This window comes from Cannabis sativa, chromosome X, assembly GCF_029168945.1.
Source record: "Cannabis sativa cultivar Pink pepper isolate KNU-18-1 chromosome X, ASM2916894v1, whole genome shotgun sequence".
Classification (NCBI taxonomy): domain Eukaryota; kingdom Viridiplantae; phylum Streptophyta; class Magnoliopsida; order Rosales; family Cannabaceae; genus Cannabis; species Cannabis sativa.
The window spans coordinates 20,454,937-20,599,115 of record NC_083610.1 but is presented as its reverse complement, the minus strand read 5'-3'; the positions used below and the strand labels follow the sequence as shown (position 1 = coordinate 20,599,115).

The 144,179-nt window shown below is 31.6% G+C and overlaps 12 protein-coding genes, 1 long non-coding RNA gene and 3 other non-coding genes across 18 annotated transcripts; 10 read left to right on the top strand and 6 right to left on the bottom strand.

The window, feature by feature from the left end:
* Positions 1-32,415: 32,415 nt before the first annotated feature.
* LOC115702926 (ferredoxin--nitrite reductase, chloroplastic) lies at positions 32,416-35,678 on the bottom strand. Its single transcript, XM_030630398.2, has 4 exons — positions 34,863-35,678; positions 34,370-34,724; positions 33,715-34,003; positions 32,416-33,474 (listed from the first exon to the last, which is right to left on the bottom strand). Exons 1-4 carry the CDS (start codon positions 35,233-35,235, stop codon positions 32,734-32,736), a joined length of 1,758 nt encoding a protein of 585 aa, XP_030486258.2. The 5' UTR covers positions 35,236-35,678; the 3' UTR covers positions 32,416-32,733.
* A 2,367-nt stretch (positions 35,679-38,045) lies between these two features.
* Positions 38,046-41,880, bottom strand: LOC115702932 (glycoprotein 3-alpha-L-fucosyltransferase A). The gene is made up of 7 exons (XM_030630404.2): positions 41,155-41,880; positions 40,516-40,676; positions 40,031-40,272; positions 39,597-39,701; positions 39,263-39,419; positions 38,919-39,146; positions 38,046-38,616 (listed from the first exon to the last, which is right to left on the bottom strand). The coding sequence occupies exons 1-7, from the start codon at positions 41,545-41,547 to the stop codon at positions 38,361-38,363; spliced, it is 1,542 nt and encodes a 513-aa protein (XP_030486264.2). The 5' UTR covers positions 41,548-41,880; the 3' UTR covers positions 38,046-38,360.
* Positions 41,881-46,647: 4,767 nt separating this feature from the next.
* On the bottom strand, positions 46,648-51,193 carry LOC115702321 (cold-regulated protein 27). The gene is made up of 5 exons (XM_030629771.2): positions 50,827-51,193; positions 49,161-49,307; positions 48,760-49,054; positions 47,496-47,605; positions 46,648-47,393 (listed from the first exon to the last, which is right to left on the bottom strand). The coding sequence occupies exons 1-5, from the start codon at positions 50,959-50,961 to the stop codon at positions 47,253-47,255; spliced, it is 828 nt and encodes a 275-aa protein (XP_030485631.2). The 5' UTR covers positions 50,962-51,193; the 3' UTR covers positions 46,648-47,252.
* A 6,852-nt stretch (positions 51,194-58,045) lies between these two features.
* Positions 58,046-58,852, top strand: LOC115704947 (uncharacterized). Its single transcript, XM_030632165.2, has 2 exons — positions 58,046-58,491; positions 58,583-58,852. The coding sequence occupies exons 1-2, from the start codon at positions 58,134-58,136 to the stop codon at positions 58,666-58,668; spliced, it is 444 nt and encodes a 147-aa protein (XP_030488025.1). The 5' UTR covers positions 58,046-58,133; the 3' UTR covers positions 58,669-58,852.
* A 7,635-nt stretch (positions 58,853-66,487) lies between these two features.
* LOC115702933 (ABSCISIC ACID-INSENSITIVE 5-like protein 7) lies at positions 66,488-70,676 on the top strand. Of its 3 annotated transcripts, none has more exons than XM_030630405.2 (5): positions 66,488-66,714; positions 67,588-68,983; positions 69,400-69,471; positions 69,559-69,588; positions 70,371-70,676. In XM_030630405.2, exons 2-5 carry the CDS (start codon positions 67,706-67,708, stop codon positions 70,440-70,442), a joined length of 1,452 nt encoding a protein of 483 aa, XP_030486265.2. In that variant the 5' UTR covers positions 66,488-66,714; positions 67,588-67,705; the 3' UTR covers positions 70,443-70,676. The 3 variants fall into 3 exon arrangements, with proteins under 3 accessions (XP_030486265.2, XP_060961604.1, XP_060961603.1); XM_061105620.1 differs by lacking the exon at positions 66,488-66,714 and adding an exon at positions 66,884-67,022; XM_061105621.1 differs by lacking the exons at positions 69,559-69,588; positions 70,371-70,676 and having other exon boundaries at positions 66,521-66,714; positions 69,098-69,475.
* Positions 70,677-72,213: 1,537 nt separating this feature from the next.
* TRNAE-CUC (transfer RNA glutamic acid (anticodon CUC)) lies at positions 72,214-72,286 on the top strand. Its single transcript has one exon. It is a non-coding gene; the product is annotated as a tRNA-Glu (tRNA).
* Positions 72,287-72,946: 660 nt separating this feature from the next.
* On the top strand, positions 72,947-73,019 carry TRNAE-CUC (transfer RNA glutamic acid (anticodon CUC)). Its single transcript has one exon. It is a non-coding gene; the product is annotated as a tRNA-Glu (tRNA).
* Positions 73,020-73,230: 211 nt separating this feature from the next.
* LOC115702934 (protein DJ-1 homolog C) lies at positions 73,231-76,992 on the bottom strand. Its single transcript, XM_061105622.1, has 8 exons — positions 76,642-76,992; positions 76,362-76,562; positions 75,450-75,599; positions 75,166-75,345; positions 74,817-74,894; positions 74,372-74,572; positions 73,885-74,022; positions 73,231-73,800 (listed from the first exon to the last, which is right to left on the bottom strand). The coding sequence occupies exons 1-8, from the start codon at positions 76,900-76,902 to the stop codon at positions 73,588-73,590; spliced, it is 1,422 nt and encodes a 473-aa protein (XP_060961605.1). The 5' UTR covers positions 76,903-76,992; the 3' UTR covers positions 73,231-73,587.
* A 1,688-nt stretch (positions 76,993-78,680) lies between these two features.
* Positions 78,681-80,925, bottom strand: LOC133032575 (uncharacterized). The gene is made up of 3 exons (XR_009685185.1): positions 80,773-80,925; positions 79,985-80,047; positions 78,681-78,909 (listed from the first exon to the last, which is right to left on the bottom strand). It is a non-coding gene; the product is annotated as an uncharacterized LOC133032575 (long non-coding RNA).
* Positions 80,926-82,017: 1,092 nt separating this feature from the next.
* On the top strand, positions 82,018-86,458 carry LOC115702935 (methylcrotonoyl-CoA carboxylase beta chain, mitochondrial). Its single transcript, XM_030630408.2, has 10 exons — positions 82,018-82,330; positions 82,418-82,537; positions 82,807-83,241; positions 83,387-83,477; positions 83,741-83,991; positions 84,077-84,241; positions 85,010-85,084; positions 85,472-85,603; positions 86,011-86,067; positions 86,168-86,458. The coding sequence occupies exons 1-10, from the start codon at positions 82,136-82,138 to the stop codon at positions 86,369-86,371; spliced, it is 1,725 nt and encodes a 574-aa protein (XP_030486268.2). The 5' UTR covers positions 82,018-82,135; the 3' UTR covers positions 86,372-86,458.
* Positions 86,459-89,647: 3,189 nt separating this feature from the next.
* TRNAR-UCU (transfer RNA arginine (anticodon UCU)) lies at positions 89,648-89,720 on the top strand. Its single transcript has one exon. It is a non-coding gene; the product is annotated as a tRNA-Arg (tRNA).
* Positions 89,721-90,273: 553 nt separating this feature from the next.
* LOC115703028 (thioredoxin M3, chloroplastic) lies at positions 90,274-92,204 on the top strand. Its single transcript, XM_030630511.2, has 2 exons — positions 90,274-90,650; positions 91,688-92,204. The coding sequence occupies exons 1-2, from the start codon at positions 90,434-90,436 to the stop codon at positions 92,005-92,007; spliced, it is 537 nt and encodes a 178-aa protein (XP_030486371.2). The 5' UTR covers positions 90,274-90,433; the 3' UTR covers positions 92,008-92,204.
* Positions 92,205-93,342: 1,138 nt separating this feature from the next.
* On the top strand, positions 93,343-96,927 carry LOC115702937 (uncharacterized). The gene is made up of 2 exons (XM_030630409.2): positions 93,343-93,638; positions 94,977-96,927. Exon 2 carries the CDS (start codon positions 95,001-95,003, stop codon positions 96,573-96,575), a length of 1,575 nt encoding a protein of 524 aa, XP_030486269.2. The 5' UTR covers positions 93,343-93,638; positions 94,977-95,000; the 3' UTR covers positions 96,576-96,927.
* A 2,309-nt stretch (positions 96,928-99,236) lies between these two features.
* On the bottom strand, positions 99,237-103,516 carry LOC115703176 (probable receptor-like protein kinase At1g49730). Its single transcript, XM_030630696.2, has 9 exons — positions 103,169-103,516; positions 101,938-102,498; positions 101,377-101,664; positions 101,006-101,267; positions 100,870-100,922; positions 100,582-100,649; positions 100,374-100,463; positions 100,143-100,227; positions 99,237-100,059 (listed from the first exon to the last, which is right to left on the bottom strand). Exons 1-9 carry the CDS (start codon positions 103,245-103,247, stop codon positions 99,515-99,517), a joined length of 2,031 nt encoding a protein of 676 aa, XP_030486556.2. The 5' UTR covers positions 103,248-103,516; the 3' UTR covers positions 99,237-99,514.
* An 8,607-nt stretch (positions 103,517-112,123) lies between these two features.
* On the top strand, positions 112,124-118,232 carry LOC115703148 (PI-PLC X domain-containing protein At5g67130). Its single transcript, XM_030630648.2, has 9 exons — positions 112,124-112,684; positions 112,764-112,838; positions 112,919-113,041; positions 113,124-113,261; positions 115,943-116,041; positions 116,445-116,748; positions 116,849-117,072; positions 117,529-117,615; positions 117,738-118,232. The coding sequence occupies exons 1-9, from the start codon at positions 112,679-112,681 to the stop codon at positions 117,900-117,902; spliced, it is 1,221 nt and encodes a 406-aa protein (XP_030486508.2). The 5' UTR covers positions 112,124-112,678; the 3' UTR covers positions 117,903-118,232.
* A 21,441-nt stretch (positions 118,233-139,673) lies between these two features.
* On the top strand, positions 139,674-141,807 carry LOC115702941 (U-box domain-containing protein 26). The gene has a single exon (XM_030630412.2). The coding sequence runs from the start codon at positions 140,196-140,198 to the stop codon at positions 141,438-141,440; it is 1,245 nt and encodes a 414-aa protein (XP_030486272.2). The 5' UTR covers positions 139,674-140,195; the 3' UTR covers positions 141,441-141,807.
* Positions 141,808-144,179: the final 2,372 nt, after the last annotated feature.

The following is a 144,179-nucleotide window of genomic DNA, read 5'->3' as shown; positions in this document are numbered from 1 at the left end:
TTTGTTTATATTTATACAAAAATATATAAAATAATTAATAAATTACAACATAAATCGCAATTTAAATTTACATCATCGCAATCCACGCGAAAAATATTTTAGTTAACATTATAAAAGAAAATGTAAACATTGATCAGAAATTGTTTATATAAGTTAAGTCTTCAACAAAATTATAATTATAATTAGAACATGCATTAGATAAAGACATTTCAAAGTCTCTGATTAATCCCTTTTAACATCACTAATACTTTTGTATCCACTTTTTAAATATAAAAAATAATTGTAATTTAGATAATAATAATAGTATACTAGGACCTCCCATTTTAATTTGTGTGTGATTGTAAATAATGATACATATAATATGATATCGAAAAAAGTATGTACTATTGTTATTTAGTATTAGTAGTGCGCCTATTATATATTTTTTATTAGTGGTGCTCTATAATTAGTTATTTTTATATAAGACTAGATATTTAATTACACCATAACAATATGACACTAAGAAATATATTAAGCCCTAACATTATTTCTTAACAATTTTTTATAAAAACAAATAGTGTGTAATTTGATAATAATTAATCTATCATTACAAAAATTGTGATAACTTTTAATCATAACACTAGTCTTTTTTGTTACTAAATGTCTTTTTTATTAACAAAAATATACATATATATATACCAAAAAGAAATTTTATCACTAATAAGAATCTACACATTTGGTGTCATGTTATTATTTACTATTTAGTAATCAAATTTGAACCTAGCTAAAAAACTAAATTATATATATATATAGAATTTGAATTTATAAATATACAACAATTAATCATTATCGAAAACACATGTATTTTTAATTTGATGATGAAAAATATGTAGTGAATAATGTTGGGGACCCATTTAATTTATAAATAATTGATATATAATATATATAATATATGGAGGGAGGAGGATATATCAAAGTCATGACCCATTATGTGTAACATGCTCTTATTAACAGGATGAGAATCACTGCAACAATATTTTGTGATCTATACCTAAATCATCATTGTGGTCCCTTAATTTTAAGGAATATTCACATAACTCATCCTACCTAGGATTAAGATTAACACCATCCAAAATTTATTCATCCCTAGCTATTTTATATATCTTTATAGGCCGATAATGTAATGAAAAAAAATACAGAAGGAGAACTTTTATTTTTATAGTAAAATTTATAAAAATAAACACTAGTTTAGAGTAACTAGTTACCTTTGTATAATTAGAAGTGTAACTAATTATCTTTTTCATTTATATTAACTATTTTAAATTTTTTGTTTAAACCTATTAGTGTAGGTGTATTTGCTTTGGTTATGAATCGATACAAAAATATTATTGTATGTGTCGTATCGATTACAACAACCATCAAATTCTTTATATGTGACTTAAAACTAATTAGCATCCGTACACTATTATTTACTTTGATTATGAACTGATGTAAAAATTATATATATTATTTTTATTTTGGTATCAGTGACACCAATTAGTAAATATTTTAGGCTAGTTAGGATTTTTACCCCCTGAATTTTGACATGTATCAAATCATGCCCCCTGAACTTTTAAGACAATTGAAAATGCCCCCTGAACTATTGAGATTGTTAGATTTAAGGACTTTTGTCTAATTTTATTCAATTTTACTATTTCAATGATTGTTTATGTACTAAACCATGTTCCCCAGACTTTGATATCTACCAAATCATGCCTTTCGAACTTTGACGTGCACTAAATTATGCCCCCTAAACTTTCATCCATGTTAGACTTTTTTACTAAAATTAGAAAAAAAAAAATCCTTAAATCCAACAATCTCAATAGTTCATTGGGCATTTCTAATGACCTTAAAAGTTCAGGGAGCATGATTTGGGTACATGTCAAAGTTCAGGGGACAAAAATCCTAATTAGCCAATATTTTATGTGATTTAAAAATCGAATTAATTTTTTTTTTTTATAGTAGTGAATTTTTAGAAATGGTATAAAACTCCGTATATAAATGTGAATTTCACACTAAAAAACAGAAAGAAATAAAGATTAATGTGACAAAATCTAACATATGATCTATAGCAATTGAAGATATATATTGAACAAAATGTGAGCTATATAGGTAGATAGGTATCTAAATGAACAGAAGAGATCCACAATTAAATATCAACTGAAAAGGGAACTGAATGGTTCAAAAAAGTCTTGATTGGGAATGTGACTACACTACTACTACAAATATTATGTACTCAGAATAAATCAAAGAGAATCAAATTTTTTTTGAGATCTTCATCTCTTTTTTTTCTTCTTATTCTTTCCCTTTTTCTTTATTCTACAATGAAAAAACAAACAAGTAATCAAAGATATATATTGCTCCCAGATACCAAGAATAAAGAGATATATATTATCATTCAAAATTATCTACTAAAAATTATATGAATTTCAAGCAAAAAATTATTACATATTATATACATTTGATTTCCTTTTGCTTTTTCCACCCCAAATTTTGGAATATACGGCCGATTCCTGTAATCTTAAATAGATCTCTATTTAGTAATTATAACATCAAAGTCCACTAGCCATTCAGAAATAAGTTATTTATAAATTTATGTATACACTAAAATAAAATAGTTATTTTTTTATCACAAATTCACAACATAATTTTTGTATGTATGACTTTTAATCACAATAAAAAATAATTTGGGATTAAAATATAATAATTAAATATAAAATTATTATTAATTTAATTTTAGTTATAATAAATATTTTGACTAAAAATACATTTAATCACAATAAATTATAATTTTGGTGATTAATACTTACAGGACTTATATATATATATTTAGAAAAACCAGAACTTATTTTTTTATTATTTTTTTAGAGGAAATGGTGACATTTTATGAGTAAATTGCATCAACCATTACAATATTCAAAAGATCCACCGGAGCATTATTTAGTCACAATAAATTATAATTTTTGTAATTAATATTTTCAATCACGAATTTTTTAGTCACAATATAAAAATAATTTATAATTTGTCACAATTTTTTTTTTAATTTTAATCACAAATTTTATTATAACTAAAATTAAAAAAATTTCTACTAATAATATTTTAAGAAAAATATATTTGTATAAGTTTATCGTGATTGAATTAGATATGTTTATATTGAAAATTAATATATGTATATATCAATGAATAAATTAATAATTTTTCAAATAATAATTAGAAATAAAAAAAAAATTGTTAGATATAAATTAGGATTAATTGTGGCTAACTCTTTGATTCTAACAATTGACGGCATAGTTGATATTTTGATTTTTACTTCATAGATGTGGATATCACAGGGATATTCTTCAAACTCACAAAGAAACAAGAAAGTGAGTAGATAGGGAAAAAAAAAAGAAGAAGAAGAAATTAAAGCAACCCTATCACCAAAAGAAACACGTTTTTCTAAATTCATATCTTTTTTAAAATATTTTTCTTCCATTGATCTCTATTTTGTGTAATTTTATGTTTGGTTTGGGAGGTCTTAGTTTTGCTCTAGATAATCAAATTAAAGCAAGTAGCCTTTTCACTTCTAAAAAAAACTTTTTTCATGTTCAGCAAAAAAAAAATATTGAACGTAGAAAAGATTTGAGATGTTTTCATGTCCAGCATTGATAGACATGAAAAAATTAATCGTGTCTAATAATATTGGATATAAAAAGCGAGAGGGGACATGATATGGCAAAAATTTTAATTAAAAAATTAAATTTTTTTTTCGGAGAATGTGAACGCCACATGACCACCACGTGTCGTTCACATCAAGCTTTGTTGGACGCGGCCCGCATGCATGTCACCTCCGACAATATTGGTCGTGGGCCTCAATAAAACGTATTCAAACCCCCAAGCCCATATCTTCTTCTTCCTTCTTAGCCATTTAGCGATTTCGAACCAGGAGGAAATGGCAGCATCGAACACAACATTAAAAGGGTGCAGAGGTCCTATTTGAGCTCCGAAAATCTAAGTTTTCATGAATTTTTCATGGAGTTTTGTTTAGAACTATGAATATAAGCTATTTTCTGTTTTATTTTGATAAATAAGCTATGTTTTGGTAGAAATTTGATGAGTGATTATCTTTTAGAGTTTGAAGTTAGGTTTTAAAGGATAACTCATACATTTGAGGATTTGTTGTTATTTTGTAAGGTAATATCAATTTATTTACAAAGTTTGTAGTTGTTAAGTTTTTTTAATTATTTTTAATTTTATCTGAATTTATATGCATACATATATAATTTGAAATTTAAGAAACAATATCAATGATATAGAATCTGTTGATACGAGCTCTCGGATGATCATACCAAAAGATGAAGAAAAAAAACAAGATAGAGAATGAATTGCAAGTTTGTAAAAAGGAAAGTTGATATATTTGAATAACATGTCTAGGTTTTAGGTTTTGTTTGGTGCTGTGTAATGAGTTTTGTTTTAAGAGGAAATATAATATGTTTTACTTTTTTACTTACGATTATGTTATTTTTATTATTTTATTTGTATATTTAGCTATAGCATTGAATTATGGATAATTTTTTTTATTTTACATAATAAAATTAATGATACTTAGACCCGACCCTGAACCCATACCCAAATCTGAACCCTAGACCTGAATCTTGGACCCGGGTCCCAAACCCAGAACCCACAACCGAACCTGAGGTTCGGGTCCTAGTTTAAGTGTGTGTACAGGGTTGAGTTCGGGTCCTGGGTTCGGTTTGCGGTTCGATTTCAGGGTTCAAGTTGTGGTTTGGGTCTGAGGTCCGGCTCCATGTCCAAGGTGCGGAACTGGGTTTGGGCCTGGGTCCGAGTTTGGATCCGGGTTCGGGTTTGGATCTAGGGTTCGAGATCCAAGTTTGGGTCTAGGTCTGGGTGTGGGTCTGGGTTTGGGTTTGGGTACGTATATGGGGTCCAAGTCTGGGTTTGGGGTTCGGAGTCTGGATCTAGGGTCTCGGTCCTAGTCCAAGTTTATGTCCAGATTTATGACCGAGTCCGGGTCCGGGTATGGAGTCTGGGGTTTGGGGCTGAGGCAGGGGTCCCAGTCCGGGTCTGGGGTCCGGGTCTGGGGTCCGGGTCTGCGTCCAAGGTCCGTGTTTAGGGTCCACGTCTGAGGTCCGCGCCAAGGGCCGGTCCGAGGTCCAGTGCCGGTTTCGGGTTCGGGTCCAGGTCAGGTGTTCAAGTTTGGGGTTTGGATCTGGGTTCGGGGTCCAAAGCCAGTTTCAGGTTCGTATCCATTTTTGGTGTTCGGGGCTGGGTCTGGGATCTGGGGTTCGGATCTAGGTCTGGGTCTGAGTCCATGGTCAGGGTATGGATTCGAGTCCGAGGTCTGGTCACAATCGGGGTTGACCCCAGACCGTTTGTAAACATTATAATACAAACTAATATGGGTCATTTGTTATGTATTAAATAATACGACTCATATTGTATTAAAATTTATGGTCATAATAACTAATACAATAAAATATTTTATCCAAAATAGTAACTTTTATTATTTAATACAATACAACTCTTATACAATTATTAAGTTTATATAGTTGCAGTATCTGATCTTAGTCAGTTAGTTAATCCTTTTCCCCTCTTGTAACTATCTTGTCCCTTTTTCTTTCTAACTGAATTATCTGTATTCTGTTATGAATACAGCTGATATTTATTTACTCTGCTATATAAGCTGTAATACTAAGTTCTGTAGCGAATCAATAAAACATTTCTGCTTCTCTCTGTTTCGTGTTTCCCATTTTTCCTTTTCCGCAAAATGGTATCAGAGCGGGGAAAGAGGAGCTTTCCCTGACCGATCCTAGTCTTCCTCTCCGATCGTCTTCTCCGGTGACGAGTATCTTCTTTCTTCTCGATACTCTGTTTCATCGCGTTTTCTTTTCTGTACTTTTCTTCTCATGGCTGATGAAGATCAGACCTCTACTCAATCCGATAATCGATCTGCAAGAGTTCTTGAAACTCCTTCGACTCCGATTCAATATGGAGATCAACAACCCCAGATCACCAGCGTTAAAAATCCCATGGAAGATCCCAGCAACCCCTACTTCCTTCATCACGGAGACAATCCAGGTAATGTCCTTGTGTCTCAGCCCTTAACTGGTCAGGATAACTATGTTTCTTGGAGTAGAGCTATGCAGCTCTCTATTTCTGTAAAGAACAAAATTGGTTTTCTTGATGGCTCTATTCCAAAACCTCCTATCACTGATCACATATTGTACAATGCCTGGATTCGTAATAATAATATAGTAATCTCTTGGATCTTAAATTCTGTGTCAAAAGAGATATCTTCTAGCATCCTTTATGATGAATCCGCAGCCACTATTTGGACTGATCTAAAAATTAGATTTCATCAAAGGAACGGTCCGCATATATACAATCTTAAGAAAGGCCTAATGAATCTTAGGCAAGATACTCAATCTGTGGGAATGTATTTCACTAAGTTGAAATCCATTTGGGAAGAATTGTCTAACTACAAACCCACTTGTACTTGCAATGGCTGTACATGTGGTGGAATGAAAAAGATCCAGGAATTTCACAATATGGAATACATAATTTCCTTTCTTATGGGTCTAACTGATTCTTATTCCCAAGTTAGAAGCAGCATATTGCTAATGGAACCCCTTCCTGAAATCAACCGTGTTTTCCATCTGGTTTCTCAAGAAGAAAACCAGAAAGGAAATCTTGGTAATGCTAATGATCCCAACTCCAACATGGCTTTTGCATTCCAAAAAGACAAGAGTGTGCAGAACAAGAATGATAACCAAGGAAACAAATCCTATCCTCCTAAGAAAGGTAGACCTTTTTGTACACACTGCAACATACATGGTCACACCATTGAAAGGTGCTATAAGATCCATGGATACCCACCAGGATTCAACAAGCAATCCAAGTCTAAGGATGCCACGGCTAATCAATTGCAGACCAGCAATGACAACAATTCTTCCAGTGAAGAAACTCACGCTCTTCTTCCTCAGTTAAGCACTGCTCAATACCAGCAACTGCTAAATCTTTTGGCAAACCAGCAACCTAATGTGACAACCTGTGAGACCAGCACTGCTACAGGTAACACAGGTATGATCTTAACCTATAATTGCTCTCTTATTGAACAAGACTCCTGGATAGTGGACTCAGGTGCCACTCGGCATATATGTAACAATGTAAGACTTTTTAAATATATATGTAAATGTAATACCCGGTAAAAATATACATATATTTTAAATTTTATTTGTTATACAATTTGTGTGAGAATAAGTATTCATTTATTTCTACTAATAGTGAATAGAGACTATTGCTTAGAATAGTATTGATAGATTTCTAAACATAGTTGAAATTATAGTAAGTGTCAAGGTAAAATTATGGTGTTTTTACGAATTAGGATAATTACTCAATTAAAGCCCAATATGAAAGTCTATTAGAGTTTTATAGATTATTTAGTGGGTTTAATCTATTGTATGAAGTGCATTAAATAACATTATAATGGAATTAATGTCACAAAAATTCGTAGGTTTTGATAAATTCGCAGGATTAAAAACTGTTTTACTAAAATGATCATATCTAGAGTTTTAGAGCTCCGATTGAGGTGATTCCAGTTGCGTTGGAAAGATAATTCAAAGATCTATAAATTTTGTAGAAATAGTTATATCATAATTCGGAATTTTTCTAGGTGAAAACTGAGCCTAAAGTTACGAAATAAAGGGCTTACTTTTAAAATTTAAAAATTTAGATATTTGTTGATTTAATAATATTTTAGCATTTTATTATATATTATTATTTTTAGTTAACCTAAACTTATCAGAATACGATATCTCATAATCTTTTTATCAAACCCTAAACTATCATAGTTTTATTTTTCCTCTCCAAACCAATTAGTCAAAGCCTCATTCTTCTTCATGTTTGCTCCTCTCAAACCTTCCACAATTCTTCTTATTTTCTACCTTCATTCTTAAAGTTTTGGATTTATAATCAAGGCTTGCGGGCTTGAGACATCAAATAGAAATATGTGAAGAGGTATGAAATATTTTCTTGCTCAATAATGCTAAATGTTATCTAGGGATCGGACCTATTATATTTTTCGTTTTCAGAAAAAACAGGTTTCAGTAAAGTGATGATATCTCTCTTGATATTGATCCGTTTTTAGAGATTTTTATATCGTTGGAAAGCTTATTCGATTTCCCATAAGTTTTATGAAGAAACTTTTTGTTAATTCGAAGTCATACTATGTCAAAAAGTTAGTTTTATTCAATATCATGTGATTCGTTTCTTGAATCTTGTTCTTGCAAAACTGTTTTGGTAAAATTGTAATATCTCTTTGATTATAATTCCGATTTCAAAGATTTTGGTATCATTGGAAAGGGAATTTAATTTCCTAAAACTTTGATGAAGATGTTATCTTCTAGTTCTGAACCATTCAATGTCAAAAGTTTGTATTTTTGCTAAGTTGTGTAATTCGTTACTCCATATTCTTTCTCAGAAATAGTTTCAGTAAAACAATCATAACTTCCTCAGTTTTAATCCATTTTTAATGATCTTTATATCATTGGAAAGATAATGAAATTTTCTATAATTTTTATGAAGACAACTTTCACTGAATTAGTATATTTGTTAGTCAAAAATAGTGATCTTTCTGCTGTACTGTAAGAGTACGAATTTTAATGTTAGGGCCTTGAACCATGTGTTGTTATAGGTAGTAGTGACGAGATAACAAGTCTTAAGCAGTGGGATTTGAGGATCTTGTCCTCAACAAGAAAATTTATTGAGGTGCTTGGAGTAGCAAGAAGGTGTTCTTAACAAGCCGAGGTAAGAAGAGTGGACATCTGTGCACAGGGTGTATGTTGAAACATACAACTGTATTATGGGTTTGTATTTACATGTTTTATGGTAGATTGTTGTTTTATGCTAATGTTATTAGTGTGTGATAGTGATAAGACTTTTGACTGTTTGTGTGAGGATAGCACTTATAGGATAGGTTTTCTGCTGCTGGTGTGAGCATAGCACTACAGGATATATTTTTGGCTGCTTGTATGGGTTTACTTGCAGGTTATCCTATCATGGGTGAGTACAACTTGTGATAAGGGATTGCCCTATTGGATGCCGAGTGTGAGAACAGCACAAGGCAGGGCAAGTTACACTTCATGTCTGATTAACATGAGTGGGAGTAGATTATTGTATGTGAGTACAATGTGCGATAAGATACTATGTGTTATATGTGTGAGTATAGCATGCATTATAATTACACTGTGATATGATGTTGTATTGTATGTGAGAATAATGTGTGATATGACATGTTGTTATATGTATGCAAATATGGTATGAATTGATTTGATGTTGTGATATTGTTATACTTATGACTATGTTATCAAGTTGGGGGGGTTATGTCCTACATAGCTCTTCTTACTGGGCGTTAGCTCACGGGTACTCTGTGTGCAGGTAAAGGCAAAACTATACAGTGAGGGTGGCGAGCTCGAGGCATGGATTACATGTTAGGGGATTGTCATGATGTTTTGGTTTAAAAATATTTCATTTAAGATTATGATTCAAATAGTTTTTGTTAGGCTTTATATTTTAAAGTTATGAATAAATAAATGTTTTGTTTTAAAAATAATGAGATCTCATGCTTAGTTATTTTTTTATTAAAGAAGTCTTTTATTGTCTTTATCTTAAATGGTTTTAAACGGACTAGCTAGTGTGACGTCTCGGGAAATCGGGGCGTTACAATATGGTATCAGAGCAATACGGTCCTAAAGGATGTGGTTGACCCTAACATGTAAAGTTCATTGCCACGAGAGTAGCTCGACTCACTGTACTGTAAGTTTTAGTTAATCTGTTCATGTTAGTCTTACATATTTTATGTTGCGTTACATCTTTAGTGTAACTAGAAGTTTTCTTTGTGTTTAGAAGAATATGTCTTAAAATTTTATGGGTAGGATTCGATCTATGAGATATTTTTGGAAAAAGAAAAAATTCAAGGTATTGCTATATTACGTAATTTAAGTTTAATTTTTGATAAGTTGTACTTATTTTCATAAATAAGGAGCATAAGAAGAGTGTTTTTCAAAAGGAATTGTGTTATAAGCAGATTGGAATAGAGTATGTTAGGAAAAAAAAAGAATTTAGTTGTTATATTAGTATTTCTAACGAGAGTGTATGTTTCAGGTTTAATAAATTAGACATATATAACTATTGGTACGTTCTTAAGTTTGTTTTTTTAAGTGTTAATGGATAGATAATTTTAAGCTCTACTCTTTTATTAGAAATAATTAAGTTGAATTTTGGTTAAGGGTGAAATCTAATCATTAAGGTTATAATAGAAGAATAGATTGTGACAGTCAGTAGCCCCGTGATTCGTAAGGAAATTAGATAGTTTTGTATGTGTTTATCTGCATAAATTTAATCTTTATGTATTGAAATATGATTTATGATTTGTTATTATGAATATGTATATGGTACTGAGAATGTGTGGTATGGACACAATATGAGGTTGTGAATTGATACATAGATTATGGTTGTATGACTTGTATATGTTGTATGTTGTATTTTTATGTTTTAGGTTGTATGTTGTATGATGTATTTGTATCTTGCATGTTGTATGATGTATTTGTATCTTGCATGTTGTATGATGTATTTGTATCTTGCATGTTGCATGTTGTATGTTGTATGCTAACGTCTCAGGTAAAGTGAGGGACCATGGTGGGGTATGATACGGGGTAAGGCCGTTGAATGTAGAGATACCCTACCCTGCATTTTTCTGAGTCGTGTTTGAAATTATTATGGTGGGGTATGATACGGGATAAGGCCGTTGAATGTAGAGATACCCTACCCTACATTTGTCTGATTCGTGTATGACATTGTTATAGTGGGGTATGATACAGTGATATTCTTACATTGAATATAGAGATACCCTATCCTATAACAATGGTAAGGCTACATAGGCCCAGGTTATTATATGGGCAGATTAGGCCCAGGATATTGTAAGGCCAGGCTAGGCCCAGGTTATGTAAGGAATGGCTATGACATGCCAATGTTATGGTAAAGACATGATATGATTGAAATAATTTTTATATGTTATTGTTATGATTGTGCTATGAGTATGATGTTAGGGTTGTGATCCCTACATATATATAATGGTTTCGTTTAGTACAAATAAATGGTATATGATTAAGCGAGTAAAGAAAAATATATATGAGAATTGGATTAAGCGATTTTCGTTCTCGAGTTATTCTTAGAAAGAGTGATTTTGATAGAAAATTTTATTCATATTTCATTAGTTGGATGGATTAGTAAATGTTTCTTTTATAGTGATATGCATGTAGCTCATTCCTGAGAGTATGTTAACTTGTATGCTTCTAAGCCTATATATTGGCTAGCTCGCATGTGTAAGAAGACCTTTAACGATCTTTAGCTTACATGTAGTTCATGTAATTTATAGAAGACATGTGGTCTGTTTGAATGACATCGGTTTGTTGATGATATATTGAATCGTTATGTGTAGGGCAACATTCTTAATAATTATGCTACGTAACTATAATAACGGAATTGTAGCTTTATGGAGGAAATTAAGTTAAAAAAAAAAATTAACATTCAATGAAAGAATGGGAACAATTAAAGAGAAGTTTGCATAAGTTCTTCTACCCTACTCCTTGTTGTTTGTTATTTTTGTATTGTATAATGTGTTCTCAAGTGGCATATAAGGATGTTCATAAGAGAAGAGTTTTTTTTTATATAAAATTACGAGCATGTTATTGCAAAATTTATGTATTTAAAGCACGTATATGTAAGTATTTGTGATGGAGTATGTTTGTTATTTAAGTAATATATAAAGGAATAACAATACTTAAATTAGGCTGTATATGTTATATGTGTTGTAGTTTGACCAATAAGATAAAAGTTAAGTACATATTTGTTGGGTCCATAAGGTAGATAAGGAGGTCATGTAATAAGTGGTGACAAACATGAAGTCCCTCGTGTATTTGGTAGTTAAATTTCGAGGACGAAATTTCTTTAAGGAGGGTAGAATGTAATACCCGGTAAAAATATACATATATTTTAAATTTTATTTGTTATACAATTTGTGTGAGAATAAGTATTCATTTATTTCTACTAATAGTGAATAGAGACTATTGCTTAGAATAGTATTGATAGATTTCTAAACATAGTTGAAATTATAGTAAGTGTCAAGGTAAAATTATGGTGTTTTTACGAATTAGGATAATTACTCAATTAAAGCCCAATATGAAAGTCTATTAGAGTTTTATAGATTATTTAGTGGGTTTAATCTATGCATTAAATAACATTATAATGGAATTAATGTCACAAAAATTCGTAGGTTTTGATAAATTCGCAGGATTAAAAACTGTTTTACTAAAATGATCATATCTAGAGTTTTAGAGCTCCGATTGAGGTGATTCCAGTTGCGTTGGAAAGATAATTCAAAGATCTATAAATTTTGTAGAAATAGTTATATCATAATTCGGAATTTTTCTAGGTGAAAACTGAGCCTAAAGTTACGAAATAAAGGGCTTACTTTTAAAATTTAAAAATTTAGATATTTGTTGATTTAATAATATTTTAGCATTTTATTATATATTATTATTTTTAGTTAACCTAAACTTATCAGAATACGATATCTCATAATCTTTTTATCAAACCCTAAACTATCATAGTTTTATTTTTCCTCTCCAAACCAATTAGTCAAAGCCTCATTCTTCTTCATGTTTGCTCCTCTCAAACCTTCCACAATTCTTCTTATTTTCTACCTTCATTCTTAAAGTTTTGGATTTATAATCAAGGCTTGCGGGCTTGAGACATCAAATAGAAATATGTGAAGAGGTATGAAATATTTTCTTGCTCAATAATGCTAAATGTTATCTAGGGATCGGACCTATTATATTTTTCGTTTTCAGAAAAAACAGGTTTCAGTAAAGTGATGATATCTCTCTTGATATTGATCCGTTTTTAGAGATTTTTATATCGTTGGAAAGCTTATTCGATTTCCCATAAGTTTTATGAAGAAACTTTTTGTTAATTCGAAGTCATACTATGTCAAAAAGTTAGTTTTATTCAATATCATGTGATTCGTTTCTTGAATCTTGTTCTTGCAAAACTGTTTTGGTAAAATTGTAATATCTCTTTGATTATAATTCCAATTTCAAAGATTTTGGTATCATTGGAAAGGGAATTTAATTTCCTAAAACTTTGATGAAGATGTTATCTTCTAGTTCTGAACCATTCAATGTCAAAAGTTTGTATTTTTGCTAAGTTGTGTAATTCGTTACTCCATATTCTTTCTCAGAAATAGTTTCAGTAAAACAATCATAACTTCCTCAGTTTTAATCCATTTTTAATGATCTTTATATCATTGGAAAGATAATGAAATTTTCTATAATTTTTATGAAGACAACTTTCACTGAATTAGTATATTTGTTAGTCAAAAATAGTGATCTTTCTGCTGTACTGTAAGAGTACGAATTTTAATGTTAGGGCCTTGAACCATGTGTTGTTATAGGTAGTAGTGACGAGATAACAAGTCTTAAGCAGTGGGATTTGAGGATCTTGTCCTCAACAAGAAAATTTATTGAGGTGCTTGGAGTAGCAAGAAGGTGTTCTTAACAACTGAGGTAAGAAGAGTGGACATCTGTGCACAGGGTGTATGTTGAAACATACAACTGTATTATGGGTTTGTATTTACATGTTTTATGGTAGATTGTTGTTTTATGCTAATGTTATTAGTGTGTGATAGTGATAAGACTTTTGACTGTTTGTGTGAGGATAGCACTTATAGGATAGGTTTTCTGCTGCTGGTGTGAGCATAGCACTACAGGATATATTTTTGGCTGCTTGTATGGGTTTACTTGCAGGTTATCCTATCATGGGTGAGTACAACTTGTGATAAGGGATTGCCCTATTGGATGCCGAGTGTGAGAACAGCACAAGGCAGGGCAAGTTACACTTCATGTCTGATTAACATGAGTGGGAGTAGATTATTGTATGTGAGTACAATGTGCGATAAGATACTATGTGTTATATGTGTGAGTATAGCATGCATTATAATTACACTGTGATATGATGTTGTATTGTATGTGAGAATAATGTGTGATATGACATGTTGTTATATGTATGCAAATATGGTATGAATTGATTTGATGTTGTGATATTGTTATACTTATGACTATGTTATCAAGTTGGGGGGGTTATGTCCTACATAGCTCTTCTTACTGGGCGTTAGCTCACGGGTACTCTGTGTGCAGGTAAAGGCAAAACTATACAGTGAGGGTGGCGAGCTCGAGGCATGGATTACATGTTAGGGGATTGTCATGATGTTTTGGTTTAAAAATATTTCATTTAAGATTATGATTCAAATAGTTTTTGTTAGGCTTTATATTTTAAAGTTATGAATAAATAAATGTTTTGTTTTAAAAATAATGAGATCTCATGCTTAGTTATTTTTTTATTAAAGAAGTCTTTTATTGTCTTTATCTTAAATGGTTTTAAACGGACTAGCTAGTGTGACGTCTCGGGAAATCGGGGCGTTACAGTAAAGCACCTGCTACTAAACTAATATTACCTAATAATGAATTTTTAGTTGTGCAGCAAAGTGGAACAGTTGAAATTTCAAGGGATATTGTGCTTAAAAATGTGCTATTTGTTCCTAATTTTAAATTCAACATTCTGTCTGTAAGTTGCATAACCAATGATAACTATGTTAAGGTGAAATTCAGTACTAATGATTTTTGCATCCAGGAAACTCTCAGCAAGAGAGTGATTGGCAAAGGTAAAGGTTGCGATGGCTTATACATCTTGGAGAAGCATGCTTCCCATGCCCACAATCTTGCTGTTGCTGCTGATATATGGCACTCGAGAATGGGACATCCTTCACACAAAAGACTTGCTTTACTTTCTAATAAATTGAGTTGTAATATGCATGATTTGCACAAAATTGAACCATGTTATATCTGTCCTAAAGCTAAACAAAAGAAATTACCCTTTGTTAAGCACACTAATTTTGCTGATAACAAATTTGATCTTATTCATTGTGATGTTTGGGGACCCTACCATGTCCCATCTCATTCTAACCATAAATACTTTCTTACTCTTGTTGATGATAAAACAAGATTCACTTGGTTGTATTTGATGAAACAAAAATCTGATGTGGCACACATTATTCCTCAATTTCTTTCTTATATTCAAACTCAATTTAATTGTGTTTTTAAGTGTTTCAGATCTGACAATGCTCCCGAGTTGGTTTTTAAGGATCTTTTTGCTAAATTTGGAATTATGCATGACTTTACATGTGTAGAAACTCCTGAGCAAAATGCTGTAGCCGAAAGGAAGCACCAACATCTTTTAAATGTTGCCCGTGCATTACTATTTCAAGCTAATTTGCCTATTGAGTTTTGGACTGATTGTGTAATGACTGCAGCCTATCTTATAAACCGAACTCCTACACCAAACTTGAACAATCATACTCCTTACGAACTACTGTTTGACAAGCCCCCCAACTATGAGCATCTAAGAAATTTTGGCTGTCTAGTTTTTGCTTCAACCCTCACCGCACACAGAACTAAGTTTGATTCAAGAACTAGAACTTGTGTATTCATGGGATATCCACAAGGGGTAAAGGGGTACAGACTATATGATATAAATAATAAACAATTTTTTATATCAAGGAATGTTGTTTTTCATGAGAATATATTTCCTTTTTATAAACTAAACAACAACAAACACTATACTGATCCTTTCATTCATATTGTTTTTCCTTCTAATGAAATCACTAACACAAACATTGAAGATTTTCCCATGTTAGATAAGGAAGACAATATTTCTCACAACACTAATCAAAATGATCTTCCTGCTGAAACCGAAACTTACTTGTCTGCCACTCCTGAAGAAGATATTGCTGCTACAGACCAACTGCTGCAGCAAGACGAAAACACCACAGTCCCAAGGCATTCAACCACAGATACTGCTGCTACAGACCAACTGCTGCAACAAGATGAACACACCACAGTTCCAAGACGCTCAAACAGGATACCAAGAACTCCTTCTTATCTCCGTGACTATGAGTGTCATTCGGTTATACAAGACAAAAATTCTACTCCACATTCTCTAAATAAATATTTGTCTTATGAACATTTATCGCCTACTTATAAAACGTTTATTCTTGCCTTGACAGCTCATTTTGAACCAACTAACTACAATCAAGCATCTCAATACCGTGTATGGAATCAAGCTATGCAACGTGAGCTATTTGCCCTTCTAAAGAATAAAACTTGGACATATGTTCAGCTTCCAAGAAACAAAAGGGTCATAGGATGTAGATGGGTATACAAGATTAAGTACAATAGTGACGGATCCGTCGAAAGATGCAAGGCAAGACTCGTGGCACTAGGCTATACGCAGCAAGAAGGGTTGGACTTCTTTGATACTTTTTCCCCTGTCGCAAAAATGGTTACCTTCAAGCTTCTTCTTGCTGTTGCAACCATCAAGAAATGGCACACTTTGCAACTCGATGTGGACAACGCCTTTCTAAATGGCGATCTCAATGAAGAAGTTTATATGGAACTTCCTAAAGGTCTCGATCTACCCGAAACCATGGATAAAAATTCCAACATCGTTTGTAAGCTCAACAAGTCGATTTATGGATTAAAACAATCTTCAAGGCAGTGGTACCGAAAGCTTTCTGACGCTCTCATACAGGAAGGATTCACGCAATCAAAGGCTGATTATACCTTATTTACCAAAGGTCAAAATGACTCCTTCATTGCCTTACTAGTTTATGTCGATGACATAATCCTAGCAGGGCCGAACATTCAACTGTTACATCAGTTACAATCTGCTCTTCACAGCAGGTTCTCTCTAAAGACATTAGGCAATCTAAAATATTTCTTGGGTTTTGAAATAGCTCGAGCAGCCAAAGGTCTATTCCTATCTCAACGAAAGTATACTCTAACTTTACTTGAAGATCATGGTTTTACTGGCAGCAAGCCTGCCAAGACCCCAATGGATCCCAAGATTAAACTTGATGATCAACAAGGTATACCTATTGAAAATCCTTCTCAATATCGACAACTGGTGGGAAAATTACTCTATCTTACTCTTTCTAGGCCTGACATCACCTATGCAGTCAACACACTAAGTCAATTCATGAACACACCGAGGACACCACACCTTCAAGCTGCTCACCATCTGCTACGATACTTAAAAGGTAGCCCTGGACAAGGCCTGCTATATTCAACACAATCTTCTCTGCATCTCAGGGGTTTCTCGGACTCCGATTGGGCTTCTTGTCCCACCACACGTCGCTCTACTACGGGTTTTTGTATATTTATTGGAGATTGCCTCGTTTCCTGGCGAACTAAGAAACAGCCAACCATTTCTAGAAGTTCAGCGGAAGCCGAATATCGTGCTCTAGCTGCTACTAGCAGCGAAATTACTTGGTTGCAATTTCTTCTCACCGATTTTCAAGTTCCCCAACACAATCCAGCCTTTATTTACTGTGATAATCAATCGGCAATACACATCGCCAACAACCCAACTTTCCACGAAAGAACCAAACATATCGAATTGGATTGTCATTTTATCCGAGACAAAATTAAAGAGTCCAAAATCAGACTTGTTCACGTCAACAGCACACATCAGCTTGCTGATGCTTTAACCAAACCCCTCTCTTCTCCTATTTGAGCCTCTCACATTGGCAAAATGGCTGTATATATAACATATACAGTCCATCTTGAGGGGGGGTATTAAGTTTATATAGTTGCAGTATCTGATCTTAGTCAGTTAGTTAATCCTTTTCCCCTCTTGTAACTATCTTGTCCCTTTTTCTTTCTAACTGAATTATCTGTATTCTGTTATGAATACAGCTGATATTTATTTACTCTGCTATATAAGCTGTAATACTAAGTTCTGTAGCGAATCAATAAAACATTTTTGCTTCTCTCTGTTTCGTGTTTCCCATTTTTCCTTTTCCGCAAAAACAATCTACTTAACGAGCCATTAATATATAACAAAAACACATAATTTTTTTCATATAAAAAAAACAATTAAATTTTTTGGCCTAAGGCTCCAATTGGTTTGAGCCACATGTATATTTTTTATTACAAATATATATTATAATTAACTAAAATATATATATTTTTTTCATTAATTTTTTTAATTTTTAATGGTGATTTTCGCTTTTATTTAGGTCCGTCTTTTTGTTTTTCTTGTTAAATATAATTAAATCATCTGTTCATTATGTTTTGATGTTTAATAAATAATTTAACCAATTTGATTTTAAAACACAAGTGGTAGTTTTATATATGTTGGAATTGCAGATAATGGTGTGTGGAAGAATTAATAATAGATAAACCAGCAAGGGAATAGAGATCAGTTGTTGTTTGGGCAGAGAATCTTAGAAAGTGCACTTTATACATATAAAGGTTATTTCTTTGTTATGAAAGATAATTAATAAGTTGGTACGTGGAGTCCAAAGGATCAACCAATGTTGGATTTTGGCCTGCATTAACACATTCTTTCTGTTCTGTGTACCCTACCTAGCTAGTTGTTAATAATAATATATATATAGACCCCACATTTCATGATTCAGTCTTATGTATATATGATGAGAAGATCTTTTAAATATATACATATATTATATAGTAGGAATTTCAGACATTGTATCTTTGCTACTGCTAACTTGTTTAACTTTGAGTATTATTGAGTACAATTTGAGTATATTTTTTATATTATTTATTAAATCAGAGGTGCAATATTGATTTGGACTATTATTTCTTTTAATATTTGATACTTTAAAGTGTTCGTTAACATTTTGTTTTTACAGTACATTGTGTTTTGCATAATTCAATATATATGTTAGATATATAAATATTAAAATTATTAATTCAGCATTTGATGATTACCAATGCAATTTATATCTCTATATATTATTTATGGTAAATAAAAAATGTCGATTAATTCATAAATGTTTTATTTTGTTACTAATAAATAATAAATAATGAGTATATTATTATTTATTACACTGATACTATCTCTTAATTACACTAATATTTCTCAATGTCGAAATGTGTGAATGAATAATTGTCACTTTTCTAGTTGTTACTCAATGGCTGAGTATATTAATTTTGTTTATTTTTTTTCTAAATTTATAGCCATATATTAATTTGTGTAATTGGTAAAATAATTAAACTCACTTCCCACTACAAAAAACAGTTATTTTTAGTGATAATTTTTTAGTCACAACATAAATTTTTTGTGACTAAATGTGACTTTTGGTCACAACAAAAAACTATTTGTGACTAAAACATAGTATTTAGACACAAGTTGTTACTAATTTAGTTTTAGTCACAATAAATTGTAATTTTGGTAACTGATACCTTTAGCCACGGACTTTTTATAAGTCACAACATATGAATGATAATTAAGAATTAGTCACAACTTTTTTATTTTTAGTCACAAAATTTATTGTGACTAAAAGTAAAAAAAATTGTAGTGCCCATAATATATTAATTTGGTGATCATGTACAGTGGCCATTTGAATGGTGATTAAGCTTTCCTAAATCAAATTAGAGATGAAAACCCTAGTTATATATATTTATTCTTTGTGTAATAACAAAAGAATCTTAACTCCACAAAATCTCTCTTTAATATGAGTTTCAATTCAACTCATATTGCCATTGTATTGTATTTTTTCTGTTAATTTTTCATGTTATTATATGCTTTATTACATTTTCCGTTGATGTCTTATTCTTCTTTTTTATTTTTAGCCACATTTTTAACATATTATACTCCCATTTAAGTACTTTGTTGTTAATTGGAATGTGTTGAAAATGATCATGTTTCTTTTAAAAATTTGGAATTAATTAGTAAAGTAAATTTTCAGCTAAAAATCGAATTAAGTCATGAGGGCACCTTTTTAGTTGTGAAAGTTAGAGAGAGTACGTAGTAATTACGAAGTACAACAAATTTGACACTTTAATAATTTCATGTTAAAAATGACTTAATTATTTCATCGATTAATTAACTTCTGATCCAGCAATATTATAAGAATTAATATATAAAAACTATCCCATATTCAAAAAGAATATATAAAAAACTATCACGTATATTAATTAATTAAGTACATATATGGATAACGATATATGCCATATACGTACCGTTTCTTAATTCTTAAGGAAATTATGGTGATCACAATAAATACCAGTCTACATTTCTTTGAAAGAAAACTACAATATAAGTTAGCAATAATAATAGTACGTACTTAAATAATGTGTAAAATATAAAAATAAACCATATGTAATTATGTATATATATGACGGATAGTCCGAAATTAATGGACAAATTATATAGTGACATCCATAAGGTTTGTGAATGGTTTTTTATATTATTTATTAAATTAAAATGTGTAAGACTTTGGACTCGTTTAGTAAATCTTATAAAGATCGTATTGTATTAAATAATGCCAATCTCCGACCTTATTCAGGAACTCGAACTCGGGACTCGGACCTGGACCTAAACCCAAAACCCAGATTCAGACTCGAACCTGGACCTAAACATGTGACCCGAACTCAAGACTTGAACCCGATCGGGACCCGAACTCCCAGTGTCGGTAGTAAGGTCGAGTTTATATTGAAAATATATTATAATTTTACACAACCTATTAACATAAGTCAATATCAAACATACTATTGCATTAATTAATAATATTAATACAATACAATGCAACGTAACAAACAAATCCAAAATGGTCTAAACGTTTATGTCACATCTTGTAGTGCTTGACACGAGTGCCCATTAGCAATATTTGTCATTATTATTTATCTCTTGGGGTAGGCTGATTCCGGGGAAGATATTATTCAATAATATATATTGGTTACAATCAGTATGTTTTCAGTTGTAGCTAGCATTCCCATTATTCCTTTATATTACTTTTCTTTTTTACATCGTTTTCATTCATAACTGTCTTCCATTCCATTCCCATATATTATACATTACAAACCCCCCAAATAAGATTACTTTCCGTTTCCTGATTTATTTTTAAATATTAATATTGTACTACTGTTTCCAGAAAATGATTTTTGTGGTCAAAATTTCAAATTAATCCTTCACATTTTGCAATTGCATGGTCTATATCTATGGACGTAATTTTATTTATTACTTCTTTTCTGGGGGAGTGGGAATAGATTGAAAATATATAGGTTTATAGTATATTCATATAGCTTAGCTAGGGTGTGAGCAAGTTGCAGTATTATTGGTTTGAAATAAACCCATTATAATTATATATATATATAGAGAGAGAGAGAGAGGATTAAAATTATTAATGTCGTACGTGGGGGACCTGTTTATGACTTTTGTCGTATGATAAAAGGCACAGTAATTGCATATACATATATATTCAGTGACCAGATATTGGGGGATATATATCCATACATATATATATATCTTGGGTGTGCATGACTGGCCTAATTAATTGGGGACCTTCTTGAATATTCCATCAACAATGATGAAACCACTATAGTTTGGATATTATATATATATATATATATATATTGATATTTCCTTTTTCTAGAAAACATATACATGCCATGTCTTCAGAACCAAGAACACACTATATAGACTATACAACTTAATTAAACAGAAAATTATTATTATTATTATATATTAGTACTCTTAAAAATAATATCACATGTTACAATTACTATATGCTACCACATATCCAGCTTATACTTTTATGAAAATATTAATCTTTCAAATCGAGCACTATAACACTATCCATTAACACATATATATATATATAAATTTATAAATAAGCTTACCTCTTTAATTATAATATACAATGTGTTCATATTCGACAATGTTCTATATAATATTTATATTAATGCATGGGGTGTAGATCTAGGACTAGATGATTCTTAATTGAAATTAATTTTGTAATATGTTTCGAGATTATTATTTACACGTGCATTTTGACTATATTAGAGTTAATTAAATTGGTTAGTTCGGTAATTACAGTTAGTATTCTAACTAACTTCTACCACTTGGACATGGATATATAAAGAGGGCTTTTTCCCTCTTCTCTGTAATGTTTTTCACATAATAATAAGAAATACAATTTCTCTATTTCTGTTATGGTATCAGACGCAAACTAATACACTTCCGCTTCAATCTCTAATGGCGAGAACAAGGTCCACAGGTCCTTCCTCCTCTGACCCATCTCCGCCTACAGCTCCGGTCGTTGCTTCGCTCGAATCTCCACCAGCAGTTTTGCCTCCCACTCAGGATCCAAATGAGCCGCATCCCGCTCCGATCCCATCTCCTTCGCAAGACTCTGGCTCCGACGTCAATGGCCACAATCCTGGAACTCAACCAGCTCATCGATCCACATCCGGCATCGATACGAATCACACAGTTCTTCACCGTTCTGAACGATCCCAACCAGTCGATCACAAGAGCCCATATCACCTCAACAACGGCGATCATCCTGGGTATCTTCTTGTTCCCACTCCTCTGACAGGTCAAGAAAATTTTCTTTCTTGGAAACGCGCTGCCTCCATTTCCATTGCAGCAAAGAACAAAACTCAATTCATTGATGGTACGTTACCTCGTCCCTCTCTTTCTGATCCTAATCTTAGCTATTGGATTACTTGCAATAACATGGTCATGTCCTGGATTCTCCAATCTGTTTCTCCCGACATTGCCAAGAGCATTATGTTTCAAGATAAGGCAGTTGACATGTGGAATGAACTCCATGACCGTTTCAATCATGGTGATGGAACTAGGATTTTTGAGCTCCAAACCTCTATTTCAAATCTTAAACAGGGGGATTCCAATGTCACATCCTATTTCACTCGTCTCAAATCCATTTGGGATGAACTCCGTGAGTTCCAATCTTTTTCTCCCTGTGTTTGTGGATGCACCTGTGGTGCTATGAAAAAATTGCAAGATTGCTATAACAGGGATCAAACCATTCAATTTCTCATGGGCCTCAATGAATCTTATGCCCAAGTTCGAGCTCAAATCCTTCTCCACAACCCCATTCCCCCTCTGTCCACTGTCTTCTCAATGATAGTTCAAGAAGAGCGTCAGCGCAGTCTTGGCACTAATCCCATCATTGCAGCCACTTCCTCTTCTCGCCCACCTGCTCCTAAAGCAAAGAAACCAAGACCAATGTGTTCTCACTGCAAGAAACCGGGTCATTGGGTCGATAAATGCTATTTTATCCATGGATTTCCCCCTGGATATGGAGACAAAAAACGGTCCGAAGAACCATCCAAGGCTGCCATAAACCAGAACACTTCATCCTCGACTGGCTCGGCACCTCCAATGACTCATGATCAGGTCCAAGAACTCATCACATTGCTGAGCCAATCACTCAAGCAATCAATTGAGACGCCTCCGTTGGTATCCAACCTCACAGGTACCATTCATACCCCTTTTTGGATTATTGACAGTGGTGCCACCCACCATGTCTGTCACAATCCTAATCTTTTCCAATCCCTTTCTCACAAAACTCTTACTACCAATGTTACCTTACCCAATGGACACCAAGTCCGTGTCACAGGTATTGGTACCATTAAAATTAATGACCATATTACTCTACATAATGTCTTGTTCATACCTGATTTTCAACTCAATATCCTTTCTGTTAGTGCTTTTCTTGAACAAACCAATATGAACATCTCTTTCACATCTAACTATTGTTTTATCCAGGAATCTCACAAGACTTCCAAGATTGGGATTGCTAAAAGGCTTCGCAACTTATACTTGCTGCCCCATACCCAACAAGAGGCTTCTATTTTTTCTTTCAATCATTGTAATAATCTTTGGCATAACCGCCTTGGACATCCTGCAATGCAAATTACAACAAATATGAATAAAGAAGTTTCTTTTTCTCATAATAAACATCATTCTTCTTTTTGTCCAATCTGTCCGTTGGCCAAACAAAAACGTCTATCTTTTCACTCATCAAACAATTTATCTACTCATTGTTTTGATCTAATCCATCTTGATATTTGGGGTCCTTTTCACATTATTAGCACTGAAGGTTACCGTTATTTCCTCACCATTGTTGATGACTCAACACGACACACATGGATCTACTTCCTTAAAAATAAATCAGATGTTACCACCATCATACCAGATTTTTTTTCTCATATTGCCACTCAATACAACACTGCCATTAAAGCAGTTCGTTGTGATAACGCTAAAGAGCTCAATATGACCTCTTTCTATGCAACAAAAGGCATCAATAAATACAATTCTTGTGTTGGTAGGCCTGAACAAAATGCCGTCGTTGAACGTAAACACCAACACGTTCTTAATGTGGCACGGGCTTTACTCTTCCAATCACATTTAAATTTGGTATATTGGCCATACATTATACACACTGCTGTTCATCTTATCAATCGTACTCCATCTCGACTATTAAAGTTCAAATCTCCTTTTGAACTACTCAACAAAACTTCACCACAATATTCCCACCTTCGGGTATTTGGATGTCTTGCCTACGCCTCAACTCTTCCCCCAACACGACACAAGTTCTCTCCTCGAGCCTCCCCTTGTGTCTTCTTGGGTTATCCAACTGGCATGAAGGCCTACACTCTCTTAGACATCCAAACAAACCGAATATTTCACTCCCGAGATGTCGTGTTTCATGAAACAATATTCCCTTTAAAAACCAGCAACAACATACACAACCCATTTGTTGATTCTCTTCTTCCAAATACACCATCATCATGCCTCCCTGCCCCTGCTTCTAATTCCCCAATTCATCACACCATCCCCCCATCTGAAACACCTCATACTATCAATAATAATGACACACGAAACAACCTCCAACACGATGCTGGCCATTCCACCAGCAACAACAACACCAAATCACCCACATTGCCAGCTTCAACTGAGCAAAAAATATCCAAGTTTGGTCGCAAAATCACCAAACCTGATTACTTGGCTGATTACACATGCTCCACCACCCATTCCATAAACCAGTTTTTGTCCTATGACAGATTAACGGATGCTTTTCGAGCTGCAATTTTGGTTGCTCACATTCTCCCTGAGCCAACCAATTATAAAGACGCATGTGCATTCAAAAAATGGCTCGATGCCATGGACAATGAGCTAACTGCTCTAGAACAACAAAACACTTGGGTTGTTGTCCCCCTACCCCCCGGCCAACATGCAATTGGCAATAAATGGGTTTACAAACACAAATATGGGGCTGATGGGGCTGTTATACGATGCAAAGCCCGCTTGGTTGCCAAAGGGTACTCCCAACAACCTGGTGTGGATTATCTCGATACCTTTGCACCCGTGGCTAAGTTTAACACATTGAAAATTTTATTAGCCTTGGCAGCCATCAAAAATTGGTCTCTCCATCAACTCGATATCAATAACGCCTTTCTCCATGGCGATCTACATGAGGATGTCTACATGACCTTACCTCAAGGATACAAACCAAAAGCACCTCTTCCACCCAATGCCGTATGTAAGCTCAACAAGAGTCTATATGGCCTCAAGCAAGCATCCCGCCAATGGTTTGCTAAACTTAGTTCAACACTCATTGCTTCTGGTTTTTCACAATCCCAATCGGATCATTCTCTATTCCTTAAAAACAAAAACAACATCTTCTTTGCAGTTTTAATTTACGTTGATGACATAGTCATTGCCACCAACAATGATGCTGCTGCTACCGTGTTCAAACAACACTTGAACTCCATATTCAAACTCAAAGACCTCGGTCCCCTTAAGTTCTTCCTTGGTCTCGAGATTGGAAGATCTCAATCTGGCATTTCAGTGTCCCAACGACCCTTCGCCCTACAGCTTTTACAAGACACTGGTTTTTTAGGTGCCAAACCCGCTTCCACTCCAATGGAGCCTAACAACAAACTAAGCAATGATTTAGGTGAAATTCTTCAAGACCCTACTTCATATCGCAGTCTAATAGGCAAGCTCATATATCTCACAATCACTCGGCCCGATATAACATTTGCAGTAAACAAACTTAGTCAATTCATGACCACTCCTCGCCTTCCACATCTTCATGCTGCACACCGTGTGCTCCAATACATCAAAAGCACACCAGGCCAAGGGTTGTTTTTCTACTCCAACACTCCTCCCAACCTCACTGCCTATGCTGCATCTGACATACCCGATCCCAGCATCTCCATCAAAGTGTTCTCTGACGCGGACTGGGGCACCTGCCCCGACACTCGACGATCTATCACAGGCTACTGCGTCTTCTTAGGGGATTCTCTCATCTCATGGAAATCAAAAAAACAAGCCACAGTCTCTCGTTCATCTGCAGAAGCCGAATATCGCGCCATGGCTAATGCCACTTGCGAAGTTACTTGGATTACATCTCTGCTTCAAGATTTTCCCATCACTCATCGGCTCCCTGCCAATCTCTATTGTGACAATGCTGCAGCTATCCATATATCCGAGAATCCCGTCTTCCATGAACGCACCAAACACGTCGAAATCGATTGCCACATCGTCCGCGAAAAGCTTCAAGCTGGAACACTCAAGTTACTCCATGTCCACACAAAACTCAACATTGCCGACCTACTCACCAAACCACTACATTCCTCTCAGTTCAACCATTTGTTATCCAAAATGAATGTAAAAAACATTTACATATCATCTTGATGGGGGGGTATTAGAGTTAATTAAATTGGTTGGTTCGGTAATTACAGTTAGTATTCTAACTAACTTCTACCACTTGGACATGGATATATAAAGAGGGCTTTTTCCCTCTTCTCTGTAATGTTTTTCACATAATAATAAGAAATACAATTTCTCTATTTCTGTTAGACTACGACGACGCTAGAACTTTTTAGATTTGTTCCCCTGATTTAGTACTCAAAACAAAGATTTGATCATATCTCCATCTTTATTTTTAAGTCAAAATAATTTGTTATAAAACCAAAATTTACGTATATATTTTACCCTTTTTTATAAACAACTAATTTACAGATATACAGTGGTTTCATCCCTTTCTGAATATATTGAATACAAATGTAGTATTTTCAGATTTATAATTTCTATGGGTTACCAATAAAGTGCTATATATTTTGTTATCAATATATTTAAATCTTTCAAAAAAAAAAAGTGAATTGGAAAACTTGCTTATTGCTTGTTGCTCGGCTTATTGCTTGAAAAACGTGTGTTCATCTAAAGCTTCATACGGCCTTGGATTTAGAAGACTAGTGGATTAGAACATAAGGAAGTATGTTTGGGCGATTGCAAACAAGAAAGATAATTTGTTTGTAAAATGTATCAACAGTGTTGATCTGAAGAACCAAAATTAGTGAGACTATGAATGTGCTAAATTCTAGCTAGTTGGTATTAGAAAAGATTGGTAGTTGTAAAAAATAAAATCAAGCTCAAATTGAATCTTGATAACTTTGTTTCTCAAAATTACAGCATCCAACTTGAGCATAAACTACTATTTGAACAAAAGGGATAAAGTCACTTTGGACTAAATATTTTTGGGAGAGAATGATCACTCCAAAGCACAGGTTTATTATGTGGCTTATAATGTAGAGAAGGCTCCAATCAAAGAAAAAGCTTGAAAAGATCGATAATATAGTGAATATGGATATGACATGGTTATTATGTGGGAATGCTAATGAGAACATTGAGCATTTATTTTTTGAATGTGCTTATAACAGGAAATATTTGGAGAGGATAAAACATTGGCTGAATTGGGATGTAAAAAGCATTCAACTTCAGTCACTACTGTTGCGATGTATTTCTCGAGCCAAAAACTTCAGCAACAATCGACGAAGCATGCTATTTGCTGTGATGGCAGTCGTGGTCTACTATATATAGCGTGTCCAGAATGATGTACTTTGGAATTATAAATTGTGGATGATTGATCAAATTATTTTTAGAGATTGGTTTATGAGATTATATATATATAGGGGTGTTCATCCGATCCAATCCGTACTTTTTTGGTCAAACAACATCCAATCCGCACTAAGTGCGGATTTCATATTTTGGATCCAATCCGATCCGCATAAGAGTTTAAATCCAATCCAATCCAATCCGTAATAGTGCAGATTGGATCGGTTATTTTGGATCGGTTATTTTTTTAATAATAAATTATTTAATATTTCATAGAAAAAAATTAAAAAAAGACTATTGTTTCTTAATCTCCAATAATAATCTATTTCCATCTCTATTTATATACAAATATATCAATGTACTAGCAAAAATTACGTGCGAGGCACGTATACTAAATTTTATGCTAGTTTTTTTCTATGTTATTTGAAAATGATACAATTAAAAATTAAAGAAAAAATATTATTAGTTATTAGGTGAGATTATTATTATGTGTATTTAAATATTATAGTTTATAATGTTGTCAATTAAAAGTGAATACCGAATGTAATATATTTAGTGTTTAAGAAAGCTTGATGATTTAAATATGTTCTTAGGTTAATCCAAAAATAAATTAAAAGGTGATGTTCTAATACTTAAAGAAACATTACTTAAATGGGTGTAAGATAGAAAGAAAATTAAAAATCAATCTCTAAATTGTTGATAATTGAAGATAGCATTTGTCTAAAAATTGTAGATAAGAAAACTAATGATAGTCATTGGTGGATTTCAATCTTCATTTGCTTCGATAGAGACAATAGTGTAATTTTTGTATTTTGCACTTTTCATTCTAGCCTGGTCCGCATATATCTGGATGGTCCATTTTTTCATTGATAAATTAAATATGGTAGTGTCGACAAAGCGGCGGTGTTCCTACAAATCGTGATGTATTTTCATTTAAAATGATTAGACATGGTGTGGATAGCTTATTTAATTAAAAAAGTCAACTTATGAAAGGCATGTAAAACTATTTTATTTTTTTAAAATTACACCTTTGCGGTATATTTCATTAGTTGGGCAGCAGTACACGAAAATATTTTTTCCACAATATCTGCGAACATGACAGCAGATAGGCTCTTTGTATTGTCATCAAGTTCAACATATGCTATAGCACTGTAAAATGCATAATAAGATTGTTAGTATCTTTTTTTTTATTATTATTTTAACTTAATTTCAATAACATCATATGTTTTTTGTAATATACCGTGGTGTAAGAAATCCTTCCTGGCTGCATGATGACTTGTCACATATAATTTTTTCATTGCGATTGTATAAATCTATTTTTTTATGACATGCGTCACATAACATGTAATAAAAACTCTGGACAGTATCAATTATTTTTATTGCCGCCTCAATCCAAAAATATTTTTTCTACATCCAAATTAAATGGTGTTAATAATAGTAAGATATTGAAACAAAAGTTTTATAAAGTAAATATAAAACTTTAATTGTGCTTCTAAAGTTCTACATCAACTCTGAAATTTGGATGTTAGTCACTATTTCGCTAATATATTTAATTGTGCTTCTAATTTATGAGCACGTGATAAAAAACAGTGTTGTAATGTACTCTCTGATTTGTTTTTTTTTTTTTTTTTTTGTGCATCTAATGCCTCAAGTTTAATTATGATAAGTTTTGGTGGGTTTTAGTAAATGTTTTTCTTTTTCTGGTTTGCATTAATAGCTAGAACATGGAGAAATTAATAAGATTGACATTCCTTTTTGTCGCAGTATGTACAAAGCAGCATAATTATAATAATGCTTCAAGTTGCTATTATTTTTATTTAACAGAAGACAAAATTATAAATTTTCTGACTTTTTAGTTATATTGTATGTGCTAAAATATAACTTTTTCTTTTAATGAGTGTTTTTATAGGAAAATGGTAATTCTAGAAGAAAAGAAGAGAAGAAGAAGAGAAAAATCATAAATGTACAACAACAAAAACCCAATCGTATTTTTTTTTTAAATTTAATGGGATTTATTTTATTTATTTTATTATATATAAATAAAAAGTGACCCATGAATTTCTCATAAACTATTTTATTTTTAATAATAAATTATTTTATTTTTAATATAAATGAAAAGTGACCCATGAATTTCTCATAAACTATTTTATTTTTAATAATAAATCATTTTATTTTTAATATAAATAAAAAGTCTCCCACGAATTTCTCATAAACCAAGAATTCGGCTATATAGGTACACTTTATATAGAATAGATATATACTTATCTTTAGATTTACACTAAAATATATATGTATCTAATTACTAAAATAAATAAGCTAGTATATATATATTTAAATTTTATGTGTATGTGTCTATGTGAATAAGAATTATTTTTCTTGTGTTTTTTATTACAAAATAAATAAAATGCACTAACTCAATATATTACTAAAAAAGATTAAGAAATTAGAAGTTTGTATCTTTTTTTAATTAATATATAATACACATTATAATTTTTTTAAAAATTTATATAATTAAGTGCGGATTGGATTGGATCGGTTACTTTTTGAGGTCAAACAACATCCAATCCGCACAAGTGCGGATTTTAGATTTTTCAATCCAATCCAATCCGCACAAGTGCAGATATCCGTATTTTGCGGATTGGATTGGATTGGATCGTGCGGATTGGATTGGATCGGATACTTTGTGAACACCCCTATATATATATTGTATAAATATATGAATGTAATGACTTTAATAGATTGTAAATGTTATTGAGGAATACAAAAGTACTTATTCATTTAAAAAAAAAAAAAGTGAATGAATAAAGTTAGTGACTTGATAACTATAAACTCAATCAATGCCATCACAATTTTTAAAATGTAGAAACATTATATAAAGATGACATTTCCTTACCCAACAACAGTTTAGAAAGCACTTAAATTAACAACAACCAAAAAATAGTAATAATTATATTGTTTTTATATTTTAGTAACAAAGTTATCAATTTGGTTTCTTTGGGTTCCATATCCTATGGTTGCTCACTTGGTACTTTTAGTAGGCCTCTAAGTCTGTTTATAATATTACCAATTTTTTTTCTGTAACTTTTCAACAATTCTTATGAGTTACTTACAGAAGTTATAAGTTATAGATTGTTACCTATTTATTTTAAGTTACTCAGGTAAGATTAAAATATGCTTAGTGAGTGTATTCATATTCATGATATCTGCACCCACATGCCATGTCATTAAATTTTTTATTACAAAAATACCACATATTTTTCCACATACATCAGCTTCTAATCCAGGATTTGAGTTGAACTGTAATATTTTGGATTATATTTCATCTGAGCAAGATTTAATTCAATCTAATTGAACTGAACCAATTAAATTCAATCTAATTATAAAAAGTTGAATATCCAATTACAATTGAATTGAATTAAATGTCAAAAATTGGAATTTAATTGGATTAGATCAGTTATTACTTAGGGAAACTTACAAAAATACTGGAATTTCGGTTAATTTTTACAAAAATACTGTCACACGGAATTTTTTTCAAAAATACTGTATTTTTATAAATCAACAGTGGAACACAAAATTGAACAACTAAAACTAACCGTAGAACAACTAAAAACAACCGTGAAACAACAGTAAAAACTTAACATAGTACACAGTATAAAACTTACGCAGTATTTTTGAAAAAAAAACACAGTATTTTTTTAAAAAAAATTCGCCCCACGGTAAAAAAGTAAAAAAATTGAAAAAAATGTCAGTATGTGGTGTAAATAAACCTATTACTTATTCGATGTCAATCTCAAACTTCAATTAAAAATCGATAAAATCCAGTTATATCTAATACATATTAAAAAAATATATTTATTGATATATAATAAAAAAAATGGTTTGATTAAATTTTTATAAGTTTTATTTAATTATTTTCTTTTTGAATTTACAAAACTTGATTATTTTATGTATTTATTTTCATGATATTTTGTTTTATTTTATTAGTTGGTGTTGTTATTTTAGTTATTTCAAACTTTTTGTTGTATTAAACTTGTAAGGATGATATATTTTTATAGTATTAAACTTAAATTAAGGTTTATATATAGTTTTTAGGTATTTTTTTTATATTTTTAAGTTAATATTAAAAATTAACTGTGTAATTAAATAAACAATTAAGAAATCCAATTTAATTAGATTGGATGGGACAATAATTTTTCAAATCCAATTACCATTAAAAAAAGTTGGATTGAATTTGTCCAACCCTAATTTAAATGAGTAGTTAGTGTTTTCATTAAATAACTCTTTCCACATAACAACATAAGGCATGGCTGAAATATGAGCTACTATATGTATGAATTTACATGACTAAAATTTTAAACCCAAGGCAACCAGTAGAAGACCATTATTGATTATATTTATGGTAACTAAAGAAAATGTAGAAGAATATTGGAAAAATTATAACTATCCATCCAAGCAAATTATTATTACAACTAACATAATACATTTGAAACCTGAAAAAGAAAGAGTTACTAACCCAAAGACATAAATGGAAAATTTTAGAATAATGAATATTGAAAATAAATAACAGTTTTATTATTCTCAATTACTTTAAAAATTACAATTTTATTCCAAGCAAAAAAAGAAAACTTGGTTTCAATATCCTACTTTACATGCATAAGAAGTTTCAAACAGGGTCAATACAACAAAACAAGTGAGTGAAGTTGTTAAACATTAGCATAAGCTAATAATAAATAATACCCTGTGCTCTTCTTCATCATCATCTCTATTCTTTGAGGACTTTAATGTTTGCTTGTCCCATGAAAATTGCTGAAACTTTGGTAGAATAGAAGACCCCACACCAGATAGATATTACTAGTTAAGTTTAAATCACTCCTCTCCTTCTTCCCTCTCCCTAGGAACGGCCCCGAAATGGTTGATCAAAAGGTCAACAACAACAGGCACCAAGTCCTTACAAGGGACAGCTTTCTTGTGGAGTTCTCCCAAATGTGAGTCACTCCCTATTCTTCCTCCCAAGAAAACATCAGCTCCTTCACAAATTTTCCCATTCTCATCCCTTGCCATGCACCCCATAAAACCGATATCAGCCACCTGAACTTGTCCACAAGTGTTGGGGCAACCGGTCCAATGCATCCTCACTGGCCGAGTCACTGACACTTGCCTTTGCACTTCCTCTGTCACCTTTAAGGCTCTGGCCTTTGTTTCAATGATGGCTTGGCCGCAGAACTGGTTGCCAGTGCAGGCCACTAACCCCTTCATGAGAATTGGTGGCTCGGGTGAAAATCTGTCGTTTAGAAGAGGCTCTTTAAGCAAGGAATCAATCTTTGCATTCTCGATGTTGGGAATTATGATGTTCTGCTCTACAGTGAGGCGGAGTTCTCCTGAACCATACTCATCGGCTAGACGAGCTAGCTCATCCATGTCATCTGCTTGGACTCGGCCAACAGGAATGTGAAGACCAACATAGCTTAGGCCTTCTTGTTTCTGTGGATGAACACCTAGATAATCTCTCCTCTCCCATTGCTTATCAACAAGATCTTCAGAAGAGGCTCTCTCTAGTGTCTGTCCAGGCATTCTCTTCTCTACCTCTGACCTGAATCCTTCTACTCCCTGCATTTACATAAACAAACCACATAAACTTTCCTGGCTTAATTGATAAAACATTTTAAGAAATATGAGACCACTTTCAATTATGACTTGAAGAAAGTTGTTGTTGAAGTTCATTAACGAAACGGATAGTAATAATAATTAATTTCAAAACTCTTTTACTTGATTCCTGACATGATGCAAAATCATGACATCGAAAAGGTTTGGATTCTATTAAAGTCTAATCAGCATTAGACCACTCACAAGTTCATCGATCAACCACATCATTCTAGTCTTTTGTCTGTTGCCTCTGGTGCCAAGATCTCTATAGGCCTCGAGTACTGCTTTGCACACAGGAATAACATCATCTGCAGACACCCAGGCATCAAGAGGAATCGCCTCTTCGCATCGTTTGGGACTGAAGAAGCCTCCCACAAGCAAATTGAATCCAAATCGTCCATCTTTTGTGGCAGGCATGTAAGCAAGATCATTGATATGAGGGTGCTCAAAAAGATCATGAGTGCCCACAACACAAACATTCCACTTCCTTGGCCTGCATATAACCATAAAACTAACATTAACAGGTGCAAATAAAGAAACTCAATCAATATACACATTTAAAAGCTCAAGTGACTTAGATAAGTCAACAAAGAGAATAGATTTTAACTTCTTTATCTAAAAAGTACACAGCAATTGGAGATTCATAATGTAGAAACTAAATGTGAACATTTACAATGTCAGCCTTAGTCAACCGAATGAAAGCAGTAAATCACCACAGAAACCAACATTGACAACAAGTGAGTAAAAGTCTACTAGACAAATCTGATAAATTGTTCACTAAACCTGAAAAATGTTACATGAGAAGGGACAAGAGATTAATTAAATATTTCCTTGGTGCAGAAGGAGCTAAAGTACTTACAAGTTAGTGACAGTTGGGTTGCCACGAAAGTTGGCAGTGATGTATTGGGATAACAAGTTTGTGTAAGGCCTTGTATCAACAATCTCATCTGGGTCAACTCCAGCAAGAGGATTACCAACTGGGTTTCTCACATTATCCATACCACTCTGCAGGCTTGTCAAGCCAACTTCAGCTAGACCCTTAAGAATATCTGGTACATCAGGCAAAACTACTCCACGAATCTGCCAATTTTGCCTTGTTGTCACATCTGCACAACCGTCCTTTCCATATTTTCTAATCACACTAGCTAAGTACCTTGTCTGAGCACTTGTTGTGACCCCATTTGGTAGCTTTAACCTCATCATAAATCTACCATCTGATCAAAACATCATTCAAAAAAGAAAGCTAACTTTATAAACAAACAACTCAACAAGATGTCAAAAAGCTAAATCAGCCTAAGGATTTGAATTGAGTCAACAAAACCAAAAATAGAAATCTAAGTGTTGACACTTACACTGATGCTTTCTCCTGTGAAAGAGACCAAGCCACTTTAGCCTGACATCAATATCATCCTTGGTACTCTTAACCTTATCAATCTCTTCCATTGACATCTTAGCAAGGTCCTCAATTCCATTCTCCATGAAAAGCTTCATGGGCTCTTTCTCAATCTTCACTTTCTCCTGAGGATTAATACCTTGTCTGAATTTCTCCTTCAAAACCCAAAACCCATCTTTCTCCTCCACTCTTGGCTCCAACCTCGAGGCATCTACTTCCACCGGGGCCGCTGGTGGTGCTGCAGCCGGAGTGGTGGCTTGAAGCCTTGTTTTGTGGTTAGAAGAAGAAGAAGACAAAGGAAGAGATAAACAACGAACAGAAAGTGATGACATGGTGAAAAAAAGATTGAAAATTTGAGAAGAGAAAGTAAAGAAAAGGAAAGGTGGTGGTTGTTTATGGATTGGCAAGAGAAAAGGGTAAGAAGGGTTGTCATTTTTGTAGGCTAAAGGAGAGAGATTTAGAAGCGGTGAAGAGGGTCACAAAGGGTCTCTTGGGTGGTTCTAAAGGTCACCCCTTTCATATCAAAGTTTCAATCTTGAGCGAACGTGGTATTTCATCTTGACGGCGGATCGTGTGTGTGTATATATGTATGTGTTGTGTTTCAGTTTATTATGTCTTTTCCATTTTAACCAACTGACTTTGAATCGATCTCAAACCTTGTGTGTTTGGAAAGATATTGTGTAATTAGAAGTAATTAGATAATTTAGTACTGACTATGTAATTACAACCATAATTACACTGTAATTTTATAATTTAAGATAATTGAAAGGTTTTAATTGTACTATCTAATTCTCATGGTCTTGAATTGAGTGTTATTATACTTGTAATTACTAAAAAAATTTAAAATATTATTTTCTTGTATAATTAATAATTAACTAAACAAAATATTATGAATTTATATCTAATTATCATCTTATATTTAAATACATTTTGTATTATTTTAAAGAAAAATACTAAAAGGTGCTAATAGTATTTACTGTTTAGTACCACTTAAGTAGCATATCGAGTCTCATATAATTTAATATAATAATTTTTAGAAAGTATTATTAAACACCTAATAGAATTGCTTTATTTTAAAATATAGAGTAATTACTGGGCATTATAATTACTACTTTAATAATTATCTCACTTAGTAATTACACAATTATTTTTAAATACACCCTATACTTTTTCTTTCTTTTCTTGTATGTCCTTTTTATATTTGTTAATTAGTTTTGAGTCCTTATTTCATTTTTTTTATTGTGGTTTTGTCCTTACATACATGGACCAACGGTGGTGGTGGGGCTGACCCACATGATGTGCCACATGAATTGAATGGTAAACTATTTTCTGCCCCAAGTTCAAGTTGTTTCTAATTTTAAGTTATCTTCTTCTCTTTGTAAGTGTTAATAAAATTATATAAATACATTTTCATCCATTAATGTTTGACCTTTATTTATTCATGAGAATATCTATGTATAATTCTAAATCATAAGATATTTATTATTATTTAAAGAATTATTATCACTTTTCCATTTTGTTTGTAATATATATAGAAAATTAAAGAACAAGTTGATGGCACAGATGAGTGGTAAGGGTATATTCGATGAAGTTTCCTTCTCATCCAACCAAGAGCCACAAGCCCCAACTCTAAACCTATACAAAAATTATTATTATTATTATTATTATTATTATTATTATTATTATTAAAAAAGAAAAATCATAAAATTAAGTAATGAAAATTAAAATAATAATAATAATAACAAGGCCCCACTTCTCAGTCTCGACCCGCCGCAGCCAGCCACACTCCTTCCCTTGACTTTTTTTGCTTTTTTCTTTCTTTTTTTTTTTTTTTTTTTAATTTTGAATAATTGCTATTCTAGTTTTTAATCCTATTTTCATAATCTATGTGCTGTTTTGTTTTACTTTTCCTACTCTCTCATCATTCACTGAATCTCACCTCATCTTTTATATAATATAAATTAAAACAAATATACAAAAACCAAACAACTAATAATATCAAATATTTCTACTTCCTCCTTAACACTTAATGGCACATTTACTATACAGTAATCAGAATCGGAATAAATTAATGGAGAAATGTAACGGAATAAATGAAAAATAATCGGAATCAATATTTGTAATATGTTGTTTACTAAATTTTTTTAGAAATGGAATAGTTGTGATTTATCTTGTTTACTTTATTAGGAAACGTAATCGGAATGCTTAAATTGACTAAATTGTCCTTTTGAGTTAAACTATATTATATGGTAGTTATTTTGCAAGACATATTTTAAAGGATAAAATTGTCATTATATATTTAATATTAAAAAATAAAATAAAAATAATAAAAATCCATTACCTTTAATGGCATTTCTTATAAAATTGGTGGGAGAAGTTCTCCCTTTCTTTTCTCCCTTATTTAATCAACTTCTCCCTTTCCTAATTTTAATAATGCAAGTAAACAAATATAAGGGAATGATTACCTTACTATTGATTCCCATTACTTATTAGTAAACATGCCATAAGAGTTAAAGATATATATTTGTCTTCTCATAATGTTGCCTAAAAATCAATGATGTCAACTTTGGGGTAGGCCATTAAGTGTCCATCCCATTCAAAAAAAAATATTGTTAATAATTTAGATTTTTACAGCAAAATAACTTTAATATTTATAATTATAATTATTACACATAACTTTACTTAAAAATGAGTAAAAATACTTTACTTTACGATTTTATTGCAATCGTACTATTTTTTAGTTATCAGTGTCAACTCAAAAATACGTGACTATATAATATTAAACCATGTATTAAATAAGCTAAAAAAGTATATCATCACGCATTTTTAAACTGCCATTTAGTAATTTAATTAACACTTAACATCTAAAAAAAGTACGACCACAACAAAATCTTAAGATAAAGTACTTTTACTACCACTTTTTTTTAATAAAATTTTCTTATTACAAATCTAGAATAGAATACTACAAATCTAATTACAACAAAGAAATCACAACATGCTAAGTTGATGGACTCTTAGCAACAAGTCTTTTCTTCATCTTTTCTTTCTTAAGAGGAGATGGTAAACACAGAAGAAAATTTCTTTCATAACCACATGGCTAGAATGAACTAACTAAGCAATCTAAAATGGTAGTAGAGAAATCTTCAAAAACAATGATGCTAATATACTCCAACCAAAAGGAAAATAAAAAGTGAGAGAAGAGTGGAACCTGAGGTTAAGTATTTTCTTCAAGTGAAGGATTCACAATAAAGGTACATCAATTGGTTTATCCTCTTAAATAATATGCCACTTGTTTGTAGTTCACTAAAATTCTACCAATCTGATCAGAGGTAACAAATATGGTTTACAAAGAGGGTCAAAACAAGAAAAAATCACTTACTACTCTGCTCCAAGTTTAGTAACAAGTGCTGAAAAATGCTGAACTTTTATGAAAAAAAAATGCAGAGACTTGTTAATCCTAAACAAAGATTACTTCAAACTTGGCGCAAGGTTTGTTTTCCACGTAATTTTTGAAATCGGCATCTCCTTTAAACCTGAAGGTATACAGAGCTTGCCTCTGTGTCATGCCAACAGGATGTATTCTGTATACTTTAAGTTCGTTTCCTCCTCTTAAGATTTCGGGTCTTTCCTGTTTCCATACCGGAACATGCTTTAGAGAGTTAAACTTTGTGAGCACTGCAGATTCCAATGCTTCCAAAGTCAGATTCCCAGCCCTGCACAAAAAGAGTTTTTATAAGAATCCATAATATCTGAAATTTCAACATATAATGGTGTGATTTGAAAAATTTTACTAATTTTGTGCTCTAACATTATCTTTAACAAAGAAATAACCACACAGATGCACGAGTTTTCATTTCCCAGCTTCGGGGAGAGCACATAAGCAACCACAAAATATTAATTTAAATAGAAGTGATGAAATCACTCAATTTAGCTGAGATACTCCTCATTTTAAAATTACTGCAGTTTTGAACCTTCAACCATAAGTGCATACAAAGGAAAACATATGAAAGGTTACCTTAAGAAAACAGATTCCATCTCAAACCTTCCTCTTTCTCGTACATACAAGTGATACACAGTTTCTGGTCCTCTGGTGCACTTGCAAGGTCGTCTCTTGAACCTTGGGCCCTTTTCTTCTTCATCTCGAATCTTTGTTGCCAGGTGAATGCAAAGTCGGCATGATGAATGAACTGCCGCCATATCAACAAGGGCCTTGAAAGAATCAGATGGACCTTCATATTTCCACCTAACCAATTGAAACAATATTGTTAATTAGACTAAGAACAAAAAACTGAAAGTCGCGAATTATGTTCTGAAAAAATAAAAGCCCCTATCATACTAAATGGTCATTATATTGTTTACCTGAGAGTCTGATTATATGCTTCCGGGTTTTGTGAAAGGAATTTCATTGTCTTTGCAACAGACTCAACATCACTGAGCTCCTTAATATGCAATATTGAACCAGGAGCAGGAGCAAAATCTTGAATATTAGGAGCACCAATTACAACTGGCACAGACCCTGTAAAATTAGAGCATTAAAAAGGGAAAGATGTCAATATCATCATTATCAAGTCGGAGTATGATAATAGTTTCATAAATGCTAAAAGCTCCAACAGCTTCAATTTATATGTTTTCCAATTATACTTTCAAAAGACAAAACCAACAGAGAGAATGGGGAGCAAAAATGTTTTCATACCAGCGACAAGAGACTGAAAAAATTTCTCCGTAACGTAATCCTCCTCATTGGAATTCTCAAAAGCAAAACTAAATTTGTAGCGTTTCAGAGTTTCTACTTTGTCCACTGCAAGAAGGTCAAGAATAAAAAAATTATTCAACACGCAGAATTCTCCATGAGTATATCCTCTTTAAGGAACCAAAATATATACCATCAACTCATAAAGCCAGACACGTTGCAAAGCTAGGAAATCATACAATCCAACAATAATATAAGCAGAAATCCATACAGACTCAAAATCACAAATTCAAACGGCACTGATATTGTGATTTCAGATATAACATACCCAGAACACATATAAATAGTACCCAAACAAAACTTCACCATGTCCAGTTTCATTATATAACAATTAAAAAAGACATTAACTAAATACAGCACTGAAAATAAAACTGTACCTCTTCCATCATGGTTTCTATGGCAGCCCCCATAAGAATCTATCGAAATATCTAACTTTTCAAGGGTTTCAAGAGCTTGCAACCGGAAGTTGCGAGCACCACAATTGGAAATAAATGCAGCTGCAAGGGCCTTCTCGGTCTTTGGTTTCACTGGTGCCATGATATCATACTCAGCCCAGGAAAAGTATCCAACAGGAACATCAGATGAGAGACTAGTTGTCATAACGATATTATAACCCTTCCTAAAGCACATTAAATTTAAAAAATTAGATTCACTAATTTCATATGAACCAAATTTTACAATCTACTACGGTGATTCTATATTAGAAACTCAAAGCAGCACCTCAGTTGATACAATAAAGCAAGACATAATAACGAATGAACTAATCAAAGTGTTGCTACAAAAAAAGAGTATTGGGGTTACAAATCAACTAAACAAGATTCTCTAAACTACAAAAAAGCTACATTAGATTGTGCTTACCCACCGTCGTGCCTGTTCAAGATCGTTCTCTGAATAGTATTGAGCCGATTCCATAGATCGAAGAACACTAGCTGTTCCAACTTCTTGAGGTGTACCAAAAGCAGCATCAGGTTTCATACTAGAATCAAATCCAAAATGACATCCTACATTGCATGAGTTCCAATCCTGAAGAGAAATTTTTATTCACTTAAGAGAAACATTTATGTATGTATGTATGTATGTATGTATGTGTTTGTGTGTGTGACAATGACAAATCACATTGCTTTAAAGTACTCAGTCTCCTAAAATAGATAGTTCAACTTTAACTAAAGCTCCAAAAAAAAACAAATCTTTGGATTTCTGAGACTTTAAAACTCCAACATAAGGGGAAAAGTTTTAAGGATACTAAGTTCATACGCAAAGAGAATTAAAATATAAAATGCAAATAATTTAATACTATCAATTCTTCCAAAACAATACATCGTTGGAAATTTTATGAGCAAAGTCCATCTGATCATGAAACAGTAGTATATTCAAAAACTCAATATCATAAAACCCATTAACATCCAAAGCTTACACAAAATGAAGTCATACAAATTTTTGATCATACAAGCAAGAATATGTAATTTCAATTACACTAATAAAACCATATATCAGTAATTACCTGTTCGCCACCGGAAACCAAAACGGGTTGCTTTGAAAAATCCCTTGAATAGTCAACGGCGTCTTCTCTTTCAAGCCAGGCCTCACAACCATCCAACTCCAAATTCCGATCGGCATGTATCAAATCGAGACCAGAGCTCTCGATCTCAACCCTCAGTTGATGAACAGGTGGAGCCCGAGAGAACAAGTCGGCCCATGAATCCACCCTAGCAACGTTCTTAGCCATGTCGAGACGACCCAAGAAAGCGATCTCTGATATAACAACAAGGGCAACAAAAAGAGGGAGGAAATTGGACCATTTCTTCCTGTTAATCACAGGAACACCATTAGAGACAGGTAAAGCATCTTGGGTCGTCCCTGTTCTTGACCCTCTTTGGCTAGCGAAAATACCCATCAATAAAAAAAGCCTCTTTTGTCTTCTCCAAAAGAAAAAACTTTAAAAGGTTTAAGAAAGAAATAGAAACGCAGAAGAAGGTAGGCTAGAAGAGGTTGAGATTGTATAAGAGAAGAGCCATGGATGGATGATTAGAGAAGTGGAGAGTTGTGTATGAGGAAGGAGGAAGGAGGTGGAGACATAGTAAAAGGAAAATATGAATATTCAATTTATGTAATTGGAAACAAAAGGCAACGATGTGCTTGGCACAACACAACACACACAAGCCTTCTTCTAGAAAGACTTTGGCTTTTTTTTTTTTTATATATATAACTAAAATGGGGTTTGATCCAGTAAGGGTGAGCAACGATCGGTTTGGTCGGTTTTTTACACAAAAGAAAATCCAAAATTCGGTTTTCGATTTTTATGGTTCTAATCCGAAAACCGACCGACCATTATAAAAATATAAAAAAACCGACCGTTTTAATCCACGGTTTAGTCGGTTTAAACCGACCAAACCGAACTTCATTTTTTTTTTAAAAAAAATAAGTTTTTAAATTTTTTATTATTATTTGAAAACTAAAAAATTAAAGTATTGTATCAAATATCATATAATTTAAAAATAAAACTTTCTTAGTTAAATAAATAATGTAAAATAAATTTTTTTAAATTTGTTCAAATTATTTATGCTACTAATATGGTAATGAGTTATATTAAAAAACTAGTATTATTTTATGAATGTGTGTATATAATACGTAAATGCATCAAATTATAATGAAATAAAATAATAAATAATTGAGACTTTAAATAAAAAAGATATAAGTAAACTTAGATTAATAAAATTGTATATTAAATATGTACAAAAATAATATATATTATATATAATATATATGTTCGGTCGGTTTTCGGTTTAATCGGTCGGTTTGCGATTGACACTAAAACCGACCATGTTAAGGCGGTTTTAACCGAAGGCGGTTTTTTCGGTTTTCGGTTTTTTCGGTGTCGGTTTTTTCGGTGTTCGGACGGTCGGTTTATTCGATTTGGTCGGTTTCTTGGATTTTTTGCTCACCCCTATGATCCAGATTCCTTCTCCACCCTTTCGGTTATTTTGACAATCTCGAAAACTAGGTGTGAGTTGTAAGAATCTTATATTTTAGTTTTTTTTAATTGGATCATCGGTATTTATTATAAGAGTTTTCGTCGCACAAATAGTACCGCTTACAATAGCTAGACTTCTTGACCCAAGCAAGAAAAGATGTCAATAAAAATAATCTATTTCACTGCACCACATAATACCTAGTATAAAGGCTTTAGCTTGGATCAAGTATTAATTGAAGCTTTTTTTTCTATTATCATTTGCTTGGCCTTTGGAGGCTAAAATTTATTGTGGCAGTGTCATCCTATATGTAAACCTCGAAGGGATGGATACTAATAGCCCAGTTAAGGTATGCTGAGTGTTAAGGCCCCTATAGCTATGCAGAGGGTCAGCCCAAACAATTTGAGAGTCTTTGTCAAAAAAATTAAAATTTAGTCTTTTATTAAAATATATATATACATCAATCAATACTTCATAAATTTAATTTTCAAAAACAAAAAATACTTTATAAATTTTAAAATAGACAAAAAATTTAGAATTATATGTATTGGGATCATAATTTTTTTTTTAAGTGCTAAGTGCATATTTATTGTTATGAATATTTATTATGTATATTATACATTCTAAAAAATATTTACTATATTATATATAAAGAGATAATAAAAAGGAAACCTTTTAATATAAGAGTCTTATGTAGTGATCCAAATTATTATATACTTAGGTTGGCCCTGGCTACGTGATTTTTGAGATTGTTAAAAAAGATCGAAAGAATAAGAAAAGGATTTATAACAGGTGATCCTTTTCTTTTAAGCAAAGAAAATATAAATACATTTCTATTTTGTTATTATTATTTTTTTTTTAAATGTGGAATGTTATTATTATTATTTTTGTTTTTTATAAAATAATTATTTTTATATGAAATATTTTTTTTTTATTTTTAATTTTCATCTATCTATTACATTTTAAGAAAAGTATATACATAAAATAAATTAAATAATGATGATGGTGCACATTTTATTTATTTCATTTTGTGAATATTATTAGTCTATTTATTTATTATAGTGATGCACATAATCTAAATATTATTTGAATATTTTTTCTATCATTAGAAAAAATTATTTGTAAAACATTCAAATTACAATCCAAACATAAACTTGTTTAATTTAGTAGTCTATTGATCATAATAATAAACTTGTTTAATTTAGTAGTCTATTGATCATAATAATGAACATATATCAAACAAACTTTCTTGTATTTTCTTATGCAATATATAAGATAAAACTTTTTAAATAACCAAAATTATTTATTTTTTAAAAAATAACAGTGTATCATTCTACACCAAAAAAACAATGTCAGTACCCGAGTCCCTAAAAATAGGGCCCAGCGCTCAGGTTGACAATTAAGTTGGGACGCTGCCTTCAATTGCTCAAATGACAAATCTGATGCAACTATTGAATCCGACATGGTCAAAAACGGGAGAGGAGACCCCATTCTTAAGTTCAGAAGCCTTAAAAGTATCAAAAATAGAATCACGAAAGCTCAGTTTAAAAGTTCCAACGCCCAAGTCAACAAATGGCCTAGTTCGTTGGATTCTGCTTATCATAATCTGATGTTGTTCTACTATCCAACTAGTTTTTCACAAGTGCAATAATTCATGAAGTCAGAACAAACAAATTCACAACTTCAATTTTTTGGCAAATTGACTCACTCGGAAATCAGAAATTTCGAGTCTTCCGTTTTCGCAAAACAACATCTCCAAGAACTAGTGACCAACTTTGCCAAAACCTATAAATGGATTAAGTGGTGTCAAACTATCACTTAGGCATCTCAAAGGACACCCATTGGATGTTTTTATACTTATACAACATCTAGGTTGACATTTTGATGTCAAGCTGGGGGCTGGGATGTCAACCTAGGCATTAGATATCAACCTGGCGTTGGGACCTAAACTGCCTTTAGTAAAGCAGTGATAACTCACTCAATTTTTATCTGATTGATGTTATTCAACTTGCGTTTTAAAGTTATTTAAACGCTTTAGCAAGTCATCTCTCCTACCCCAGACGTGATTATGAAGCTATCGTCATCAAAATTCACCTCAAGGGGGTTACGAAAATAAGCTCTAGATAACTCGTAGTGGGACCTGTCGGGCACCAAAAATTGGCCATCACTACCAGAAGCTAATTATCACTGTTAAATCATCATCAATGGTAGAAAACATTTTATTTGATTTTTTTTTCTATTTTCGTCGGCCTCTTTGACCTATAAAAAGAAAGCTCTCTTAGCTCATTTTTTACATTTCGAAAACTACCCACAAGATCATAGCTTCTCTCTCTAGAGTTTAGAGTTTCTAATACTTAGTCTATTACTGTGGTTACTATTTCGTGAAAAATAAAAACTCAAAGTAGATGTAGCCTCGTTACTATCGCGATATAGGGGTGAGCTACTATAAATTCTTTGTGTCTCTCTCTAAATTATTTACTTAAAATTATTAATCATCTTGCCAATCTAGAAAGTTTATATTATTTATTTTTCAGCCTCAACAATGTGATATATTTCCATCGATGTCCATGGGTATTTTAACGCTAGTATATTTCTCGATTTTTTTTAATTTGTGTCTTAAAAATTTAACGTAAAAATTTTGAAAGTATCACTATCATATTTAATAAATAAATTATATATATGTTTTTTTACTTGAAATAAATAAATTATATTATATGTATAAAAAAATTAATCTTTTTGTTTTGTTTTCTATTGAACTCTTTACTTTAATAATGCTAATTTTAAAAAGAAAATAAGCAAAATACCATATCAATCATGCTAAATCAACTGTTGGTATATGATATAAGAATTCATGCCTAATAGAGATGATTTGGTCAGATGAATTAAATGCCCAAAATCTTCAAATTTTGTTACAAAATGTATTATATCACTATCAAGAAAGAAAAAATATAAGATAAAAATGCAATTATGGCACAACCACTTAGCTAGAACTCACTCCCAAAAGATAGCCTAAGAAAGGAGAGTGTCGAAGTAGTTTTATACTACTAACTTAGCTAATGTAGGATCCTAACATTTCACACCCCCTGGAGCCGACATCCACGGTGGGGCCATAATCCAAAAATCATCATTTTCGCAACGTCAGTCCCACTTACGAGTGCATAACTCTGATACCACTTTGTTACATAACAGATATTTCACAAAAGTAAATAAGAATAAGAAGAATTTTATTGAATTAGTTAAAAAAATTCAGTTACAGGTTTCCAGCAGTTCGAGTCGCTTGGATCATTTCGAGAGTATCAATATTCAATTTACAATTTATCCACACTTAAAAAATGACCTTATATTTCTACTCTTATACAATAAGAAAAATTAAAATTTTCTTCTTCTCATAAGTACCACGTTAACTTTTACTGAAACATCAACACTATTTATTAAAACATTTCTTAATTTTTTAAATAAACTATAATAAGCGGCGTAACAAATCAAAACTAATATTTTATAGAGTTAGCTGGATTGTAAAAGAACAAAAATAAAATTCTCAAGTTTCTAAACATGGGGATTCACCTAAACTTCACTCCACCCTCACCTTGTTGTGTCATGTTGTCACGTCAATAATGATTGGTTTATAGTTCCATGTTATTGTGGCTATTATGTCACCTTTAATTAAACAACATTCGTGGATATGTTACACTATCTTACTATCTTTACACTTTACCTTATTATTAAAGATTTTGTATACCCAAATAAGATCTTATTCACAGAATTGAAAATTGCATTTTTAAAACTGTATCATCAACTAATACTCGCAATATAATGATAGATTCATTATTTTACTTTTCATTCATTTGTATTCCAATCCACAAAGAAATAGACAGAAGGAGGCCACACTGCTTGAACGTAGGAAAGAAAGAGTGGGAGATAGATATTACACTAGATCAATAATCTGTTTTTATAGGTGAAAAAAAACAACAAAACACATTTATAAGTATAAAAGTTTCATTAAATAAAACTAATGCGATGTGAAAATGTTAAGCAGATAGATAGCTTTTGCCACAGAAAAAGAAAAATCATCTCAGTAATTAGCCAAAACTAATCCAATAGGACATTCATTGCATTCCCTGAAGGAGGAATTTAAGGGCATCGAAGAATAAAAAGCATATACAATGACAACATCATTGAAACAAACTAACTTAGCCATACAACCAATGAATTGATTTCTCATCTTCTAATTCTATTACATGTTGCTTCTATCAGAATTACATTGCTACAAAATTGAAGGAAGGAAAACTTATATCGAATTACTAACATTCAGAGTTGTATATTCATCTACTCATATACTATATTATATATATATATTATGCAACCATACATACTATGTATAACCGTATAAGGACATGACTCCAGTATATACAAATTCTTTGGCCTTGAACTTGTGTGGAACACTTATAACCTTAAAAGGCAACAACATTCATCCAGCAGACGATTTCAATTGTAGGGTAGCTATATAGGGTTGTTGATTTGTTTCTCGAGAAAGGTAGGGAAGCTAAGAGGCTAACCTTAACTTTCTTTTGAGCTGTGTCATTGTCAATCGTAACATCCCAAGCTTCAAAACCAAGATCACAAATCACTATCAGCTTCCTTTCAAATAATAGTGACTGTTAGATTTTGGGCAGACGTAGTTTTCAGGGTGCTTAGAAAGCAATTCACGGCGTCCTTGTTTGTTATTGGCAATTGAAGCATCTGCTGCGTGGAACTTGTTTGATGGCACAATCTGAAAATGTTAAAAACAAGTGAGTTCTCCACTCCAATTATAAAGATTGGAAAAATTTATTCCACCAAAATTATGTGTTTCAGTGCTGCAAATATTATTTACTTGATCACTTTTGGAATCATCGCTTGCAGCAGTCTTCAACCTTTTCACTACAGATTCACAGCTGAGTTTCTCTCCAGAGTTATCCTCCATAAAATTCTGATCAGAAACCTCTGAAGAATTAAAAAAAAAAAGAAAATACATTATTACAAATTAAATAACTGGAACCATAAGCCCAAGAACTGGAAAAACTAAAGAATCAACAACTACAAATGTCAAACACCTCAGTTTCTTATGGACCATTACATTTAGTTTCTGAACATGAAACAAGTCATGACAACTATTTCATTAGCGATGATGACTAAAAAAAAAGACGCATATTATGACGTGAAAAAATACCTAGGGAATTATCAAAAAAAGTAGTCCAGTAACTACATTTAAACAATTAAACTGTGGTGCAGATATCTTAATTTAAATTCCCACTCTTTCGCTTCTGATGTAAAGTCCTGCCAACACACTGACACAGCAATCATATTAAACTGTGCCCAAGGAAGCAACGAACAGTAAATGACCTTCTAATTTTAACTAATTAACCAATGGCACCACACTTAGGAGAAGAGAACACTTTAAAAGAGGAATTGACTTTATCACATATAATGCATTACCATAACCCAATTAGCATTGTGAGTTAAATGACGTGGAACTTTCACCATACGCTAGCAATCAATGCATTGTATGAACTAATGGACAACCAAAAGAAAACAAACTGTATATAATGCCAAAGGCTTATTATTAATGGTTAGTAGTACCAATGAAATTAAAATTTACAGCATGGAAGATAATGTGTAATAGGAAATGAAGGTAACATTTCTACCATATGTCTAGAAAATAGTTTAGCATGGAATATTGAAATGACTTCCTACAACTATATATGAAATATGTATATATATAATATACATACACATACATATCATGTGAATGTATGTACAGAAATGACAACAGAATTTGGGCCCAAACAGTATAACCAAGTACTTAAAGTTCTTTAAAAGGCCACTGTGTAAATTAACCAAGCCACAAACCAAGGAAAGAGGAAGATGAAAATTGTACACGTGGATAGGGAGGTTGACCTCACATATAGTCTTAATGCAAAGATCATGAAATACTATAAATAGAATAACCAAGACTTAAAAATTCATGCAAAAGAAGGCTCACAGAGAGTGAACAAATATACAGAACAGGAATAGAAGTTTTCTCTTTATTAGCTACTTGGAAGTAAAAAACTAGAACAAGATAGAGGTCTTCAAGATAAATGAAGTCAGAGAGCTACCTGCAGTGCTGTCAAACATATCTTGATGGCATTTGTGACATACAGGATTATGCTTTAAACCATTGGTTGATCCACATACGCATACCAGCTTCCCTCTTAAGTGGATTTCATTGCTACAAACTGCAATACGTCCTTGAGAATCAGGACATGCTAGAGGGCGACGTTTGTTTGAATTACTAACATGACGAACCCATTGATTATCCGCCACTAAGTGGGACTCAGTTGTGCGACTCAACAAAGATCCTTTCTTCTCGTAGTTGATCTTCTTCCAACATCCATCCCCAAGCACCACAAACTGCAATTTTATAATTTATTACAAGGTAAGCAGCAGGGAAATGGAAGCAAGATCATATTTCTCCCTTTCACAAATCAGGACTGTGAAGCAAATTTGGCTGCCAAACCTGGTCGGAAGAATTTCGCTTGCAAGAGTTCTTTTTCACGCCCCCGCCACCCAAACAATTTGAATTGTATAACTCATCTACAAAAGATGCTTCTAATGAGTTAAGATACATACTGTGCTTCTCATCTGTCCACTCTTTGGGTTTGCCCTGTTAAGACCAAGATAAATATATTTTAGAAAGAGGGCTAAGGTATGAGTTCATCATTGCATTTTCTGTGAGGATTTCTTAATAAAAACAAAGAACTGAGAAGTTGAATAACTTTCACAGCTTTAACAAGTAATATTTATTCATCATATTATCTTTCTATTTACAAAGCTTCCTAAAAGCAAGATCTAGTATCCCAAAAACATACTTCTATTTACAAAATATAATATCAATTTACCAACAACTTTTTATTATGTCCATATAGCACCTTAAACACCATAGCTTCATTATTCTCCTTCTTTGTTCGGATAGAATGTCAACTTTATACATAACAGCATGCACATGAAGGAAGAGAATCACATTATAGGTTATGCTACAAGGTCCAAGATTCCCTATATCAGATAGTTAGTTTTGTCCATTTTCAAGAGTCTGATCTTACATTTCGTCACACCCCATCGTCTTTGTTGATAAACGAATTCAATATCAATGAGTACTTTCGGTTAATTTTTGAAACAGGTGAAAGAAAGAATCATCTCAAAATTGAAATACCATTTTCACATTATCAACAGTTAGCATCAAATCCTTAGTGCTTACAGAAAACTAAGTTACACATTCTTCAAGTCCAGTAAACTAAACCATAAAACGTAACTATGCAGCGTCAATCAAAAGCAATCTTTACCAAAATTAAAATTTCAAAGTGGCTCTTCGAACTCCAACCTCAAAGCATACAAAATGTAAACCAAAGTATAAGATTGGGCAGATCATAAGAAACAAAGAATCATTGCATATTTCCACTGATAAATTCCCATATTTACACAACATGTTCAATTATCGCTAAACTCATATTTCATCAATTGAACCGTGAAAAAGGGTTGTTTCGATTTCAGAAGCTGATCATACAACATTGCTAGTTCATGCATGGTGTACAGTCTACACATTTACAAACCCAACAAGAAACAAAAACAGACTCAAATTGCAGTTGGAATATCCCAAATGTGTTAATTATCCTTAAATTATGCAAAGGAACCAAGAGTTCGTAACATCGTAAAGTAATGCAAACGAGAAAGCTACAGCAGGTAATGAACCAAAACTGTAACTTTTGAAAAGAAAAAAAATAGCAATAACGTAACTCAATTCCAGATTTTAGATATTATCTTTCAAATATGAGATCTATGGTTTCCCAAATTCTTAACTGCAAATTATGTTAACATTACTTGAATAATGGTTAAAATATCAGATAGGTCGAACCAAAAACATAATAGCATGATTGAAAAGCCAAAATAACCATAAGGATAACCTATGTTGAGTAATAAATCAAGGGAGTGTACGGATTCCAATCAAAGCATACAAATTATCTCATTCCGAGTTCCGAACCTCAAATACTTCACACAAAAAAAAAAAAAACTGACAAAAACTAAAATCACATCCTCAGATATAACAACACCAAACACACAGTCAGAAGCAAAATTTGAAGAAAAAAATAATAATCAAGAAGATAACAAAGAAAATGAATGAAACCTACCTGTACTGCGTTATTAAAACGACGCCGGACATCTTTGCAAGTGTCGATGGTAATGGTGGACTCGTCGGAGTTCATCCGAGCCAACGCGGTTTGAAAACACTGATTCAAGCCGGGATCCGTAAGATTCTCCGCCATCTCCACGTTTTCACAAAAAATCGAACAAGAATTGCACAAATTCAGGTGTTCAAAAATGAAGAAACGTTCGTTGTTAGCAAAAATTTTGGCAGAAAAGCCCTCTCGCCCAAACAAGAGCCGACGAAGGAGGAAGAAGAAGAAGAAGAAGAGAGAGAGAGATGGGAATGAAGAGAGAGAGAGAGAGAAAAAAAGAGATAAAGAGAAAGAAAGAGAAGGCGGTGTTTGTGTGGTTGGACCAATTAAGTCTCCACATGGCGTCGCTTTTACACGTGTACGTTTCATCAGCACTTTGCCAGCTCAGCTCAGATAAATATCTTTGGCCAATGTTCAGCCAGATATTTTCTTTTGACAAAAAGCGAGCTTTTGTTCGAGAAAAATAGATATTCATGTAACTTCCCTACAAGAGGGTACACCATATACTCCGTGTAGCCGCGTCAGGACAGATATTTGTTTGCTTGATTGAAATGACAGGTGGCATGGAAAAGATAGGGTGCGGTCGGTTATATTTCCTGTTCCTGTCCAATCTTGATAAAAATCTTTCGGTTTTGACACGTTAGCTCTGAATGAATGTCCAGATTCAGATTACGAGTTACGACCCTACCTGAAAATGAAATTTCAAAAGCTTATTAACAAATTAAGGAATTTATTCAATTTACGAATTCAGATATTTAATTTAGGTTCTGATTTGAAAACAAACTAGAAAATTTCTACATTAAAAAGGAAAAGTGATGATTCAGCAAAAAAGAAGAAAATAATGATGATAATAAAATTTTAATTGAATGAAATTATAAATAAATAAATTAGTTTGGTGAAGATATTTTTATTGGAATTCTCAAATTAAATGATGAGAATAAGACAAAATAAGACTGTTGTTTTAGATGAGTACTACTCTCTTTTAATTCGGTATGTTATTTGTTTGAGCATTGCTATTAGGCACCAGTGGTGCCTAACACCTTTGCGACATGTCGCGTTGCGATTGGCTAGCGATACTCCCTAAAAACTATTATATTAAATTATATGGGACCCGATACTTAGTTGTACCAATAGCGATATTGACACATAGGAAGGTGCTAGGCACCACTGGTGCCCTTTAGTATTTCTCTATTTGTTTAGTTCATACTTTATAATAGGGTGATGTAATTATTAATTAATATTGTATTAATTAAAGTTTTAGAATGTATTAATTAATATTGTATTATAATAGGGCGATCTAATAGAATAAACTTTTTGACTATTTTATTTTGAAATGGAAGTAAAACCATTTTAATGCATGAAGAAGAAAAAATTAATGATTTTTTATCAATTTTTTTTATGCATTTTAAATTTTATTTTGTTTTATTCTTATTCATATTCTCATTCTCATTCTTGTTATCTCTCAGCAATGAAATTACTCCGTTTTCAAAAACAAATATAAAAAAATGATAGTATACGTTTAAAATTTAATTAAGAATTGTAATAATATATTATTTAGAACATTTTTAATAGATTAACAAATAAGTGATGCATTATTTATATTTTATGTGTTAAATTCATTTAAAAATAAGAAATGTTAAAGCATATTATTGGTGCTTAGCACCCTCCAACGTATTAATATCGTTATTAGTGCAATTAATAATCGGGTTCAAATAATTTAAAATAATAATTTTTAAGGAGTATTGTTAACCAATCGTAAGACGACCGTTTATAAAGTGATAAGCACTACTGGTCTCCAATAACACTACTATTTAAAAATATATATATGTGTGTGTTAAATTTGCTAAAAATTATGGCAAGCTCGGAAAATATAATGCTTATTAAATTAACTTCACAATAAATAATAATTTTTATTTATACTTTTACCATTAAATATTAATTATAATTTTCATACACATATTAACTAATATATTTTTATACAATTTTGATAAATATTTTTTAAAACATTTAATTAATTTATTTTCATTAATGATGATTTAATTTTATATAATTAAATTTGTACCTTGAAATGCTATGATTTATTAGAGTTTACTTATAATTAATATTGTGATATGATTTTTTTTGGAACATATTGTGCTATATTTTGATGGCCTAGAACTTCTTGATGATTTATAGCTTTTGCTTATTCTTTCGGCAGATGCTGCTTAATGAGATTTCATTTAAATATTTAAATTTAATTCTCCTTTATAAATATCTAAATGTATTTCTTTACGGTAATAATATTTAAATTATATTTTTGAAACATAAGTATGTGAACATTAAATATTAAATCATTATCCGCGTGCCATCAATTTTCTTTTTTTGTAAAGATCTTTGTAACAAATTTAGTACAATCAGATAGTTTTAGGATTAGGACGCAAATAAATTTATTGTTGATTATGAATGATGGTAGTTAAGATTAAGAAATATTAGATAATATCATATTTTCTAAATTGAATAACAAGATTTTGGAAAGGTGTAAAGATATTTATAGCGATTCGGTTTGGAGTGGGAAGAAGATATTTATAACAACATATGCATAAAAAGCAATTACATAACATATTCTTTTCTTGCTGTCTATTATTTATAGCTTACGATTTTTGTCAAAAAGAAAAACTATACGAAAAATATAAAAGGTGACATTATTTATTTGATTTATTATATTATCCAAAAAGATAAGGGAAAGGGGCCCATATAAGCCATAACATAAATAAGTCAAAACATGTTTCGATTTCAAACTCATTCTTCCAACTGTCGCAGTGAAACACTACTGGTATTATTAGTATATATATAGTACTACTGGGCTCAAGACTCCACCCAGATATTATTATGCACTTTTTTACAGCTCATCAAATCAAAACAGAATCTCTTCTTTTTAATGTCCAAAAAAAGAGATATTTTCTTTCTTTCTTTATTAATAGTATTAATACAGAACACTTGTACAAAATTTGGGCAATTTTTGTTCTTAAATTAATAGTTATAGAAGGTTGGTTTCTTTCTTCCGGTCAGGCCTAACCCAATTTTGGACATAGACGGTTTGTGTTTAGGACTCATCTAATTGGGAGGCCTAAAAAAAATTTTATCCTAAATTATATATTTTTTCTAAATAAGAGTTTAATTTTATTTTTTTTCTATGGTCCACTATATATCAAGGCTACTCTTGCCGGGATATAAGAGCAGCTTGGTCGGGATTATATTTTGTTATTAACACACACAAAAAAAAAGAACAGGGATGAACATAGTATTAAAACCAGAAACAATAAAGTAATAAAACAATGAAATCAACACTACAATGTATACTGATTCAAGTCCTATAAATTGATGTGACCTATAACTCTACTCCATTTATGGAACCCACTATATTTCAAGGCCGATCTTGCCTAGATATAATAAGTGCGGCTTGGTCGGGATTGTATTTTGTTATTAACACATAAAAATTGAAAATAAAACAGGGATGGACATAGTATTAAAACCAGATGCAATAAAGTAATAAAATAATAAAATCAACACCACGATATATACTAGTTCAAGTCTTGTAAATTGATGTGATTTATGGCTCTACTCCGGTTCTGGAATACCACCAAATCTCCTTTATTGATTAAGTAAGAACAGAGTACAATATAGTCGAGATTGATTCTCTCAAAGTGTTTGCCTCTCACACTCTAACCCAAGAATCTTCTCCATTTATAGAAGATTCTTCATACAAAACTCAAGCTCAATCTCTCTCTTTTTTGTGTACCTCTCTCTCTCAAGACCACCTTTTGAAACTCGCCTGATCTCATCGCTGTTTCAAAAAGATAAGTGAAGGTGGTATTTATAGGTTCGGGATATAGATCATGAAGTCGGTGGTTGCAAATGATAAGTTGTTAAGTTAGTTATGACTTATCAAACTCATCGTAACAATATCTCCACATCAGCACAAGGTGAAGTACTTCTGGATAAAACGTACGCTTCCTGAAAGATAAAACAAAGCGCACACTGAAGGAATTTTCTGGATAGGAAAGACAGCAACTAGAGTTGACCATCCGGAACTTCCTTCTAGGAGGGAATAACTGGCCATCTAGAATTCCTTTCTAAAAAAAAGACTATATTTTCTAAATACTTCATCTAGGTGGACACTATAAACATCCGAGAACACCCTTCACATCATATAAACAAAGAGAGTATGTGGGTTTAATTATATGAGCTCTATAAGCTAGCAAATACTACTACTTATTATATATAGGTATAAATGGTTATAACTTTGTAACTAATTAGTTATAAAATAAGTTTTCATAAAACTAGTTATAAAGTTTATGTAACTAAGTAACTAGTAACATATTTCTTTTGGAACTTTGTAATTAATATTTATTGGAGAACATTGTCCCACATGGATTAAATGTAAAAGTATTGAGCCATATATGAAGAACATGGGCTACTCCACTCATTGCCAATTGGTTTTGAGATGGAACCCCATGATTCTCAACATGGTATCAGAGGCATATCCCTAGCGGGCTTTCGATCCACACCTATCCAGATGGTTAGCCAGCCGCGCGAGATCCAGATGGTGCAAAGACGCCTGAGATCCGAACAAAAATAAAGCGAGCAAATGGCAGGGCCTGTGATAAGGTGATTCAAGATTGGTGAGCAAAAATAGCCACCATCTTGAGGGGGGATATTGGAGAACATTGTCCCACATGGATTAAACGTAAAAGTATTGAGCCATATATGAAGAACATGGGCTACTCCACTCATTGCCAATTGGTTTTGAGATGGAACCCCATGATTCTCAACAATATTACATTTGTTTGTAGGAAACAATATGTACAATTACAAGTATTAAAGACGTGGTCATTATCAAACATAAGTGAAAATATTTATTTCACCCAACTGATGTCATAGAGAATCAGCAAAAAAAAGTTGGATCCCTACTAACCGCAGTAGCCTACTTCTCTGCTCCAAGGCGATGTCGATGGGTTGCTCTAGAATGTCTACTACGAATGGAGTCAGATCGATGCCGACCTTGGTCTAGAGCCTTTTGAAAACCAATGAACCGTACGGATTCAATTCAACTAAATTACAAAAATTGGATATCCAATTATAATAAGATTATAGATTGGATATTAAAAATTGGATTCTAATTAAATTTGATGGATATTAATCTCAAAATTTAATTAAAAATTGATTGAATCCAATTATATTTATATATATTTAAAAACTTATTTATAATAATAAAAATATTGGAAAAAAAAATTAGTAGCTATTTAATTTTTTGGTGTAGAATTTGTAACGCTAGGTTGTTTTGTGTTTTTATTTTCGTGATGTTTTGTTCCATTTTATAACTTGGCTTGTTTTAGTTATTTTAAACTTTTAATTGCATTAAACGTGTAATGAAGATATCTTTATGGAATATTAAGCTTAAAATAAATGTTGATATTTAATTTTAAAGTATATTTCTTCATATTTTTTAACATAGTGATTAGAATCACTGATGAATTTACGATACAAATATTCGCAATCAGCGTAGGACCTCCTAAACCAGGATAGCTCATCGTCTAACCGAAAAGCATGCTTTGTCAAACCATGGGCTGCTAAATTCTTAACGTGAACAACATGGGACAAAACTACTCCCAAAATTTAGACAATAAAACTATAACGTCTTCAAACAACATCCCAGCACATTGAAAAACGCCTTTCCATTATTAATAGTAAAATTAAAAATAAAACATCACAACATCAAACTAAAAAATAAAATTATATTAGAATGACAATCTTCAAAATAAATATTAATATACGAAACTTAGAGTTTAACACACAACCCATTTCACTAGCTCAACAATAAAAACTAAAAACAAAAAAAAAATGATCTAAGTATAACTAGCCAAAAGTATTACCATTTTACTAGTAACAACTTACTAACACCCTACTAATTCAAAACTCTTGAAAATCAATATCCAATAGATTGCATTTAAAAGTCAAACTTATCAACAAAATCTCTGTAATCGTAGGTCCTCCACAAAACCAGCATACAAAATAACAATAAATAAAACTCTATCACCATAAATATAATGAAAAAATAGATAATGTGAAAGAACGTAATAACCCAAACCATATTAAATATAAAAAAAAGACTTGAAAAACTTATCTGTCAAAACTAAAAGTCGTTGAAGTAAGAGCCAAGAGCACAAAATGATTACCTCTCTTATCTATCGACCATATCACAAAACTACTCTGAATAAAAAGGCACAAAAGCTGTAAAAAAACCATCAAAATCATCAAAGCATGGTGCAAAACCAGCATTATCTTAGTAAATTAGTAATTGAATTGGATCAGATAATGATTTTTAAAATCTAATTACTAACTGAATTAAATCATATTATGTGAAAAATATTGAATTAGATCGAATGTCAAATAGTTGGTCCCATTATTATTTTTTTATTTTAGGTTTAATTTTTTTTAAATATTTATAAACAGTTTGATTAGTTTTTTTTTTGGATATTTTTTTCATTTCTTAAAAAAAAAGAATAATTACATAAGACACAATTTTTTGTAAAATATTTACATTTTTACGTTCAAAGAATGTTTTTTTTTTTACATTTTTACGGTTTTCAAAAAATAACACGAAAACAACATAAAATCAACAAGAAAACAACATAAAAGTAACATGAAAATAACATCAAAATAACAACAAAAAATAACATACATATAACAAAAAATTAACAACAAATGAACAAAATTTCAACATAAAAAGACTGTATTTTATGTAAATAAAATTAAAAAAATCGTAAAAATATTTAAAATTCCGTGAAACCGTATTTTTGTTATTTTTTTTGTTATTTTTGTGCATTTGTGAAATTAACCAAAAAAAATGCAAAATAATTTAATTTTGCCTAGAATACTCAATAAAATATATTATTTTTGCTTGTAATACTCAATAAAATATTGATTCCAAGAATATCCTACTCATTACCAACGTGTCCACAGTCCACTTTCATTTAAAATATTATTGTTTTACTTTTTTTCGACGTATATTTGGCAGTTTCTTTTGACTCGAATATTTTCAGTGGGCCAAGGCCCACCAATGCCACCTCACATTCCAGCCTAGTCGGCCCATTAGTAAAAAGAGCCCATAGAACCATAATAATACCATCACCGCCAAACCCCTAAACCTCATACAATACAACAATTCTACTCCTTCTCCTCCTCAACAACCGCCTCAGAAATCGCCTCCGCCACCTCCGATGTCGAAACACCACGCGCCACCGCCTAAGCCTCTGATCAAGCACAAATCGTGGTCTCCGGACGCCCACCGCGATGAGGCCTGGCTTCGCCGGAAAGACAGTTATAAAGCCGGTCGAGAAGTTAATCGCAGTAAGAGCGTGTCTGACGAGGACATGGAGGATTTGAAGGCTTGTTTTGAGCTTGGATTCGGGTTCGATTCGCCTCAGTCGGATCCTAAGCTAACGGATACACTCCCTGCGTTAGGGTTATATTACGCTGTTCACAAGCAGTACAGCAAGAGCTTATCTAGATCTTCGTCGTCTTCTTCGATATGCTCCGATACTGAATTTGATAACTCTAGCACCATAATCGATCCAGGTTTGAATTAATCCCTAATTTTGATCAAATGTGATTCTTGATCCAAAATTATGTCGACTGATACATTTTATTTATTTTTAAAAATGAACAGGTGATGATTCAGAGATGGTGAAGATGAGATTGAGGCAATGGGCTCAGATTGTTGCTTGCGGTGTACGGCAATCCCCTTCCGGATGATTTCAAGAAGAAAATTATATTAACAAAAAATCAACAATGTATAGGTATGTAGAGGAGAAAGATGAGAAAGATGTGTATGCTTCGATTATTTAATTGTTTATTTTATCATTTTAAATTCATTCATTTCAATATATTTATATAAATATATTCATTTAATTTAGAAAATTTCATTTTTATGAGGCAATTCTTTTCTTACTTGAGAAAAAGAAAAAGAATATTATGCGAAGAAGAAAGCAGTATGATCAAAATTTGTGTATGAGCACAATAGACATTTCTTGCTCATATGAAAGTGAAAAAAAGAGAGGAAAAGTATACTATTAGGTAGATTTTTCTGTGGAGATGAAGTATGAGAAAATAAAGGGTAGGTCTAATATTTGATCCATACCACACTAAGCAGAGTTTACAACTAAGATGAGATTTTGCTATGTAATATGGCTATGGATATACTGTTATTATAAGCTGGTGCAATTTAAGTTTTCATTCCTATTCTTTCTGTCCATCCAAACAAAGATCAAGGTGATGAAATTTGTATTGGAAGTGTTGGTGTAGTTAGCCCCATTTCTGGTGTAAGAACGACTTTGGTTCTTTGTTACACTATGAAAATAGTGTAAAGGCTTAGTAGTAATTTGTAAAGGGTGTGAAAGCCTTGAATATGAATTGAGAAAATAGAATTTTGGTTCAATTGGAAGATTGATATTGTTTCGAAAAATGCATTTCGGAGATTTGTCCTGTCTAGAAGAGTACCCGTTACCTATCATTCTTATTAGGGAGGTTTTCTAAGAAACAAAACAAAAGAAATAGGTGATTGAGCAGTTCAAAATGGATTCTTAATAACTGCATCTGTCTCTTGTTGACTATAGGAATGGTATATTGGCTCTATTCACACCTGTTTCTTTGGTGGTGTTCAGTAGCGCATATATATGTATATATAAAACATGTTTTTGTGTCAAGAGGGAAATTAGACAAGGACAAAACTTATCCTTTCTTTTGGTAGAAGTTAAATTTGTTTCCCTAATTTGTTGGTCAGAAGCATTCAAAGAAAGGAAAATAAAAAACTGCAGTTGAAATCTTTTAGGACGCCTTTGGAAAGCCAAGATTAAATTGAAAGTAATTAGACAATTTTGTGTGTTTGTCTTATCAAGAAACTCTAACTCACTCTCTTATAAGTGACAAATGTTACTGTTTAAAATAAATATGATTTTTGTTTTCGAACTATTGCTTATTTTGAATTTTTCATGTTGTTTAAAACTCCTTAGAACAATTACTATTGTCACATTACTGAAAAGTTTTTAACATAACTATTTTATATTTTTGAAGTATCATCGTTGCATAGAAAAAATTTGGGAACAAGGGTTATAATTTATGTTTAAGTTGAGTTACAATGATATATGTTCTTTGTAAAACACCAGATAAAAGAGAATAATAAATTAATAATGCTTCTAAATTAATTGTTTCTTTTTTTTTTCTTCAAAGAAACTAAATTAATTGGTTGGAAGGATGGAAAAGATGATAAGGCACTATTTATTTCTTTATAATTATTAGTAAAAGTTTTAGGGAGTGATATTTGTAAATTGTAATTTCAAACAAATAAGAAAGGATAAAATGATTGAAATAAGATGATTACTTTCATAGTGTAAGGTTGTAATTTGATAGAACTTTTCACATCGACTGTCCTATTGTTGGCCCAATCCTTTAATATTTACACTTTGTCAAAGGGAAATTTGATTTTCTATGCTTAAAAAATTCTAAAATTATATCCCTAAACCTAAATGTTATACTATAGGCAATATATGATTACTTTTGCTTTATCCCCATAATACCCCTCACATTTGAACCAAAGCAATTGTCTCTCTCTCTCTTTCGGCCAAAACACCTCCACAGACTACGGGTCACCTCCTCCACCACCTCCAACGACGATGACGAGGACCACCCAGCTCCCTCTGTCGGACCCGAAGCCTCAACCAACCCAGCCCCCTCTCTCTCTTCGTCTCTCTCAAACTGAAAAAAAAAACATGGGTCCGATGGTCACGTCCACCACCTCAGTTTGAGAGAGACGAAGAGAGAGGGGTTGGGTCCGATGGTCGGTCCATGGGTCCGATTGGTCGGACCCCATCGGACCCCATAGTCCGACCATCGGACCCTTGCGGTTTTTTTTTTTTTTTTTTTCTTTTCAGTTTGACAGAGACAAAGAGAGAGAGGGGCTGGTGCACGGAGAGAGGGGGGCTATGGGGGCCGGTGCGCCGTGCGCCGTCACCGTCGGTTGAGGCTTCGGGTTCTCGGGGTTGAGGCTTCGCGACGGAGAGAGGGGGCTGGGTGGGTTAAGCCTTCGGGTCCGAGAGAGACGAAGAGAGAGAGGGGGCTGGGTGGGTTGAGGCTTCGGGTCCGACAGAGGGGGCTGGGTGGTCCTCGTCGTCGTCGTTGGAGGTAGTGGAGAAGGTGGTGGAGGTGTTTTGGCCGAGAGAGACAATTGCTTTGGTTCAAATGTGAGGGGTATCATGGGGATAAAGCAAAAGTAGTCATATATTGCCTATGGTATAACATTTAGGGTTAGGGATATAATTTTAAGATTTTTTAAGCATAGAAAATCAAATTTTCCTTGTCAAAATAATTTTTTTTTATATATATTTTTACAATTTATTTTTTTAAATTTACGGATTTTTTTTTTTTGTTTTTAATTTTACACTCCTATGAAAATAATATTTAAAAATACAATTGTGAAACAATAAGCTGTAATTGTTAAAAAAAGAAAAGTCTTATAATCCGTAGAAATATTTCAATATTCAAATTTGAAATAATCCTAAATTTGAGTGGATTTGTAATCTTTTCTCTCCCATAATCTCTTTTCCAAGAGAATTTTGACTTCTCTTCTCCTCACCATCCACCCACTTCATCTTCTTACCAAACATAGCATTAAAAATGATGTTCTTTGTAATGGCTGAAAAGTTAAAAGTATTACTTTCAAAAAAGGAAAATGAAAAATGAAAAGTATTGGTCATGGGGCCATGCCCTCATGTAAGGAAGGGGCCCAATTCTAAAAAATGATTTTATATAAAATAGTAATTTTCAAATTCAAAAAACCTTTTCATACAGAAAATGTTGGCATTTTTCGAAAAATTGAAAGGCTTAGACACAGACCTGATTTGCTTGCCCAAAACCGACTCATGTATAATCTAACTATGAAGAAGTACACCACCATAGGAAACCTTATTTTTAAATTAAAGAAAAAATTGATTGGACCAGTTGTGTGATGGAGAGCAGTTGTGTGTAAAATATTCCATGAATTAATTAATATATTATGGGTGTGGGTGCTGCGGGGGCGGGCCCACCATTAGTCCGTATGCACGTTTTAGCATGAGCATTGCTAGTGCTATTGGACACTAGTTTGTTCAACACTTTCTCTAATTATCGTTTTATGATTAGTTAGCGATACTTTTTAATTTTCTTTTTTAAGTTATATGTGACTTGATACTAATAGTAGTAGTATGATAACAAGGAGCATGTTAGACACCAATAGTGTCTTTTAGCATCGAGTATTATTATTAGACACTAGGTGGCGTTTGGTTGGAGGTAATGAAATAGAATGGAATGGAAAGGAAATAATTTTCATTTCATTCCTTTGTTTAGTTGCATTTTAAAGTATTGGAATAACATTCCAATAGAATGCTCTTTCCACTATTTTGGTGGAATGGCTATTCTATTTTAAAAAGGAAGGAATGACCATTCCAATGTAACAAGAAAAAAAAATTAATTATTTTTTTATCAATTTTTTTATCCATTTTAAATTTTATTCCATTCCATTCATATTCTCATTCCCATTCCTATTCCTATTCTTATATTTTTATTCCTCCTAACCAAACGCCTAGTACCCAAGTCATTCTATAATTAGTTATTGATATTTTTTTAAAGTTATTTTTTAAAATCTGCTACTTGAGCATTGCTATTAGGCATCAGTATTGTCTAGCACTTTCTCGACATGTCGCGTTGCGATTGACTAGCGATACTTTCTAAAAATTATTATATTAAATCATATGAGACCTAGTTTTTAGTTAAACCAATAGCGATATTAGTACATAAAAGGATGATAATGCACTACTAACGCACTTTACCATTTCTCTTAATTAAACTCTATGACATCAAAGAAAGTAGTAGCAATTCTCGAGAGGAATCCCTTGCGGTACACGTGGTAGCTCATTTCCCATTCCCACTTATTATGCAAACAATTTTGCTACTCTTATTCTCATGTGGGGATGAGATGAGTGGACTTTTCTCATCCATTTTTAGAGTTCCCTAAAATATTTGTTTATTGTTTTATACCCATCATTTAATAAGTGCCATTACAATTAATATATGCAACAATTTTTATTTGTTTTTATAAATATTTATAAGTGAATATATATGATTTTTAATCTTCAACAATTATGTTCTAGAATTATGCTCTCTTGAAAATAAAATTCCTTTGAATTATAAATATAATACAAATGTACTTTTTTAATTGTATTTTATTTATTTTTATTATTTTAAATAATTTATTGACACTAGCATTGATTTAAGATAATATGATGCAACTCAATAGTCAAAAAGAAAAATATATGCTTAGATAGTAGTCTAATAATAAATTTTGAGACTATATAAATGTATATTTTTAGAACTAATTAATATTTATATATTTAGCTTCAATTAATTAATTAGACTATAATGTAACTATACTTAAATCATAACCTCATTAATAAATTATTTTGGAAAATAAAATCAAAGGGCATATCTCTACACTAAAGTACATATTGTTGGATTAAAGCATAGCATATGCTCAATGTGAGTTCCTTTAGTTGATAAGTTTTGATTTTTTTTTTTTTATTGAAGCGTTTATATAGATATTACATTATATAATTTAGAATTTGATCTAGGATCACGACCCACGAACTCTCCCATATCTCAGGACCGGCTCTGGGCATAGACAGGTTAGGCCCGCGCTTAGGGCTCACTTATTTTAGGGGCCCAAATGAAAAAATTACAATTTTAATATATATATTCTTTAATAATTTTTAAAACTATCATTTATCTTTATAATAAGGATCATTTTTTTTTAACTCAATCTCAACACTAAAGTGCGAATCATAAGATCACTTAATATTGTTGGATTAAAGCATAACATATCCTCTGTGTGAGTTTTTGAATTTGATATGAATTTCGTTTTTTTTTTATTGAAGAGTTTATATATACATTATATTGCATAATTTAAGACCTCCACACGTACCCTCCCATACCCGCTATGGCCAAGTGTGAGTTTATATTATATTGCCAAGTACTTCTCTCACATGCAAGCCACTCTATGAGATAGTACTTTTTTTTATAATGTTGTATATATATAAAAATACCTACCACATGAACATGTACAAAGTTTATCTATAATTATTATATGGATTACAAACTCCAATAGAAAGAGAATAAAATCTTGTAGATCCGCTCTGATAGAATTTCCTGTTAATATGTCTCTTAATCTGTTTGTAATCAAATGATTTAATGTTTTATTAATATTAACTACAACTACATTACGTCTAAATTGAACAAAGAGTAATATTAAAGTCAAAAACTTGTATACTTACAACTCACTCAACCATCTTATTATTTTATTTATTTCACAAAAATAATATGATTATATCTATAGTATAAATTTAGATCTAAATTTTAGTGCTTTACAACAACTAATAGTTATCTTTATAACTCTTTTTCTAAGTGGAATAAAATATGACAATCTTTTAACCAGTATGTTTATAATTGGAATATTTTCATAAATAATAACCTTTATAAAAATACACATCTACAGTTTTTTAGTATTTTTACATATTTTTATTTTTTGTATTTTATGAATCCACGAGTAAAAAATATATTTTTTTCTCACATATTTTTAATGTTTTCTGAAAAAAAAATACAAGTAAAAATCCTGAAAAACAAATCCATACAAATGAAAAAGAAATAGTAAAAATGTAAAAATTATAGGCTAATTAGGATTTTTGCCCCTGAACTTTGACATGAATTTAATCATGTCTTCTGAACTTTTAAGGTCGTTAAAAATGCCTCATGAACTATTGAGATTGTTGTATTTAAAGACTTTTTTCTAATTTTAGTAAAAAAGTCCAACATGGATGTTCAGAAAGTATAATTTAGTACATGTCAAAGTTCAAGGGGCATGATTTGGTAGATATCAAAGTCTGGGGAGCATAATTTAGTACATAAATAATCATTGAAATAGTAAAATCGAATGAAATTAGACAAAAGTCTTTAAATCCAACAATCTCAATAGTTCCGGAGTATTTTTAACGACCTTAAAAGTCCAAAGAGCATAATTTAATATATATCAAAATTAAGAGGGTAAAAATCATAATTAGCTAAAATTATAAAGAAATCTAATGATAATAGAGGGGTTAGGATTTGTACAATTTTAGGTAGTTTGTGTATAAATCTTTTTATAATATACTTTGTGTTACTATTTTTAATCTTTGAATTTTATAGTCAAACATTTAGTACATAGTAATTAAATTAAGTGTGCATTTTCTAAATTCGGTAGCTTAATTTCTTTTAGACTATTTAGGTGTAATATTCAATAATAACTCTTCCTTCTCCATTAAAATATAACAATATGTATACCCTAAAATGGTAACTAAAATCTAAAACAATTATGAAACTGATGTAGATTTTAGTCCCTTTGCAATGAGATCCATTTTGATTAAGTTAGTATATTATAAATATTTTGTGGGTCACGTATAAAATTAAAAAAGATAAATAAATAAATAATAAATAATAATATTATAATCATGTTATGACCTAATTTCATTTCTAAGCCAATCAGTATTCATATTGGTGTGTGGAATTGGATATTTTGAAATATACAATTATTGGGACCATCCATCATCTACGCACCCCCTACATCTATTCTTTAAAATATCTATAGTTTTGAAAATAGCTCTCAAGATAATATTTTTATTTTGGATTATTTTTCACTAAATTTTTTTATATATTTATTTTTTTTTATATCTAAATTGTTATATGTTTATTTTACTTTATAAATTTGAAGTAACAGTTAAATATCACTGTTAAATATTAATTAGATTATTACTGTATTAGTTTCGAGATTTTACTTTCATATATACACAAGTGTATAAGTAATCATTCAGTTCGTATTTAATGGTAAAATTTTAAGAAGATTAAGTGTATAGAAATTAAAATATATGAAGTTTTTGTCGCCAATTACTATTTTTTTTAAGATAAATACCATTTTGAACTTTATATTTTAAACTCTCTGTTTTGTTAAAGGACAAAATGAACTTAAAATGGTACAAATAAGATCCTGAACTCAATTTTTGATAATTTTTTTTTAAAATAACCAACTTGAAGACAATTCCTCACATGAACATATACAAAAAAATTTAACCAGTTTTGTCATAACATCTCTACGTCAAATTATTATTAAATTTTATTTTGACAAAAAATCAATCTACTACGTTCAATTTGTACCATTTTCAAAAATACAAAATCTATTAAAATACATAATTCAAATATTATTTACCAGCCCTTTATTTTAAAAACAAGTAATAATAAATTAAAAAAAGAAAAAAGAAGAAGGGTATAGAAGAGAAAGCGTGACCACGTCATTTACTTTATTAGTTTTTCCCAACCATAAATATCACCATCCAATCTGATGTGTAAAGAGTAAGTCAACGGCTGAGATGATTCCACTTAGCGAGCTCTCATTGGCTACAAATCACATCAAGGTGTTTTTCCCTGAAATATGATTGGACCACGTTTCGAGCTTTGGATGGATCTAAGGGCGCAGCTCCCAATACTAAAAAAAAAAAAATAAACAAATGAAAATTCCGAAACGCAAGTTTTCGGTCTCTCTCCTTAAATGGCGACTCGTGTCGAGACTGCAGTAGACACTTGTCGCCATTACCACTCTCCATACAATCTCAATTTCAGACCTCTCACATACAGACACTCTTCCAAATTTCCACGCTTCAGAAAAAAAAAAGAAAAAAAAACAATAAAAAGGTAATTTTTTTTTCTTTTTTTAAGAAAACTAAATAAAAATCCAAGCTTTCTCTCTCATTGTAACCAATTTTAATTTTTTATAATTATTTTATTTATTTTTCCTGATTTTTCTCACTTTTGACTTGTCTTTTCTGATACTATTCTTAATTTCTGTTACCAATTCTGGGTTTTTATTCTTTAATTTTCTTCATGCTTTTATTAGTATAGTTTTTGGTTGTATGGGATTTTCTTTGTTTTAATGATTGTTAATGGTGATCATGTTGTTATGTTAAGTTAGATCAGGGATAATTGTTTGTTTATTAATGAAGGTGGAAAGTATTTTTTGTTTGTTATGCATTAATTGTTTTAGTTTGATTTATTTGGATCTGAATAAATACATAAAGAGCTAGAAGTAGTAATAGTAGTACTAGCTAACGATCTGTATATCTTTTGGTATATATAGCTAATTTGGATTTGTTTGATTCTGATCATTTTTGCAATTTTTTTACCTCATCTTAAAAATGAGATCTTCTCTGAAGAAAAATTGGTTTTTCATGTACATGTATCAAGGCTATTATTGGAAGAAAAATAAGTCAATATATAGTTTAGCTATCTATATGTGTATCTATGTATGTATGTATTGATAATCAGTAATTAACAAGACCATTTTTGTACTTCTCATGTGAGAAAAGACATGCTGCACTTATTTTCCTTTATTTCCCCTCTTTTGTTGTTACTTTGTTCATAAATTGTCTTATGCTATATCTGTTTTGATGTTAATCGGGTTATTATTAAATTTATTTCATATCATAGCTTTAGAATCTGAGTTTTAGTAATATGTTTCACTAATCCCATCTTTTTGTTTTAATGTTTTTGTTCTTCTGTTTTGTATAGAAACCAAGATAAAGCAAAAACCAAAACTGAAGTAGTGCTTTATTGGATGGGCATATAAACTAGACTTTATATAAAGCTGAGGTAGTTGTTGTAACAATTTCTCAATTTGTCTAAACAAATGGGGTCACACATGAACTTCAATGGCTTTGGGGATGCACCATTAGGTGAAAGTGGTAGTGGTGGAGGAAGTGGAAAGCCAATAGGGAATAATAATATGTTGGCTAGGCAGTCTTCTGTGTACTCATTGACTTTTGATGAATTTCAAAACACCATAGGTGGAGGATATGGAAAAGATTTTGGATCAATGAATATGGATGAACTCTTGAAAAATATCTGGACTGCTGAAGAGACTCAAATATTGTCTGCTTCCGTTGGAATGGGAGGTGGTAATGGTGTTGGTGTTGGTGCTGGTGGCAGTGGTAGTGGTGGTGGTGTGAATATGAATGGAAATATACAGAGACAAGGCTCAATAACTTTGCCCCGAACACTGAGTCAAATGACAGTAGATGAGGTGTGGAGAGACTTGTTTAAAGACAGTGATAATGGAGCTAAAGTTGGTGGTAGTGGTAGTAATGGTACTACTTCAGTGGGGGAAGCAAACATGCCTCAGAGGCAGCAAACTTTGGGAGAGATGACCTTGGAGGAGTTTCTTGTCAGAGCAGGGATTGTGAGAGAAGATGCTCATGAAATTGGAAGGCCTTCCATTAATAATGGAAGTAACAACCATGCCAATGCCAATGCCAATGCTAATGCTAATGCTTTAGCTTTTGGATTCCAACAGCCAAGTCGGAACAATGGATTAGTAGATAATCGAATGCCCACGATGACTAATCCTACTACAAACCGGCCTTTAAATTTGCCAATGAACAATGGTGGAGTCAGATCTTCTCAACAAGTACAAATGCAGCAGCAGCAGCAGCAACAGCTACAGCAACAGCAGCTGAAGTCCCAACAACAACAGCAGCAGCAGCAGCCGCTCTATCCCAAGCCTGCAACCTTGGCCTTTACCCCACCAATGCATTTGGTAAGCAATGCTCAGCTCACAAGCCCAGCAACTAGGGAAACAATAGTTGGGGTTAATGAGCCAGCTGTGAGTTCTGCTTTAGTCCAAGCTAGGGGTTTACAACAAGGCAGAGGGGGGATTAACAGCATGGCAAATGTTGGTGCTGCCACTGGTACTGTTACAGTTGGGACGAGGTCTCCAGCAAATCACATCTCCTCAAATGTAGTTGCAAAGGCTAGTGCAGTGGATTCACCTTCTGTGTCACCACCAGTCCCTTATATGTTCAGTAGAGGAGGCAAGTGTGGCCCTGGTTTGGAGAAAGTTATTGAAAGAAGGCATAGAAGAATGATCAAAAACCGCGAGTCAGCTGCAAGATCTCGTGCTCGTAAGCAGGTGAGATCCATTGTTAGTTGTTGTACTTTAGATTAAGCATTGTAAGTACTAATTTGATTGTTCTTATCCAGTTAACTTTGCTTCTAACCAAGGTGTTTAATGTTTGGGTTGTAGTTTAACATGTATGCTGGATGTCTGGAATGGCAGCTGTTTCTGCATGAATCCAGATTCTAGCTAGGCTAGCTGCAACTTAGGAATGCACTGTCATGATTTTCACACACATAATTCATATTATTTTTTCCTTATTTCATTTTTAGAGAAAGTTGAATTCTTTATCCCAAATACCCCAATCTTCTTTCTTGCATTACCAATCAATGTTTCATTATTTGTTTCCCATTATTATAATTCTGCTTGGTGTAACATGTTTCTCTAGCAATTTTGGTTTAATTTTCTTTAATGGGTTTGTTTACTGGCAGGCATATACATTGGAATTGGAAGCAGAAATTGCAAAACTTAAGGAAGTGAATGAAGAGCTACTAAAAAAACAGGTTTGTAGTTTCTTTAACATACATGTTAACATTGATCTATCTGTATACTCTTGCTCATTAACCTCATTTGATTTTTGGTCTATTCAGGAAGAGTATATGGAAATGCAGAAAGTTCAGGTACATATTTTCTTCTGTTATTTTATTATCTGAACTAATTGACTTAAAAGCTGAGTCCCAAAACTTTGAATCTTGAACATGTTTGCACTTAGTTTGATGTTATGGATAGACTCTTCAATGAAGAAAAAAACAAAATCATTAGTTGGTTAAAGCCAAAGTAGTTAAAAGACACCTTAGTACTGTTTCAGCTTATTATATGTTGATTAGGACTATCTTGACCATCAATGAGTACTACACATTCTCAGTCATTAAATATAAGACATAGACATTTACAAAATCATGCCCCTTGAACTTTTAAGCCACTTAAATTTTTTTCGTAAACTATTGAAATTGTTGGATTTAAGGAGTTTTATTCAATTTTAGCAAGTGAAACTTAACATGGATGAAAGTTCATGGGACATGATTTTGTATATGTCAAAGTTTGAGAGATATAATTTGGTAGACATTAAAGTCTAGAGAGCATAATTTAGTACATGGATAATCACTGAATTAGTAAAATTAGATGATATTGGACAAAAATTTTTAAATCTAATAATCTCAATAGTTCAGAAAAAAAATTTTAACATAAAAAAAATTTAAGGGACATGATTTAGTTCAGAGAACAAAAATCTTAATTAGCCTATTGTTGATAACCGAACAAGAAAATATCTAGTACTAGCTTTGAGCTGGCATAGATTTGCTTTCTATCTTTCTCTTTTACATACACACTACACCTGTCAATTTACTAGTGGATGCAAAAGAGATATTTGACATACTAAGTAAGTTTGTGTTTGGTTTGGCAGATGTTGGAGACAATGAATGGATGGGGAAACAAAAGGCAATGCTTGAGGAGGACATTGACAGGTCCTTGGTGAAAAAATGATGAGTGGGTTTGGACTTTTATATATAATATATTATATATGCAAAATATCTCAATGATATGAAATTCTGTGTTGTACCAAAAAGTTAGATAGGCTTAGTTTATTTTATAGGGTGTAAATTATAAGCTAAGGTTAGTTTATCATATTAATGTACATTATTATTAAACTTTTGAACTCGGCCGTGTGATTTTTGTTTGGTTTCCATTTCATAGCTTAGAATTTTTTACATTTTCTTTTCTTTTATTTTTTCCTCTTCAATAAGTTTTTGTTGTTTATATTTTAATTTCTATGCCATTCTCCCATACGCTTTACTTATTTAGCAAATAATGTTTTTCATTTCAATATTAATCAAATACTTAATTACATGGCTAATTAAATTATTTTTATATGGCTAATTAAGTAATTTGGCTATTATTTTTTTTAATATAAATAGTAAATAACAGCATAAGAAGTTCTGCTGCAACTAATTTTTTTTTTCTTTCCATAAATTAATCATTGACATTTTCCACGTTTTCAAATGTGAAGAAAATTACAAAATAGTTAGTAAAAACAATAAAAATAAACTAAAACGACACAATCTGTCGGGTAAAAAAAATTATTGAAGAGGTAAAATTTTATTGGAAATAAAATGTAAATATGTTAATGTTGGACATTTGGAGTAGTTTGGGGTCACAATAACATAAGAGATATTAAAATGGTCAACATCTATAACTATAAACATAGACAACATAAATGTATAATTGTTTTGTTGATTTTATGGCACGTTTACTATACTGTAATCAGAATCGGAATAAATTAATGGAGAAATGTAACGGAATAAATAAAAAATAATCGGAATCAATATTTGTAATATGTTGTTTACTAAATTTTTTTGGAGACAAAAGTTATAGAACTATTATTATTATTATTACTGTTCTTCCCACTTTATTAGGTGTTAAACGTAATCGGAATACTTTTTGGTAAATCCAATGACTAAGTGCGGATTTCTTTTGGATCACGTCCGCATAAGAGTTTAAATCCAATCAATCCAATTATAGTGCGGATTGGATCGGTTATTTTGCAAGACATATTTTAATAGGATAAAATTGTCATTAATATTTCATATAAAAAAAAATTAAAAAAAGACTATTGTTTTTTAATCTTCAATAATAATCTATTTCCATCTCTATTTATATACAAATTAAACCAATATATATATATGTACTTATCTTTAGATTTACACTAAAATATATATGTATCTCTTACTAAAATTTTAATAATGCAAGTAAACAAATGTAAGGGAATGATTACCTTACTATTGATTCCCATTACTTATTAGTAAACATGCCATTAATTTTATTTTTGAAGGCAGAAAATGGTGAGTAGTTTCAATAATATATGCACAATACGATACGACCATATGTTATTATATATGTTATTAATCGAATAAGCAAATCGGCAAGACAAATGTATGGTGATTGGTCAGTTTCAATTTATGCAAACAACATCCAATCCGCACAAGTGCGGATTTTGGATTTTTCAATCCAATCCAATCCGCACAAGTGCGGATATCCGCATTTTGCGGATTGGATTGGATTGGATCGTGCGGATTGGATTGGATCGGATACTTTGTGAACACCCCTACTTCCTATCACTTATTATTATTATTACACATAAAAACACAGGGATTGAAAATAAGATTATCTTGCTTAACAAAATAAATAAGTTAATATAAAAAAAATACTAATATAGTATATAATTTTGTTTTGAAGTATTAAAATCAAAATCCGTTGTAGTCTAGTTGGTCAGGATACTCGGCTCTCACCCGAGAGACCCGGGTTCAAGTCCCGGCAACGGAATAAATTTTTTTAATCATTATTATTTATTAATTATCATTTGCATGTTTAATAATAATAAAATCAGTTTCCCCCAATATAAATAAAATAAAAAAATCATAAAAAACGTATAACCTCCATCTTTCTTTTAACCTCTTTTAATAACCAATTTCTTTTCTCTCTCATTCTTCTTCTTTTACCAAACAAACATATAGTTAATATTCCCTTTAGAAAAAGATAAAAAGACATGGTTATTGAGTATCACCCAACAATACACAAGTAACTCCAAAATGTATGTTCATATTGGCTAGGACTAAATATTTTTATTTAGTTAAAAAAATATGTAAATGTATATTTTCTTGGGGAACCATGGCCATTATAGCCTCAAGTGTGCATCCGCTCCTCCTTGAGGGGGAGTATTAAACTTGCTCGGATAGTGTTAGAGTTAGTTATTATTGTTAGTTGTTGTTTTTAAACAGTGATAAGGTAGTTAGAGAGTTTGTTATGACATTCTCTTTTGTACTCAATTACTATAAGTAGCTTTGCTTCCCCTGTAATAACACATGAACACTTCCATTAAAAAAAAAAAACTACACACGAACACGGGGATTGAAAATAAGATATCTCTGTTAACAAAATAAATAATGATATATATAAAGTTCTTTTGAACATAAGATATCAAAATCCGTTGTAGTCTAGTTGGTCAGGATACTCGGCTCTCACCCGAGAGACCCGGGTTCAAGTCCCGGCAACGGAATATTTTTTACACAAAATTTCATTTATATCGTTTGCAGGTTTAGTAAATAACTTTAATTATTTTTTTGTTACAAACAAAAAAACATAACATCAATTTTTTTTTTTCTCTTTTTTCAACCATTTTTCCCCCTCTCATTCTTCTTTTACCAAACAAACATATAGTTTATCTTCACTTAAAAGAAGCATGGTTAATATTGAGTATCACACAGCAATAAACATGTAACATAAGTTCACCTTATATGGTATTATTGGCCACAAAATTTCACCTAAAGCAAAGAAAAAGAAATCAACGTTATAACACTGGAATTCAACTTTCAAAGAACTACGACTTGTAAAAGCTATGCTATGACTTATATGATGCCTCTACTTCTATATTCATAAAATGGGGCTTTACAAGTTTCAAGGTAACCATTTTTCTGAAAAGGAAGATATATAGCCTCAAACGTGACAAGGGTCCAGTCCACTATGCCTCAGCTTATATTTTCCTCTACTACAAAGTCAGGTCCAGAATCTATACTCTTGATAAGAAAATTGTGTTCCAATTACAGAACTTGACACCCTATTACTTTTTAGCTTCTGGGGTACTCGTACACAAGTCCTTCTGCCACACTTCTTGCCCTTGCATGACCGAAGAGTTTACTTATTATAGCTAATGCGAACTCTGTTACTGTCGCTAGTCCCCGGCTTGTAATCAGTTTACCATCAATAACCACTTTGGTATCGTTGATTACTTCGTTGGTCAGTGAACTTAAGATAGAGGGATGGGCAGTGGCTTTCTTATCCTGTATTTTGTTGGCATATTTAGCATATAAGCAAGTGAGGTATCACTATAAGAAGAGATAAATAGGTTCATTTCATCACATTACCTTCAGTAAACCCTGTTTATGCAAGACTTGCGGTGAGGAACATACTGCTCCATAAATTCTTCCACCCAGTTTCTGTTCTTTGAGCAATTTCTTTAAAATCCTAGATTTGTTAAGTCGCTCGGCCCCAGCGATTCCTCCCTGAAATGTTACAACGAACCAGAGAGTTGAAGAATATAGTTTATGACAGTTTTAAGGCAATTTATTAAGATGTCTATGCATCTTGAAAACTTGAACATAAAATCTCTCCGAAATTCACAACTTCATTCCCAAGAGTACAAGCAGCAATGGGCCTTGTATATATTAAATGCTTAGACTAAACTGTACACAATTAATGTAGTACTTGTGCAATATTGATATAGTACTTGGCAAAATATTCATCAATATAAATATCAGAAGTCTATTAACAGAAATTATGTTCTTGTTTTTCATCAATGGAGACATGCAATTATAGTTAGTTCCATCACTGCAAAGTATTTGTCTGACTCACCGGGAGAATGATTAAATCGTATATTGACTCAGAAGTTTCTCGAATCAACTTGTCGGCAACTATCCTGGTTCCTTGAGAGGCTTTAATCTTTAGGGATTTTTCAACTGAAGCAACTACAACATCCACCTTAGCTCTTCTTAATATATCGGCAATAGTTACCACTTCAATCTCTTCAGAACCATTAGCAATTGGAATAAGAACCTGTCTAACATTCAAATAATGACAAACATAACTTATTAGACCACAAAACAATATTATTGACTATACATCTACTTGGAAATGCTGTCTATATCATGAATTGCTTTGAGTTTGAATGTGTTTAAAAAGGGTCAAGGTGAGCAATATGCAGAAAAATGACTTTCCCTATATTAGTAAGCAATGTAATGGATAAAACAACAAAAGATAACAGCAAAACAAAGATAGATTACAAATAAGAGCTACTTACACGAGGGTTGTGGTTAAAGGACCAATCCACTGTGTTGAATTCTTCCTTTCGTGATTCATTTTCTGAAGCACAGACCATCTAAAACGAAAGTGGCAAGAGCATTAGTGTAGGAATAATTCCAGCAAAAGGACAAAATAATTCAGCCCTTCTAAGCCAAAAGCAATGCTTAGTGGTCAAACCTATGCTACTAATCACACAATCTTTGCAGCTTGTTCTTTTAGTGATACTTAATTGAACTACAATGTTATTTTTTTCTAACACAGGAAGCCTCATTTTAAGTAATCTATCCTTAATTTAACTTCCTCTCTCCCACTCCAACATAATGAAAATTCAAAGTAGTATGGCTTACCAATAATTCTCCAACTTCTCTGGCCACAGACTCGCCAAATAACTGCTCCACGAGGCAAATCGCAAATTCAAAAGAAGTTCCAGGTCCCCGACTTGTTGTAAGCCCTCCAGAAACCTGGATATTCGACTTGACAGCCCAGAAGGTCGGAAGCTTGTCCATGAATGCAGGGTGGCATGTTGTCTTGCAAGACAAACTACATTAACATTAGCTATCCACAAACTTTGACCAGCAACAAATTCATCAAAATTAAAAACATGAACAAACAACAAACCAAGTTAATGCACCTGCTTTCTTTTTAGAAGACCCCATGGTAGAAGTGTTACAGCTGGAGCAGCACATATTGCTCCATAAAGTCCATTTTTCCCAGCATGTTTGCTTGTAATTTCTTTCAGAATTTCACAGTCTCTTAATCTCGCTGACCCTGGCATTCCTCCCTTAAAATGATATACATAATTCTATTCTCAGTTCATATCTAATTTTTTAACTAAAGCTGAACAAACAACTTCCCAACAATCAACATAACGTTATAGTGAGGAAAATTTACCAAACTATCAATATGAAAATGTTAGATTTGTTAGAATTTTTATTTGGATTTACATTAATTTTTATTGGTTTTATTAAAATAATTGATTAGATAATTTTTTGTTGTGTTAGTCCATATTATTAATGATCAATAATTAGGGCTTAGCATCTATGTGTGTAAAATCTAGTTGAAACAAAAGTGTAAGTTTTTCTAGTTAATTGAAGTCTTTGACAAATAAAACTCTTCCCTAACTCTATAAATAGATATTGTGTCATCATAATTTAATATTAAATAAATAATACTGCTGCTTCTGATTTAGAGAGAGCTAAGGAAAAAGACGATAATTACTATGAATCAATTAAGGACAGGTACTTAAATTGTGTTCTATATTATATGCAAATTAGTATCTTGGGTTATTTATTTTTCTAACAAAATTAGCAAAATAATCACACTAAATTTACACTAAGCGACCATAAGCACATTGTAAATTTATGGTCGGAAAAAGACTTGCTTTTTTTATGGTAGCATAGTATAATTTTTGATCATTTCTACGACTAAACATGATTATGTTGCTAAAAAAAAGTTTTAAAAAATTATTTTGCTAATAAAAAACTTCATAAATACTATTCTTACAAAGCACTAAGTCTAGATTAGTAAAAAGATAAGAACAAACCGGTAAAGCAACTAGGTCGAAAACTTGATTGGAACAGTTCTTAATGGAGGTGTCAGCTACCAACTTCGTACCACCTGAACCTTCAACCTCCAGCTGTGGCTCCACTGAGGCTACCGTCACATCAGCACCAGCTCGGCGGAGAACGTCTACAATGATAACAGCTTCCATTTCTTCGGTACCATAACCGATTGGTACCAGCACCTGCCCATGAAAGCTTATACTAAGTCCCCTGTTATGGATTTTAGTGAACTTAACTATGCAATAAGGATTTGGGAAAAACCTTTTTGGTAGGAACAGAAGTGGTGGTGATGGTGGTTGAGTCCGTTTGGGAAGTTGAGGTCGGCGGTGGTATTACAGAAATGGTTTTCGTGGATTGAGCAGAGTGTTTCGTAGTGGTTGCCATTAGATGTGAGGAGGCCATTGAAGCGATTGAGGAAGAAGGGAACCTCGGTGTGAATATAGTCATATGAGAGAGTTTCGGAGAAGGAAATTTGAGCGCGGTAGAGGAGAGAATCGAAGAGAAAGACTCCATGGACGCCATTTCCAGAATTCAGTTGAGTCTTTAGTGTACTCTCCTCCCTCTTATCTCGTTTTAATTGGCAAATTATAACATTTTGGAAGGAAAACTTGTTAGCTTTTTGCTATGTTTTTAATAATGTTAAATAATAGGATAATTAGCCGTAAACCTCTATGTTTAATTTTTATATCTTAGTAATTTGCGTCTCTTGTAAATAAATATTTAAGTTCAATATTTGATAGTACAGTAGAACCTCTATTTAAGAGAACTCTATTTAAGAATAACCTCTAATTTGTTATAAAAAAAATCAAGTCCCAATTTGGGCCAATTATAAATAAGAATAACCTATAAATTGTAATTAAAATTATAAATAAGAATAGCCTATAAATTGTAATTAGTTATACATTTTCTAAGTCCCGTATTAACAAAGTATATATCTATATAAGAATAATTACATCTTAATAAAATATATACATGTATTTTGTAAATTTATTTATGTAAAATTAATAATTTTATTTTAAATTCTAATACATGTATGGAATTATATTTACTCTAATATATTTCTATTATGATATATTATTAATGATTATTTATTGTTATTATTGTTATATTGATAATTTTTAGTTTTTTAATTTTTTTTTTCTAGTGTAACTCTATTTAGTTATAACCTCCCAATTAGAATATAATTTACTTAGTCCTAAGTGTATTCTTGGATAGAGGTTATACTGTAATAATACTTTAAGTTATAATTGTAAAATTTTGGTAGGTAGCTAACTGTTAATTACTAAAGTAAATTACTACGTGTTAATTTTTAATTGACCTAAATCATTAAATTTTTATTATTTTTTTAAAAAAATTAATTTAAATATACTAATAAAAAAAATAACACATGAACAATGACTTGATATTTAAACGTCAACCGTCTGTTATGGAGTTCCAAAAATATAACTTAAGTATTATTATCGCTAAAAATTAAACTTAGATATTTATTTACAATCGAGAGTTAAATTTATGTATTTATACTGTAAATTACTCTTTTATACATTCTTTTATCTTTTTTAGTGCAAAATATCTTTAAATTTATTTTTCTTTACAAATTTAAGATGTCATGTAAATATTACCGTTAAATACTAAATGAATAATCATTGTATATACTTGTGTATAGGACATGTGTTCATCAACCGCCCACACTACACAAACTGGCTGCACCACATAAAAAATTCGATTTGAAATCTTTTGCAGTGCGATTGTAGTTTGTAGTTTTAAATTTAATAATTACAGTTTAAATCGTACCGCACTATGTATTTTTAAAGTTACCAATTTTTACGATTTTTATTATTTTTTCATATAAGAATAAATATATGTGTATATTACATTCATTAGTATATATGTCATCATATTAAGACTTTAATAAGATTTTTAGTTAAAACTTTATTAGATTATTTTTTTGAATTTTCATTATGATGTTTAATTATTATCATAGTGTAAATCCTTTAAACTGCACTGCACTACACTGCATTTTCACAGTATAGTTTTTGCGGTTTTAAAATCTCGCGGTGCAGTTGTGGTTTTAGAAATTATAAAAACTGTATGTACGGTTTGGTTTGAAAAAATGTTCTAACTTACACTATCCGCACCGCGAACACTCCTACTTGTGTATACGTAACATTAAAACTCTTAACCTAAACTGTAACGCCCTAAATAATCAGGCACGCTACCCAAAATACTTATGAAACTCTAATCCTCTAATCGGGATTACTAATCAAAATAGCGCAGAATTTAAACTTTTATATTAAATAGAATGAAAATAAACTTGTAATATATTTAAACTTTCAAAATAGTTGGGATCCCAAAAATAATTACAAACTTATTACAAGTCTTTTCTTTCTAGCCGACCTAAGCGGCAAAACAGAATTCAAAAGTTCAACACTGATAGACCCTTAACCCACTTGGTCTGATATGGCTTGAACATGTACATTCTTCGTTTTGCTCCTCAAACTCATGGTTGATCAGCCACTGACTTACCTTTTCCTGCACAGTAGAGCACCCGTGAGCCAAGCCCAGCAAGACAGTATAAATCATAACAAATATAATATGTTCATCATGCTATTTAAACAGTAATGCCATTCATATATGTCTGTGTGTCACAGACCTGCATGTCACACTCACATGCCTATTTATGTCTACGTGGCGTAGGCCTATGTGTTGCGCTCACACATCTATATATATCTACGTGGTGTAGACCTACGTGTTGCTCTCACACGTCTAATTACAATAAGGCCTTAGAATAGTTCATCTCGGTTCTAGTTACCGAGTCCAACTTGATTATGCCTTGACACATAACCCTTAATCTTAATATGTAACACATAATTATTAGTGTCACTGCACTATTTGTCTATTTGCTATAGACCTGCATGTTACGCTCACATGCCTATTTATGTCTACGTGGCGTAGACCTACGTGTTGCTCTCACACGTCTATATACAATAAGGCCTCAGTAGGGTTTACCTCGGTTCTGATTACCGAGCCTAACCTGGTTATGCCTTGCTCGCATAACCCTATTCATGAATATACGTAATCCATGTATTACGTTCTTTCGGTGGTTTATCCTGGTGATATATACCAGGTCTAACCCAGTTATGTCTTATACACATAATTCTTAACATACATGCGTGTATTCAATATTTACTACAACATATATAATCTTAGGGTAATAACCCTAACTTGCATACTATGTAATCACTCATATGATACATTTCTATATACTCAGATAACATTTACTAAGAGTGTCAACCCTGACTCATGCTTTCACTCGACTCATAATATTCTAGGGTAATAACCCTAGACCGCATTAAAATTAAACTCAAGGTACTAGCTTACCGAGTCTAGTTTAATTATGCCTTAAGCGCATAATTCATAATTCCAATATATAGATATATCCGACACGGCATAGTATTACACAACATATATTACTAGGGTAATAACCCTAGGCTATTGAACCGCTCATGTTAGGGTAATAACCCTAATCCTGGTTACAATTACTCACATATATCATATTCAACATAAGCGCCACCGCGCACACTCTACGTGCAAACTACTGTCTTACCTGTTGTCCCGCAATAACAGAGATTCCAAACCCCTGGGTGCTCCTGATCAGGTGCCGGTAATCCTACTCACACAATCCGGGATTTCACAAATAGGGTTAATCCCCAATTTCACTTTCACAAAATATAAACATAGCATTCAAAACATAGATAATCAAATAGAGCTCGGAACGAGCTTTCCAACGATATAAAGAACATCCCAAACGGAGTCCCGAGTCAAAAGTTATGGCCAAAACAAAATTGAGAAAATAGAATTTCTCACTGCCAAATCCAGTCGCGACGGCCGAAAATCCCGTCGCGACGACTGGGTTTAGAACACCCCAAAACTCCATTTTTAAGGTCTTAAAATGCCAACCTTTCCTAGATTTCGAACCCCAACCAAACAGAGGGTAAAAACGCATAATAAGGCTCAAAAATCACAACTCAAATGCATCTAAATTCTCATTGCAAAAGCCAAAAATTCAGATTGCATAAACACAACAAAATCATGCTCAAACTAAGCAAATTCCAAGCTCAAGAACAAGAGCTTCATCTTCAACCATTTAAACAATTTTCCAGCCAACACAACATCACAATAACACATGATTCAATATTAGAAAGTACCCTAGAATCAAAATCCATGCTCAAGAACTTAAATCCAAAGATTAACACACTCAATTCATCAAGATTATAACCACACTTAAGAACATGCAATCACAAGGAAAGATACAACTCAAATCATGATTTTTCCATAACAATTCCAGCAAGATTCCACTAATTAAAATTCAATAAAAACTCAGCAAGAAATTACCTAAACTTCAAGCTCAAGAAACCACAATCCAAAGCTCCAATTCACACCCAACTTCAAGCAATTCTCAACAATCAACTTTGAAAATCAAATGGGCTTTAGGGAAAGAGAGGGTTTGGATGAGAGAGAGAGATGAAACCAGAAAAATAATTCATTTTCTCTCAAAAATCAATTTGGTTCAAGTAAATCACTTATGGTCAAATGACCATTTCGCCCTTAGGGCTTAAAACATACATATTCACTCACATGGGCAATTTAGCCATTTTATTCACACATAAATCCAATATAATTTCAGATTATTCATCAATAATAAGAATGCCAATTATTTCAATCCCAAATGAATTTCGGGCCCGAACCCGGTTCGGCCCGAAACACCCGGTTGTGACTATACCGCGCCAACCTGTCAGAACACACCTGAAAAGGCAACACAAGCATACTATATAATAATATAGTTCTATTAAGCACGTAATTAAATTAATCTCAACAATTTACCCTTCTCGAGTCATAATTACCAAAATGCCCCTGGCTCACCAACGGGGTCTTTAACATTTTAAATTTCATATAATTTCACATATATTGAACTATATAATAATATAATTCCTCAATTAACTCATAATTATCTAATTAGGGCTTTGCTAATCCTTTTTCTTAATTCCGGGTATTACATAAACAATCACCGGATTAGTAAAATTAAATGAAATTAAACAAAAATTCATAAATTCAATAATCTCAGAATATTTACTTATTGTCCATCGACTATTTTAACCTGATCTTAGGCTCTGACTCACCTTTATTGTGGACAATGTCCCAGATGGAATAAATGGTAGAGAATTGAGCCATATATAAGAACATGGGTTACTCTACTCATTGCCAATTGGTTTTGAGATGAAACCCCATAATTCTCAACAACCTTCCATGGACGAACCTTGTAGATGAACCCTTGGATTTTCAGGGCATTGGATTTTCATTAATGTTTGCGTTACTACATTCTCGCTTTTGTTTCGTCCTGCTCGCGCAAGTGCTTCCCTCTAGGCAGAACGCTTTTCTACCGATGTATTTTTACATTCCACAGCTTTGACAGATCGCTTAGCCCTATTCATCTTGGAGCGCTCAGTTTAAGAAAAAAATTTAATAGCTAAAAAAAATTCAAAAAATATAATTTAGTACATATAAAAATTTTAGAGAAAAATCACAAATTCACAATTAACTAATATTTTAATATTTTTCCTAAAAGCTAAAACCGAAAAAACGGATAGGAATTCCACGCAATTGAAAACTCAGCTGCCTTTGCCCAACCCAATAAATTGGGACTCAGCTTACAATTTCCATAGACAACACAGAGAGAGAAGAGGAAGAGAGAAAGAAAATGCTTCGTATATGGGGGAAGAAAGTATCGCCCTTTTCGCGTTCATGGAGGTTATCCGGCATAATGGCCGTTCAAACGAGGGACAACTCCTTTGGAGTTCTTCCTAACAGCGTTGATCAAACCTCCGAAGCCTTTTCTCGCAACTCCAAGGCCATGGCCGCCTTATTGTCTGATCTTCAATCCCATATCAATAAGGTATTTTCTTCTTTTATCTTAATTACTTCTGCTCATTGGAAATTCTTGTAGTTATTAATTTTTGAGTGTTTGTGAACAAAAAAAAAGGTTCTTGCTGGAGGAGGACCTGAAGCTGTGAAGAGAAACAGGAGCAGGAACAAACTTCTTCCCAGAGAACGTATTGATCGTTTGCTTGATCCTGGAGCTTCATTTCTTGAACTTTCTCAGGTTTGTAACAATTATGTCAAATTCAAATTGTTGTTTTTATTACAGCAAATTATATAATGATATAGCATATTGTTCATGTTAATTATATTGCCTTAAGGTAACAAGTGTCTTTAGTAATGGGTTGCAATTTTGATCAAATGTTGGTTTGAATTCTGATTTAAGCAAACCAATTCAGAGTTGATAGTCTGATTTGAACCCCAAGATGATGAGATGCATGAGTGTTCTGAAAGTGGTAACTTAGCATGTTAGTGACTATCTTATTTATGAAGCTTGCAGGCCATGAGCTATATGAGGAGTCTCTACCATCAGGTGGGATAGTTACTGGAATAGGTCCAGTGCATGGAAAACTTTGTATGTTTATGGCTAATGATCCTACTGTAAAGGGTGGAACTTATTTTCCAATAACTGTTAAAAAACATCTTCGGGCCCAAGAAATTGCGGCTGAGTGCAAATTACCATGCATATATCTTGTTGATAGTGGAGGAGCCTATCTTCCTAAGCAAGCAGAGGTCTTTCCTGATAAGGATAATTTTGGTAGAATTTTCTACAATCAAGCTTTAATGTCTGCTGCCGGCATTCCTCAAGTAGCTTTGGTACTAGGCTCTTGTACTGCTGGGGGTGCTTATATACCTTCAATGGCTGATGAAAGTGTCATGGTCAAGGGAAATGGTACCATATTTCTAGCAGGACCCCCACTTGTGAAGGTTGCTCCTGCCCTTCTGAATTTTGAAGTGCTTCATCTAATTTTGAAACATTTTTCTCAATTTATTCTTGCTTTTAGTTGTTTGTTCTATGGATGTTAAAATTCATAGGAAGCCCAATTTGATTTGAAGGATTATTTTTTAATAGGCTGCTACTGGAGAAGAAATATCAGCTGAGGATTTAGGTGGTGCTGATGTTCATTGCAAAACATCAGGAGTTTCAGATTATTTTGCTCAAGGTATATTTAATCAATATGTATATTGCCTCTCACATGCGTTTGCAATACTGTCAGTTATTGTTTGAAGTAAATTCAAGTTACACTCATGAGGACGTGCATCTGCCCATAGACATAATATCGTTGGCTAAGCTGTGCATGAGTTGTGATGTGATATTTTGCATTTATTTTTCTTAACCTATTTGTGTGAAATCTCTTTGTATCTAGGTGTACGCTAAGAGGACAAGAAGTTCACCTATTCATTAATACATTTATCTTTGTTGCAGATGAGCTGCATGGACTTGTCATTGGCAGGAATATCGTTAAGAACTTACACACCGCTGGGCAGGGACAGTTTCATAGTGGAGACCAAAACATAAATGTTGGATACGATTCCTATGAAGAACCATTGTATGATCCAAGTGAACTTCGTTCTATAGCACCAGTAGACCATAAGCAGCAATTCGATATCCGATCAATCATTGCCCGTATTGTTGATGGGAGCAAATTTGACGAATTCAAAAAATTATATGGCACTGTAAGAGCATTACTATCACTACTTTTTTCTGCAAATATATTTCCTCATACTATCTATAATATGTCATTAAATTGTATGTGGACAGACCCTTGTAACAGGCTTTGCTAGAATTTTTGGACAGCCAGTTGGAATAATTGGAAACAATGGTATATTGTTCAGTGAGTCTGCTCTGAAAGGAGCTCATTTCATTGAGTTATGCGCTCAACGAAAAATTCCCTTGGTCTTCCTTCAAAATATCAATGGATTTATGGTACAGTACTTTACTTTTGTTACTGGTTCGTGAATTTTCTTTTTTATTAATATTATTTCTTCCATGGTCAATATATCTGAATAAGGGTACCAATTTTTCTTAAGCCCATTCTAGAATGAGGAAGAAATGCTTGACAATTTATTGTTTATTAAAAGAGACTATATTTTGGGATTGTGACTATATAAATACAAATATGTCTGTATCTGTCTTAAGTTTCGTCTAACTAGGGAAGAAGCATATAAGGGATAGAGTCTCCCAGTTGAGATGCCCCCTTGTGAACTTATCTAGGCAATGGTTATTCTATTTTTTTTTCTTTCTCTTTTTATCATAAGCACACTTGGTGCTTAATTGAGACTAAGTCTCAATACCAAGAGATCCAAGGTTTGAACCTAGGTCTCATCCCAATTCCCAACCCTACCCCACCACTAGACCAAGACAATGGGTATTCTATTGAAATGGCAATATTTAGTGTATTTTGAAAGCTGTTGATTTTGTTTGCATATCTTTCGCTTTTCTTAAATAATAATACTAATAAATGATTTTAGAATCTTTCTAGCCCATAAAGGTCTGAATATATATATTTCATTGATCAAATACACTTTTGCACACAGAGTAGTTACTACTTACATTACATTTATTAATTTTTATTTAGTTGGAGTTTGGTTGAACTACAGTATTTTGTTCACACAGCAAGTTCGAGGTAAAAAATAAAAATATTAAAGTATGAAGTTTATTCAAAGTTGATAAAGCTTGCAACCATTTTGGTAGGTTGGATCAAGATCTGAGGCAGGTGGAATAGCAAAGGCTGGAGCAAAACTGGTGATGGCAGTTTCTTGTGCAAAGGTTCGTTCTTATAAATAATAGGTTTACCCATTTTTCCTTGAATAATCTTCTTTCAAAGGCTAAATTATATTTTGTCATATGTTTATGTTTTTGTTATAAAGAATGCATCCTATGTAATATGTTAAATAACTTTCCTATCAAAATTTTATTGAAAATACAAGAGTGAAGTAACTCCCTCTTTTCAAGGTATGATAGTTACAGAGAACTGTTATCAATGTTACAATAATGCTCCAGTGCTTTACAGTTAGCTCTTTATTTTTACTTTCATAACATGTTAGATTACGCAGTGCTGTGTGCATAACACATGCGCACACAATTTGTTTAGAATCTTAAAGAAAGAAGAAATGTGAAAGAATAGAAAGTAACGTTACAAACAATGCTGTGCAGATTCCAAAAGTAACTATAATTGTGGGTGGAAGCTATGGTGCTGGAAATTATGCAATGTGTGGCCGAGCATACAGTCCCAATTTCTTGTTTGTATGGCCAAATGCCCGAATATCAGTAATGGGTGGGGCTCAGGTAACCTTTACTTTTCCTTGGTTGCTTGCTTACCACCAATGTCAATAAGATACTGTTGCCTCCTTGCCTGCGAAGTGAGAATTGAAGCAATTACGAGTCATAATTCTGCATTTTCTGGTTGCTTCATGCATTCGTTGCATTTGCCTTATTCCTGGTTTCCTTTGACATCTGCTCATGTACTTGTCTAACATAGCAGATCAGTAAAATTTATTTTACTATATTCAAAATGCATGTTAGACACTGGTGATTTTGATTTTTAACAATTGCTGACTTATTTTTTAAAAAAAAGATTATTGCTGCCAAAATAATGTCTGCTGATGTCTCTCCCCCAAAACAAAGTTTCTACCTCCACAATTCAAACTCGGGTGTGGATTAAGTCGTAACATGTTTTTTATTGGAACATTCAGGCTGCTGGTGTGCTGTCTCAAATAGAAGGTAGCAGCAAGAAAAAGCAAGGAATAAAGGTACAATTCATTGCCTTTGTAAAAAAGATTGTGTGGATATTACTTTGTAGACACTGGTTGTCAATGATGGTCTTCCATTTCGGTTTTGCTTTTGTTTTAGTGGGAGAAAGACGAGGATGAGGCATTCAAGGCGAAGGTAATGGAGGCATTCGATAAAGAAGGAAATCCTTATTACTCGACAGCAAGGCTCTGGGATGATGGTGTTATTGATCCAGCTGATACAAGAAAGGTTATTGGACTTTCCATCTCTGCTTCTTTAAACCGTACCCCTGAAGATACTAAGTTTGGTGTCTTTAGGATGTAAGAATAGAATGACTAACTCTCTTACTGTGCATTTATATGTAATTATGTATATATTTTACTCTTCAATAATACAAGATTGAGTAACAAAGGAATGGAAAGACATCTCATACTCTGACCTTGAAAAAAAATGAAGAAAAGAAGAAAGATTATATGCACAGAAAATGAGCTGTCTTCTTCTTTCATCCCTTGTTAGTATAATAAATCATGTCAATGAAATCCATAAACATATTTCTTAGTGTAAGATTTAAAACATAATCTAATCAAAATTATGCCACATCAATTATTTGTTAGACTAACTCTTAGTCAAAATAATACAAAAAAAGATTAATTATTTTCAAATCAAATTCATAATTCATTTTCATATTTATAAATACTCTCTACCAAACATAGTTAGTGTAAAGACTTGAGAGTGCACCTACAACATAAAAAGTTTAATCATCCGAAAAGGAAAACTATTATTTGTTTACTTTCTTTCCACTTATCTCTCTTAAATTTTCTTTCCTTCCATTTTCAAGCACATTCCTCAACACTATCCATTCCCCTTCAAACTTTAGCAAGAGCATCGCCTGTTTGGATTGGAGTTTCTTTCTTTGATTTGAGCCGTATTCAATTTCTTGTAAAGCTAAATGATAGATTCCTTTGATGTCAAAAACTATGCCTACTTTTCAATTTTTTCTTTTTAACATGCTAGAAAATAATTACAGTAGAACCTCTATTTAAAAATACTCTATTCAAGAATAACCTCTAATTTGTTATAAAAAAGTCAAGTCCCAATTTAATTTGGGCCAGTTATAAATAAGAATAACCTCTAAATTGTAATTAGTTATACATTTTTTAAGTCCCGTATTACCAAAGTATACCTCTATATAAGAATAATTACATCTTAATAAAATATATACATGTATTTTGTAAATTTATTTATGTAAAATTAATAATTTTATTTTAAATTATAATACATGTATGAATATTATATTTACTCTAAAATATTTTTATTATGATATAGTATTAATGGGGAAATTTGATTTTCTATACTTAGAAAATCAAAATTTTTTTTCCCTAAACCAAAAATTTAAAACCTAAAAAAACTATTCTTTTTTTTCAAAACCCCAAAAATACCCCCCTCACAATATTCTCTCTCTGCATCATCTCTCTCTCCCTCTACTCACCCCAACCGCCCACCCTCACCCGAACCACCCTCACCCACCCACGTCAACCCAGCCTTGGAGATCCACCACCCTCACCCCCGTCGACCACAACCCCAACCCCTCCGACCCCAACCCCAACCCGAAAGAGCAACCCCGCCCCCGAAACTTTTTTTTTTTTTTTCCTGCGATTTGAGAGAGGGAAGAAGACAAAGGTCCGATGGTCGGACCTTGGGGGTCCGATGGGTCCGACCATCGGACCCATCGGACCCCCAAGGTCCGACCGGTTGTTTTTAATTTTTTTTTTTTTTTTCTGCGATTTTGGAGAGAGAGGAAGAAAGAGGTCCGATGGTCGGACCTTCGGGTCCGATGGGTCCGACCATCGGACCCATCGGACCCGAAGGTCCGACCGGCTTTTAATTTTTTTTTTTTTTTTTTCCCGCGATTTGAGAGAGGTCCGATGGTCGGACCTTGGGGTCCGATGGGTCCGATTGGTCGGACCCCATCGGACCCCATGGTCCGACCATCGGACCCAGGGTGTGGGATTATTGGGGCCAGAAGCTAGATAGAGAGAGAAAGAGAGATAGTTTTAGTTTGGGGGTATTTTTGGGGTTTTGAAAAAAAAGGTATAGTTTTTTTAGGGTTTAAATTATTGGTTTAGAAATCAAATTTTTTGATTTTCTAAGTATAGAAAATCAAATTTCCCTATTAATGATTATTTATTCTTATTATTGTTACGTTGATATTTTTTGGTTTTTTAATTTTCTTTTTCTAGTGTAACTCTATTTAGTTATAACCTTTCAATTAGAATATAATTTATTTGGTCCTAAATGTATTCTTGGATAGAGGTTCTACTGTATAATATAAATGAATAATTACATAAGGCACCATTTTTTGTAAAATATTTACATTTTTACGTTCAAAGAATGTTTTTTTTTTTATATTTTTACGGTTTTCCAAAAAATAATACGAAAACAACATAAAATCAACAAGAAAATAACATAAAAAGTAACATGAAAATAACATCAAAATAACAACAAAAAAACAACAAAAAATAACATACATATAACAAAAAATTAACAACAAATGCACAAAATTTCAACATAAAAGACCGTATTTTATGCAAATAAAATCAAAAAAATCGTAAAAATATTTAAAATTCCGTGAAACCGTATTTTTGTTGTTTTTTTGTTGTTTTTGTGCATTTGTGAAATTAACCCTAATATAAATTTACTAATTAGTTTTGAGATATAACATTGTAATGTTCCTTTATTAAATTATAAAGTGTTTCTAATGCATTGATGTATTTTCTATTTATTTCGACAACTAAAATTTTTTAGGGTGATTCTACAATGCACTCTTTTAAAAAGAATGTACTGATAAACTCTTAACTTGTTTCGGCATCCAAAAGAATTTTTTAGTCTAATTTTTTTTTCATATTCATGTACGTTATATCTATTTAAGATATCCTACAAAATTTTGAGAAATTCGGAATAATTTACAATATAGAAAACAATATTCAAACGGTCTATTTTACACGCGTATAAAATAAAATAGTCATGCGTGCAACACACTGTTTGAACGTAGTTTTTGACGTGTTAAGCTTTTTTCAATTTCTTAAAATTTTACAAAATGTCTTAAATAACTATAACATACATGACCATGAGAAAAAATTTGACTAAAAAATTATTTCAGATGCTAAAACAGATTTGGTTGCATCAATATATCTATTTTAAGGGGTGCATTGTAGAATTTTCCAAAAATTTTTTAGTTTAATTTTTTTTATATATTCGTGTGTGTTATATTTATTTATAATTACTAATTTTTTAAAAATTTGAAATAATTTACAATATAGAAATTAGTGTCTAAACCTTCTATTTCACACGCGAATAAAATAAAATAGTCACGCATGCAATACACTATTTGAACCCTATTTTTGATGTGTTAATTTTTTTTGAATTTCTTAAAATTTTACTAGATGTCTTAAATAACTCATATGAGAAAAAATTTGACTAAAAACTTTTTTGGAATATCAAAATACATAAAGATGTATCGATGCATTCTATTAGAGGAGGTGCATGGTAGAATTTACTTAAATTGTATATTAGTTAAATAAGGCCATAGTATACGTCGAAGCGCCCGTGGCCTAATGGATAAGGCGTTTGACTTCTAATCAAACGATTGTGGGTTCGAGTCCCACCGGGCGTGCTTTCTCTTTTATTTTCTTCTTATATTTTTCCTCACGTTTTTTAATTCGTTCAATCACTTTGTCATTTTCTCTAACCAATCACCCACATCCACAACTTCTTTTTCTCTCACTATCCTATAAAAATAATTAAAAAATTCTATAAAAAGAATGCAACGATACATTTTTGTCTGTTTTAGTATTCACAATAATTTTTAGGCCATTTTTTTTTTTCATGTTCATGCAAATTATAATTATTTAAAAAATTATACAAAATTTTAAGAAATTCGAAAAAGTTTAACACGTCGAAAATTGTGTGTTGCACGCGTGACTATTTTATTTTATATGCGTGTAAAATAGACTGTTTAAATATTATTTTCAGTACTATAAATTATTTTGAGTTTTTCAAAATTTTATAAAATATTTTAGGGCTCGTTTGGAACGCCGTATTAGGTCGTATTGTATTGTATTGTATTATATTGAATTGGATTATATATCATATTCGAAAAATATTACCACATGTAGTTTTACATAAACATATATAAAAAAATTAAATTTAAAAAAATTCTTTTAGACACCAAAATATTTAAAAAAAATATGTGCATTGTAGAATCAGTTTCAAAATAATTAAGTATAAATTTGGAATTTATTCTCATTTCAATTTCATCTCCTTACTTATATAATACTAAACTACTAAGCACTTATTACCAGTTCACAGTTCACTCTCCTCTTTCCCATGGCGGCCTCTGCTTATTACCATCCAACTACCCCACGCGCTTGCTCACGCGCTCTCCAATCTCCACTCTCTTCGCTCTCTCCGTCCTCTCGCTCTGACCTCAACGCCGCTTCGTCTTTCGTCTCATTTCCCCTCCATTCCAGGTTCACTGAGGTCCTTAAGGTTTCCAATCTTAGGCTCCCTTCTCTCAAGGTTCTCTGCGTCCGTGAATCCAGAGGTACTCTCTTTCCGAACTCTTTTGCGATTTCGATTTTGGTTTTTCATAAGAGGGGAAATAGGGATCTTGATGTATGACAATTGAAGATGAAATTAAGCTTGGGCAAGGGAATAGTTTATTTTTATATTCTTTTTTGTAATGTAGTGGGAATCTTTGGTTGAACATGTAAAAATTTATGTTAATTCTAATTAAGAACTTGTTTTTGAATTGGATCTCAAATTAAGGGTCATCTTGATAGTATTGGGTGGGGAGTGAGTTGATAAACCTCGTTAGGGATGTTATTTTCTGAAGAAATGTTCAGTTACTATTGCGTTGAAGTTTGATCTTTCTGCTGGATTTTTAGATGTCTTATAGGTTATCTTGCAGAGAAACTTGTACTGATGTTTGGATTAATCTATGATTTAGAAGATATCCATTGACAGTTACTGAAATGGGTTACTGGGCATCTTTCAGATTTGCATGGAGTATTGTAACTCTATGGGAATTGTAGTTTATATAAAGCTTTTCTTTAAGTGGTAAATTTAGTTTAGGATGTTTAATCATGTTGACTCCTTGGATAAAGAATGCTAGAAATGAAAGATTTGATTAATTGTTCTGATTTTTGGATGCTCATGCAATTCAACTCGTTAGTTAATTATTCAAGTTGCATTTTCTTTAATTAAAAGTTTCATTGGGAAATTCCAACGATGAGATGAAAATGAAACTCCCCTTGTTCTTAACTTCAAGGGAATTGTTAGTTGTTGAAATTTGATAATCTGGAATGTGTGGCATCTACCTGGAACTTTAAATCGTGAAATTAAAGTTTCTTGCCATGGACTTTGGTCTCAAGAAAGAATATATATCCTTCACTAATAGAAAAGAATATCATTCTGTTTAGTGCCCAAGTCTTCTTATCATTTTCCTTTGTTGATTCATGTTTGTAAATAGAATATTTTCGTTTGTTGCTTTCTAACCTTTGTGTGAGCTAAAAGATTTATGTGAAAATGTAGATGTAAATTTTGACTCTGGCTAACTCTCTGGACATTTGATATATGCAGCTCCAGAAATTTCCAAGGACACATGGGAAACTTCTGTTCTAAACAGCGAAACTCCTGTTCTAGTTGAATTCTATGCGAGTTGGTGTGGACCGTGCAGGATGGTTCACCGTGTAATTGATGAACTCGCTGCAGAGTATGCTGGGAAGCTTAATTGCTTTGTACTCAACACTGACAATGACTTGAAAATTGCAGAGGAGTACGAAATCAAGGCTGTACCAGTGGTTTTGCTCTTTAAGAAAGGGAAGAAATGCGAGTCTGTGGTTGGCACCATGCCGAAGGAGTTCTATGTAGCTGCGATCGATAGGGTTCTGAAGTCATAAAGCATGTTTCAGGGTGCATTACAAGAAACTACATGAAAGTTTATATTTTCTTCCGGCAATGTGTTCTGCAAATTTTTTGCTGAGAATCTTCGGCTTGGAACTATATAGGCTGTACATATATTAGATGTATGCCTACCTAGATAGTTTTTACCAGCGTTGTAGTACTTCTTGTTATATAAAAATGGTCTTGTTCTTTACATTTTGTTAGTCATTCAGTTCTTTCAATTTGATACTAATGCATGAGTCGCATTCTACGCATTCTACGGGTCTTTCGAGAATTTCACTGGGCATTTTTCTTATTTTGGAGTCTTGACTTGACTTTGAGGCAAATCCCTGGCTAAGATTTTGCATTTGCTAGATTTTCAATGCTTTTAAGAAACTAATTTAATCTATTATAAACACTCATGAAAGTTAGTAGATGGTGAACATCTCTGCATTAGGCATAAAGCATAGTTAAAAAATAGTTGAGAAAGTACCATTCGACCATCTTGGGCTATTATTGGATGAAATAATGATAAAATTGGATAAAAATATGAATAGAGATCCCATTTTGTACCAGAATTTCGGTTAGAAAATTGAATCAAAGTTAATGTGTATGTTTACATATTATTACTCATATATTATTCAGAAACAAATTGTTTGTAAGGTGCCGACGCATATAAACCAGCTGTTAGTTAGCTTAATGTTGATGATATTAAACTCTCTTAACTTGTAATTACTTCTAAAGCTCAATTAGCCTATTGCGGTATTTCGAAAGAGTCTTACATGAGTGAGTAATCTAGTGACAAAGTGCTTATCCCCAAATGGTTTTCCGAGATAGAGATCTTGAGTTCGAATCTAAGTAGTTTTTTTGGGAGCCCTAAATGTGAGGACATTGTCTTGGACTGCCACCCTAGCCATTGACATCCATCTCAAGGTCATTCATGCACCTAATGCTATGTTGGGGCTCATGTAATATACCTAATCGTAGAAGGGTGACTCGCCCCAAAAAGTCTTGACGAACATTCGTGAGCGGGGTTAAAGCTCTCATGGTTACACCAAAAGAGAGAAAGGAGCCACACGAGTAGACCCAAAAAATAAAGTCTTAGATGTAAGACTTCTTAAAATTTTAAGGATAAAATACACTAATTGTTAAAATGTTAGGCAAAACAAAACTGCACAAATTAAAAAATCAACAGCCCACTTTTGTAATCAAGATTAAAGGTATGTTAATACATTTTCCAGACTAATGCCAATTATATTCCACCAAGATTAGAGGTTTAAATTAAGTTTTTTTTTTAATAATCAAAATAAAAGAGTCATTATAAATAGATAGATAGTGTATTGACCTAGAAGAAGAACATACAGAAAAGGAAAGTGTTTATTCTGGGCTTAACATAAGCCCAACAAAAAAAAAAAAGCTGCTTCACACTCAACTTTGTTCCTTACTATAAATATGAAAAAACCTCACATAAATAACTAAATAATAATTGCTTAAATTAAATCTCATTTCTTTACCTTTTCTACAAGAATTAAAAATATAAATAAATAAAAAATCTGCATATTAGTCCTATAATAAGTTCCCCAACACAAACAAAGACAGGACTCATTTTCTCATCGCCCCATATAAATTTCCTCCAACTCACACTCAGGTAAACCTTTTTAATTTATTTCTTTTATTTTATTATTTTAGGGGATCATTTTTACTTATATTTATTTTAATTAGGTAGATCGATTATGATTCTTCTGGGTTTTCAAGTACCCTTTTTTTCAATCAAATTATGGAAATTGATTTCTGGGATTACCATTTTTGCTAACGTTTGTCGGTTTGAAGCTTCATGTTTGAATAGTTTATCGTTATTATGCTGTTAATTAGCTAAAAATTCCATGCAAAAACATAGAACTAGCATCACCTAGAACCACAAGTTTTTAATCTTTGTATTTCGTATTTCCCCCTTTTGTTATATGATTGAAGTTTCCCTATCCTAGAATTGGGTTTAATGTTAACTTATCGTATTGTACATGTTGCCGCGGATTATACAATTTTTTTTTTTTTGGTGATAAGTTTTTGTGTAGTTTGAATGCTTTACATGTTTTCTTTGCAATTGTCAAATGCGTGGAAAACAGTTGCTTGAAATTTCCTGTTAGCAGCTGTCATTAACAGATTGTTTCTCTTGTTTTTCATTCCAAATGTATGGTATTTCGTTTGCCTGTGCAGCCAATGGAGCTTAATTGAAAATCATGTGTTACAATGGGTTTTCATGTTGTGTTGCTTGTTCTGAGTTAGCTGAGATTTTTTAGATTCCTATTTCATGTCAATCTTTCATTGATAAGGAACAACACATATGTAATTAATTATGTTTATTGCCATGGATTCTGGTGAACTATTTGGTAAAAGTTTGGCCTAACATTAATAAGATAGATAATTAGTTAAGACATTAGTGTTTATAATGCTTATGGTGAGAGTCACCCTTTGGCAAGGACTCGTTTGGTGGTTGTTGAACTTGAAACCTTCAAGTTCACAGTGTAGAAATAGTGTTAATGCTACCTAGTGGGTATGGAGATGAAATTACAGATGTACATGTGTGCTAACATGCTTAAATTAATAGTTTTAGGTTTAGTCCTATTTTTCATGGTTTTGCTTGACCATGGTTTCTCTGTGATAAATCTATATACAAAAGCTTTGCATGCAGAGTACAACACAGATTCAGTAATTGCAAGGTTGATATCTATTGCATGTGAAACTTCTGTGCCTTATAATTTCCGATGTGTTGCCTTAATTTTCACAGTAATTTCTGTCATATTTGCGACTCTTTTTATTCCTTTTTATATCAGAGGGAGACCTCAAATATTGAAGTCGTTGATTGGCTAAGTCAGCACTCGTGCTTCTTATATGTGTAGTCAGTGTTATCTGCAGCTTGCACATTTTTTGCATCAGCTTGTAACAATCCTAATCTATATTATTTGTCTTGCTTATCCTCCATGTACAGAATTATTAGTTTAGTTGAGCAGTCATGGCTTATTCAAATACATCAGCGTCACTAGTGCGTTTGGACTCCTATGAGCAAAGAGCACATATTGCAGGTTCAAGCACAAATACACTCGAAGCTCCATTCAACCAGCCAAGTCGAAGCTCCTCTGATGGTCACGTCGCTATCCTTTGGGATATTGAGAATTGCCCTGTCCCAAGTGATGTTCGCCCTGAAGATGTAGCTGGTAATATTAGAATGGCTTTGAGGCTGCATCCTTTAATTGAAGGAGTTGTTACGACGTTTTCTGCCTATGGTGACTTTAATGCCTTCCCCAGGAGGCTTCGGGAGGGTTGCCAGAGAACTGGTGTCAAACTCATTGATGTTCCAAATGGAAGAAAGGATGCTGCCGATAAGGCCATTTTAGTTGATATGTTTTTATTTGCCCTAGACAACCCTCCCCCTTCCTTCATTATGCTAATATCTGGGGATGTTGATTTTGCTCCAGCACTTCATATACTTGGTCAACGGGGTTATACCGTGATTCTTGTTATCCCTTCTGGGGTTGGTGTTTCATCTGCTCTATGCAATGCTGGAAAGTTTGTGTGGGACTGGCCAAGCGTGGCTCGCGGGGAAGGCTTTGCTCCACCTTCTAGGGCTTTAATTCCCCCTCGTGCTGGACCAGCTGGTTACTTCATGGGGTGTCAGATCAATGACAATGTCCAAAATGAAGAAGAAGCCATTGTACATAGGGGGGTCTCACAAAGTTATTACAGCTCAAGAGATTTGTCGATAGTGTCACAGTCACTGACAGAATACAACAGTAGTTATATAACGCCTTACAACTCTTCAGCTCTGAGGTCAAACAGTGTACCGTCTGGCTTGAATGAAGCTTCTGCAGGGCCTGCTATTTCTGCTGATCTGAGTGACTCTACTTTATGGGTGCAGCCTGGGGACTTGAATGGCCTAAAGGGTCAGCTAGTAAAGTTGCTTGAACTTTCAGGAGGATGCCTTCCTCTCAACCGAGTTCCTGCTGACTACCATAAAGTTTTCGGGAGGCCTCTTTATGTATCTGAATATGGTGTAGTTAAGCTTGTAAACCTTTTCAATAAGATGAGCGACACAATAGCTGTGGACGGTAAAGGCCAAAGAAAATTTGTCTATCTTTGGAACTGGAAAACAGGCCCAAGTGCACCACCTATGATTTTAACAAGGAAGGATAATAAGAAAGGGAAGGCATCTCAGGAAGAGTGCACAGATAATGTCACAGGTAATGTTTCATCCGATGAGTTGTCAGACGAGGAAAGAGTAGTCACTGAAGAACATGATGAAAGACTGAACCAAGAAAAGACTAATTTGGAAACAATGACTCAATGTGATAACGATTACCAACTAGAGCAGTTTAAATACGAGCTGCAAGAGATACTAGTCAGCTATTCTTGTCGAATTTTCGTTGGTTGTTTCGAAGAAATATATGAGCAAAGATACAAGAAACCACTAGACTTTCAAAAGTTCGGTGTTGATCAGCTTGAGGAGCTGTTTGAAAAGCTCAAAGATGTGGTAGTGTTGCATGAAGAACCTGTAAGCAAGAACAAGTTCCTGGCTGCAGTTGGCGGGTAGAAATTTTTCAGTAGTTGCCCGTTTCTTGTAGCCTTGAAGTTTTAAGTTATACGAGGACAGAGAATCGAGTATGCTTTCGGGTTGCCCAGTCTCTGCCCGCGTTTGTTCACTGTTTTTTCAAATTCTTTTACAATGTACTAAGAAACAATGAAGTAGAAGCTGGGCCACCTTTTTTTTAATCCCTTGTGAATGTGTTCTGCCATGGATATGTAAGCTTATTATATAAACATTTCCATGTGAGACTCATACCCAGTCAGTGTAAGTTCATAGCTGATCTATTCCTAAAAAGCTTTAAGTGTATATTGTTTTTTTATTTTATTTTTTCCTTGTAATAAAATTCAGCATTAGTCAAGAGTTGGTTGAATAATTCTGCTCTTTCTTACATTCTTAATGGTATCAATTGGATATGATATCAGATCAACTAAATAGGTTCAGACTCCAAATCTCTGTTTTCCTTACAATGACAAGTGCCCAACATTTCAATTGACAGTTTTCCTTACAATGTTTTCTATTCTTTCATCATCGGCGAATCAAGTGAATCCTTTTTACTGTACCGTACACTAAAAGTAGAATTTCACATCAATAATATAATTGACTTCTGATGACTGAAGCCAAGTACTTATCATGCACATGTTTTCAGAGTTCTCCTGAATCTCTTATTCGTCCTTCTCTGTTATGGTCGGACTACTGTTGAGATCAGTGCAGAAGATGAACCCGAAATCTCCCCTTTCCCAGACTCCATCAACAACAATGAATCTTAAAATTCGGTTAGACCGATTGGAGTTAGGAAGCTTAAACAAATTTGGAGGCGGTTTTTCTTCTCGGTTCGAGGTGTGGAAACAAGACTTCAAGTAGTAGGGACATTAGTGTTTTTACAAGAAAAAGATAAAAAAGTTCCTCCCTCTTAGATAGTGAAAGTGTAGAGATAAATAAGACTCATATTGCAAATCAGTATAAAAAATTTAACCAAAAATTATTTTATTTCTACTTATTCTTTTTAAAAAAACTCTTCACCCAAATCAAGAGACATGTCGAAAATTGCCAGTTAAGTTGTTCCAACCAAGAAAGACATGGGAGTTGATGGGCTAAGTAAAGCTTGAGTCGAGTTAAGTAAAATAGCTTGACTACCTATAAAGATCTCCCACTGCACACTTTTTATATACCTGTTTCCATTAGAAGCTACATGCTATCGCATATGTTTGCAATTAGCTTAGCTGAAGTTCTTAGCCTAATAAATAGTAGTGCTATTAAGTACCACTTAAAGGTGACACTTTGTAAATAATTAACGATATTTTATAATAGTTTTTAAATTAAATTATGTGAGACTCAATATTTAATTACATCAATAGTAATAAAATATTACTACTAATATATTTTGACATTTCTCCTAATAAACTTTAGAATGAATAGGATTTTTACAAAAAAAAAAAAAAATACTAATCTTTTTCTAGAATTATAATTCTTTTAAAATAATTTATTTATGTAGCTATGCTTTTTGTGTATGTATTTTTATAATTTTAGATTCTTGAATTGTACTATATTAGCATCACACTAATACTCTATCAGCAAGTTGGTTTTTTTTTTTTCTTAAATAATGAATATATTTTAAAGGTGCATTTAAAATGATTTTTATACTTCAGGAAAAAAAAATTCTCAAGACAAAACTTTAGAAAAGTGATGAGAAAAAAGTTCTTATTTATTCTAAACTATAATAAGGCTTTCTAATATTATAAGAAAATTTGATTTTCTATACTTAAAAAACCTTCATATTTTATTCTTAAACCAATACATTTCAAACTAAAAAATATGACACTTTTATTTAAAACTTAAAAATACCCCTCTCATAACTCAACCCCATTTTTTCCCAACCTGCATATGCATCGGACCCGTCGGACCCCCCCATCGGACCCGTCGGACCCCGTCGGACCCCCCCAGCTTTCAAGCATCAGACCCCATCCCCCCCGTCGGACCCCCCCATCGGACCCCAACCCCATTTTTAGCCCAACTCGCAAGCATCGGACCCCCCATCGGGGTGCCCATCGGACCCTTGGTTTTTTTTTTTTTTTTGGTTTTCGGTTTGGTGGAGATCGAGATCCCTTCGTGGATCTCCGTGGTGGTCACAACGGGTTCGGTCGGTCAAGAGTGGATGGGGGCGGTCAAGAGTGGGTGGGTGCGATCTAGGGTGGGTGAGTGCGGTCTAGCGTCGGTGGGTGGGTGCAGTCTAGCGTCGGTGGGTGCGGTGGTGCTCGATCGGCGTTTTGGGTGGAACGCCGGTGGTTCGGTTGGATTTGGGTGGTGCTTTCTTAGTTTGGTTTTGGGTTTGCTTTAAGAGAGAAAGGAGGAAGAGAGAGAGATGGTTGAGAATAATTAGAGAGGTATTTTAGGGTTTAGGAAAAAGTGATCATATTTTTCAATAGTTATAAGTATTAGTTTAAAAAATTAATTTAAGTATAAAAGATGGATATAAATTCAAATTTCCCTTATAATGACAGGAGAAAAAAAATGCTTGCTTTGACTTGTAATGAGAATCAAGATAATAACATCCAGCGTGCCTGCATGGTCTTTTTGGTGTAAAATGTAGTGTTAAACGTGTAATCATTCAGGTATGAAATTCATCAAAACATTGAGAACAAATTGTTTGATTGTACCAATACAACAAACTAAAGCAAACCAATTATATTTGATATCTCCAAAATGTTAGCACAAAAAAGATAACTTGTACAGCTTTCTCACTTTTCACAAGGCAGGTATAATATAACTCTCATCAATTCCCTTGAACAGGTTATTGAAAGACAAAAAATTGCAAACTCCATGTTCTTCTTATCTTAACTTTGAAAAATCGAAAGAAGGTTGATCTGATCTAATGGTGTCAACTAAGAGTTAGTTTTAAGTGTTCCCATTTCCATAAACAAGTGTTGAGAGTCTCTGAATTGTTGAATTTAAACAGATAAAATGTTAGGTGGAGATTGTGGAGAACCGTTTTCAAGTAAGAAGCTTCGGCTACAATAGGATCTCGATGTACTTGAAGAAGAAGCAAGACATCTCCCATCGCCGCTGTAGAACATGTTATCATTCCTTTGTGTTTTGCCTTTACTTGTTCTCGGTCTTCCTTCAGTTCCATCATACTCTTCGTCTTCAAGAGCTTCTGCAAATCCACTATCCATGGGGTCTGAACTTTCATATAACATCCTTAAGACCTGTTTAATTGAAGGCCTTGCCCAGCCTTCCTTTTGGGTGCACCATCTCACTATTGAAGCAATTGTTTGAAGCTGGTCTGAATCAAAAGCACCTTGTATCCTTGGATCAATCAGATCAGATAGCCTTGATTCTGGTACCTGGTGTATTTGTGACCACTCAACCAAATTCTTGCAATTATGTACTGCTCGTCTTCCAGTCACTATTTCCAGTAGTAACACGCCATAGCTATAGACATCGCTTTTCTCAGTCAGCTCTTGAGTGACTACATACTCCGGGTCCATATATCCTAGAGTCATTACACATTTATCACTCCTTACCACAGAATATAAAGCTTTCATATTTAAGGAGCAACATTTTTTTTCATCTAACCTGGAGTTCCCCGAACTTCGGTGTTTACAGGTTCAAAGGAAATAGAACCATCTATCGATGCATGTGCAAGGCCAAAATCTGCAACCTGGAAGAAAATAACAGAAATAAACTATATTCAAAAGAAAACAATCCGAATTAATAGGAAAAAGTTCATTCATTTTCATTTTTAGCACAAAATGCACAAACGGAAAGAACAAATTGTTATTCATATGCCTTCGATCGACATGCTACCTTGGCAACAAAATTCCCATCTAGTAAAATGTTGCTGGACTTAATGTCTCTGTGGCACAGAGGAGGATTGCAATAGAAATGGAGGTACTCCTGCAGGTCAGCAAAACAGATAGGAAATTAAAGATGTGTATCGCCATTAAGTGAAGGAAGATTTTCAAAAACTTTACAATCACATTTATCCAGAAGTAAGCATGATTCCAAGAATTACCAGAGCATTAGCTACATCAATTGCAATTTGCATACGTCTTTCCCAACTTAGGGGAGTTCTATTTGGAGCTGCAGACAGATCAGAACATAATCACCGTAAGTTATGGCAACCAAAGTGCATAATTTCAAAAAAAGGGAAAGTGGGAAGTAATTAAATAAGTTCATTTAACATTCCCAAATAACTCATTTTAAGATTTCGTTTTGTATGTCAGTAAACTATGAACGATATAAACAATCCCTCCCCTCTTTACACCCTAAGCAATTAGAATCAAGAACTGAAGAAGCATACAATGAAGATGATCCTTCAAGCTACCATTTGCCATGTACTCATACATAAGAAACCTGTCATGATAAAAATTAAACATTTAACTTCACAGCTGAATCACAAGGTCAACAAACAGAAGTTTAGACAGAGAAGGATCAACCTCTCGTTTTTATCAATGCAAAAACCACGCAAGGCAACAAGATGACGATGATGTAGTCTAGCAAGAAGCTCTATTTCCTGGCAGAACTCATCTTCCCCTTGCTCTGAAACTTCGTTCATTTGCTTTACTGCTGCCACTAAGCCATCATTAAAATGGGCTTTGTACACAGTTCCAAATCCTCCTTGTCCAATCATTGTATTGAAGTTTTCCGTTGCCTTCTTTATCTCCTTATAACTGAATTTTCTAAACATTGATGAAGGCCCTGCATGTTAATTTATCACGTTACCATCCTAAAACAAATAATCTGTTTTCTTTCTCTAATCATTGTTAGCAGCAAGAAGCATATAACCAAGAGAAACCAAGAATTACACCTTCCTGTAATTTCCGTGCAGGACGAGGAGGATGGAATGACTTTGAAGATGTCTTGTCCATATTTTCACAGTCCTCCAGTTCTTTTCTTTTTCTACGGATAAGAAATAACAAGACCGCAAGCATCATAACAGCAATGACTGCTACTGCTATGAAAATACCAGGAATTAGTGTAAGGTGGTAAGAATGATGGTGTTGGTTTAGGGGAGCTGCTGTCAAGTTCTGGCTTGGATTATCAGCAACTATTGGAGTTGGAGAAGCTCCTGGTGTGATTAATGGTGGAGATGGCCCTAAACAATCAACAAAATTCCAATAATAGTTGGAAATATCTTGTCATCAGATTATACAAGAAATTTGAGTGAATTTAACAAAACAATGAATGAACATTATGAAACACCAAAGCTTAATGGATGATTCACAGATCAACCTACAATTTAGAACATCATGTTAATTCAAGACACATTATAAACTCATTTGAAAAGTAAAAACATGCTAAACAATGGCCATGGAATAGAAACAGAAATCCAACATGTAGTAAATATAAATTCATTTATGTTCCAAACCTATAATAGCTGGAGGAATATTGAGCTCCTGAACTCCGAAAAAACAGCGTGCAATGTCAACAGCTGATGTATTATCAACTTGACTGGCAAGGCTAGTAAAAGTAGCATCACGGCAAGTGCTCACTGTCAAATTATTTACCGTTCCTACCAGATGACGAAGGTATGAAATGCCAGAGTTTAAACAAGTGTGGCATCTACTTTCCTCTGAAAGTGGTACCTTGCAATTTTGTGCAACATCTGAAAATTTTGGTGACTGCAGCATCTGAGCCATTGTTGTTCGGCCCATACAGTCATAATTAACTAGAACCTTTGTTCCAAATCCACAAAAAGCCGATGCATTACGAGAAACTCCATGTAGTTCCAATGTTCGCGATATGGACTGAAGACAGGTATCAGATAAGTCTGAAGGAACCCCTAGGTTGCCAGTTTCATTCGCGTAGCGAGCAATAGAAACTGCAATGAATGCATTTATATAGCGGCAACATTTCCCTCTGTCGTCTGGGTTTGAGCATAAAGAGGCTACCAGAGTAAAGTTTGATCCACTCAAATCTAAAGGACACTCTGCAAAGCAGGTTTTAAGGTTAATAATGAACAATGCAAAACAAGATTATATAATAGAAGTACTTATGTCAAACTAAGCACATTACTAAACTAAGGTCATGGGTCCAAGCAATCACCATTTGAGCTAGAAGTAGTACTATGTTATAAAGGAAAATGCACTAACTAAATGAGAAAATGGGATAGAACTTAAAGACATTAATTCCTCCACATTAATAAATATATTTCTGTAGATTTCAGAAAATCAAAATGCAATAACTAAAGATGTTCTTACATAGATTTGAACATGCCCTTTAATAACTTAAAAAACAAAATATACTCCACCAAGCAATACCCAGTTCCACATAACTGCATAAGCAATATGCTCTGATAAAAAGGGGGTCATAGAACCCACAAAGCCAAAGATTAATGTACATTTTGATGCCCACTAACTCTTAAGACAAATTTAATGCTAAATGAATAAAAGGAGCAATCAAAATAAAGGGCATAAGCTTGTGCTCCAAAAACAAAAGGGCAAAGAGATGAAACAGGAAATGAAGGAAAGTTTAAATCTTTAAATTACAACTAAACCCAGAATAGGATTAAAATGAGGTAAATGAGGAAACAATAATAAATAAATACAACTTATTGAGTAATTAAAAACAAAGAAAAGTAAAATGGGAAAGAGACCAACCTGCCATTGTTACAGGAACTAGGTGCATACCCAAAAACGAGACAAGACCCAACAGAGAGGCGAGACCGTAGACCGCCATGGTCGAGACAAATAGGGAAAATTTCAGTGACCCAGATAGAAAAAGAGACTGAAGAAATGTGGGTCAATAATGGAATATAAGAATGCGTGCGAATTAGAAGTAGAGAAGAGCAACTGTTACTGAACAACTAGCCAAATATTGCTTTGAGAGAGAGACTTTTAGTTAGTTTTTCTTTGGGAAGAGAGAGAGAGTGAGAGTTCAAGCAAGAAAGAACCTGTGCTTGAGGTTGAAGAAACTGTTTTTATTTTTTTTAATAATTTGTGGCATAAATATTTTTATGCAAATAAATATCTAAATTTAATTTTTTGTCGGTAATAATACTTAAGATATATTTTTATAACTCCAGTATCTATTCACGTGTTAATTGATATATTTAAAAACTAATTTTTTTAAGAAATTAAAAAATTTGAATGACTTCAACCGATTGCTATGTGAGTAATTTATTTTACACTTAACAGTTAGGTAAGAGAAGTTCTATAATTATACCTTAAGTATTATTATCGCCAAAAATTAAACTTAGTTATTTATTTATAACTGAGAGTTAAACTTAAGTATTTATACCGTAAATTACTCTCATTTTTACTATATGTTATTGGTTGTTTTTACAATTCACCCCTTCCACTCTCTACCGAATTTTTTTGTATATACAATACGCTATAATTATTTAAAATATCTTATAAAATTTTAAGAAATTCAGAATAATTTATAATATAGAGAACAATGTTCAAACTATTTATTTCACACACATATAAAATAAAATAATTGTAATACACTATTTGAACTATATTTTCAACGTATTAAAAGTACGTGACCATGAAAAATAAATTAACTAAAATATTATTTCACATACCAAAATAAATAAAGGACATCCAAAGTGCATTGTAAAATTTTTTTTATATTAATTTTATTGGTTTTATTATTAAATAAATATAGAGGTTTTTTTTTTTTTCAATTGAAATGGACCCTATTGAATTCATATTCATAAACTGGTTTCTAAATTTGTATAATTTGATAGCACATCAACTCGATACAAGGGGACCCCAATTCCTCTCTAGTGAACTTTAACAAGGATTGGATTTGGTATACTTTACTCATTAAATACAATACTCACTAATATTTTGTATAGTGTTTAAATTTATTTCAACTCAAACAAACCTTTTATCACTATTACTGGCAAAGTGTAATATGAATTTGATGATAAATGGAATAAATTGAAGAAAGAAACACAAAAATGCAATAATGGATTTTGGGGAACATTTTTTGATGGAATGGAATGGAATTGAATGAATCCATGTCTAATGTTGTTGACTTTACTGAAAATTTTGGTTTGATTGAGTGAGTGAGTGAGTAGTAGCATGTGAAGTTGCTGCACAGGGGATTCCCAAGGTGGGTCCCACATTTGGTTCTTCTATTCATGGTGGGTCCCACATTTTTATTTATACATACAAAAAAAACCCAAGCATGTCTGTACTCTCTTCTGTATAGCCACGGGCTTGTTTTGGAACTAATGTATTGTCTGGTTGTCCAAATTATGGACACACCCAATTAACTAATATATATAAAAGGTATTATTGGTGTAGCAATTTCTTATATAACTTAATAAAATAATTTTTAAAAAATATTGTTAACGAATTATAAACTGTCACCTATAAAAAAATATTAGACATTATTATATCTAATAACAATGCGTATATATTCAAAATAAATGAAAAAAAAGGAAAAGAAATAATTTTTAAAAAATATTACTAACGAATTATAAACTGTCAACTATAAAAGATATTAGACATTACTATATCTAATAACAATGCGTATATATTCAAAAATAAATGAAGAAAAAAGGAAAAGAAATATGCAACATTATATATTTTTAGAATTCCGTAGATATTTTATCATTAAATATTAAGTCATTATTACGTGATATTTTTTTTATTGGTATATTAAAACTAACTTTTTTAAAAAAATAAAAATAAAAAAATTGTAACTTAAGTTAAGCAGGAATTGCCTGTGGCAATTTACTTAACATCTAACAATTAGATACCTACATAAATTCTAAAATTATAACATAAGTATTAATACTGTCAAAAATTAAACTTAAATATATATTAATAACTATGAGTTATATTTAAGTATTTATATCATAAATTACACATAAAATAATGAGAGCTCTTATTTTGGTGAGGAGTTTTCTTTTTGCACACTAATAGTTTTATGTTTTTGGTGAAAGAAAGAATAATAAGATGGATAATTAGTACAAGTTAGTAGTTATTAGTGTGTGTTTGAGTATAGATAGGTATATATAGTGATAAAAATGTTTGTTTGTACTTTTGTTTGGAGTGTGTTTAGGTTGTGAATTGTGATGGATTCTTTGAATTGTTGACAGAAATCATTAGAGCTTTTATCTCTTTTTATTCGTAGTGTGTCTCATTTGTCAGTGAATGGTCGTACGTAAATTATACACAATTGACAAAACACACACTACCAATAAAGACTTGTGTACTGTAAATTAGTTTGACTCGTGTAAATTATAAATTTTTTATGATTTTATATTATTTGGGTAAATATATGTTTTTTTATTATTATTTTATAGAAAAAATTTAATAAGAGGTTGAAAAATACGTGACAATTAAATTTTTTTTTTTTATTTTAAGCGTGTATATATTACACAATGTATAATTTGAGACTCGAACTCAAGACCTCTAATACATACACCTTCTTATGGCCACTTGAGCTAACCTCTTATGGTTATGTGACAATTAAATAATACTAGTTGGTTATCCTTAAGAATAATTAGAAGAGGGTAATTAGAAATCAAAATCTTCTGTTAAAAAATTGTGTTCCATAGTGCATTAGACCAATTTTATTGTGACACATCAATTAATTTAAGCATTTTAAGGAAAAAAAAACTGTATGAATGATTAATTTTTTAATAAATAAAAAATTAATTGACGTGTCAAACTTAGATTGATTTAACACAATACGACATACAAATTTTTAACAGGAGATCTTGATTCGGTAATTAAATACTCTTTCGGTAAGATAACCAACTACTTCATACTATTTTTTTTTATATATTCTTTTAAAAAATGTCGAATAAAATATATATTTTTTTTATAATAATTTATATTTTTACAAACATATACTTTTTTTTTAGGATTATTTCACAAAAACAACAAAAATATAATTTCACGGAATTTTAAACATTTTTTATGATTTTTTTAATTTTATTTACAGAAAATACGATATTTCTATATTGTACTCTTATTAATTTATTGTTATTTTTTTGTTATCTATATGCTATTTTTTGTTGTTGTTTTGATATTATTTAGATGTTATTTTCATGTTACTTTTATGTAATTTTTTTGATGTTTTCGTGTCGTTTTTATGAAAAACCGTAAAAATATCAAAAAAATTCTTTAAACGTAAAAATGTAATATTTTTTTACAAAAAATAGTGCCTTTTGTAATTATCCTTTTTTTTACGTATGCAAATGTATCTCTTAAACCCTATAAAAATAAAAATTTCTCTTTTTTGTAGTTTGATTAGGATTCTAACTCTCAAATTTCGATATATACTAAATCATGCTCTCTGAAATTTTCACATTGTTAAAAATTCTCTCGAATTATTGAAATTGTTAGATTCAAATTTTTTTGTCTAATTATACTAACATAAGTCTGACGTGTATGAACTTTCATATAGAGCACAATTTGGTATTTATTAAAGTTTAGGAAGCACGAATTTGTAGATATTAAAATTTGAGGGCACGATTTAGTACATGGACAATCGTAAAATTGAACGAAATTAGACAAAAGTCTTTGAATTCTCAACAATTTAATTGTTTTGGAAAATTTTTTAACGGTTAGAAAAGTTCGGAAGACATAATTTGATACATGTCAAAGTTTGAAAAGGCAAAACTCCTAATTAGCTTTTTTTTTATTATTTAAATTAGTTGTTATAAAGTGTACAAATTAAGAGATTTAACAGCTAATAACTCAATAATTAATAAATAAAAAAATTTAAAAGTATGGAAAAATAAAATTAACACAATTTATAAAAATATTGGAAAATAAAAAAATGTCACAAATATGATAATTTTAAGGGGAAATTAAAAATATAAAAACCACAATAAAATACCATAAATAAATTTTTAAGAATAATTACCACCGAGAAAGTTATTGGGGCATCAATCACCATTGAAAATTTGTTGAAAAAATTGTCGGAGTTGTCATTAACGTTTGAAATGTTATCGAAAGTCACCAAAAAAATGTGTTAGAGTTGTTGTCGTCACTGAAGTTAGACATCAGAATCATCACCCGAGTTGGACTTAAGAATGTAACACAAAGACACTAGTTACTGTTGACCCTAAGAAATGGCCAACATCAGCTCGCTAGACTGGCGAGATGATTAATAAGTTTAAGTAAATAATTTAGAGAGACACAAAATTTATAGTAGTTCACTTTTCATATCGCGATGGTAATAGAGCTACGTCTATTTCAAGTTTTTATTTTTAAGAATTACAGAAAAAGACTAAGTGTTTACTTGCCAGATAGGTATCGTCCTGATCCAGTGAAGTTTAAATGATATTCAGACTGTACCAAGTCCATCTCGTTGTTGGGAATGATGGCCTGAAGTAAAGTTGTACATTCGGGCGGCCCGACCCGACCTGACCCGACTCATTTTTATAAAAGCACACTTTTCTTATGTGAGACTGGCCTGGCCTATTTTATAAAACGGGTTGGGCTAGGCCTGGCCCATATTTTCAAAGTAAGCCCAGCCCGACCCATAAGCACAAATGACCGGACTCGTGCTGTGCCTAAATGGGCTAGCCCGTTTTTTATAAAATGACCAACTCATATTTATTAAATGGGCCTAAACGGGCCTATAAAAAATTGCTATTTTTTTTTACTTTTCATATTAGTTTCTATATTTTAAAGCACGAATACATTATTTCAATTAAAATTAGCTTCAAAATCACAACAAAAAAAAAAAAATAAAAAAAAAGCTACAATTATTTTGGGGACTCAACGATATTTAAGGCTTGAGACATAGTTTAACAAGTATAAAATTTATGCTTTCAGATAAAGAGTGAATAGTGGTTACCCTCTTCAAAAAAAAAAAAAAATAGTGGTTACCTACGAGGGTTGACTTTTAGAACTATAAGATTATTGAGCTCAAATTTATAATAATTAGATTATGAATTAACTTTTACTAGTAAAGTCAATGGTACTATTAGACCAAGACAATTAAAAGGGTAAAGCGAAAATTGTATTCCTGAGACACGATTTTTACTGCAAGCATCTATCATTATTATAGCAAAGTTTTAATCTTGAAAAGGTTATCAAATTCATAGAGATTGTGTCAAGTATCATTAATTAGACATCATTCATCTCTATTCCACGTATGATATTGTCCGCTTTGGGATTGAACTCTCACGATTTTGTTCTTGGACACCTTCCAAAAAAGTAGGGGTGTTCACAAAGTATCCGATCCAATCCAATCCGCACGATCCAATCCAATCCAATCCGCAAAATGCGGATATCCGCACTTGTGCGGATTGGATTGGATTAAAAAATCCAAAATCCGCACTTGTGCGGATTGGATGTTGTTTGACCTCAAAAAGTAACCGATCCAATCCAATCCGCACTTAATTATATATATTTTTAAAAAATTATAATATATAATATATATTAATCAAAACAAGACACAAACTTCTAATTTCTTAATCTTTTTTTAGTAATATATTGAGTTGGTACATTTTATTTATTTTATAATAAAAAACACAAGAAAAATAATTCTTATTCACATAGACACATACACATAAATTTAAATATATGTATACTAGCTTATTATTTTAGTAAGAGATACATATATATTTTAGTGTAAATCTAAAGATAAGTACATATACATTGATATATAAATATATATATATTGGTTTGATTTGTATATAAATTAGAGATAGAAATAGATTATTATTGGAGATTAAAAAACAATAGTCTTTTTTTAATTTTTTTTCTATGAAATATTAAATAATTTATTATTAAAAAAATAACCGATCCAAAATAACCGATCCAATCCGCACTATTGCGGATTGGATTGGATTGGATTTAAACTCTTATGCGGATCGGATTGGATCCAAAATATGAAATCCGCACTTAGTGCGGATTGGATGTTGTTTGACCAAAAAAGTGCGGATTGGATCGGATGAACACCCCTACAAAAAAGCCTCATACTAATAGAAATATGTCCATCTTTATATACCCGTGATTCTTTTCATTTCTAGCCAATGTAGAACTTTGTTTGCATTTCCAACAAACCTCTCTTCAAACACAGGATTATATAGCCTCCCCTCAAATGATCTTCCATCTTACACCGCTGTTATCACAAACAGAACATACGTTGCCTGACCTTCATTGTCAAGAAGACTTTCAACACAAGACACCAAACAAGATCTCTAATCTGTCCACTTTCTACTAACTAGTGTACTTTCCTCTAATGCATTGGAGAGCACGTCTCATGATATTGTCCGCTTTGAGTTTAAGCCCTCACGATTTTATTTTTGGGCACTTTCCCAAAAAGCCTAATACCAATAGAGATATGTCCATGATTCTTCCCATTCTAGTTAATATGGGACTTTATTTACATTTCCAACAGATTAATTATTAAATTTTACTAATTTCTTACGCTTTTAAGTCTTAAGAATAAAATAATAAAATGAGACAAAATGAGAAAGAAAAGTAAACAATTTAACTCAAAGTGTATATAAACTTAAAGCATTGATTTTTTAATCCAAACAATGAATATAAGTTTATTAATTCTAATGTAATGTTTTCGTCTCTCTTGAATGATTATATAATTAACTTAATAAATTAATAAAATATCTCTATTCAATATTAATCAATAATTAACCACTATGATTCTCTTTAGCAAGTAACATTAGTTTAGTATGTACATACATAAATGTATATTTGTTTTCATATTTACATTGCCTAACATTGTTTGCTTGCCATAAATATGTTGAATTGAGATTTCTTTGCGTAAGATTAGTTATTAAATAGTTGTAATGAGTGGAAAGTGTGCTCTCTTTTGTGATTGGAAATAAAAGGAAAAAACTGTGTTTGTGTGTTAGAATATATATATTGTGTGCTCACTTTTTGAGAATTCCAATCCACGCCAATACGAATTGCTTTAAATGAAGCAAAAAGTTTTCAATTTGTTATTATATATTGCGTGCAAGGGATCAATTTACCACTTATCTCATTCCCCCATTAATACATAGCATATATACATATGAGCATTGCTATTGGGCACCAGTGGTGCCTAGCACCTTCTAAATGTGTCGACTTGCAATTGGCTAGCGATACTCTATAAAAATTATTATATTAAACTATATGAGACCCGATACTTAATTGCACCAATAGCGATATTGACACGTAGGAGGGTGCTAGACACCAGTAATGCCCTTTAGCATTTCTCATATACATATATATACACCTAACACTATTTCTATCTATTTATGTGAATCTCCTCCTAATTATTGTCATTCTACTAATTATAAGTACATTAACGAACAAAGTAGTAGTAAAGGATTATTAATTTTGTTATTGATGATTATTTCAGTGTCAAACTCCAATGTATTATAACCATGAACAAAAGATTTAGATATAAAGTACGATAATCTTATATATGAAGTAAATTTGTGGGTTATAGAACAAAAAATATAATATTGGGTTCTAATGAAAGAAATACATGATATTTTTATGGGGCTTTGAGTTGGTGGGATCTAAGCGTGGGCTTAACCCGTCTTAACTCAGCTCGATCCTGCTAAGGAGTACTACTTATTAGATTGATATACTAGAAAAATTGGTATTGATTTTTTAGTTGATCATAACCATAAGAGTTAGGGAGTTTAAACTTGAGTATATGTAATGGATATTTTGTTGAGCTTGTACGTATAATATGTATAATATATGTTGTGAAAGGACATTCCTACGTACACATTTTGTGGTTAACAAGAATAATAGATAAGTGTGTTAATGTAATGGAGCTTTTAATTAAATGGCAAATCACTCCAAATGGAAAGCTTATGCTTCAAGCAAAAACATCTAAGAAAGCTTTTAATAATTAGTTTGCTTTTCCGTATTGATATAATAAGACTTATTTTATCCATTTTTATTGAATCATTCATTAAAAAGGTCATCAATGTTTTTGTTTATCACTCATATGCTTGAAATTGAGTTCAAATAAATTGGTTAGAGAGAGTGAATTTAAATGTACAAATAATGCATAAATTTTAAAGGCATTAATTCTACGTAAATAATTTTATTGGAACATTTTAATTTTGATAAGTATAATTATATATATATAATAAAAAGAAATGTTAAGATACACCGATGTCACATATTTATAGTGGAACCTACATAGAAGCAAAATGACAATTGCTCTCTGAAAAAGATAGGAAGAAATTAATGTATATGGACTTTAGTTATGACATATATTTGTAATAAAATATGTTATTTATAGATATAATATTAGTTTTAGTATAATTGTGAAAGCTAGATTGCATATATATATACATATATGATAGATGTCAAGAGTTCAAATTCTACCAAGAACACTTTTATTTTTCTTTTTAAGTTTACTTTTACCAATGTTTTACAAAAAAAATTATGCCTCCTTATTTTAAATCTTAAATTTGCCACTGCATATATTATTACTAGTACAAATTTATATTGGATTCAATATATTTTAATTTATTAAATAACATAGAGAACCATTAACCGCTAATTACACACTACAACAATATAATATTGGACAATTTAAAGTGTTTAATAATAATATTTGATAAATAAAGTATGCCATATGTATTATTATATCATAGCTTTAAGCAAGACCATATAGCACAAATATAAGATAATAAAACATATATCAACAAAGGTCACCAATACCAACATTGATCTAAGAAGACGCCTCTACCTAATTGTGTTATTTAATTAGTACCCTAATATATTCCAGTCCAAAAGGGCTGTTAACTAACATTGAACAAACAAACAAGTACAAATTAGCTTAATTCTTCATTAATATAATCAACAAAGAAAGTCTTTAAATTATTATATTTAAAATAAAGAAGGAAACTTTCATCATAATTTCCTTCAAAGGAATAAACCCAACAAAGTTATTTAATAAAATGTGAAAACATGGCAAAAAAAGTCATTTAATAACACTTTCAAATTTGAATATGTAACAACCTTATTTGAAAAAATATATATCATATTATTATTAAAGAGCATTTTGTTTGGTTAAGTCTCTGATCCAAACGTCTCCTTTTTCTCATTTCCATTTCAAAAGAGAGAAACAGAGAAAAACAGCATATTCATCAGAGATTATTTCAGAGAAATATAATTCTCTCTTCAAAATTCAAACTCAACCCAGCAATAATGAAGGTTTGTTATGTACCTAAATGGATTCAAATATTATTTAATTTTCTTATTATTATTCTCAATTTTGATTTTGTTCTTTCAGAGAAATATTATTTTACTTTCCATTACAACAATATTGGCTACCACTTTTCTCATGGATTCATCTTCAGCTCTCAAGGTCACTATCTTCTTCTTCTTCTTTTTCATTTTTGCTTTAAAATAAACCCAAAATCTTATCTTATTTGCTCTGTTTCGCAGCAAGGACAAACTTGTGTTTCAGATAAGAACTGCGATTCTGGTTTGCACTGCGAAACATGCGTCGCAAATGGAAATTTACGCCCGCGATGTACTCGAATTAAACCCATTAACCCCATTTCTCAGGTACTCCACAAAATCATCATATTACTTTTTGTTTCTAATTTCACATTTTTTTGAATTTGTTTTTGGGTTTTGGTGGAAATAGGTGAAAGGATTGCCATTTAATCGGTATTCATGGCTAACAACCCACAATGCGTTTGCGAAGCTGGGACAGAAATCGCAGACGGGAACACCGATTGTGTCTTCCATGAATCAACAGGACTCCATTACTAGCCAGCTCAATGTAAGTTTTTTTTTTTTTTTTTCTTTTTAGTTAGTGAAATTTATGTTGTTTGTTTCTCGGGAAAGTTTTGCGGTAAAATTAAGGGGAAAATATGATCAATGACTGGACTTTACAATAACTAAAAAGCAGAGCCTAGGTTTAGGGTGTCAGATGGTGAATATTAGTGTTACTATAATTAATGCTCATCTGCCTTATTGTCCTTCACTTTGTTAAATGACCAAACTGCCCTTGCACTTATGCACCAAGTTTGTGTTTGTATAGTCTTTTTTCGGTAAAAAAATAATAATTTTCTTGATTTTAAAATTATCTTTGTGTGATTACAAATGAGAATGTTTGTTCTGTTTTAAAATTAAAAAAAAAATGGGAATGTTTGTAGGTTTGGAACTTTGGATTATGATATAGTGATTTGGATTAAAATATGGTTAACAATCTTGTAACCCCATATTACATTCTTTAAAATGGTTGTTATGGTACACTCTTCTGTATTTGAATCTCGAACAAAATTTAAGTTGATTTTTTTTTTATAATTGTGTATATTAAAATTATTAGGAGTACACGTAAATTTTTAATTATTTTATTGAGTAATTTATAGTAAAAAAAGACTAAAATATTTTGTTGTCCATTTGACTTTCTTTTGTTATGCATGTAACAAGCAACAATTTAAACGTCATTGTAAAAAATTATATTAGAGTTAGTCTCACATTGTTAATGTGAATAAATTGTCATATAGAAGATGAATAGACTACTCATCTCATTGTCAATTGGTTTTTAGATGGAACTAGGGGTGGGCATCATCCAATCCAATCCAATTGAACCGAACCGATCCAATCCAATCCAATTACAAAAAGTTGGATATCCAATTACAATTGGATTGGATTGGATGCTAAAAGTTGAATTCTAATTGGATTGGATCGGTTATTGGATGTTAATCTCAAAATCCAATTAAAAACCGATCCAATCCAATTACATTTATACATATTAAAAAATTATTTATATAATAAAAAATATTAAAAAATATAATAAATATTTATTATATTTTTATTAGATTTTTTTTGCATGTTAAATTTATAACACTTGATTGTTTAGTGTATTTTTTTCATGATGTTTTGTTCTATTTTATTACTTAGAAATGTTATTGTTTTAATTATTTAAAACTTTTAGCTACAATACACTTGTAAGAATAGTATATTTATGAAGTATTAAACTTAAATAAAAAGTGATATTTAATTTTTTACGTATTTTTCTTTATATTTTTAAGCTAATATTGAAATTTAGGTGTGTAATTGGATATCCAATTAAAAAACCGATCCAATCCAATTAGTAATTGGATTGGATTGGATTGGATTTTGAGGTCTAATTGGATTGGATCGGATGATGATTTTCCAAATCCAATTACTAATTGGATTGGATCGGATGAGGAAAAAAAGGTTGGATTGGATCGGATGCCCACCCCTAGATGGAACCTTGTTTATTTTATCCTAAATTCATTTGTACAACAGCTAAAATAAATTAAGATAAAAAGTTTTTCAAAAAAAAAGTTGAATTTGAAATTTAAATTAAGGATAGAAATTTAAATTTCTCTTTTATTATTCATTATTGGATCAAAATGTAATAATTTAATATTTTTAAAATTAATATTTATAGTTAAATTTATTTAGTGATCATTAATAAGTAATACTTATTGAAGAAGCTTGATAGTTCTGAAGTTTTATTTATTATTGGTTTTGGTGAGAGATGACATAATTAATGAGTAATATTTTGGTGGTCGTGGAAAGATATGGCTTCATTATTTGGCTGCTATGATTTTGGTCATGTTTTACTGTGAATTATTATAAGTTAAGTGGGAAAAATAAATATACTATGATGTTATTTTATACTTGGAATAATGATGTTCGGTTGTTTATGTTCATTTTCTAATATGTATTGTTTGTTATGTCAAAGATTTTAATATAGGTAATGACGTTCATTTGAACTCAATAAATAATGTTAGACATAATATTTTTTATTTTAATCTAATTAATTAGTGTAATTTTTGAATACACTAATTAATAGTTTTTTGACAAAGTATAAGCAAAATCTGTGCCAAACAGTATGTATTTCAGCCTATGATTCTCCCAATTTTCTACCATAATAAATTGCCACACATTAGGTGCTTTAATTTGACTTTCGATAATGTTAGATGCCCAATATCATATCGACGTGAAATATTATGAATAATTACGATTTTTTATATTATTTATTAAATTTTATTATGCCACTTCATATGATGTTCCTTATAATTTCTGAATTAGATCATGCTCTAAATTAGGACTAGTCTAGTTGGAATTATGTATTTATAAGTATACTTTAGTGTTTGGTTGACATGTGCAATCTTTAATTTTAAAAAAGAAACTTAGCACTTTATACTTCATAACTTTCCGGTCCCAAGTCTAACTTGAGTAGTTAAACTGCTCATATTAAAATTTAACCTAACTAGTGGGGCAAAAAATATCCCAAAACATATATAATATGCTAAAAATCTAATAAAATATATATAATAAAAGAAATACTAACAAATATAAGTAGTGTTTTATATCTTTTAAAATATAATAAAATTATTAGGATAATTAAGTATTAAATTTTATATAAGTAATTTTGATTTTGATGTGTACCTAATTTTAAATGGTATTTTTTTTATGCAGGATGGTGTAAGAGGACTAATGCTGGACATGTATGACTTTCGAAATGACATTTGGCTTTGTCACTCTTTCGGTGGCCAATGCTATAATTTCACCGCATTTGTAAGTTTAAAACCAAACATGCATTTACATAGTTTAATTATGTATAGATTTTAAAAAAAGATATATAATACGCTACGGGTCGAGTTAGGTCTGTACCTAAAATCTACACAGTTTATATGTACAAAACAAAAAATTACAACAACACGGTTATACGAAATTTTAAATATTTTTATAGTTTTTAAGGTTATATTTACATAAAATATGATCTTATTACTTTATGTAATTTTCTTATTATTTATTTATATATTTATAGAATACAGTTAAAATATAAAAAAAGATCTTTAAATTAAAAGGGTAAATTTTTTACCAAAAATAACAAATTACCTAATTTTCCCTATAAAATATATACAAAGCTTTGCATATCTTATGGTAAATAATTTATCTAAAAGTTTGGTATTGGCAGCAACCGGCCATTAATGTGCTGAAAGAAGTTGAAACATTTCTCCAATCAAACCCAACTGAGATTGTCACAATTATAATCGAAGACTATGTGACATCCCCAAAGGGACTTACCAAGGTGTTTGATGCGGCTGGCCTTAGAAAGTATTGGTTCCCTCTATCAAGAATGCCCAAAAATGGTAGAGATTGGCCAACTGTCGATGATATGATTCAGAAGAATCAGAGGTTAGTGGTCTTTACTTCTAAATCAAGTAAAGAAGCTTCTGAAGGCATTGCCTATGAGTGGAGATATGTTGTTGAAAACCAATGTAAGTTATCTTCTTCCACCAAAAAACATGTTTAATTAATATGTGTAATAAATTGAACCATGCTTAATTAATATGCATACATGGGGTTTGTAAAATGCAGATGGAAATGGAGGAATGAAAGCTGGCTCTTGCCCGAACCGGGCCGAATCGCCTCCTATGAATACAACTTCAAGATCATTGGTTCTAATGAACTATTTTAGAGATGTTCCAAGTTTGACTCAAGGTTGTAAGGACAATTCAGCTCCATTACTTGCCATGGTCAATACTTGTCATAATGCCTCTGGTAAAAGATGGCCAAACTTCATTGCAGTTGATTATTACAAGGTATGATGCATTTATAATCTAATTATAGTTAGTCCCAAATTAAATTGTCATGATAAATGATAAATGAGCCACTCCTTTAATAGCTAATTGTTTTTCAGATGAAATCCCATGTATCTCAGCCACTTTCATAAAAAAAAATTGACATAGTATTATAGTTGTTTGTAATTCGTTGTGAGTCTAAAGTGTTATTGATTCAAAAAGACGAGCCAAAACTAAAAACTTCCATTTCTCTCTTTTTACCTTCATTTAGGACTTTTCGGCCAATGTATGTCAGTTTTCATGTGTACACTTACAAATTTACCGATTTAACCTTGTGGGATTTTTTCAAATAACTTATCATATATAAAATGAATGAGCTACTCCTCTCATTATTAATTGGTTTTAAGATGTAACTTAGCTAGCTAGTTAGGTCTAATTAAATATCTTATATATTTTTTTTGTTTTGAAATCTCTCAGAGGAGTGATGGTGGTGGGGCCTCAGAAGCAACAGATGTTGCAAATGGCCACTTAATTTGTGGATGTGGGAACGTTCTCAACTGCAGAGTGAGTAAATTCACTTTGGTTACATGAGCCAAAACAATATAAAAAAAGTCCTTGTTTATTAATTATGTGATTGACTAAATAATTAGTACTAAAATTGATTGTTATGTGACATATATTTACAGCCAAATATGACTTATGGAGTATGTGACATACCAGAGGCTGAAGTTGCCCCAGCACCCAAAATCAGCAGGGCACAACAATCTGGCGTTGGGGATTTAAATAGTAAAGTTGTTCAGTGGCAATGGTTGTTTCAGACAGTTCTCATCATGACCAGTCTTATTTTGTAGTTCTCATTTGTTGTGATATAATTTTTTTTATTTAATCTTGTTTTTTATAATATTCATTGGCAAAAAGTCAGAATAAAAAACAGAAGACCAAAATATATACATTAGCTTTGCATGCAATTGCCATATATTAGCTTTGGAGGTTATTCAGTCATTGGCATGGGTTTTTAGAGTTTTGAGAAAGAGTGTGTTTTATTAATTTATTACCACATGTTGGATCTGGATTGTAAAACATAAAAAATAATATGTAAATTCAAGAAAAATAATTGTTACTTTTCTAAAATGTATTTATGAAATTGTTACTTTTCTCATTAGTGAGAAAAATGTTTATGCTAATGAAATTTAGTTCACATGTTTTTTAAGTTTTTTAAGGTTTAGAGAAATAATATGTGCACCTAATAGAACAATCATAAGTGCATTTAAAATAGAAGAATATTGATAGGCACCACTAAATGTCCAATATTAACTATGAGGCAAAACTTTATAAGTATAGGATATAGTTATTAAATTAAAAAATAGAATTTAATATTAAATTAAACCAATAATAATAAATGTATAACATTTTAGGTGATTTTAGACACACCTGTTGCACTTTCAAATAATGTTAAGAGTCTCATTTTAAAAAAATTATCATTTCAACCAACCCAATACATTAAGTTTTGATTCTATATTTTTAGAAATTTTATTTTACACTTAATGTATGTTATGCAAAAATTTTGCAATTAAAAGTATAATATTTTTGAGTAAATACTATTTTGAAGCTTATATTTGCAAAAATTATTGATCAGACTCTTCTTATTTAAATAACAATTCAAATATAATATATTTTTTTAAAATTATACAAAATAATACCTTGACCTAATTGTTCATCAAAATAAAACTTAATAATAACCTAACATGGAAATCTTATTGTCATCCAAAGTGAAGAAACTACTCAGAAAATTGTACCACAACGATTGTCTCGTGAGAACAACATCCATGGTGGGAGGAATGAGCATCCTCCGTCAAAATAATTTCAACGAGCGACCACCCAGGGTCATGAGAATAGAAGGAAGAATGCACCTCTTCCTATGCAACATCAGACCCGAAGGGACATGTAAGAACCTGCTACCCCTGAAACAACATTCCACCACCTCCATGACAGAACTCCCGCGAGGAATCGAGCACAACACACAGTAACACAGTTCCACCTTCTCAACCATTCCCCACTCCTAGGGATCTTGGCATAGGGGAAGGAGGAATGGATCTTGGATGAAATCCTCCATCTCCAATCAAGTTTCCTCCATCACCAATAAGGTACTTCGAGCCTCCTCGTGCTAACACTCCACCACCACAACAACTAGTCTAGATACAGAGGTCTTAACTTAAAGAGAACCTCCAGGAAACCCCCCAAATCGAGACTTACCTCAACCTCCTCGAGACAGGCGAGAGGACTCACGAGATAACTATGCTCGCCCTGGGCCTCAACCTAAGGGCATGGACTGGAAAGAGGACGCACTGTCACCCGTGATAACTATGTTTACCCAGGATCAACACCAAGAGAGACTAGACCACAACATGCACCACCTACTCCACCACAAGATGATAGTTACGTATCAAGGCCTCAAACTACTGCCACGCAATCATTCGCTCGATAGGAGCATGCGCCTTGAGGTTCGCAATAGTAGAGGACAATTAGCTTCATGGAGGATAGTTTCCATTCTGACTCGAGGATTCGATTAGTAAGTGTTCATGATAATGCTCCACCTCATAACTACAAGGAGCACCCTTAACATCTCCCCTCATGACACAAGGAACCCAAACCTCTGGGACCATCTGAACCAAAGAACACAGCCTGACTTAAGAGACCACATGAACAAGGGGCATGCATAAAGGGAGTCCCCTTATCAAGTGCCAAATGATGTTCCTCTACAGCAAAGGGCATATGCCCCTTAGTTTAACACAACGACTTCTCCACTAGTTGATCCTAACATCAATGCTCCCATGATGAACGATCCACGCATCACGACACTAGAACAACAAATCCAACATTGAATGCCAATAAAAAAGTTGGGGGATACAAGTCAGACGAGGAGCTTGAGCCTTTTGATACGTACATCTTGAAATTACCATACCTCAAGGGTTCAAAATTCCAACTATGAAGAATATTGTGTAATTGGTGATGGATGGTGGTTACAAAATAAGTTCTACTTCAGATGATGAGCCCATGCGAAAACTTTCACTTTTATTGGCGCTCGGTGGGAGCGAGAAATTTGGGATATGTTTAGTGTTTCTTCCATCAATCATCTGAATTTACGTCGTATATCAATAGATTATGATTTCGAGGGTCATCCATTATGAAAAGACCTTCTTCTAAGAAGCACTGCTTAATCAAGTAAACTAAAGTTATTGTTAAAAAAAGAAAAAAGAAAAACTGATTGAGTATAGAACAAATCCAAACAAAGATTTGTGGAGATTTAACTTTGCAGTATTTGAATTTTTTTTCTCATTTATAAGATTATGATTCTATAATAGGACATGCCTTCAAGAAAAAAAAAATCCTAATTATATTCTGTAAGGATATCATTTAGAAAAAAAACACTTGTCTCTATAACAGTGTATGGGTTCAAGTTTACAACTATATAAATATATTTAAATTTTATACACCTAAATATCTATCTATCATCAATCTATTCTTCAAGAAGCAATTAATTAAGAGATGGTTTCATCTAAGGCTGTTGTTGTTGTTGTTGTGATGGGTTTTCTGACCTGCATTGCTTTGAATTCAGCTTCAGGTTATTATTATGAACATAATTTTTAGAAAATTATATCATAAATTTATTTATTTTATGACTATTTAATTAACTAATATGAAGAATTTAAAAGTGAATTGTATGGTGATGATGACAGGAGATGGAAGAAAAATACCATTGCCGTATGATTGTTTGGATGATTGTTCACAATTCAATGACTGCAATGGGGCTTGTGTTTTGAAGGGCTATCCTCATGGGGGACAATGCATCAAAATAATTGGTTCTCACAGTTCTTGTTGTTGTAACAAATTTTGAAATTTCAATTTCATTTCTTTATATATATAAATAAAATTGCTATATTTCTTAGAATTTTTACATCATGAAATTTCTAATTTTTTTTTTCTTTTTTAATATTGGGTAGAATTTTTTTTCAAAAAATAGTGTGTAAATTTTATACTGTGTACAGTGTTAAGTTTTCACTCTTGTTCCACGGTTATTTTTTAGTTATTCTTCTATTATTTTTAATTGTTCTGTTTTTTGGTTTTACGGTTGTTTTAGATTTTTTTATAAAAATACAGTATTTTTATAAAAAAATTCGTGTCGCAGTAAAATTGTAAATTTTTATCCAAAATCTAATATTTTTGTGAAAATCCCATATTTTTTTATATATTGTCATGCGCCAAAAAAATTAATTGGGCTTGTTAGAAAAAGATTATATTTTTATATATAGTAGTAAAAATATAAAATATAGTATTTTATAAAATGGTATTTTTGAAAATAAATTTGGACTTTTTTATTAGAAAAAATAATGTTTCGGCCAGGGTGGGGGCCTCAGGATAGGGCCCAGCCCGTCCCACCCTTGGGCCGCCGGTTCAAATATATTAGTTTTTTTTTTTTTTTTTCAATCAAATTTAACTTGTAGATGTAGTGTTACTTACGTGCATTTTCCACATTCTTTTTAACAAGGCTGAAAGGAAGCAAATCATTTAAAAAGAGATACATGACCAACTTATCATGATATTAGTTGGTTTCTTACGTATGTAATTTTTTTTTTTTTGAATAACTTACGTATGTATTTTAAATAAGTTGTTATCTTAAAAAGAAAAGAAAAAATTGATTAAAATAGTCTTCTTACACACATATATATATATAAAAATATATATAAAGATATATTTATATATTAATGAACCCGAATACAATTAAAGAGAATGCAACAGAACGTTTAAATTTGAATATGCTTGGCTTAAAGAGGAAGAGTGTGATAAGATTATTCACGACACCTAGAATAATTTAGCGGGTTAGCCAATTCATGTGAAAATTTCGACTTGTGGCCATCGACTTTTACATTGGGACAGAAATATTACTTAAAATTTTAAAGCTAGAATTGCTTCTATACTGGGTGTTATTAAGAGGCTTGAAGGTCGTCGAAATAATCTTTCTTTGTCAGCAGTTTGAGGAGGCCAAGAAAGAGCTATCTTTCATTCTTGATCAAAATTAAGGAAACTTTTTGGCGTGAGAGATCAAATCAACTTTGGCTTAAGGATAGGGTTAGAAACAAGAGATCCTTCCACTCCAGGGCTACTTCTAGGCGAAAGAACAATACCATTCACTAGTTGAAGAACTCGAGTAGTTGTATTTCGGTGGATTGGAAATATGGTTTAGGTGAGATGATGGTGGACTACTTTACTAATATTTTTTAGCTTCTTCAATTCACTGGCACGAGGTTATTGATTGTGTACCCATGTCTATTACTGGTGTCCATAATGTGGCTCTCTTGCGGCCTATTTTAGGAGAAGAAGTAAAGATGCTTTGTTCGAGATGTATCTTGATAAGTCCTCTGGGCCTGATGGTATGAAACCGGCTTTTTACCAAAATTTCTGGTCAGTTGTTGGTAATGATGTTGTTTCTTTGGTTCAAAATTATTTTGCATTTTCTATTTTGCCATGGGGTTAAATGATATTAATATGGTTCTTATTCCGAAGAAGAAGCATCTTATTGGTATGTATAGGTGACCTTCGACCAATTTGCTTATGTAATGTTCTTTGTAAAGTCATTACTAAAGTGTTGGCTAATAGCCTAAAAGATTTTCTTTTAGAAGTCATCTCGAATTCTCAAAGTGCTTTTTTTCTTGGGAGGTTGATTTTTGATATTTTAATCTCCTTTGAGGTTCTCGATTTCGTAAAAAAGAAAAAGCAAGGTCGTTACGGGTATATGGCCTTAAAACTTGACAAAAGTAAAGCCTATGATCGTATTGAATTTGAAATTTTTAAGGCGATCCTCTTAAAAATAGGTTTCCACCCGTACTTGGTGAGATTGATTATGGTCGGGAGTGTTACATAAGTCAGATATTGGATTATGCATGGAGGACAAATGCTAGGGCCGATTATTCCTACTTGTGGGATTAGACAAGGTGATCCTCTATCACCTTATTTATTCATTTTGTGTGCTGAAGGATTTTTTGCCTTAAATGAGAAGTTCGAAATGAATAAGTGGCTGCATGGGTGTAAGGTTACCAGGAGGGCACCGGTAGTTTCCCACAAGTTGTTTGTTGATGAAAATTATTTGTATTATCGTGCAAATGAAAAAGAAACAATTAAGATTATGAAGCTTTTGGCGACTTTTGAACAAGCATCTTGTCAACATGTGAATATTGCTGAATCCTTCATCTTTTTTAGCATTAATACTTCTAAGTTCAATTGTGCTAGAGTGCAAGCGATTCTCATAATGCAAGTGGCTGCTGATGATCAGAGTTTATACTTGGGTCTTCCTAATACTATGAGGCAGGACAAGAATGCTACTTTAGGCTTCCTTAAAGATAAGATGCGAACACGTGTAGAAAGTTAGGATAGTAAGTGGCTTTTGAGATCAAAAAGGGAAGTCTTATTGAAATCTATTGCCCAAGCTCTTCCCAGCTATGCTATGAACGTTTTCTTGCTTCCATTAAAGTTGTGTTCGGAGATGGAGCAAATTACGTATAAGTATTGGTGGCGCTCTAAAGTTAATGGTCCGAGAATTTTTATTGAATGTCATGGGATAAGTTGGTGGTGCATACAGATAATGGGGGAATAGGGTTTCATAGTTTTCACAATTTTAACCTTGCTATGCTTAGAAAATAAGGGTGGCGTCTCCTAACTCAAAAAGACTCGCTTGCTAGTCACATCTTTTAGGCACGATATTATCCTCATGGCACTTTGTTAATGGCTAAGTTGGGGTCTTACCCAAGTTATGTTTGGCGAAGTATCCTGGCGGCTTAGAAGCTATTAAGAGTAGGATGTAGGTGGTGTGTTGTTGATGGCTCTTCCATTGATGTTTTGGGAGAGTCGTGGCTTTCTAGTGAGGAGTGTCCATTGGTCCCATCTGAATTTAGAGGGAGTGAAGGTTCAACAAATTATGGTGGCAGGGGCAAGAGAGTGGGATGACAAAATTCTTAATGATTTATTCAATACAACTGGTTGTCATCTTATTAAGAATATTATTTTGAATGATAATCAAGGTCTGAATCATTGGTATTAGTTTCAGGAAACTTTCAAGATTTATAGTGTTTAGAGTGCTTATAAGTATCTTCATCAGTTGTTGCATGGTAGATGGTCAAAAGATAGTAACTCTAGCTTTTGGAGAGCCTTATGGAATTTTAAAATCCCGCCTAAAGTCAAGAATTTACTTTGGAGAGCTTGTTCTAGATGTCTACCAACCTTGTCTCAGTTAAAGGATACGCATGTGGATGTTTTTGTTACTTTTTTGGTGTGTAATTATAGGGTCGAATTAATTCTTCAAATTTTGGTTTATTACCTATTAGTAAAGGCATGTTGGCAGAGGGTTAATGAGGCGTTATGGCTTCTCTTGGCATTTGATTTCTCAAGTTGGTTTCATTTTGGGGAGTTTTTCTAAGTCGAAAGTGTGTCATGTTGCCATGATTTGTTAATCTCTTTGGCGGGCTCGTAATGGGTTGGTGTGGCATAGTGAAAATTACTATTTAGATCTTCTATATATTTTGTCAAATAACAAAAATGATCATGAATTTTTTAAAATATATAGTAAAAATAATAAGACCCTAAGCTCAATTTTCAACAATTTAATATAATCAACTTGAAGACAGTTTCTAACATGAACAAATAAATAAAACGTAATTAATTTTGTTATAACACTTCTATATTAGGTTATTATTAAGTTTTATTTTGATAAAAAAAATCAGCTCAAGTTAATATTTTTTACTATTTCATAAAATACAAGGGTCAAGTTTATCATTTTAGTAATTTTTTTAAAATATATGGTCCAAGTATTTACCCTCACTAGAGTATTCACTATATATAATTTTAGTTATTTTAATCATAACTATTACCATTTTACATAAATGACTCCTTCATTAAGTACACTTTGGTTTTTTACTAATACAATTTAATGAATGGTCTGAAAAAACCCACAAAGTGAACAAAGTAGTATGTAAAAAGAAAAAGGCAATATCTACCGATATCAATGGAAAGTTGGAAACCTTTCATAGATTATACTTATAACTTTGTAGCAAAGCCTAATAATGTAGTTGATCCACATTGTGAAAATACCTCCCTTAAGTCAATAAGTATATCAAATCAAACTTTTCATTTTTTGTTTTTCTTATGAAAATAATAATAAATTGATTCCTCATATTAAAATAAATAAAAAATATGTATATAGAAATTAGACACGTCGTATGGACTAAGGACTTTGGTGTTTTGAAGATCGAGTCCTAAATTAATTTGTCCTTCTTTTATTTTTTATTTTTTTTTAATTTTAAAAATATAATTAAAGAGAAGTGTTAATTACAAACTCTTAGTTAATTTTCACGGTTAAAATTACATGTCAAAATAATTTTTTTTATTTTTTTTTTAGAGTGGTATTTGTCATAGTTATAGTATAAATTTTTGCTAAAAGTTCGAATAGTTTACAATGCCGAAAAATAAAGTTTCTAATATTCCAATTAATTAGCACGCCTGTTCAAAAAACTTCAAACGTAATTTCAGGACTGTAAACTATTCAAATTTTTTAAAGATTTACAAAGATAATGTTATAAGCATAATGAAATCAATCATGAAAAAAATTTCGGATGCATATTTTCAAATATAAAAATTGACTAAGAAGTTTAATAAGAGGTTGAAGGTATTCCATCTCTTAATTTCTTTTTATAACAAAGTATCACAACACAATCGAAGTGGACACGTGGTGGGAGAATGGACCACCAACGTGGAAAGTTGGTTCAATTATTTGATTCATGGGACCGCAAAATAAAATAAAATTCTTAGGCCAAATCAAAACACCCAACTAGTCTTAATTACACTCTAATTAATTAATGGGCTATGATATTCACCAAATATTTGCCAATGGAAAAGTTGGAATATAATAATGCTTGTGAAAGACTATTTTAATTTTTAGAGATATGAACAATTAAAGTTACTTTATGTGCTCATTTGGGTTGAGTTTAAAAATTTGAGAACTTATGCTTTTAAATATTCTTTATTTATATAAGGAAACATATGCTCAAGTTTTAATTTTCATTTTACAAATTAAAAATAAAGAATTGTGTCTACTACTCCTATAAGCTAAAATAACAAATAATTCTTCGAAACATGAGCAAGTGGTAAAAAAAACTATTTAACCGGCAAACAATGACAAACATGTTATGCCACCTATATGAAATAGTAAGTAGAAAAATAAATTAAGGGGACATAGTAATAATTATTTACGTAGGAGTACAATCCAAAATTCACATGACAACAAAACAAACTAAACGAAAAAAAAATAAATAGTCCAAAAAAGGGTGGAGAATACAAAATAATATTAATAGAACAAAATTTCACATCTCTACAATACAGGAAGTATAATCAAATAATAAAAACTAAATCGGTCGAACCATTCGCTGTATTCTAATGAGAAATATTAAAGGAAAATAGTAATGCCCAATACCATTTGTAATTATATTCAATATCGAGTTCGATAAATTTTAATTTAATAATTAATATGAAAAATAATTAATTATTTGTAAAACGCTACATAACTCTTAATAGTTAGGCGTCATTAGTATCTAATATTAGAAATATTAAATTTTGAAAGGATATCACTTGAATATATCGATCATTACGTTGTTTTTGAAAAATAAATTATATGAAAAATGGTGGTAAGAAGATTTGAGTATTGAAAGATCAAAGAGAGGTTAATTCAAGGAAACCTTGTGTATTTTAGTTCAAGTTTCATTCACAACTATAGTTTTCCAATATAATGTTTTTTTTTTAAACTTGTTACAGGGCCGACCCTTCATAGGTGGACTAAGTTTGTGTTTAGAACCCACTCATTTTAGGGCCCATATAAAAAATACTTTTTGAAAAATATACATATTTTTTAATACTTTTTAAAAATACCATTTATCTTTACAGTAAAAATTCAAAAAAATTCTTTTATTTATGACCTATTTCAACTTAGAGTCAGCGCTGACTTGACATATATCTTTTAAATTTTAAGATATATATATATATATTTACTTTTCTTATTTTTTTTTTTCAGGTCTTTCAGTTCAATGAAGATAGTGAAAATATAATGGAGACGTTTATAATATACTTTATTCTAATTATTCCTAAGAAAATAATTCAAAAAAGAAAAGAAAAATTAGGGGGGTGGGAAATTATCTAAGTAGAAATGAAAATTGTTTTTTGAGGTTGGAAACAATTCTTAAAAGAAGAGCTAAAACAAATACAAGAATAATATATAATAATATTAAATAGGTAGCATAGTTTAATTAACCAATAGAAAACGGGTAAGCTCTATTGTGCATGGCCCAAGAAAAATGGCAAACAAAATAGATTAGTGTCTGTCTCACTAACTTAAACTTTCAAACAACTTTTTATTAAAATATAATTGAATTTTTTAATTCCAACTCCAAAAGCTATGATATGATTTAGTTGATTCCCTTTATTAATTTGATTAAGCAAATTGTTGCTTCCATAACATGAACAAGATATGTTGGAGCCCCATGTCAGACTAGTACTACTCAACATTAATATACAAATATATATTAATTTCTATTCTATCAAAGTAATTTTCAAGATTCTTTTGATTAATTAATTAACTTAATTTTATACTCTAGCGTACGTAGTCCTTATCTAATTAACTTTCCATTTTTGTCCCATTAATTTCCTTTTTTCAATTTCTAATCTTTAACATGTATACACATTATTATATACATTTGATAATTTTGATGTATAAAACCATAAGAGGATAAGGTTTTTTGTTAATTGAGATCCGTACTAATTAAACCATGGATTTACATTTGGGAAGACCATCACACAGTTTTGTAGATTATGTTCCCTTTTGTTTCCAAGTTACCATTATTATTATTATTATTATTATTATTATTATTATTATTACTATTATTTAAAGGCTGAAAGTGGTACGATGTATTATTATTCATATATTTGTGGTACAAAAACAAATTAATATACATATATATATAATGCCCAAAGGCTAGATGCTATGTAGGGTTGTTCTATAATTAGCCTATTAGGTTCCCTTCTTTATTATTTTTAGCATATATAGCTATGTATGATTCTTTTCCCAAAGAACAAATTCTATTATTCTTTGTATTAGAGGTTTTAGTGTGACAAATAAGTCAACTAATTACAAGTTGTGGTGTATATTGAAACCTTTTGGCTCTTATTATTACTTGTAACACCACTTAAGACTTTTTTTCATTTTCAAAATAATAATAATAATATGAGAATAGAGGGATGACCTAACCTTATTTATTTATTTAAATCAATTATCTCATGTGTGTTTTTAATTTTGTAGCAGTGAATTATTTCAAAATTATCTTATTATAATAACAAAAGCTATAAAAATATATAGCTATAGTTGACTAGATATCCTAGAAAATATGAAGTATGAAAAATATATATAAATAGATATATTTTACTAAGCAGTTTATGAAAGTTTGCATGAAAATTAATTAATATTATAATTTTGCTTGGGTCATATAATTGTTTATGAGACTATCGTTTTCATTACCAAACCAATTCTGACAATAATCTTGTAAATTTTGTTTGTCGTATATATATGACGCATTATAATTTATTTTGAAGAAAAGACAAGCCTATAAATAAAAAATGTTTTACCAACAAATTTTTAGACCACTCACAACAATTTTTTTTACCTATTTTATCTTTTAAAATAACTCATCAAAGCTTTACTCATTTATTTTTTCTTACATTTTTATATTATATTATATTTCAATTTTTCTATATCATTTAAAAATAATTTATTTTAATATATTTTATTCATTCCAAAAAAAATTATTAAAACTAATAATATCACACATATATTAGTGTTAACTTCAAATTTCTTATTTTTACACACCACATGTTATTTATATATACATATATATTATATTAGATTTATATAGAAGGAGAGAGTGAGTGTGTATTTTGTTAATGTATAAAGTCCAATTAAAGTTTATATTCCAAAGATAAACATAAAGGAAGTGCAATTCATGCAAATTATTCCCACATAAGCTAGAATATAAGGAAGAATTCTAAATTTTTAAAAATTTGGAAATATTATAAAAACAAATGTTATGTATAAAATATGTATACAAAATTATAAATTAAACAAAAATTGAAATTTTGAAAATTATTTTACTTCTTTTTGTTTATTTATTAGAAAGAAAAAGATCACCATTTGTTTTTAATTATTTGAGTAAAATATTGACATTAATTAAGAGAAAGGAAATTTGAACATAGGACATCTTTTTTCTTGTAAGAAGTTAAATTATTGTATATCATAGTTTGTTATTAAATATTCAAATCACTAAGAGTTTAATTTCAAAAAAAAAAATAATATTCAAATCACTATGTCAAAAAAATTATTAATATTATTCAGTATAATTTAATTTTAAAAGTGAGTCAAAGTCTATATTCTTATAAATATTATTTATTGTATCAAAAGCTCAATAATGATGATGGCTTTCGCCAATAATATAAATTATTTGTTTAAATTATGTTCATTTAATAGAATTTGTACACATACGTATTTATTTAAAATCTTGGTTAAATGAGTGAGCAAAATTGTTTAAACTTAAATATCGTACTTTTATCTTTCTTTTATTTTTCTTTCAAAAATGGAATTTAAATTACGTACTTAAAGTTAAAACTCTCATAATAAGATACAATATGCAAAACAATTTAGAGAATATCGATATCTTTTTGCCATATCATAGTTATAGTTGTTTTTAGGGACATTCTGTCGAAATCTCCACATGGACAAATATGGTCAAATCCAATCGGTCAAATAAGATACACTAGTTTTTCTTTTAAATTTTTTGTCTGATTTTTAATTTTTTAAATATTTTATTCATTCTTTTTTTTTTTTAATCAAAATATGATTTTATTTAATAACTTTCAGTAGAAACAATAGAATTTAAAGCAATAGGAGCATCATGCTCACTGAAAGTACAATCGGGCAAAGAACAAGAACCTCTCGCAACACAATGAGTGGCTTTATTCGCAGATCGTTTAACAAAACATAAAGATACATTATTTAGTGTTGACAATAAATCCCGACAAGCATTCCAAATTGAGATGGCATATTAACTGAATAGCTTGCACAACAACTAAAGCATCAGTTTCCACCACAACATTAGACCATTGCTTTCTTTTAATCCAACTCGACGCTTCCTTGACACCAACTACCTCCGCTACTCCTGGTTGTACAGCTCCAAAACGACTCCCAGATATAGCTTCAATAAGGCGACAAGTATGATCTCGGGCCACCATACCAAATCCAAACTTGTTTTTTTCTTGAAAAATAGCACCGTCAACATTAATCTTGACCGTATTAGGTAGTTAATTAAAATTTGGTCACATGTATACTTATGTATACAGTGGCAGATCTTTTTAGCACTTAACAGCTAAAAACTAATAGATAAAGTGCTGACCAACACGATTGTGAAGATTATGAAATTTAACATAATTTTTTCAGTATAGGAGTTAGACCCGACCGTACCAAACTTCAAAATCCAGAGAGTTTAGCTAAAAATTACCTAAAATTAAAATAGAGTAATTTGCGGCATAAATACTTAAGTTTAATTCTTAGTTTAAATAAATAATTAAGTTTAATTTTAGCGGTAATAATATCTAAGTTATATTTCTAGAACTATGTCGGTACTTAAATGTTACGTGTCATTTTCTTATTGGTATATTTGAACTATTTTTTTTTAAATAATAAAAATTTAATGATTTGGACTAATCATGGATTTATTTAACCAGCTATTTACAGAAGTTCCAAAATTATAACTTAATTATTATTACTGTTAAAAATTAAACTTATCTATTATTTATAACTTGAAATTAAACTTAAGTATTTATACTTTAAATTATTCAATTAAAATATAAAAAAATTTAGCCGCCGCACCAAAAAAAAACAAATACAGTAGGCAGCAGCTGGAAACACGTGAGAGATGTAAATGTATGAAAAGAACACGTGCATAGGAAAAGCAGTAAATATATATAAATAATGTCAAAGGGAAATTGGAATTGTGGGATGCTTGGTTGACTGGGGACAATAGGGTCGCAGCCAGGCGTGGTTCGTGGGGCGCACTGTCCCCGACCTTTCTTCCCAACCCACGCGTGTGTGTGTGTGTGCGCGCGCGCCCCCACTAAACGACACGCTCACCTCCTTCTCATCACTTTCTTTGACTCTTCATCACCTTTCCTCACTCACTCTCTCTCTCTCTCTCGTACATAATTTATCAGAGAAAAATATGAACGATTCTACTTCAATTAATAATGTGTTATGTATATATATTTATTATCATTTGAAAGTGGAATAATAATATCATTTAATGGGTTTAAATGAGTAAAATTAATCAAAATTGTTAGTCGGAAGCAAAACTATGCGGTTCTAATAAGGAGATATACTAAATTATGGAATTGATAATTATTTGAGAAAAATAATCAATAAGAATAAGGAAATGAAGAGAATGTAGAGATCTTTATAAATTAAATAGGTTGTATGAACATGACATAGTAAGTTCCATTTTGGCAGGAGGGAAGGCGATCAGGAGCTGGGAGGGATCGCTAAATTTAAATTAAAAAACTGAATGGAAATTTTTTCACCAAATCTACTTACTTTTTGCAAGCTCTTGAGCAAAACTAATACTGTCATGTCACTCTTTTTCTTTGTAGAATAAACATTCAAATAGCAAAACACATAAACGACATAAAGTGTTTTGGTAGAGTATTAATTCTATCCAATGCGCTTTCAATTTGATCCCTTCTTAGAGAACGAATGAATATTGGAGACTCCTTGCTTTATTTGTGGGAGAGAGGAAGAAACTAAGTTGCATCTTTTTCTAACATGGCTTCTCATCTTTGGAGAGTATCTTCTTAGGGCCTCAAGAATAGGGGACTAGAAGGTGGGACTAGGTCAAATTCATTTGAAGGTTTCCATTGAGAGACGTGAAGATTGATGATGTATTTTTATATGTATCTATTCTAATTGACACTATTTAGAGAGCGATAAATGACAAGGTACATAATAACCATTTCTATAGTCTCAATTTTTCTATTGATTTTATTGTTCATTGTTGTAAAGAATATGATTACTATCTTTTGAATCAATCTCAATCTTCCCCTATTATCACTAAGTGTGTTCCTCTACTTGTAGAATGGATTAAACTTAAGTGCGATGTGACAGTTATGGAGCTTGTGGCTCGAGAATACATTGAGAAGATACTTTAGGACAATACTAAGGAGCCAAATCTTCTGTCCCAATTTTTCTCTGTCTCTCTATCCCAATCCAATTAAAAATCTCCACCTCAATTAAATGTATATTTCCTAACAGAGTGAATATATTTTTCTTTCCAAAATAAAGAGAATTAATATATTTAAGGACCATTTTATTTTATTGTTAATAATAATTTATTGTCATGTCATTATTTTAAAAAAAAATAATGAAGACACTTGAATAAATTAGATTTTACCCTAATATATTATTAATATTAACGTAAATTGTAATACTAATACATTTAAAAAAAAATAATATATTATTAATATTAATATTTAAAAAATATTAAAGATAACATAGTTTAATTTTTTTAAGAAAAAAAAAGAAGATTCTTAATTAAAAAAAAAATTGAAATAAAAGAAATAGGTCTATTTTTTTATATAAAATTATATTATTTTTTAACTAAAATGTTATTTTATTCTTCTTCTTCTTTTTTCTAATGGAATTCATTTTATTTTATTCAAGTTTCTTTATTGTATATTTTTTTTTATTAAAAAAAAAGTATGAAAAGAACATTTAACCCAAAAAAAAATTCCATGAGAAGAAATTAATAATAAAATAAAATAGTCTTTAAATATATTAACTCTATTGAAAAAGGGGATATACATTTTAAATTAATTGAGGTGGAGCATTTTAATTGGATTGGGATAGAGAGACAGGGAAAAATTGGGACAGATGATTTGGCTCCCAATACTAAGGCTTACAATTTGTTACCGTAGAAAGTGATTCTGATAGAGTTATTAAAGTAATCAATTTGCAAAAATAATCTAAATACACAATGTAATTTATTTAAATTGAATTATGATTGGTTGATTATGAGAATAATTAGTACTATATATTACATTTGGATTATCAAACTATATAAATTCATGGGAGCACGTAGATCACCGAGTTACGACCAAAAATTTCTGTGGGTATTGACGCGTCATTTTACAGCAGATATTTATTCATTTATTTATTTATTTATTGAGAATAATAGCAGATATTAATCAGATTTCAATTTTTCAAACGTGTTAGATCTCGAACTTGATTAATAATATTCTATTTATTGTGGATATCTCATTTGATCCAATTTTATTTTAAGAATTATTTTAAGTGATTTACCATTTTTAACAATATCCAGATAATTATATATTTTCTTAGTGTAATTTTCTTTTAATGATATGTCTTTATAATGTAATAATTGCATATATTCGGATATTTTTTATTTATAGTTTTATTTTTTTGTCATTATTCTTTATTTATATATAATTGGAATTCTTAGAATATAGATGTTCTTTATTTGTAGGGTAAATATTATTTTGTCCTCCGTATTTTGTAAAATTTATTAATTGGACTCTCTATTTTGTTAAATAACAAGATAGACTCCATATTTTCCAAAATAGTAAAAATAGGACCTTTAACTTAATTTTTGACAACATTTTTTTAATTCCTAACACGAACAGATATAGAAAATGTAAACAGATCGGATTATTATTAAATTTTATTTTGACAAAAAATCAATTCAGGATTCTATTTGTACAATTTTAGAAAATACAGGGTTTATTTTGTCATTTAACAAAACAGAGAGTTTAATTGATAACTTTTACAAAACATAGAGTCTAAAATAGTATTTACCCTTATTTTTACTGCGATAATTGTTGTCATAAATTTACTCGCGCTTCATGTGCTCGTCCGACCCGTATTTATTCGTGTTTTTTAAAATACGGGTCGTGTTGTGTCGTGCCATAGAAAAATATAGATAGTGTTGTATTGTGTCAATATTTCTAAAGAGTAGGCTTGGTATTTCCGTGTCGTACTCGAATTCGTGTCATATTTTCCTCGTGCCGGTCTGTATTTCTTATACAGGCCAGCCTATTTTCATATATGGACTTAAATTCATACTTTACTTTTTTATATATATATTTTAGAATTAAGAACTTATATATATATTTCAAAACTTTAGTTATATTTATATAACTTTTGAGCAATATTTTACCATAATCATACAAAAAATTATTAATATTATTAGAATTTGAATATTTACTTATAAATACTCAAGTTTTTATAACACTCTATAAATAAATTACTATATAATCTTAATTTTATATATTTAATTATAAAATTATAATATTCAGTATATATTTAAGTTTTATTATTATTTAACTTATTTATATAATTGATAAATTTATGCATTATCATTATTATTATTTTTATTAATAAGATTTTTTTAATATATCGTGTCGTCTTTTTTGGGTTTGTCGCGTATTGTGTTTTTCAGACTAGTCTATTTGTGTTTACGAGTCGTGCCTTTCGCGTTTCTCGTATTGTATCGTGCTTAAAGATACATATTTTTTGTGTCGTGTTCAAGCCCATATTTACAACACAGGTGGTGGTAGGGTCTTCAGATAATATATATATATTATACGTATAAACTATATATATATATAATGAGAGATCTGGTGATCTATCTCATTATTTTATTAGGAGAGAAATTGTTGTTATAATTCTGACTAATTATTCTCAATAGTGGTGTCGAGTTGAAGAGCATTATTATTATTATTTGTATATTTGGTGCATATATAGTGATAGTGGGTGACACTATATTCTTCCATCTTCTTTAATTTCATCTCATCAATCCTCCCCATCAATTGTAATGGGGATCGAATTTGACATGGACACACACCAACAAGTTGAATACAAAAATAACAACAGTAGTTGTGTTGTGTGCAATATCCAAATTATAAAGCACTACAACTATCTCTTAGTCATTCTCATCTTTATTTATTTTTTTTTTCTTTTTTGGGCCCTTTACTTTGCCCTACGTCAATGATTAACATAGTAATTATAACTTTACGAAATCACAAAAACATAAATACTACTCATTAAGCGTTGAATGTCATCATATAGCAAAAATTATTCCATACAATTAAATTACACATATTAATTGATGTATCATGTTATCATTACTTGTACGTAAATTATTTGAATATATATTATTGTGTAATTTTACAATACATCCCATTAAAATAGATATTGTTTTGGTATCTAAATGAATTTTTTAATTTATTTTTTTTTATAGTTGTTTATATTATAATTATTTAAGATGATATTTTGTGAAATTTTGATTAATTCGAAATAATTTACAATATAGAGTCTAATATTCAAACCGCATATTTCACATGTGTGCAACAGAGTCTTTGAGCATCAAATCCTATTTTTAGCGTGCTAATTTTTTTTTTTAATTTTTAAAATTTTACAGGATGTCTTAAATAACTACAACTTAAAAGGTCATAGAAAAAATTCAGACTAATTTTTTTCTATATGCTAAAAACAGATAATAACGCATCGTACACCATTTTCAAAGGGTGTATTGTAGAATTTTCTTATATTATATGTATACATACATAATTAATATGAAAATTCTATAATGCACCCCTTTAAAAGGGATGCACCAATACACCTCTATTTATTTTGGTATCCAAAATAATTTTTCTGTATATTATAGTTATTTAAAATATCTTATAAAATTTTAAGAAATTATAAAAAAAGTAATACACTGAAAATAGGGTTCAAACAGTATATTACATGCGTAACTATTTTATTTTATACGCGTGTGAAATAGACTGTTTGAACGCTACTCATATTAAATAATTATATATAACGTACACAAATATAAAAAAAAATAGACTAAATTTTTTTTCAAAATGATGAAACAAGTCAAATATGTGCAAGTGTATCGTTTTAAGGGATTGCATTCTAAAAGCATTTTTTTATTATTATTTATGTATTTATATATTATAATAAATACATAATTTAAAACTCTAATCCTAAATTTCTAACATACATCCATTCTTCTATAACTATAACTAGTTGAGCTAGGCTGAAGTAGATTTTGTAAGAACATCCATTAATATTTGGTTAAAATAATAATCTCATTAATGAAAACCAATGGCTCCACTAAAGTATATGAAAAACAATATTGTATATAATATGTGGGCACAAAGTTGATAAGAATCGGAGGCTTGCACTTTCCGCACTCCTATTACCTGACTTAAAGGCCCAACATGTGAGAAAGAGGGAAAGATTCTCTGCTTTTCCACTCAATTTTTTCATTTTAATTTAATTTTATACATTGAAAAATTAGTTAAGGTAATTAAAGATTAAATCACAATCACAAACAAGACTCATGTGGGTTCCACTTGATCAACATCGTCCACTTAGAGTGGGACCCACAAGATGAACAACCACCCTATTAATGTTATCCACATGAGATTTTTTTATTTTTTTTGGGATGGAGCTCACTCGGATAAAGAGGTGGCAAGACAACCTGGACCCGCACATTCCTCTGTTATCATCTGTTCATCTTTGACCTTTGACTACCCACTTATATCACACTAATTGCAGACAATTCAAAACCTAATTAATTCACATCTACTTTCTCAAGTACTCCTCTTATTTTTCCAATATTTCCTTTTAATCACTACAATTCTCCTTTTTTACAATTTTTTCCCACTTCACTTCTAATAATATTATTACTATTGCTACAATATTTAGGGTTATTTTTTCCCGGCTAAATTTTTTTAACTATCATTTCACTTGCACTTATCTTTTCAGTTTGGTAAAACCCTCCAAATTATTCAATTGTTAGTAAACTTAAAATACTATCTATTTTTCACAGTTAACTACTAACGTAAAGTGCTTATATATACACTCTTGTACACGTAACACATTTATATTAGTACACTTTATATTATTATTTAAAAATTATAAAAAATTATTTCAAAATTTATAATATTTTTTATTTTTATAATTTTCTTTAATTTTAAAATGAGTTCTGAAATAATAATATTAAGTGTAAATATAAACGTATTACGTGTACAAGAGTGTACATATAAACATCTTATATTTACAGTTAATTGAATGACGCATTAAATTTGTTAACAGTTCAATAGTTTAAAAAATTTTACCGCTAAAATTTAAACTTAAAAAATTAAAAACAAATAAAATAATAATTAAGAAAATTTAGCCGTTAAAAGTTATTTTTATTTAGAGGATCCATGTTTGAGTCCGACCTTGTAACATGAATGTACCAAAATGAAGACAATTATCATCCATGGATAGTAAAATATCCATTAGGTTCGAGAAGTGTGTACAATAGAGAATAGACAATGCTAAAAGGTTTCTTTTTGGTCATTAAAAATTAAGATAAAAGATCTAAAGTTCTTTTTACTATTGAAATTTCCTTATCAATTTTCTTCTTTTAATATAAATAAAAAAACTCTAAGCACTTTTCATCTTCCATTTTTCTTATATGTCTTTTCGAATTATGATAACAACTGTAAAGATTTGTTGAAACGTTGAATCCAATTATAACTCCACTTTCCATTTTTTCAATTTTATACCTCAATAAAAATTAACATCTCCCTAAAAAGAAAAAAAGAAGAGAAAATTAAATAATTGCTTAAATATTATTAAAAAAGAAAAGTACAAGAAAAAGGCTTTGTCATCCTGTTGATCACTCTTATTTCTTGGGGTCATCAACTTTGAAAAGATTACATGTTAAAGATTGAGATCTTAGCACTTTTAATTAAAAATGGTTGGTCTTTCCATTCAATTACGATGTTAGATTTGATTTGCCATCATAATGTTAAATTAAGCAAATTTGTATATATAATGACATAACATTATTTTTCGAGAGCATTACTTTACATGAGATAATTGAGAAGACTGCATCTTAATTATTTAATTGTTACTTAATTTACTAACGATATAGTACTTTCTTAATTTGACACATTTATAAAAGAAAATACATGTGAAACAACACTCAGAAGAAGAAAAAGAGATGAAATACAACACTACTAGCTAGCTAGTAGGACAACAAGAACAAGCCGCTAGTTGATATAGGAGAATAATGTATAGGTGAGACTTTTTGACACAACACGAAACTGATGAGTTGGAGACACATGAACACGACCCAACACAAAAAAATATGTGCTTAAGCACGACACGGCACGACACGAAAAAATATAAATTTAAGCACGACACGACATAAAAAATATAAGCTTAGGCACAGCACGATACGAAGAGCTTAAGCACGATACTGCACGACAAGCCTAAAAGCACATGTAAGCACGAATAGAATTAGCTCGAAAACACAACACATTAAAATGTCTAATAATTTAATTATAATAACAATAATAAATATTTATTTATTAATTAAAATAATTGTAATATTCACTATAATTATTATAATTATTTTTTATATAATTGCATGTAATTATTATTGAAAAAAAATAATTAAAATTATAAAATACACATATATTTAAGTATTTAGCTCATCAATTATAATAAAAAAATTAAAATATAGAGTATGAATTTGAGCCCGTATAAAAAATAGATTGATCTATTTAAGAATAACAGGTCGACTTGAATAAAATACTACACGAATCCGAGCACGTACGAAATTATCGAACTTGCTTATTGTATCGGGCCTACCCTATAAAATTATTGTACGATACGGTATGACCCATATTTTTTTATAGCACGACATAATTCATATATTTTATGGCAAGGTCTGGCACAACTTATATTTTTTATGGCACAATCTATATTTTTTCATGGTCTAATATGACACGACAAATATTTTAAAAAATACAAAAAAATATAAATTGAGCTAGCACGATACACACGTATTTATAGCTAATAGGACCTTGAGTTACCAAATAGGCAAATAGAATTACAAGGTGACTACGGTTTGTTTATTAATGAAATAACATTGCTTTTGTTCTTACATTTTTATTTAGAAATTTTTTTATTTTTATATTTTAAAATAATTTTTTTTATGTATTTTTACGAAATTTAATATAGAAACTATTATAACAACTAATTAAGTAACCTAAATTGCAACTAAAATTCACATAGCAACACACATATAAACTATTGGAGAATCGGCTGGAATACAACTAAAACCGTAAATTTAAAAAAAAAATGATTTATAAAGTAATTTCCCTTTTATTTTTAATACTTATCGAAATAATATAATTCAAACATTTTTAAATTATAAATATTTAAATTCCAAAATATAAAACATTTTTTTGTAGGATACTCCTAATTATATTTAGGAAAAAAAGATAACTTGGGTGCAAAATTTATGAATAAAAATGGAAACAATAAATAGAAAAGGGGCAAACTTCAAATACATGAAATAAAGAAAGGGTATAATAGCAAAAGAATGAAATGATGGTGAATGAATGTGTCTCTAAATAGTGATGGCCAGCGAGTGTAGCATAACATTATAACAAACCCTTGACGTAAATAGGAGTGAAGAAAGAATTGGTTTGGTGGGACCCAAAATCTCTCAGTCGCACAATTTGGTTTTGACCAGAGACTCCCTTCTGGACCATTACCCAACCAGGGTTAGGTTTTCAAAGTTAAGAAAAAAAAAAAAACAAATATAATTAAATGGGCACCACACGTGTGGTCATTTGAGTCAGATCAAAGGGCAGAAGGAAGAGGAGGCAAAGAAGCACTGAACTGCACCAGCAGAGATATAGTCCTTGTTTTAGCCCAAAACTTTTTTGGGTTATTATATCATTACATTACATGTCTCTCTGTTCTTATTATTATTATTATTATTTCATATAAGAATAGCCAAAGGGAATTTTGCAGACTCTCTCAGAAACAAAACAAAGAGAGTTTAGCTAAATTGACTTCAACTCACTTTTATCTTCTTTCCCTCTTCCCCACCATTATTATTAATACCAATACCATTACTATTACTATGCCGGGCAGTTTAGAGCCGTTAGATTTGGGGGTTCAGATACCGTACCATTTCAGGTGTCCCATTTCACTTGAGCTTATGTGTGACCCGGTAACTGTCAGTACCGGTCAGACCTACGACCGTGCCAGTATCGAGTCTTGGGTTGCCACCGGTAATACCACGTGTCCAGTCACCCGATCCCCACTTACCGATTTCACTCTCATCCCTAACCATACACTCCGAAGGCTCATCCAGGAATGGTGCGTCGCCAATCGATCGTTCGGCGTCCAGCGAATTCCGACTCCTAAGCAACCGGCTGACCCTGCTATGGTTCGCTCGCTCCTCTCTCAGGCCTCCTCGATGACGATTGCTCCTCAGTCGCGGCTCTCTGCGCTGAGGCGACTCAGGGGACTCGCTCGCGATTCGGATAAGAACCGAGCTGTTATTTCGGCCTTTGATGTGAGAGGAATACTCCTCAATGTTGTGTTTTCCAATGCGATGGATTCGGATTTGAGCCACGAAGCGCTTGCTCTCCTTGTAATGTTTCCGCTCGCTGAATCGGATTGCGCTTCGGTTGCGGCGGAACCGGCTAGAGTGGCTTATCTTGCACGGATGTTGTTTCACTCTTCGATTGAGGTCAGAGTCAATTCGGCTGCGCTTGTTGAGATCGTAGTTGCTGGAACTCGGACACCGGAGCTCCGATCTCAGATCAGCAATGTGGACGATATCTTCGAAGGCGTGATTGAGATTCTAAGAAATCCGATTTCGTATCCGAGAGCTCTTAAAGTCGGAATCAAGGCCTTGTTCGCCTTGTGCCTGGTAAAACAAACAAGGCATAAAGCTGTATCCGCCGGAGCCGCCGAGACTCTGATTGACAGACTAGCCGATTTCGAAAAATGCGACGCTGAGAGAGCTCTGGCTACGATTGAACTCCTCTGTCGTATACCGTCAGGTTGCTCTGCGTTTTCATCGCATGCTTTAACGGTTCCGCTTCTGGTAAAGATCATATTGAAAATCTCGGATCGGGCAACGGAGTACGCAGCCGGAGCTTTACTATCGCTTTGTTCGTCGTCGGAGGAAAACCAGAGAGAAGCGGTGGCGGCGGGTATATTGACACAATTACTACTACTAGTTCAAAGCGATTGTACTGACCGAGCTAAGCGAAAGGCCCAGCTATTGCTGAAGCTTCTTCGGGATTCGTGGCCTGAAGATTCCATCAGAAATTCTGACGATTTTGCTTGCAGTGAAGTTGTTGTTCCCTTCTGATTTTTCTTTTTCTTTTTCTTTTTTAATTTTATTTTATTTTTATTTTTGGGTTTAATCTGATTCTTCTATGAGAAACAGAAGAAAACAAAACTGAAAAAAAAAATTGAAGAGATTTGTTAGGTTGGTATATAGAGATTTGTAATTCTGTACGTAATTTTGTATGTAAGAATATTTATTGAAAATTTTTAAAAAAAAATCAGTAATCCATTGTTCATTTCATTATTATTATCATTATTATTTGGTATTTTTGGGATTGAATAAACAGTTTGTTGGAATTTTATTGGGTAATGGTTGAAAGTGTAAATAATATTAGTGAGGGACAAAATATCTGACAATGGAAAGAAGTGTTTCAATCCTTTGAGTAGCTGTTTTTAAATCCACCTTTCATTTTTGAAAAATAATTCTGGCTTATATTTTGGGGGGTTGTCTTTCTTTGAGCCTATTTCACACTCATTATCTTTTATTTCTGACAATTAGATATGAACTTTGGAGACCTTGCTCCTTCACTGGCCCTATTGTTTGTTTTGTTGTGTGGTTTAGACTCTACTCTTCTGAGATTATTACCATCGACTGGTCTCACTCTCAAGTCTCAACCCAATTTTAACAAATTGTATTTATTTATCTTCATGGCTACCTTAGAATTTGGCTTCTAAAAAAGGTTTTATTTTGAGGGATTAAATTTGTTCTTTCATAGCCTTACGGTTCATATTGTACAAAATATAGGAATTAATCGATTTGGAACACTAAGACCTTATTTAACTTTTCATATAATAAATGCACAAAAATCCTCAAATGTATAATTACAAACAAACACCTCAAAACCTACATTTCACAAGTACTACTAGGGTGGTTTATTATTCAAATATCCCAATAATCAATAAACTAGGTAGAGTTTTTATTTTAGCTTAAGATGGATAAATGAGACACGTGGATGGTAAAAAAGAAATAAAAAAGAAGAGGGGTTTAAATTTGTTTTGACTAAAAAAACTAGCAAAGTAGATTGTACCCCACATGTAGGCTAAAGGTCCTATACAAAAGAAAGACATGTTTACAACGTGGGGTCGTATTCAGATTTTTCTCCCCACTCTAAAAAATTTGGGAATTGAATGAGGCTAAACAAAAGCTTGAATTGGGTTAAAAAATTAGATTAGGAAAACGATAGAAGATGGTCACATGTTTGTGGAATATTATTTAACCATTGAATCACATGGCCTTGATGGCTACTAGATAGCGTCTCACATGCCTAACCCATTACTTTGTTGTTCCGAAACAATACTTTTTATTACTCAAACAAAAATACCCAATTGGAACTTTAACTTGTCCTTTGGAACAACCCTTGACTTGGAAGGACAATATGGGTCCCAATAAATTTGTTCTCTTTGTGAATTATTAACCCATTTACCATACTTTCAATTACCATTTAATGTTTCTAAAGTTCAACCATTTTACTACCCTATAGAATAATGCTAAGGCGTGTGTGTGTGTTGTGTTGTGTTAACTTTATTAGTTGGTAAAGTATTTGTGACAATTATGGTGGTTGGCTTCATCATGGTTGGCTTCATCATGTTGGAGAAATTAAAAAAAAAAATACAAGACTAGTTAGCAATTAAAAAAATAAATAAATTAACAAAATTCAAATCTTCTTAGTCTCATAAATTAGTATAACAATTACAGGAGTATTGGATGATAGTGTTGTGTTGTATTACTATACTTGCTCTTCGGTAGTTTTTATGTGAATTGTTATAAAGATTTAGATTGCTCTATTAATTGTTATATGAATAAGGAGTTAAAATGAGCTATAAGTTTAAAAAAAAAAATGGGTTCTTACTATAAAAATAAATGGTATTTTTATAAATTATTAAAAATTATGTATATTTTTTAAAAAGTATCTTTTTTATTTGGACCCCTAAAATAAGTGGGCCCTAAGCGCAAGCCTAGCCTACCTTAGCCTAGGGTCGACTCTATATGTAAGTTTTTACATAGATTTCCGTAAAAGTACAAAAAAAAAACTATTTTAAAATGTAAAAATAAAAAAAAAAATTGTTTTTGTATTTTTACGGAATTCTACAAAGATTCACATATAACAACCAACAGAACAACCTAAATTACAATCAAAATCCACATAATAATTCACATAAAAATCATCAGAACAACCCGAACCGTAAATTTAAAAGAAAAAAAATTAAAACATAATATATAAAATAATTCCCTTTTTCTTATAAATACGTCAAAAAGAAGATTAGCACCAAAATATGATTATTATTTTTTTCTGTTGTTTGCTTACATTTTTAAGTTTTTTTCTCCTAACCAGATACTAGTATCAAATTAATTATTTTAAAAATTCATGTTGTAGAAATGGTTACCAGAATTAATTTTTGCATTACTAGTAATAAGATACCATAACATGAGATGCTTATTAAAGAAATTATCTTTTCCACTCATCCTCAACAGGACTTGAAATCTTTACTAAAGTACGATTGATTATCATATTAGCAAATAAACAGATTACTAAGCGAGCTCTCCTTGCCTTGAAAGAAGCTAGCTGATAGAAGAGGCCATCCATGATCAAGAGAAGAAGGAACAAGTGCATCTCTTCTTGTTCATCCAAGAAAGAAAGATTATATATTATTCATCAAAGAATTCAATAGTGCCACATGAATTTATTTTGTGTTCAAGTGGTATGGAGATGAAGAAATGAGGCACATTTCAGATGGGTAGCCATTGCTAACACGAAAAGCA

Excerpts from the sequence above, each read along its gene's own strand:
- LOC115703148 (XM_030630648.2), top strand. Across the intron at positions 116,042-116,444 it reads GCTATAATTTCACCGCATTT|CAACCGGCCATTAATGTGCT; the intron begins GTAAGTTTAAAA and ends TGGTATTGGCAG. Across the intron at positions 117,073-117,528 it reads TTGCAGTTGATTATTACAAG|AGGAGTGATGGTGGTGGGGC; the intron begins GTATGATGCATT and ends GAAATCTCTCAG.
- LOC115702321 (XM_030629771.2), bottom strand. The coding sequence starts at position 50,961 with ATGGCGGAGAATCTTACGGATCCCGGCTTGAATCAGTGTTTTCAAACC. Across the intron at positions 47,606-48,759 it reads TATGTTTGACAGCACTGCAG|AGGTTTCTGATCAGAATTTT; the intron begins GTAGCTCTCTGA and ends TTAATTCTTCAG. Across the intron at positions 47,394-47,495 it reads ATGATTCCAAAAGTGATCAA|ATTGTGCCATCAAACAAGTT; the intron begins GTAAATAATATT and ends TAACATTTTCAG.
- LOC115702932 (XM_030630404.2), bottom strand. The coding sequence starts at position 41,547 with ATGGGTATTTTCGCTAGCCAAAGAGGGTCAAGAACAGGGACGACCCAA. Across the intron at positions 40,677-41,154 it reads TGGTTTCCGGTGGCGAACAG|GATTGGAACTCATGCAATGT; the intron begins GTAATTACTGAT and ends ATTTCTCTTCAG. Across the intron at positions 39,702-40,030 it reads TAGAAACCATGATGGAAGAG|TGGACAAAGTAGAAACTCTG; the intron begins GTACAGTTTTAT and ends ACCTTCTTGCAG.
- LOC115702933 (XM_030630405.2), top strand. The coding sequence starts at position 67,706 with ATGGGGTCACACATGAACTTCAATGGCTTTGGGGATGCACCATTAGGT. Across the intron at positions 69,472-69,558 it reads AAGAGCTACTAAAAAAACAG|GAAGAGTATATGGAAATGCA; the intron begins GTTTGTAGTTTC and ends TGGTCTATTCAG. Across the intron at positions 69,589-70,370 it reads TGGAAATGCAGAAAGTTCAG|ATGTTGGAGACAATGAATGG; the intron begins GTACATATTTTC and ends TTGGTTTGGCAG.
- LOC115702935 (XM_030630408.2), top strand. The coding sequence starts at position 82,136 with ATGCTTCGTATATGGGGGAAGAAAGTATCGCCCTTTTCGCGTTCATGG. Across the intron at positions 82,538-82,806 it reads CATTTCTTGAACTTTCTCAG|CTTGCAGGCCATGAGCTATA; the intron begins GTTTGTAACAAT and ends TTATTTATGAAG. Across the intron at positions 83,242-83,386 it reads CAGGACCCCCACTTGTGAAG|GCTGCTACTGGAGAAGAAAT; the intron begins GTTGCTCCTGCC and ends ATTTTTTAATAG.
- LOC115704947 (XM_030632165.2), top strand. The coding sequence starts at position 58,134 with ATGTCGAAACACCACGCGCCACCGCCTAAGCCTCTGATCAAGCACAAA. Across the intron at positions 58,492-58,582 it reads TAGCACCATAATCGATCCAG|GTGATGATTCAGAGATGGTG; the intron begins GTTTGAATTAAT and ends AAAAATGAACAG.
- LOC115702937 (XM_030630409.2), top strand. The coding sequence starts at position 95,001 with ATGGCTTATTCAAATACATCAGCGTCACTAGTGCGTTTGGACTCCTAT.
- LOC115703028 (XM_030630511.2), top strand. The coding sequence starts at position 90,434 with ATGGCGGCCTCTGCTTATTACCATCCAACTACCCCACGCGCTTGCTCA. Across the intron at positions 90,651-91,687 it reads CTGCGTCCGTGAATCCAGAG|CTCCAGAAATTTCCAAGGAC; the intron begins GTACTCTCTTTC and ends TGATATATGCAG.
- LOC115703176 (XM_030630696.2), bottom strand. The coding sequence starts at position 103,247 with ATGGCGGTCTACGGTCTCGCCTCTCTGTTGGGTCTTGTCTCGTTTTTG. Across the intron at positions 100,464-100,581 it reads TTGATGTAGCTAATGCTCTG|GAGTACCTCCATTTCTATTG; the intron begins GTAATTCTTGGA and ends GCTGACCTGCAG. Across the intron at positions 100,228-100,373 it reads ATGGGAATTTTGTTGCCAAG|GTTGCAGATTTTGGCCTTGC; the intron begins GTAGCATGTCGA and ends ATTTTCTTCCAG.
- LOC115702941 (XM_030630412.2), top strand. The coding sequence starts at position 140,196 with ATGCCGGGCAGTTTAGAGCCGTTAGATTTGGGGGTTCAGATACCGTAC.
- LOC115702926 (XM_030630398.2), bottom strand. The coding sequence starts at position 35,235 with ATGTCATCACTTTCTGTTCGTTGTTTATCTCTTCCTTTGTCTTCTTCT. Across the intron at positions 34,725-34,862 it reads TCACAGGAGAAAGCATCAGT|ATGGTAGATTTATGATGAGG; the intron begins GTAAGTGTCAAC and ends TGTTTTGATCAG. Across the intron at positions 33,475-33,714 it reads TGTGGTTGATCGATGAACTT|GGAGTAGAAGGATTCAGGTC; the intron begins GTGAGTGGTCTA and ends ATGTAAATGCAG.
- LOC115702934 (XM_061105622.1), bottom strand. The coding sequence starts at position 76,902 with ATGGCGTCCATGGAGTCTTTCTCTTCGATTCTCTCCTCTACCGCGCTC. Across the intron at positions 76,563-76,641 it reads CTTCTGTTCCTACCAAAAAG|GTGCTGGTACCAATCGGTTA; the intron begins GTTTTTCCCAAA and ends TTTCATGGGCAG. Across the intron at positions 75,600-76,361 it reads TCGACCTAGTTGCTTTACCG|GGAGGAATGCCAGGGTCAGC; the intron begins GTTTGTTCTTAT and ends TATCATTTTAAG.